Source organism: Poecile atricapillus, chromosome 2, assembly GCF_030490865.1.
Source record: "Poecile atricapillus isolate bPoeAtr1 chromosome 2, bPoeAtr1.hap1, whole genome shotgun sequence".
NCBI classification, from domain to species: Eukaryota; Metazoa; Chordata; class Aves; order Passeriformes; family Paridae; genus Poecile; species Poecile atricapillus.
Window position 1 is genome coordinate 38,087,914 of NC_081250.1, and position 144,179 is coordinate 38,232,092.

A 144,179-nucleotide genomic window follows, 5' to 3' on the forward strand; every position below is an offset into this window, starting at 1 on the left:
TCTGTCTTAAATGGATTATTCCAGGCCTGAAGAACCAGCACCTATTGTGGACTTGTTCCCCCCATCTTCTGTGCCTTGAGACCTGGTTTGTGGTCCTCTCTCATATTTCCCTGTTGATTCTTTGTTCCACCTACTTTCCCAGACTTCCCTGTACCTGATTATTATTTCCTGCTGCATGATTGCCCTGCTCCACTTCTTCTTCCCATGCACAGCAATAAGAAGGTTGTTTTGCCCACAAATATCTTAATCCCCACACCACCAACTCCTCTAACTTAGCAACTGGCATCCTAAGTATTGTGTGGTCTAGTGATTTAATCCACAGACCACTAATATGGTCTGGCAACGGCACTTTGGAACCTTTTGGTGTTGACAATTAACCACACTCATCAGCAATCTCAAAAAATATGGAAAACCTTCCTTTAACTCTCTTTAGCTGACTGATGCCCAAGGTGGAGGCTGCTGTTGGAACTGCACGCTTTCCCACAGCTCATCATTCCTCTGACAGTGCCAGCACATCACAGGGACTGACTTTACTCATAAAAAAATTATGTTCATCTATAAAGAGACAATACATAAGAGGAACAAGCATGTTTTCAGCTTCTTCATTTAAAAGCTTCCTGAAATGCAGAAAAATAACCAACCAGATACCCAAAACAAGACATAAAGGTCTTGTCTTTTATTCTTTATTATTTTCTTGGCACACACCAAGTCTTGTGTCCTGGGGTGACTTTACATCTTGTTAATAATACTTGGACTTCTAAAGGTTCCTTAGGTTGGTTCCTTTTCTATTCCATTTTTTTCTTTATTTCTTGTGTGGCATTGACGTTATACTTCTTCTTGATTTCAGAGAGCAGGGTATAAAACAAGATTTCCTATTGGAAATATCATTTTTATGTTGTTCTCTGGACACTACTAAACAGTTCACATAGACTTTAAAGGTCACTGATATTGCTCTTCTTATTTATTAGTGGTCCACCATGTCTAGTAAAAATGCAGGACAAAACCCAACAAAAAAAATGTATTTTGCAGACATAGTATTTTTCTATCACTTTATAGTTACAGTCACAGCTGTGCAACACACAACTTACTGAGCTGAAAGCTGGGATAGAAGTTTGTGATATTTATCATCATGTAACTGATAATTGTAATTGTAGTTTAATGGATATAGGAAAAATATTTTGAGTACCCACAGACTATGACAAGGAAAAAAAAAATGTTGTTAGAATTGTCATAAATTAAGCATTGGCTTTACAAGAAAAAAAGACTGCCATCTTATTTTTGGATATGATGTATCATCCTTAATTCAAGCCCTTTCATTGTGCATGTGTCTGGCAATTCAGTGGATGACACATCCCATTGAATCCTTTCTTCCTTACCTTTCTTTAATACCTCTCAGGACAAAATCTGCCTTAGCTGTTTGGAACATGCTGTAGTGCAGTCTGATGATTAAAGCATGACACAGCATGTTGCGGTCTCAGAAAGTCTGATGTAACAAGCCCCTCTCATCTGAGAGGTGTTGGGCTGCGCTACAGCGGACATTGTGTACAGAACCAATTAAAATACAGACAAGCTGACAGTGCTCATAAGTAAATCTGCTATGAAGGAAACAACCAATAATGGCTAGGAGCAGAGTGATATGATTTGACTCATCATTTATAAATGTCTTCATGTTTATCTCCTTCCCATTGCTTCTTTATATGGATCCTTTTAAACCAGATCTCACCGAAAGCTTATTTCTTCTTGTCAACTAAAAAGTAATTAACAATAAGCTATCTTTCTTCTTAGTACCAATCCAGTTTGTTCAGCTTCTCAAGAAAAATCAGAAGAAATGCAGCACTAGGAATGAGCTAATCAAAGTAGACACTGGAATAGAGAACAAGGACCAATAAATACAGGTTTAATGAGGAATATAATTATGGAAAATCTAGATCTATTCTACAGCAAATCAACACAGAGTACTAGCATATACATGGTAAAAATTAAAGAAAAGGAATATAATTAAAAGTAGGAGAATTTCAAGTAAATATTAGTAGCACTAAAAAGGGAAGGAATTAATGTTCTTACATGAGTTATTTGAAACAGGTTTATTTTTTTACAATTTTTTACCATTCAGGACAAATCTTTCTTCCTATTACATTCAAAGACTTCTAAACAAATTTGTCTCATCTTTTGCTATTTAAATTTACTTTATGCTGCTAATTAAAGTGATGGGGAGTGCTATCTGACAACCTACAGGCAAAAAGCACTGTATACACAGTAATTACAGCATCTGGTTACTTCAAAAAATATCAAGACAAAGCAAGCAATCTGTTTCCAAGATGTTAATTAGCCTCCACATAAGAAAAATGACTCATGATGGATTTAAAGGCATGCAATGTGTCAAAGAGGGGAATGGATAAACACATCATCCAGCTGTGGAAAATATGTAACTAACTCAGAACTCTTCACCCTTGTTTGAAGTAGAGCAATGCAGTAAGCTGCATCATGTGCATAAACTTAGGATCTCAAAATAGGTAGGAATGATGGTATTTAATTTTTTTAAAAACTAAAAGTTGTTAGGGGGGAAAAAAATACCACAAAACATATGAAGACCTCAGCTCCTGTGCTCAAAACATCTCATTGTATTAGTGCAGAAAAGTTACAGGTTTGACAACTGGATTCTTGTCTAATTCAGATATCACACTAAAGCTAAGGCTGATGTAGTATCTAAGGTCAGCACACAACAATTGAAGCCATTTTGTGAGAGCACAGGATCTAGAACACTGATGAGTACTCCAGTTAAACAATCTAAAAATGATAATGAAGGCTGATGTGATGGGATTGCCTCACACAAGTGTATTGTCTTGTGCAAGTCCCATCCCCTGAATAAACATGCTCAAGGAGACCTACAAATTGAGAATTTCAATCAACCAGTGTTACAGCAACAAAGAGATTGTAAAAAGCACACAGTGGTAGAATACAAGGATAAATATAAAAGCCATCAAGGAGATTTTTATCAGAAAAAAAAAATCTTATCTGAATTATCACATACTTCAGTACTCTTTCTTGTCATAAAAAGCTTTCAGACATTGGGCCATTTCTTGTGCAATGATCATTTCACTTTTCTGCCTAGACATGTCCTCAATGCTTTGCTTAGTCTGCCATGCACCATATTACTGCTTCGACTGCCTCCACATGAACTTCAGAATAAGTACCAGGAAGGTTTGATTATTCATTCAAACCTGTCCACTTGCATTAATGCTCCTGGTAATGACAAATTATATGAGGGATTCTTCAGCAGTACTTAGAGGATGTAAGAAGGGCACAATGAGCTTAATTCTTAACTGTTCTGTAATAATAAAACTGCACTAAATTCTGGTGGTGTTGCATAAAACTGTATCACTATGAATACCTGTAAAAGGAAGATTAATAATTAAACTTGCAGTTTTATGAATTCTAGGTGGGAGAAAGCCCTATGGTCTCTCTGAAGTCACTCACAAGCCTCTGTAGTCAGGCAGATTTTTGAAAAAAATTAGCTTAATTAGCTACTGGACCTCTTTTCCTAATTTCAAGGCCAAATAAATGCAATAAGTATTAAGAATCAGAACTTTCTCTTGGTTTTGGAATTTTTCTCTAAGGAGAAAGGAATTCCAAATAATAGACTATATTTTGGCAAAGTTATTGGGAAAAATATTTTGATTCAGCAGCCCTGAACCAAATAATTTATGAAAGATTTGTTGACAAAGATTAATTTTTTGTTTTAAATGTCTATTCAGAACTGTCTCTGCTTGGCAGTTGCTAGTCTTGGTGTTTTTCCAGCTGCCAAATTTCAGTAGAACTGAAACCTTTGGCTTAGTTTTAATTTATATTTAATAAATTACTTCAGTAGTAATCAAACTTGCACTGAACCTGGAAGAAGGCATCAGTTGCAAACAAAGAAAGAAGCCATTAAAAGCCATTTTTTTATTACATTCTTGGTCTACAAGGGAAGAAGTAGCGTTATGTTTAGGCATAAGGCATATTAGGCATAAGGCGTTCAAGGATGTTGCCCTACAATGGTATTTTTATTTGATCCATTCTGAATAATCATTTAATATACTGTTTGACTTAGTCCTCAGGGACACCTGAGACATAATCAAAAATCAGAGCATAAATCACTGACTTCCCCAAGGGTTCATTAAGCCCTCTCCCTGAAGCGCATGTCCCGACTTCTACGTAATACAGCTGCAGAAACCTGGGCACCCTCAACATAAGTGCTCATCCACCCCCATAGCTCAGAGAGTGTGTACACTGGAACAGAATCTGGAGTCTGTCTGGCAGTGCTGGTGCAGGGGATGGCCACAGCTCCATGATGGGCACACTCTTTGTTGTCCAGCAAAGAAAGGCTGAGTGTGTCTCCTGTGCGTCTCCACGAGAGATGTGGCATCTCATCCATCTGCTTGAAAGGTCAGACATCCCTACTATACTATATATCCCTACTATACTATATCCCTACTTGAATCCAGTATAGGATTCAAGGTAAAGTTTGCAGATGGAATCAAAGAGGGAAGACATTTCCTTCTACTTCCTTGTCTTTTACCAGCTAAATCATGATCCTTGCTGTCAGGATTTTGGAGGAATTAGTATCCTATCTACAGTAGATGCACGTTCATTAGAAGCAACACAGTTTAATCTAAGTTAAACCATTGAAATCAATGGAGTTAGGGCAGATTTAGACAACTCAGTTTGCAAACAGAATATAGTCCTTAACTTGCTTACTATACTATTTTTACACTGTGACCTATTTTGTAGTTATCTTTGGAGAGGAATGTTTAAGTAAAGAACATGGTAAAAAAATGTGTCTCATTTACATGCTTCACACACTATTTCATTTATTCAGCAGACATATAGGTGCATTTGTTTAATTTAATAACTATTTTAAAAATAGATAGAAAAACTTCATAAAAATGGTAAAATTAAAACAAAAAGTTTATTCAGTTATAGCTCAAGTTTTCAAAAGGCATTTAGAGATTCTGTTGTATTAAGGTTTAAGCTTGCTTTACCTACATGACTACAGTGTAATTTAATCCCTACTTACTATTTCATTTGCAAGGTGAAAGGCTTCAGATAACTTAGAATATACTAATATACTCAAGCAAGACATTTCAAAGAATAGCTCACATTTTTGTCAAAATGTGTTAAATAAACCATTTTAAAAAATAAAAAGCTGAATAAGAAAGAGCACCTGGAGAAAGATCTAGGTTTTTATACATAAATAAATGAAAAAGGATTTAAAATAATTGAAAAGAAACCACAATTATGATTTTTATATATATTTTTCAACATCCCCCCTCCCCCCTATTTATTTTAAGACTGTGAAGAAAGTGAAATAACATTAAATGCAAAAACATTTCAATATTCGACCTAATCTGCATAAGCAAGAGGTAGATCAAGTAGGATTTGGGTTTAGTTGCTCTGGAAATGCAGATTGCTTCACACTTTGTGATATGTCACAGGGGGAAAAAAAATAGCCTGCACTTTTCAATCCTATTTTAAACAGGATCTATGAATAATATCTGGACTCATCCATCCATGTCAGACCTAAGTCTTGTGATTTCTTCCAAAATAGCCCAGTCCACACCAGCACGGTCTCCAGGCCTGCATTTCACATAACTGCTGCTCTCCAGCTGTGATTGTCTCCACTGGAGTCCTCACACATGCCTGTCACAGCATTACCTCTCTGCAGCCAGTTCCGATCACTAGCAAAGGCAAATACAAATAAAGACATTTTGGGGGTTTCTGTCAACTTTTAGCCCATTTCTTCCTGCCCACAACCTGTGCTAATATCTGATTTTTGTCAGCAGCCCTTGGCGCCTCATGTGCACACCTCTGGCAGGCTCTTTACTGGGCCTGCCTGCCCAACTCTACTCCAGAAGAATGGCATTAACACATAAAAATCTTATTGATACTCATATGCTCATTTTGCACAACACTGCATTCATTTTCCTACCGAGATTAAAATATTTATCAGAATTTGTTAGAGCCAGCTGTATTTGACTGGGTTATGTTTAGAAGCAAGGAGATTGATCCAGATGTCTTTCTTCATAGTCCATCTGCTAGTTCTTCTAAAGGATTTTTAAATATATATGCTTTTCACATTTTAAAGAGTGTTTTGAGTTCATTCTTCCTTCACCCAAAATATATAATGGTCAAGCAATGTTTACAGTTTTCTTGCTGGATCTAAAAAGCATCTCACACTTCTTTGCTTTTTAAAATGCTCTGAATCTTTTATATAATTTTCACGAGTTTGTAGGAGAGCTCAATTTTTGAATCTTTTACACAGAAACATTAAAAGATCTTTTAATCTGCCTCCTTCCCTTCTCATACTGAACTCAAACTAAAAATTCCCTTTGTTCTTTGCTAAATGGCTTCTGCATTTCAATAAGGTAGGTACAATCAGAGTTTACATATTATTGGAAAACAGAACTAAAGTTTCAGTATCTAATTAGTTTTTTAAAAGTAGGAAAGAATACAGCCTGAAAAAATGTAAGGAAATAAGAAGCAATGCCTTCATTTCAATTCTAGAAGGGTTCCTTCACAAAATAAACAATGAAAAATGTATTTCTGTAAATGAAAAGCTAGGATCATCTTGATATTATGAATTAGCTTACTTAATGTTTATTCTGGACCTTGCTGAATATGCAAATGAAACTCAGAGTCAATGACTGTTCTTTCAGATTGCTCCCTAGTTGTTTTATGAAGGTGATGGCTGGAGAGAGGATTAATTTCATGGGGTTTTCTAACTCTCTAAACATGATCAGCTGAACAGATACAATCCACAATCCAAATGTATTTATCTACTTATAACTTTTTTCCTTCTGGTGATTATTGAGAAAGAATTGTGGAAAAAACACAGTCTTGGCTCTAAAAATATTTGTGCTGTGTGCCTAGGTGGGATCCTTTTTTCCTACATCTCTGGTGATGAAGAAAAATAGAAGAGCCTCAATTCAGACTGAGTATGATGCCTTTTGTAATGACTACTCTCTAATATTGTTTAATTGCCTGTGAAGATGCAAACAAACCTAAAATCCATAATAATTAGCTTAAGATAACTGGCTGAGGTTCAGGCAAATCATCCAATATCAGCATTTCTGGTTACTTTGCAGAGTGAAAAGGAGAAAAATAAGAGGGATAATCAGTGAATGCAGTAGAAGGGCGGGAAAAAAGGTTTATTTGCTAAGAATATGTGTTTCTAGCATTCCTTTTAGCTTTTCCTGTGTGTTGCAGACAGTAAACATATGGCCATATAAGCCATAGTCAACATCTATGCATTGAAATTCATATTTGCAGGCTAGCTACGAGCCAAAATTTGCAAGGAGAGAAAGAAACTACTGAGAAAGACACAAGAAAGCCATGCAGAAACAAATAACTCCCACGACTATCAGTTAAAAAGAGAAAATATCTGTAGCCTGCAAAATTTTCCTTTTTTTTTTTTTTTTTTTTAGCTCAATGAACCACTTACACTTTGGTCTGTGTTAAATGGAATTTTTCAAGTGATACCAGTACATTTAACATCACCAGTCGCTGTTACATTTCTAGACAACAAACTAGCTGAAATGGGAGCGTGCTACTATTTATCAATTCACCTGAACACACATTTCTCAAGGATTGAAATTGCTGCTGTTTTCACATTGCACCTAGAAATGAATACCAAACCAGTGAGTTTGCTGCATGAAAATAGGTCACCGTGGAAGCACAGGCTAGATAGAAACCAGCACACCACTTACATATATATGGGAGTATAACTGAGTCCATAATTAAAAACTTATCTCACACTAGGAAATAAAACAGAATAAAAAACCCCAAAGCAAAGCAACAACAAAAGCCCCATCAAACTTCAGATAAAGCCTGGACAGTATTGTCTCTATTTATGGCTAACAGGAAAAAGTTGGATATTTTTTATGCTTTTATAGCCTCTCCAACCAGCCTACAACAAATGAGTTTATGCATATCTAAATGAGATTAAGAATACCCTGAAACTTTTAGTTTATGCAGAAAAATCACAGAGTAAAAAAATACAGTACAGGACATAAAACAAATAACAAGTCTATTCATTCCTCTTTCATGTCACTGCTGTGGACAATAATATTACCTATATGGTGTTGCTGACTTTTCCACCACCATCTTCATTCCAGGCTTGAACATTTCAATGAACATTCTGCTTGGCTGCAAAGAAAACAAAACATTAAAAGAGTAATGTGAGCAGCAGGTCTTTTAAAGAACATTTCTGGAATTTGAGTGTATGCACAGGTGTTTATATCCTCACACTTTTTTTTTTATTTCAACATTTCTGTAAAGTTGCTGAAAATATTTTTTCCCTAAAATTTTGGTTTTGTAAATGCCAATATTAGAAAATATTTTTAACTATCTTATAACTCTGAAAAAAAAAAAAAAATCCATTAATGCCTGGCAGCCAGGTCTGAAAATTGCTGGAGGCTGGGATTATGATTCACTATTGAACCTCTCTCACATTTTTCTTCAATGAAGTCAGAGAAAAATTAATTTTATCTCAAGCTCTTTAAATTACTGTTACCAAGTATGTATACATACACAACAACATATTGTAATATTTTGGTTTAAATAAAACAATAGAAAAATTAGCCTTGGTCACATACGTATCTGCCTTCCTCACAAAGTTATATAGATTATTAGTTATATAGATGAAAGTATGATTGGAGAAACCACAACAATATCTTTTAAAGTAACAATATCCTTAACTGCTTTTAGAAATTTTAATTTATTTGGAAAGGCAGGGGAATAACCTTTACTATGTTTAGGTGAAGTATTGAACTTGTATTCCATTGTTTTAAATTGTTTTGCCTGTAAAATTAGCATCAATGTAGCTTCTACTGAGATTAATGGTAAAACACCCTGCATATAAGCAGGGCTGGATCTCACTCATCCCTTAAAATATCTACTATTTATATATCAATTTATATGTGGTTCTTCAAAAGAATAGAATTATACCCAGCAGTGAAGTGCTTCTCATTTTCCTCCCTACCTTTCAGAGACAAGAACGCACTGACTAAAAATCAGGGGGCTACACAAGAACCTTGCAAAGAGCTCTTAGCTCTGATCAGTTTTCTCTGAAAATAAACATTTCAAAATCTATGTATGAATCACACACAAAATTTCCATTTTTCTGACCATTCCGAATCACAATTCAATATGCATTGGCTGGGTTTCTGTCAACATAATTGGCTACAGCAGTCACATTTTCAGAAGGGCTTAACTTCAGCTTTGCCACCAAAACAAATAAGATTATCAGAACTAGCACTGCATACAAGATGCTGACTTCTTAGAGAAAACTGTGTGCAAGTGTCATGGTTGGAGCTGCTTAATGCTGGCCTCTTCTGAACATTTGACCTTCATCTAAGACCCAGAGTGGTGCCAAATCCTCTTTAGAAATCCCATCTCCCCTGACTGCCTTTTCTCCCCATAAAAATCCACTCTACTGCATCTGCAGGATTAGCGGAACAAAATAGGATACGGAAGGGATACCATATGTACTCCAACCATTTCACTTTTTAACAGTAATTTCTGCTGCTTACTACTTGATTTCACGGGAATATTTATTTTAATTATTAAAGAGTAGAAAAAACAGAAAAGACCTTCTGAACTAACATCTCTCCTCTTGTGAATTTCTCAAGATGGCTTAGTTTAAGGAAGGAGTTTCTAGACATCGATGTAAATTCACATTTTGATGGATTTTGTATTGATTGCCAATGTCAATGTTAAAGCATGTGTTATTTGGGCCTAAAGAAAGCATTTTCTAAAAATAGGCATCCATTTTCCTAGTGGGCTTGAATTCAGTGCTGACAGAGTATCCTGTTTAATTGCAATTTCTCTTGTCCTACTATATATATTTTTTTTTCTTACTTTTTATTATATCCTGTGACTTCTACAAGTATTCCATCTTCTGTCCCTTTTAAAACCATATAAACACAGTTATATTAATAAATATAGGACACATTTAGATGAAATTAATATTCCATGGAGAGATTTCATTTCTTACTGATTGTGATCAACATGAACACAAAACTAATGGGTTTGCTCACAGGAACAAAGGAAAACTGGAATTTCATAAGCATCCTCTGTGGCCTTTTAAGCAAGGGAGATCAGAGGATTTTCCAGAACCATGTTCCTTTTTCATTTATTACCGTATCCCAGTGCGAGAAAGAAGGTGGAAAAGAAAGTACACAGAAGTACACCCAGAATAAGTTTATATTTTAATGGCAGACTGTTCACAAATGCCAGAGAACAGCAGTGTATTAATTTAACATACCTATGGCCTTAGTGTGCCATCAGTATTCTCAGATGAGTTGGATGATGGGACTTCTGATGAAATTAAACTTCTGATGCATTAGTTTTGGTAAATACAGATGTGAATCAAACCTGGCTGTTGGGATGATCAACAGTTCTGTGACTTCAGTCATATCAAAATGACCACATTCTGTGTAAGGGAACTAAAGGCAAGAGGGCACACAAGATTGTCTGAGATCTCAAAGTCCTTCTGGAACATATGAAGCACAATATGGTTGCATACAAAATGTATACCAGAGAAGAAAGGGTAAGAAATAGGTAAAATCAACCAGAATATCTGGTTGCAAATCAGTGCACTAACTCTTCTGGGGAGTTTTCCCCCATAGGGAGTCTCTTTGTCTAAAGCTGATTATAACTTGAGATGGATGTATTGTACATCCAAATAATAGCAACATCATGTAAGAGGAAAACAATACAGCAGGGTAGAGACCTCGAATTTATTATTACCTTTGTTACTTTTGCTATGGTTGAACTTAACTAGATTCTATGCATTACAAATGTACAGCATGGTTTTCCAGACAGGATCCTGTAGAGACGTAAAACAAACTGGAGAACAAGAAGGGAAAGAAAATAAGGCAACTAAAGTGAATACACTGTCCAGAGAAAAGGTTTTCCTGAGCACACGAAGAATATAAAATAATTTCCTCTCTGACTAGATCACATTTATTTAAAAACACAACCTTAAAAAGCAGCATTTGAGACTTTGACCAGAATTTATCATGTACTTTGTGATGAGCAACAAGCAGATTTTTTAAGAATTTTAACACTGCTCTCTTTTCTTGATGTGTTTTGCTTTGATGTTTTACTTGTTTAGAAACATTTAAGCACAAATGAAAATTAAATTTAGTATTTGATTTTTTTTAAAGCAAAGCATTCTACTCAGTCTGAAATAAACCTACAATTCAGGCTTTGTTTAAATTTTGTGGAAAGGAAAATTAAAGATATATTTTCCTTTGGCTTTATCCCTTAACATCCTTGGTTTTGTATCTTGGGCAAATTCAAATTAAAAAGAAAAAAAAAAAAAAAGAGTTGCAATCATTTACAGAGCTCTACTCCTGCTGCAAATTCTTGGGCCGTTACTGGTCTGTCAGTGAGGCAATGCTGGTAAGAAAATTGCTCTTTCTCAAGTGCTCTTTTAAGAAATTATTTCTGAAATTTCATTTGTGCTCTTTTCTTTTTCAAGCATTACTTTAAAAGTTTTGCTACTGTTGCTTATGACAGCAGCATACAATAAGTGACAACAGCAGTGTAAAATCTACTACATGTCATGATTTATTACCTTATACCATAGGGGAGGAGACTGAGCTTCATATCTGACAGATAATAGTGACAAAACAGTCAAGCAGAAACAAGTTAAGTACAGAATACCTGCAAGTAACTTGCACTCTCTTCGAGATGAAATCATGCTGCTACTGAGATCAGGGATGCTTTTGCAGGCTTTGCCACCAAATGCAGCAGACTAGGTACCAATCTTTATCTCCTACAAGGAATTCCCCAGCTAAATATCCACAGTCAACCCTAACACAGAGATTAAGAGACTAATCATATCTTGTTTAGCCATATAAACCCCAGTTCAGCCCTTACAACTGTCCTAATTCTGTTATCAAAGGAGTAACTTAATATTGCTGACCCAGTTCAATAAGGTGGTAAGAGGTGATAAAAGGAAGTATTCATCACCATAAGGTTAACACACTTCCAGTGAAACAAAACTGACTCCTGTGATCAGTAGAAGGGACCTAGGCTAATCTTCCATTTCTGAATCACCTTTGGCAAAAAAGCAGCAGAGGCTCACCTCTCCCCATCCAAGCTTCCCATTTTCCCCAGCATTTACTGATGTAGTAAAGAGTATCTAGAAGATATCTGATCTGTGGATACCCCACAGCTCTGTGGGGAGAAAAAAAAAAGCCACTACAACTCTCCATATAGAAAAACTCTTTCAGTAGTTTAACAGTAAAATTATATATAAAATACCTTCAAACCTCTAGAAGTGTGCTGCAGAAGACAAAAATGCAAAATAGTCAAAATATATGGAGGCAAAGGTAAGAAAGAGAAAGGATACCTTCAGCCTATCCAAATATTCCTTTACCAGGGTGTTTATTAGATGGCTATTCTAGCTATTTTGTCAGACATTCTCACTCCTTTTCCCCACTCTTTTCTTTGTTGTGACTGTTCTTATTGTTTGAGAGTTTGAGTGTTTGAGAGAAGCCTTTCAAATGAAGAAGTCACATTTTCAATAATACATCAAACATAATCTGAGCACATTCAGAAATGATGGGGCCCATGGCAAATTACATGTTGCAAAGCCTCATCAGCTGAGGCGATTACTTCATTTCTTCAAGCCATTTTAAAAGAGCTAAGAAACTGATGCTATTTACATCATGTATATAAATAACATATATCTCATATTTATATAAAATGTGTGAGATTGGTGAACATTACTGCAAGTGTTCATTTGAATTTTAACTTGAATTCATACCACCAGTGATTGCACAATGGAGACAATGATTGTACCCAACCCCTTTTGAATTTTCTCTCTGCAGGATTTCAATGAGTCTCTGCTTTTTTTTGCATGAGCTTTCTCAGAGGCAAGGGCTTGTGATGACAAGTGCAGTCTTTACAGGGAACACTATTCCAAAAAATCATTTCAGGAGTGCTCCTAAAGATCAGCCATCTGAAGACAAACTCATTGTATTATGAAGAGGAGAAAGGGAGAAAAAAGAGAGGAAAGGGGAAAAAAGGGGGGAGAAAAGGGGAGGAAGGGGGGGGGGGAAGAGGAAAAAAGAGGGGAGAAAAGGGGGGAAAAGGGGGGGGGAAGGGAGGAAGATTAAGATTAGTTGGGACTGTCATGACTAAAAATCGCAATGACTGAAGGACATAATCATTATGATTTCCCAAAAGATTATTCTCACAAGCTGACAATGTCATGAGCATTTCAAAAATTACTAAATGAATCCATGAAATCTCACACTCACTTGATGTACAGAAGCATTCCGAGTCACATTAAACACTTTGGAGTCTGGACTTTGTGTCCCCAGAAATTTAAAATCCTGCTGATATTTTTAGTGTTGCAATTTACATTTAATCGGGGTTGACTTTTTCAGAGTTTGAGAGTGCTGCTAGTCTATGATGGACAACTAAATAAAAGGCAAATAAATCAGTATCTGAAAAAAACTGCCCTTAAAGAACTTTTCTGCAGGATAAAACCAACATGTCATAAAAATACAGCCAGGCACAGATATTTCTGATCCAGTAGCTGAACCCCAAGGCAACCTTTTAGCTAATATGCAAATGGCAGAAGCAGCTGTGTGGAGTGGCTTTTTACAGTTTGGATGCATAATATAACAACGAAAGTTTTATATTTTAACTCATCATTCCCTTACATAACACTAGCTGAAAGAGCAATGAATTTCTGGCACTGTACATCTGAAGACAAGGCTGCAATGTAGTATGACCCTGGAGCCAATAAGTATTTGGCCCTGGATTTTAAAGGAGGTATGTGTGGAGAACAGAAGAAAACAGGGAAAAAACCCATAACTACATTAACTTTGCATTCAAGCTATTCCCATAGTGCATGCAGAGAGGAGAAACTAACAAGACTGTAACACGCTCAGAGTCAGGCCAAAACAGTGGTAATTCCAAGGAAGGAAAGAGGTTCTGAGGGCTCTTTGCAAATGAAAATTGGCAACTGGCACTGAGCCACTTCTGCAGTGAGTCAGAGCCGAGGTCGCTACTACAGCCAGTGCTTTGCCACTCCTCAGTAATAAGATTTGTTTGGGGAATTTCAGCTCAATTTATTATACATAGATTAAATTTGATTTTCTACTGCATTGACAAATTATATACAGACAGGCTTATGAAAACCTCTGCTGTTAGCATATATCTGTTCATATTTCCCATACCTGCATTTGAAAAAGGATGAGAGCCATCAGAGTTGTTGGATTATTACTGATTGTTATTACACTTGTAAGATAACAGAAACCAATATCGCAAAAATATGTAAGTACTTGATATCCACTGCATTCAAAAAAATATCTAAACACTTAAACTACATACTCTATAAAACAACTCAGGAAAAAAAAACATATTGGGAGTTTACATGCAGGTCCTATAAAAAAAGTACAAATGCCTTCAATATCCCATCATTAGTCAATATGTGTTGAGCTAAAATGAAAGCAGTCAATAGGTTGCTCACTTAGCCTCTAACACACTATAAATAAATCTAAATAAACTAAATTAACTTAGTAGGCAGGGTAACACCAGGAGCAAAAGAGTGACTTTAATAAGTGGCATTTCACATGAAAGAAACACATCAGACAGATTCCCTACAAGACACTGAATCCACCTAAGAATGCTGACTGGAATATGTACAAAACTCTGTGTTAAACTTGTCAATATGCTTGCAGCTCTCCTCCTCCCCCCAGCCAAATATTCAGCATTATGAAACTTAAAAACCAAAATTACTCCATTTGCACAAGATTTCCTGTTAGAGTTTTGTCTGGTTTTGCAGTGTGATGGTGCTTCTTATTTGTGCTCACCTATATATTGGTTACCCTCAATAAATATTGAGCACACTGACTTAATTGAACTGACTTTGAAAGACTGAGATCAGAAAGACCTGTCAGGTCCTTACAACTCCATGAAACCGTGGAAATGCCCACTTGAGAAGGCAACTCCTCATAAATCCTCACATTAAAGGAAATCTTACATTTCCTTAGACAACAAAATCAAAGAGAAAAAACACAGAATCAAAAGGAAACAGATTTCATTCCTTTTTGCAGTTATGGAAACACTTAATTAATGCCTGTGGTATTTAACAAATTAAATATTTTAAAAATTATTACTTTTATTCATAAAATAAATAAATATTTAAAATTTAATAAAAGATGGTTACAGAGAGGTGTCATTTCCCAGGTCCACAGATACATTAAAGACACAGCCTCATCAGAGTCTCTTATAGGAATGTAGCTTGTGCTATCATGTGGCTCCATGTCACCCTAGTCAATCCTACTACTTCTCCAATCCTTTCCTTTAGCATCAGATGAACCAGTACTTCAGAGGGAGCAGGAAAGTTCATCCACCACAAAGCTCTAGCCTGGTTAAAATTCACTTTGTATCCTTTCAGCAATTCAAAATAATCCTACCAACCTAAAGAACACACAGTGGTTTTCTTGTCAGCCATCTCTACGTGAAAGGGCCTCCCTTATGCTCTTGAGACCCATGTGCTGATGCTCCTGCTAACTTCTCTATCTCTACTTCCCTCTGCTCCTCGGGGTCACAGAGCTGCAAAAACAGTGACATTTCAAAGGTGGGTGGATAGCCTGGACAAAATCTTAGGAAAGTCTCAAATGTAAAAATACTTTAAGAAACCAGAAATCTTCAGCAAAAGGGGAAAAAAGCAAATTTTGGAGTGCTTTCTGGAAGTAAAGCAGCGGCAAATTAGTTCTTTTCACACTTAATCTGTGGAAGGAAACAGAGACATAACCTCTAAGGAAATTACCAGGTTCTGTGTTTAAACTGAAATTAAATAAATACAATGAATGCATGAGCAGGGACTTGTTCATTTTTCTTTTTGTCCCTTTCTTTTTCAGTATAGGTTTCTGAAGCATCTCACCAGCATGGGACAGGAAAGTCCTCAAGAGTGAAATGAGAATATGTGTCACAATGTCACCTCAGGGAAAAAAGGTGACATTTTGTTGAAAAATCCAAGTGGTGTCTTTATGGATGACTGCTACCATGGAACAAGGCACAGAAATTATGGAATGGTGTTGTGCCAGAGAAAGACTGACAAAAAGTGTCTTTTGTTTGAGAGAAGAGATTTCTAAGCACACTTTCATGGCAGCTGAAATGGGGACACTAATATCCTTAACACAGAGAAAATTAAAAATGCAAGTTCTGAGTGTTTTTTCATCGAACATCAATATAGCTGAATATTTTCACTGTAGGTGAAGTCAAGGATGTCTGAAGAGGTTTAAAGGATGCACTTACACTACAAGAAAGCAAAAAGTCTTTACGTTCAAAGCTGACAGCTTAAAGGAGACTAGAATACAAGCATCTGGCTGCTTCTGTTTCCCCTTCAAGAGGCAGCAGTTCAATGATACTTGTTTCCTGCCTTGCTGTCCTCTTAATTTGACACCAAGATTGAAATGACAATCATATCTGGGAGATCTGAGGTAACATTCAGTGAAAGAACAAGTAGCAAAAGAAATACGAGAAACACAACATTAAATTGTTCTTTCGGTGTATTTATCTGTAAGATCTTTCTTCATGTCACATATGATTGCTTTAGGTATTGGTTTATAATCCTCTTTCCAATATTAGTAATTCTTGAAATACAAGCTTTGGTTTCAGTGAAATTCATGTTCCAAGGTAAAAACTGCTTTACTCCCAGGAGAGACACAAGTCTTCTATAATGACTACTCTTAAGGTATTTGCTTTTTACCATCACCTTGCTCTTTTCTTTCTGTTATTGGAAGAACTATAATGCTGCTCTGAAATAAAATTTTAAATATGCATTGAACAATTTTGAACAGCACCTGAAGTACAGGAACATAGACACACATTTTTATCTAGATTGATTAAAAAAAAAAAAAACACGTACATGAAAATTAAGACATTTGTGACTTATATTTACACAGAACAGTTTCATCATCACCTTTCAGTACCAAGAGGAGATTTTTGACATACATGGACTGCAAATAAAAAAGGGTAAAAAGTGCTAAAGTCCTACTAAAGACAGCCTCTTTTGAGCAGAACATACATGGTCAGCTAGAAAATTTCTATTTCTTTTGTTTCATTTAATAGTATCTGAATAAATATTTCCGCATGTAAATTTACCTCACCTGCAAAAAAACATTTACATTCCTTAATGAATGTGCACTTATGGGAAAACAACTCTTAAACATTTCCAGTCAAAGCACATTTGACCATCTAAAAATTAGATTTTTCTTCAACGAACCAGAAAGTCAAGTCAGGCTGAACATTTACATCTCCAATAACGTATTAATAACACCATCACTTAACTTATAAGATAGACTTTTATTAACACACCACTTTTTCTCCTTGGAAGACTACTTTGCTAGAGCTCTAAATCAAGCACTTGCTTTGTAGTGAGCATGCTCAGTTTCCCAGCACATACATTGTAGTTACATTTTAGATGTACAGAAGTCTTGATGGTGGGACATCTGAAAAAAAAAAAATGCTTTTTAAAGATACAGATAAAGATAAGATAGATAAAGGAGCTCAGGTGTCCTTATAAAGTATAGGCTCTATTCCCTTTAAAGTACAGGAAGCTCTTTTTGAATACTAAGCATTTACAGCAATACCATGCATTTTAAATATAATTTTTGATTAGATACCTTCCATAGTAAAGGCATTTTATAGACTACAAAGAACAAATATCATAAGAATATGGGAAGGCTATCTTGGGTGACAAAAGTGATTCACAGCCCAATTCCTATCATTCACATTAGGAGGCTCTAAAAACACATTTTCTTTCCTCAGCATTAAGAGCACACTGAATAGCTGTATCAAGAAGAATCAGCTCAACTGCCAGTGCAATTGCCACAGGGAATTGTCTCCATCGATGCAACACAACAGATTTGCCTGGGCATATCACACTAACTAGCTATTTCTCTACATTTAGCAGAAGAGACTGCCAAATTACTGTCTAATCCAGTGAAGATACAGATCTAGCAGTCTATTAGAGCCTTTGCTTTGACTTATAGTCTGATTTAAAGTGACAATTCAAATCTACACTTGTATAACCATAAAATAATGGGATATTAATAATACAGGTTGTGCATTTCATGTCAAGCTTAATTTTAAACTTATTATCAAGATGAAATGAAATATTTAAAAATTAAAGTGAAATAATAAATGAGGAGGCTGGAGAAAGGTAACTAAATCATACAAGTTTTATACTGTCCTTTTCCTGTGTACATTGTCAAACTTTGTTATGGGTAAATGCAGTATTAAAGAAGTAGTATCCAAACTATGACAGATCACTTGTACTTTTTTTACCCTGTATATTTAAAAGGCAGTGCAAGACACTGTGTCCTTCAAAGCCTCGAGATGCTGAAATGAAGGCAAGAATATTAAAGAGATTAGTCAAAAATAGAGATGACACAAATTCTAAGTGCTCCAAAGATCTACATTGGAATATGAAACTTTCATAAATATATTTAAGAAATAGAAGAAGGGCAAATGAATAAGCTTCCCAAAATCAATGAAGAGATAAAAACACGAGAGAGAATTTGGGGGCTGGAAGCCACATTGTGGTTGAGGCTATCCCTAGCAGCACACATGCAAGTATGAATGTAAGCAACTTGCAAACGCTGTTTAAATCCAACTGGAGCCAGTTTGTGGTATCCCTGTGGCAAGAACATCTGCATTTTGCATTTCTCCCAAGTCTATTTGGCAACAATGAATTTTTCCGGGGCCATCAATAGACAAACAGACCCAAATCTTTATTATTACACAGGCTAGACTGCCAGTGAAGAAGATTAGACCCAAGAGCATTTATGGGAAGAATCAAGGCAATCCCTTAGGATGGGATAAGATAGGACTGGTACTATCAGTAGTTCTCAGCCTTCCAGATTCTGCCCTGCTTGAGTCTGACATTGACCTATGTGACTTAAAGGAATAAATTCACCTTCTACAACATGTTAATAGGAAACTCTAGAAACTGATGAGACACTTCCTCTCCTGAGGGCAGTTCATTCTTTTTCCTCTGAAAAGTGTCCAGACAACTGCATCGTTCCTCCTCAATCCTGTTAGAAAGTGAAACTTAATGGGAAATTAAGTTTGAGAAGTGAGAATCTTCCAACTGCTAAGAAATACAAATCTTTGCTTAACAGCAGTCAGATTGTGAGTCTTGAACTGAGTCAGCTTTTAGACAGCACTAGTTCTGTTCCACATTATGTACCAAGCGGGGATACTTTTTTAATAAGAGAGCATACACTAATGATATCCATGATGACTAGCTATGATTTTTATTAAAGCAGAGTAAATGTTTAATACAAAATGAATCTTTAAAATCTATGCAAATGAGATTTCAAAACCCTTGTTGAACAAGGCAAGCTGTTTTTTTCATATTGCAGGCACACATTGCGACTACTGCAAATGTCAGAGTATGACAGATCTCCTTACAATGCCCAGATTTGAATACATAAAAACTTTCACCACTTTCACTGAATGAGAGCCAATTTAATAAATCATTGGAATTTACTCTCAGAAAGCTGTTTCAAACCTGTCCTGCATAAAGCATCCAGTCAAAGCTGTACAAATAAACTTGATGTCGTTGCAAATTTGCACTTAGTGAGTTTAACAAAATTTATTCAACAAAATTTATTCAATATATTACAAGCATTTCAATACCCTTAGGTATACCCTTTCAATAGCCTTTCCTAGGCCTGGATTTTCAATTCTCTAAACCAGCAAACTCTCAGGTCAAGGAGTTTTCATGACCCATTTTGCAACACTAAATTATTTGAAACCAAGTAGAGTTTGCAAGATATATGGTTATGATTAAAAGTGGCAGTTCCTACAAACTATGTGAAAAGCATATTGCACTTATAACCCTTTGTTATTTCATTCTTATACCTTTATAAAAATATTTTATTTTTTATTGAAAATTTATTACAGCTAGGTGCAACTGTCAGCTTAAGGTGAAATTTTAAAACAAGGGTGTAAATTTCAGTGCAAAAGGAGTCGGTTGAATATCCAGCGCTTTTGTTTAAAACTTAAATAATGCATCATAAAAGATTTTGAGTTTGCTGTTTTGTTTTTTTTTTTATTTTGTGTTTTTTTTAAACAGGGGTCTTTCTGGGGCTGTATATCACAGTTATTTGTTGCTATTTGTCTGTTGTTAGCCTATCAAGATTTTAACAACAGAATAAAATTGAAGGAAAGAAATAAAGAAAAAGATCAGTCTAAGCCTCCCCATAAGGTGAAGCTCCTACTCAACAGTAGTATAATAGCTAAGTAATAAATAGCCCCTATACAAAACCTCTGGATAGAAATTTGTCATTTACTTAAAGCCACTTAATTTCTCTCTATCAACCACTATACAGCAATATCCCTTTGCAAGTACCACCCTCTGTGAAGTAAGCTTTATGGAGGAGTTATCATATATCATACAAACAAGTCAAGCTCTAGAGACATACTCATGTAACTCAAAGTTAAGAAACAAATGAGAAACAGATGTGAGAATAGGATACAGATCTTCTGCTTCCTGTGCTTCGGTTTGTGATGCTCAGCAGAGGTGCATCCTCATCAGCTCATGCTGCCCCAGGGTTGCACACAGGAGTAGACTCTACCTAAAAGAAGAAATCTTAAAGTTTCCATTCAAACCACAACAAAACCCTTTCTAGCTGCAAGGAATTCTACAATGCCCTGCTGATTTTTGGTCTTTCATCAGACTTTCTGGAGTCAGGGTGGCCTGAAATGCCAAGTGCTCAAGGCAGAGGGAGGGATTTCTTGCTGCTTATTCAGATGGAGGTCTGAAGTATCATTGGATTTTAAGGAGTGTTTCCAAACCAAACTGGAATTTTTCCCAGGAACACTTTGCACTGTGCTCTCTGTGCCACCCTCACCTTCCCCACCCCCCAAACACCTGGAAACCATCCTTTACTTCTTCTCACACCCCACTTCTTTGACCTCGCTTTCTAATCAGCAGCACCTTCCTTCAACAGAGATTTTCCACTGTCTCCAAGGAACTGTGCTTCATTCCTAATTTCACCTCCAAATGTTCTTTTTTTCTGTCCTCGTGTTCAACTTGGATACTTTGTTTGCATCACTATTGGAAAAAAAAAAGTTCAGAACATTGCGAATATTTCTTTCATCTTCTACTTGGTCATTTTCATAGATGTACTCAATTTAAAGTTCAGGCACAGGAGATTCATAGCTGCCAATTGCCTTGAAGTTTTGCCAACAAGGCACCTTCAGGAGGACTCAGTCCTCAGAATTGCATCATTGAAGTTTATCTACACTGATATAGGTATATAGGTATGTTTTCCCCCAACAATACAAACATAATGACTGAACACTGAAATTGAGCAGTTTCCATGCCATTTCCCAGTCTGGTAGAGCCCATTCTTAGAGATACATGGTATAATAGGAACATGCATGTAATAGGAATATGCATTTTTAATGTCTACCACACCCTACAGAAGTACAATCTCAAAATCTTCTTGAAGACCTCTGTATACCACTCCACATGATCTACAGGACGACATTACCTCTCACTTCTGTTGAGGGACTGGCAGTGAAACTTCTTGTTCTGTCATCTCCTTCACAGCCACACAAAAGATAAAGACAATTCCCCTAATAAGCTACATGTTATTTTTGTTGAAACAACACTATGCAATAAAAAAATTGAAATCCAAACAGGCTAAAGCAAGGGAGAAGTCAAAAACCATTACATATGTTCTCTAGAGGGAGAGGCTTTGGCAATCTGTAGCTATGTAACATTTCTGGTTGCTCAGCAAAAGAAAAAAATATTATGTTTATTTTATTTTCAAACAGATTCCTTAAAAGCAGTTTTCTAATATCTTTTCTACTGAAAACTGAGACATTGTGGAGCCTCCCAAAGCTGTTGAAATTAAGGCATCATTAAAAGCAGAGAATTAAGAAACAAAATGGAAGTATTTTCTGCCAGACTTTCCTAAAGGTTTTATTACTTTTATAGTACTAAATTTTTGAAAAAAATATTTCTGTCAAAAGATGCTCAGCTATTTTACTTAAGAACACAGACCTACAAACAGCCTTCAGGAGGGAAGATACAACCCCAAAACCTTTCTTAAAACCAGGACAACATGGCTGCCCTTGCCACAACAAAGGTTAATGGTATCCCAGGCTGCATTAGGCAGCAGACTGAGGAAGGTGATCCTTCCCTTCTACTCAGCATTGGTGAGACAGCTGCAGTGCTGGGTGCTGTTGTGGATCCCCAATACAAGTGACACCTGCTGGAGAAAGCCCAAAGGGCTTGAACATTAGGAAGGGACTGAAACACCCCTACCATGAGGAAAGGCTGGGAAGCTATGATGGTCCAGCCTGGAGAAGGAAAAGTCAGGAGCATCTGATCAAAGCATATAAATATCTGCAGGGAAACTACAAAGACAACAGAGCCAGGCTCTTTTCACTGGTGCACAGTGATAGGACAAGAAGTGATGAACTCAAACCAAAACACAAAATTAAATCTCATGTCCCTTTGAACACTAGATAACCATTTTTCTCTGTAAGGGCGACCAGGCACTGGCATAGGTTACCCAAGGAATTCCATCTTCATAGGTATTAAGAGGCCATCCAGCTATGGCCTAGAATCAGTTCTAGGTGAACTTGATTGAGCAGGGAGACTGGGTAATGTGACCTTCAGAGGTCCCTTCCAACCTCAGCCATTATCTGAGTCTGCAATCATTATGTTTCTTTATCATAAATGGGAGTTAAACTCACAAGACCATTAAAAAATCTGTGGTTGGAAAGTCATCTTTAGATGTCCTTTTGAAGGGGGACTGTGGGACTGCACCAAATGAAGCTCAAAGCAAGTTCCTACAAGACAGCAAATCTCCAGAAGGAAAGCCCTCCCAAACTGGAGCACTGGAGTGAAAACATTGGTGGTGCCAAGTCTCTAAAATCCTAAATTTCATCCCTGTCCTCTCACAAATGTCTTATGGAAACTGGTTAAAGTAATTTCAAACCTCCAAGTTTCAACTACAACCTTACCTCCTAGGAGTTTTATGCAGAAAAATTCAAGCGAGATATTTAGACGTGGACATGGGGAGAAATAAATGCAAGGGTTTATAAGACCAAGAAGAAATAAAATGATCAAAGGAACTGCATTCATTCACTTGTTAGTACAAAATCCCAGATCAGGAAGCCTTTACAGATGCTGCCTGTCCTGCAAACTGATCCTCCACATGCAGCACTTTGATCTGACTGTACAAAGCTGAGCTTGTAACAGATGAACTCATGGAACAAACAGCACATTCAGCTCACAAGAGGCAACCTGCAAAACCTTGGCAGAAGGTTAGTGACTTAACCATACTGATGAAGCTCCACACAGCACAACTTCTTCCTGAGACTTATTCTGTCATGTTCCATGCAGAGGTGCACAAAGTAAGGACTGGATTGTGATGATTTATGGCAGAATGTGGATGACAGTGATGAAAGATTCAGTCTGGTAAATCTGAGCCAGTGGTCAGCATACCTCACAAGTCATACACTATGTATTCAAGAGATATGATTCTGCTATGGATTTCAGAGGAGCACCATAAAAGCTTGAATGCATACAAGCCTGTGTTTTAGCTTCCCAAACCTCATTTCCTGAAGCATACTGGTGAGAAACACAGCCATACAAATGCTTTAAGAATATAACTTTCATTTCAGTGCTGATGAACTTTTTGTTTTCTTGCTTATAATTTCTTGTTTTGCTACATAGAACTGGCTCCTTTCCTCAGGGTGGGGAACACTATGAGTGTCCAGGTGGATCCGTCACTATTACTCAATATCCTCTAAGATCAGCTGCCATGAGGGTCATAGGGAGGCCGTCTGGGTGCCACTTCAAAAAACTCCAACATTTAAGCACACATAAGATAGCTATTGGTCTGTCTCAGTGTCCATTTCTTGATCAACCACAGCAGCAGAGCTGGGAGACTCTTGAAATTGCCCTGTTACAACAATTGAATCATCTTTGATGCTATGAGGCTTTTATAATAAGTGCACATATATGGCTAGACAGCTAAAAATTCAGTTTTCTTTTGGGAAAAATCACTTTGCATCCCTGTAAGCAAGCCAACAGGTAGACAGGACAAACTTCAAGACTAAACCTTACAAAATATTTGAAGCTCTGGAAGGCTATGACAAGAAAACAGATAATCAGTCTGGGGAAAAGTGGCTAAGCTGGCATCAAAATGTGCCAGTCAAGCAGCAGGGAAGAACCCATCAGCCCAAACAAGTGGAAACCAATGAAAAACACTCTCTCTAATTGCTAAAAAAGATTGTACGCAAGGAAGGCAAAGGAAATCCTTTGGGAAGGCACTGCACCGGGCTTATTAAATACCAAAACAGATAATAAAGCAAATAAAACATAACAGAATGCTTAAGGAACTGATAAACTCTCTTAAGTGGAAAAGGTCTTAAATTAACCAAAACAAACCAGACTTCTGGTGGGAGAAGAACAGCTCATCCCTCTGTTACAAAAAGACAGAAAATGTAATTAGCAGCTGTGATGGTAAAATAAGAGAATAATATCACTGAAGCTCTAGGGAAGCCCAGTCTCTGAATTCTTCAGTCTGAAGAACAAAAAAAAAAAAAAAAAAAATCAAGAAAAAAAAATCATGAAAGAAAAAACTCCCAATATATTACTAAAAAAGTCATACAGCATAAGATGAAATCACTAACAGTAAGTTGCTGGAAGATACCGGAGGGCTGTAGCAAATGTTTCTGAAAAATGAAATCAAAGAAGGTTTTCTCAAAGTATGTCATTCAGAATGACCCAGAAAAATATCATGCAGTTAATACACTTTCTAATATAAATTCACTTGCTCTCTTTTATGACTGAGTTTGATATTCAGTGGACTGATCATTATCAGGATACCCAGGTCAGAGCCATGTGAGCTTCCCCAAAGCTCTACCCCAGCCACCAGCTTTCACAAACACCCAGGCCATCAAGCTCCAGTGCTAACAGTTACCCCTCTCACTGCTTTCTTTTTAAGACATGAATTTATTGAAACAATGAAAAAAAACCATGAAGTGTCAGATTACACTATTGTTGAAAAGAATCTTCCACTTGGACTCCAAGAGAAAATGAACAAGAGACCTGGTATAGCATGCCCAGACCAAGACAGCCTCCTCCCAGTCCCAAAATAATGAGTCAGTGAGGGATGCAAAAACTCTGAAAAGGGAAAAAAGATAACATTGCAGCTCTCTCTAATTTGTGGGTCTAGGCATCTTCTCAGCAGAAAAGGGTCATGTGTGTATAGTACCAACCTCACAGAGCTGTGATCTCTAGATGCAGTACAATATAGATAATATTAGACAATAAAAATACAGAAAGACAGAAGTAGTAAGCCACTTATGCATTAATCAGGTTGTAAATGCTGCCTAAATTCCACAAACCACTTCTGTCTCCCTCCTAATTGGAGATAGCTCACCAACAAAGAATAAAAAAACCCTGTCTGTGCCAGGATATTTTAAATGCTTCTTTCAGAGAAAAAAGTCTAATCCTTGGAGAAGTATGTGACAACTGAAAATGGAGCACAAAACTAAATAGAAGTATTTCAACCCTGTTAATATTGCCTTCATTTTGAGCACATCTCTATAGATAATTTTTAGTGGAAGTACTGTCATGCTGCAAAATCCATATTTACTTACCCAGGAGATGGTACATAGATATTAAGTTAGTTCTCTCTGCAGATGTTAAGATGACAAAACATGTCAAAGGACATAGACAAATACATGAAAGGGAGGGGAAACCTAGAGCACTGCCAAATCCCTCACTTAGGCATGGTTTTAGGCTGCCAAGACCGGAATTGAATACGGCACAGCTTAGTCATTCCCTAAAAAATACTCTCTTCAAAGTGCTTAATTCCACCAATTCCTAAACCAAGGTTTTCCTGAAAGGTCTAGTGAGGCCAGTAACCAAGAGCAGCAGACATTATCTTGGCAAGGAGTTATTTCTTCGCCTTAAGCCTTCTAAGAAAGAAGTTTTGTTTTGTAACAAGGAATATTCCCCAAGAACATGGAGTATAAGTCTAGTTCCTCTCTTAAAGACCATTCCTGCTGTGCCATTGAAATTGGTGGCAGCACAGTAACTGCCACTCCCTCAGCACCTGCTGCTTCTGCAAATGCATGCAAGATTTTGTGTTTTGGAGCTTTTTGAGAAAGTTGTGCAGGCTGAAGTCTCTACAGCACAAAAAAAATCCACAGAATACAATGCAGGAAGCTATTGAAAGAACAGAGGCATTTAGCACAGTACGTTGCAAGTGCCACACCTTTAACCTGTTTGAATTCTACAGCATAAACTTGAGTTAGGTTTTTGGTCTGCAGACTACCACCCATAAAGATCATAAAACTCCAGTCTACAAACCACTAGGAGGCATTTCTAGGGAATATCTGTTCTACAAAAGGTATTTCTTCAGCTACCTCAAAGCTGCTGATAGATCCCAGCAGGAGCAACACTAGAGCTTCATTAGGTCTCAATAACTGAAGGAAGCCAGACTGGGCCATTTCCCCTCTATTTTCTTTCTCTATTTGGTCCACACCAGATATTGAGACAACCAGACAATTTCATTCTTGCTCTGACTACAAGAAACAGCTACAAAATATATTCAACACAGCTCTTTCCATCTTCTGTATGCTAAGGCTTTCCCAGAAAGTCTTTCAGTGTCATACAGAGCAAGCTACCTAAAAACCCACACTCCTTGAGTGTCACACAAAACAGCACTGTTGGTGATCCTGGGTCCACAAAGCAAACAAAACACTCACATTTCAGCAGCCACCTAACTGCACAGTCCCAGAGAGATAAAAATATGCTTACACATTCAGAATCATGACTCTCCAGAGACCTGAATATTTATCTTCTGTGGTCCAAGCACTAGACATAAAGACACTTCTTCTCTGCTTTGGTCCCTGTAGGTTCTCATTGTTTGAGACAACTCACAGCATGCCCATTGCGTAAAGACCACCTGCAGTCCAGCACTAAGCACAGCAGTTCAGGAAACTTCCATTAAATTCATAATGACTTTAATACCCTCTTTTTACTAGCGTCTTTACCCAGCAACCAAAAGACCTAAATCAAAAGTTCTCTTTTCAGCCCAGCCCACAAAGCGCTTACTTTTGTTGGGGAGATAATTTCACCTCACTTTAAACATCTACCTAACCATTTCAGTTAATGGTGCTAAAAGGAACATCTAAAACAGGTCAGAAATTGTGAGATAAAAGTGGCTGTTCCATTCCTTGAGCATACAGGGGGGTCTAGACAACTAACTAACATTATGATCCCATAATATAAATAGGTTTTTATGTTTTAGAGCTCTGGCATGAGGGCCCCTCAGCATCATCGTGCACCTCTGGCTCCAGTTGTGACAGAATGTTTTAGACTTTCTACTGCATAATGTTTTCTACCAGATCAGATTTTTGCAGCACCTATGATTTTCTATGTGCTGCTGCTAGTCTGGCAAGGTCAGGCACCAGCCAATCATTTATTGGAGAGAGAATGCCAGCCTAAATTGGAGAGGGCATTGTGGATTCTGTTAATGCCCACCCCTAATTTTTCCCCTACTGCTATTGCAACCTGTTAAAGGTGAAGGAGGACACTACAGTACTACTAACTAACTTCTGCAGTCTTCAGATGAAATGCCTAATGTAAGTGCAGAACAGCAGTTCCATTATGGCTCTTTCAAGTATAAATGACAACCATTTCAGAAAGTTCCACATCTTTTTCTATATATTTTTATATCACTTTCTGCCCTCTTAGCATTTGCATCCAAGACCACTTTTCATGCTTGAATGATTGGGGGGGGGGGAGGTGTTTAGTTCTTGTGTGCTGTTCCTTAGCTGGTTTTTCTTGTAATTGTTTGGGAATTAGAGACAGGCTGAAACTTTGAGATTTCTGCTGAGTAAAAGGTAAATGCAACTTTGCTAACTGTTTTGGGGAGCAAGTTCAATAGAAAGCAGCAGGGTCAGCAACGGCCTTTCCATGAAGAGTGCTGAAAGAGTGCTGATTTCTCAAGGCAGAAAATTAAGCCTGACCAATATAAACAAAAATAGTCTTGTAAAATCATTTCACAAATTGATTTTTTAGATAATGTTGCCAAACTATCTGCTATTATCAATATCTTCCTGTGCATAAGAGCAGACCCTTCCATATTTGAGATTTTAAGTGCCCAAGAGACTCCAAGCCTAGATCATCTTTTTTCAAATAGGAATTTTAATTAGATTTATAAGCACTTTTACATTCCCAAGTGAAAGAAGCACTGTGTTTTAGCAAGGAATTAAGTCCTGGCATGCTAATTATAATGTGGGGGTTAGGTTGTCTGTGTCAGGTTGATTATTCCAGGCTACAGATTTTTACTATTTACACTGACCTCCTGATACACAACAGTTTTAGCACAGATAGGAGCTGTAATGCAATCCTGAGGCTGGCCCTAAGAAGCCATTCCCTGATAAAGAGATGTCTTTGAAATGAATGTTAAGTCTGATGCAGTAGAGATATCAAATTTCCAGTTCTAAATAACCTTGCTATGTTCTATTAATCAAAGAAAGTAACTCTACTTGGTTAAAACATAAGTGTAAGAAAATAAAAAAAGAAAAGAAAGACTAACATTCCAAATGGATCCTTAACCACACATAGTTTTTGCTTCTGGTTTGGTCTTTAAATTTGACTGATGCCAACAAGTGAGCTCTTGCCAAACCAACCAGCTCTTGCCACCAGTTGGGCACCATCTTCAAGGTGCAGTCCCACAGACAGAGTCTTCCAAAAGTATCTAAAAATATTTGAATGCCCAGGTTCCACAATATTCCACTTTTTATCTTCTTCCTGTGCAAAGACAAGACACAAAACAATCCCACAACAAGTTATTCTCAGGTGTAGATGGTACATCTGTCTAAAAATTTGATGGCAAGAGAAAGGAGAGATTAAGGATGCATTTTATCCTATATACAGCAACATGGAAATGAATAAAAAGTGCACCAACATTTCATTTTTAAATGAGTTCAAACCCACAGCCATCAGAGCTCATGATAAATAACTCTGCTAAAATAGAATTTTTTCGCTTTTCATTTATCCATGCTGTATCCAGCTGTAGTGTCCAATTAGTGGATATGAGGGGGAAAAAATTCTCAAAATTCTGAAAAGTACAGTATGTAAAACTTAGAAGAAAGTGGCCTTCTCAAAGAGGAATGCTTAACGGTTCCTAGTACATGAAATGTTATTTCAGCAAAGAAACATTCTGAGCCACACACCAGTGATACAAATTTACCAGTTAGGATATCTTCCAGAAGTGAAATCAGACAGGATATTGGTGTCCTGCAGACCCAGGAGGCTTCATTAAGTTAAAATTCATACTAAATTGTCCTAAGAGCAGGCATTAGGGTTGAAGACTTCAAGCTACTTCCATGCCCATACTATATATGCTTAACATAAAGGGATAAAACACCCAGTTCTTTCAGCTCTCGAGAGCTCATACTTCCTCCTGTGTTGCAAGGGGGTGGTACCCTCTGCCACAGATGTCAACAACACTTTCTCTAAGGTTTTTAGCTCTTCTCAGCACTATAAAACAAACTGAAACTGATTTAAAGACAACGGACACAGAACAGCTGTAACTTTTCAGCTCCAGGAACTTTCCTTTGAATGGCCTGCATTCTTCATTTTATGTGGATTCTCAAGTGACAAATCAAGGAGGAGGGAACGAGGCCAGGATAACAGAGTGAGAAAGCATATACCAAAAAGGACTTCCAGAAACAGCCTGTTGTTTATAAGTGGCCTCGGATACTGAAATTACTTACATATGAGTTTTCTGGAAAGCAACATCTTCTGGCAGAAACCACCTTCTCAGAGCAGGGGCTCCAGAAGCACAGCCCATGGGTCAGTTTGCAGACCACAAAGCATTGCCATGTAGTCCATGCTGGAACATTCTGACAGAGCTGCTTCTGATGGACACAGAGCTATAGCAACTGAGGAGTCTGTGCCCACTGTGCTAGTACCAATATTTACATCTAGGGACTCCAGAAGGTAATGCCTAAGGAAGAGTCATCCCACAAGACTCTGGACTGCGCCCCAGCCATACAACCAGGTCCTGTATACTCCCCCAGTTACACCTATTGCTTCACTTGGCAGGCAGAAGCTGTTGAATCAAGCTTTTCCAGGAGTATTCATGTCTTTTGGGAAAAAAACAGAGTTTCCGGCTCTGCAAGGGCAGAAAAATTTTCTTTCCTGACATGCAGACAGGAAAGTGGATTGAGGAATCTTACTTCTCCTCTAAACTAGCTTTTGTGATTTGCTCCTGACTGATGAAGTTCTAGGGGGTGATCATGTATCTTTTCTAGCAGAAAAGAACAGGGGGAGTTAGACTTAGCTATAAAGTACCGGCACACTGGCCTTGAAATGTCTTAACATTACCTCCTTGCTCTCTTTGTGCCAATGCTTGCTATCAACAAGTAACCAGACAGCCTTTCACTCACTAGTTTTCCCAAAATATTGTTAGAAGCCTTTTTTGGGATACCTTCCCTGCCCTTCTAGTACTGAATGTTTTAATGAGAAGCGTGATAAAAAATCATCCACAAGGAAGAATTGTGTTGACTCACAATGTGTTTCTGAGACATGACTGAGAAAATCAGAAAATTTTTCATCCTTAACAAGCAGTATATATTGTGCAAAAATAGCTTATCTCAAGTTTATCTGTCAAGCTGAACTTCATAGAATTGGCTCTTGAACAGAGATACATCAACTCTCACTGCACTTAATCAGTGCAAACTCTTCAAGCATCCCAGCATTGCTTAGTATTTTCCAATCCTCCTAAATGCCTGCATCATAAGCTCCCTAATTCATATCTGTTAATAACAATATAAATTATTCTTTCAGCTGCACATCATTGAAGTTATCTCAGGAGCAGAAACCTTTTGAACCTATGATGGAGTTCCTGGAGCCTGCCAGGGATAGCAGTTCAGGCTGATCACATGCAAAGCCTTACTGAGAGTGGTCCAAAACACACCTTGAAGTTAGATCACCCGTATTTTCTAGATTTTTATTGTGATATTACTTGAAATCATGAAGGAAAAAGAAACCTGGAATGCAATGTTTATGGCATTTTGCATCACAAATCTGATCACAAGTGAAGATAAGGTGAAGGCAACCTGTACATTTAATACAATCTAGTACCTGGCTACACAAGTAGGAGATAAAAGACAGTTACTTGTTAATATCATGGGATTTAATTAATTATCTTATTTAAAACAATAAGATATCTGGAAAACAATTCAGATTCTGGGCCACCAGAATTTCGTTAACATACTAAACAAAAGGGCAGGAGAATATAATTTTTATACTTATAGCTTTATAAATCCCACAAGACTTCCTGAACTCTGTCTCCTGCTTTGTTCCAACACATATTCCAATGTGTAACTGAGCACGCAGAGTCTGAACTCTCTGCTGTCATACTGTATTACCCTATTAGATTCATTCTGTATTAGATGTGACACCTTGTCTTTGCAAGTTAAAGATATCCCTACACAGTGCTCCTCATAATTACACTGGTGTTTGATATCACTACAGAAGAAAATGAAAGCTACATCCTGTAGAATTATTTGTGACATATTTCCTTAGTTATGCAGATATATACACTGCACAGAAAAACAATTTGTGTTGGTACGGCCTGGAAACAAATATTTTCTCAAGACTGAAGGACATGAATATGCTTATGAGACATCTATGGGCTGTCCAGCAACACAATATCTCTTAACAGAAGCGTCTTCTGCTGAGATGGACTCATACCAAGAAACAATTTAGAACATACATTTCTTTTACACGGTCAAATAAAAGCTAAACCAGAAATGCCATCATTTCCGTCCTATGTCATTTATAGTAATAAAGACATACAAAATGCAACTTGGCCACAGTTATTTGCTGCAGCTGAACACTACAGATAAGCTGTAATTTGTACAATAATTAATAACTATATGCTCTATCTTCTTGATAAAGAATTAAGTCCTTCTTTTTCTCTCAGAATTCTTTGTCTGTAGGGAAAACAAGCAAAACATTGGCAAAAATATTTTCTCTCTTATTCTTTCCTTATGTGGAAAATGAAATTAGGTAATAAAAATATAATTTCCTTGAAAAATAAAATGTCTACAAGTGAAAGGTAAGAAAGAAAAAAAATCATATCAAAAATATATTTGAGTTATATTTCAACTGCTTCTGAAATATGTTCTGAGCTTATATTAGTTTCCACTTTATTAGATTTGGACTGTATCTTATTTATCTACAACAGAACCCTCAAACATGAAAATAAGTGCTAAAATGCTGTATTGAATACAAAGTCATCACCATGCTGCTCTAATGCAACACAGTTGAAGTCAACATAATGCCTGCTAATGGTTGTAATAGGGCAAGGATTAAATAGAGAGACAAATATCAGTGCACAAGGCAGAATTGCCTGCCACAAGCCATCTCCTTAGAAAGAGCAAAGCTGTTTGTGAGCATCACCCTGCCCCGTGCAGGCAGGTGGCAGAGCATGGCCAAGGGCTGCAGAGATGCCTGTCTTGCAATGAGATCTTCTATTCTCTAAAATCAATAGCAATTCAGCTGCAAGAGTACAATCCAGTTATGTTCCATCATCTTCCCTTATTACCATCATTCTTGAGAGCACCTAAAGTTTTTCTCGGTCTTCTGTTTGATATCTGGCTAAAAAAATAAGAAAGAGAGCTACAGCAGACAGAAAAATTAGTCCCTCCAGCATTGCTCAGCCTCTGAAATAGGACACACACAAACCAACTTTATTTCTTGTCTTGTTGGAATCAAGATGAATAAGAAAGCCCTTTTAAATGAATGAGAGGAATACTTGGGGCATCTTTTCATATTCTGGAATGAATATGGGAGTTTTACATTGTTTCCCAGCAGCTGGTACATCATTTTCACATCATTTTTGAGTAGTTGCAACATAAATTGGAAGAGGTACCCCAAAACAGCAGCACCCATCTCTGCGTTGCAGACTATATTTAGCATTAAACACAAGATAAAAGAAAAGAGCACACTTTTCCCTCCGGGGATCTGAAGTGCAAAAGTAAAAAAAAAAAAAATGTACACAAAGGAAAAATTTGACTTTTCACTACCCTCTGGTCTTCCAATTGTACTGCTCTGCATTGTATGGGTAGTAGTATACAGCAATAAAGAAATTTGACTAACTGGAAGAAAAGAACATACAAAACAGAAACAAAATTATAAAAGCATCTACAGTATATTTTGTTAGTTTCATGAATTAAATTGCCTGAAGATCCAAAGGGTGAAACGACTGCTGTAAGTGAATTCAGAAGACCAAGAACATTTTGTAGGAAGGATGCTGAATGACAGCTGTGGTTTTGAGGTGTGGTTTCAAAAGTGGCTCAATACACAGACTAGAGATGTGATTTTGCCACACACTGTGATCCTGCCTGGTACCAGCCTAAAGCCATTATCAGCCACATGCTGGGCTGTGTGAGATATGTGAGATAAATTACTCATATCTACTCCATACACTAGAGACTAAGCAAGCCTAATAGAAACTCATGTGATAATGATTTTTATTTGGCAGCTAATTTGGATTTTATTTATTTAGCAAAAGTAAATTCTGCTTGAGCTGATGCCTGGAGCTGAATCTTCCACCACAGAATATGAGCAACTTTCTCAGTTTGCATAATGGCTATTCTCATGCGTTAGAAATATGAAAATATAACCCCATAAGACCAAAGTTTATATATGTATCCCCAGTGATTTGATTTTCCTGAGGAATTTACTGTTTATCCCTCTGGTTTTTGGTTTACCTCAGCCTTTTCAGAGCCCATTCCTCTCACATCTCCACCCTGTATGATAAGAACCAAGGAACTTCCTCACTGTTTGCATCCACTACTCTTCTCACTCTTTTCACGGGTTTCATTTCCTCTTCAGCCTTGTGTCTACCTGTGGTCACTCTCTCCTCAGATCTGCAGAAATTTGCCTTACAAATTTCAAAACTTTTAAATACAGCCACCAATAATTCTATGTTCTAAATAATAATTCAAAGTTCTGAACCCCAAACTTGGTTATGAGCCACAGTTTGAAATCCAGAGGCTTTGTTAAATAAGAGTAAAATGAAGTATGACAACTCAAGAAGAGTGAGAAGTCTATTTGCACCTTGGGCCATGTAACATCTCCCCTCTTTATCAAATTCTCACAGATTCACACTCAGACAAATTTGAAGGTCTTAATTTCATCAAAAAAACCCCAACATAACAAAAACTCCAAATCCATGAAAAAATCAGAAAAAAATCTCTTGTGTAATAAAACCCAAGAATGTTAATAGACTATGCTTATTTTTACATGCCTATTGATTTGAAATAATTAAACCTTAACACTTTATAGAATTTTTGCTATTTCTAATATATACATATTGATTGGAAACAAATATTCACAATGAAAAACATCATTACAAAATCTACAGCTTCTTCCCTAAGGAGAAGGCACATTTTCCATATACTTCTTGCACTCACAAAAAGCAAGCTTAGTATTTTCACAGTGCCCTGACTCATTGTATAACTAACTTAGTAATTAGTGTTTGACTGCAGATTTTTCTCTGGACTGAACTGTGTCACATCAATCAGGTTGACTTTTTCAGCCACAGAGAGCTAGTGATACTAACTGGTATTGCCAGCAGTTACGGGAGAAGAAATAGAATTGATCAAAGCCAAATCTGACAATTGTCACATTCTCACAATATCTGGTTGGTATTTATGTTTTCATACATTCTTAATTGCTAAAACAATTTCAGCAAATGGTTAGTAACATGAAACTGGCTTAAGCAGTAAAAGACTGACTTTCCTCTCTATGAAGTCAGATATGTCTTTTATGAAGTCTGGTCCATTGTGAAATCAATAACAAAATTCTCACTAACTTTGTGGCATTAAGATCCATTATTGTATACTTTGTCTATTCCTTAATTACCTGCAATTAAGTTCCACTGGAATTTCCCTCACACAAGTACGTTACTGTACTACTTTATTGACCATGTTCTCCAACTAATGTAAATAGACAAATACGTTTCAACTTGGAAATTTTAAAATCAGAGAGATACACAATTTTAAATGTTTCCAGCAAATACCTCAAAACCGAAGATTAATGTTTGCTTTGCTTGAAGCTCATTATCTTCTCTCCAGGGCACTTCCATTAGCAAAATCTGAGCACTTGAATATTCACATGATGAATGTGAAGGATCAGTGTACTGGAGCAGTGGAATTCTGCTGGCCAGCCCATGGAGAGATTACAGAGATATCCATCTAAAGCTGTGATGATTTGCTGCAGCAGCCAGTAATAGTCACACAAGATAGATGAAGAGATTATATCTGGTCTTTAGAATATGGGCAATGAAGATCTATAATGGAAGAGGCCTGCAAGAAAGTCTTTGTCACAGGCAAAACTCAGGAAAGAGAATTAGGTTAAAAAAACCCTCAAATAATGTGAAATACTAGAAAAAAATGAGAAATTCTGTTTTCACCGTGCATGTGCTCCTGCTCATCTAGCAGTGATTGTTTAATGGCTGGGAATAAGATCTAATTCAAACATCTCTGTGAAGCCAATGGACTGAAAGACAAGCCCACAGAATATGATTAATTGTAAGGCCAGGTGGGCAGAATCCAACACCCTGACCTGGCCACCACCCTGAGCTGTGGATCCAGGTCCAGCTGAGGCCCATGCCATGGCAATAAGGCAGGTCCAAGCTCAAGCCAAGCTGCCAGTGCACGGGTTGAGCTCTGCAAAAATGGAATCTCTGGGCAGGAAGGGCATCCCTGCAGCTGTGCTAGAGACCAGTTCTCCCCCGCTGTACACTAATACTGGAAGTGCCAGGTAAGGCTGGTCACTAAGGTTTATCAGTGCCCTCAGGGCCCCAGTTCAAAAACAGCCTTCCACAGACTTCAACAGACCTGAATTTTAGCCAGTAATCTGTTTCAACACATACATGATTATGGAGGTAAGGCATTTGTCTCTTACTGATTGCACCTTTAGGCAAATCTAGAGTCCCAGCATTAAAAATAATCTCAGCTTTTTGAAGTAGTCTAATACTTACCTGTTTTGCATGATCAAGGGTTTTGACAGAACTTCTCCACATTTCTCACTGGATGAGCATCCATAGCTATGCATTAAATCAACTTGACTCTTTTTCTATCTATTCCAAGTTTGAGGCAGTGTGGGGAAATTGGCTCAGACGTCTGTGAAGTCGTTCTATAATAATTAAACAGAACAAGACTTTATTGATCATATGACTTTTCTGAGCGATGAATCCCAATCGAATTACACATGAAAAAAATAATTGCAGTGCTCTCTTGTAGTTATAATTTTCTTTTTTTCTAAACTGACATAAATTTTCTGAATCTTTCAGTACAGACTGGAATTTGTTCTCAATTTTAAGCTCCAAAAACAAAGACTGAAGGATTTCATTTTTCCTTTTAGGTGAGGACACTAATTTTCCTAACCCAAAATACATCTGCATAAGTTTTCCAACATGTTTCATCTGACAACCAAAACATTACTGCATCCATTGTGGTCAGCCAAGTTCTGGTGTCATTTTCCCTTCCTTAAATTCCCAGAAAGTCCAGTAGGTTTTCATGTATAAGCACAGGAATTATTTGCATCAAGTGGCATATTCAAAACCAGTAAGACTGAATTTGAACAGTGACAAAATGTGAAATTTAGTTTCAGGCAAAGATACCTGTATTATTTTTATTATTTGCCTCCCATGAGTGTCAGCAATAGGTTATTTACTTACCAAACATAAAGGTCATGCCACCCTTGTATTTCAAGGAGAGATTCTCATTCAGTTAATTACATGGAGCTTAATTATCTAATCCATTCTTGTTCTGAATAATGTCCTCCATGAAGGTATGGTCCAAAACAACAGGCTTATTTGTTTTATTATTATAATCACTCCTAAGTCGATCAGGAAAAGAGTGTGAGTCTCAATATTTTTAAGACTAGGAACTTCAAATTAAATTATTTTAATCAGCATAAAGACAGCTGAAGAAACAGTTCTGTCAATTCTTTTAAAATATTCTGATCTAACCCAAGGTGTATTTTAATGTTTTTTGGTCAACCAAAACCTTGTTTAAATATGACAGTAATTAACTAAGACAATTCAGTGGAGAATAACTACTGAAGTTACTGGCACTTAAAGGAATTTCTGGGCTTTAGATTCAGTGAATTCCATGAATGAAATTTACCTAAAGAGAAGAGAAATTTCCACACAGTCTTTCATCTATAAAAGCTAATGAACCTTCAGAGACTGAAACAAAAGAGCTAGGGAAAAGGTTAACATGAAGGTACAATGGTGATCCAGGTCATAACTCAGATGCTCATCAGAGTCTAATCCTGACAGCATGACAACACTGAAGTACAATTTTCAGTGCTGTCTAAAGAAATATTAACAATATACAGAGTGACATAAAAACAAGGGTTGGTTTGTCAGCTATTCTTCTCAGCACTTGGACTGGGGAACAGTGGAAAGATAAGGACTGATAAAGCAAAGTGACTCCTGTAAACCACATTATAGTGAATCACAGCCTCAATAATAATTTCTCCTAATCCCTTAGAGTCTTCCTTTTGGATATAATTTCTTACAAACGTTTAGCCATTTTTTTTCTTGTCTTCTAAATAGTTTAGATATGTTGAGTAGAAGAGTCACAGGGAAAATGGACTCTTCCAGGCAGCGGTTCTCCTCAGACACCTGACACATCTACTTTGGGCTGCTCCTTTTCTATTCACAATCTGTGGAACAAAGACTAGAAGAAATTTCTCTAGTTCATTTAGAGGAACAAACACCTCAGGCTGAGCCCCAGTAAGTGTGTCAACCAAGCCACAGAAACCCAATCTCAAATATTTTCAGGTTTTCCTCAAGCATTGGAGCCCAGATCCAGAATGCCAGTATATCCGGCTAAGCAAGAATGCTGTAACTGCATAATTTGCAGCACAGCAAGAAGAGCAACAGGAGCTGAAAACTGCAGAGACAGTTTTTCTTGACAGCGAAAGGCTGAGCCAGGAGGACACAGACATCCCGGACTCAGTTCACAGTCTTGCTGCTGGCTTCCTGCCGGGGTGAGGCAAATCAGCAAAATGCTGTAGCCCAGTTCCCCACCTACACAACAGGGTCATTTCTTCCTTTCTCCCACCCACATTCTGTTTCCTTCAGTAACAGCTGATGGCTCAGCAGCAGCACTGCTCCTGCCACAAAACCCCTCTGCACCAGCCTCCCTGGAGGGGGACAAGGGACTTACACATGTGGATGGAGGGACCACCACCTGAAAACTCTGAGAAACAGTAAGTGAGGTTGCAATGAGGTAGCTCATGCAAAGTCTCCCAGGAACTGGCAAATTGAAGACAAAAGGCTGATGAATGTGCCCATCAACCAGTGATGGGATTGCTCTGACCCTGCCAAAAGAGGAAATGAGCTGCTGCACACAGAAAGGAACTACAGGTGTGACACATACCTCCTGATTACAGGTACCTCGAAGGAGTTTCCAAACACCTTGCCAGAAAACACAGTTGTGCCCAGGATGACCTTCCACTCTGAGTAAGTGTACTGCAGGGCTGGTCTCTCACTGCTGCTCCAGCTGTGTGCAGATGGGCGACCTGCACAAAAGAGTAGGTGAATTAATAGAGGAAATAGCTTTCTGCCATTAACATCTCAAGTATACTAATAAAAAAAAAAAAAAGAATTTAAAAGAGGTGTTTAACAAGTCTGATTGTGCTGTGTTATTACACCAGTCTTGATCCCTCTTGAGGGAAATTTACACTTCCTCAGGTGTATTAGAAGTATGTAACACAGTATCGTCACAACTTTTTCAAATGTCAAAGAAGCCAGTTTTACCTTGTAGTCACTCTATTTTTGTTATTAATATTATTCTCAGTAGCGAGAAAGGATTGTAGTTCAGAAAAAAGAAATAGTCTCAGCTTCAATTTACAATCTTGATTTATACTGAGTGTAATCTACTTCACTTGTACAAACAAGGGTTTGCTCTGAGCTTTTATACAAAGGCAGTGAAATACTATAAGCCAGTATCATGATGCAGACAAATAGGAGAACAGAACTAGGTTGAACAAGCATTTCCAGATTGATGAATTGTGCAATTTGCAACCTTATTTTTCCTTTAATAAAGGAGCTAGAGCCATTACAGTTACAATAAAGACATTCCTTCATTTCCTTAAGAAAAAAAAATCATATGGGGTATTCTTTGTAACAAGTATTAAATGATGTCGAAAGATTTGAGGGGGTTTAAATTTACTGCACTGATGCCAGGGATTGAAACCAATTAATGCTAAAATAAAAATCTAGTAAGGGAGAAGACATTCATTTTGATGAACCTGCCTTTATAATGCAGGTCTCTCAGACAGCAGCTTGTCCTTGGACTGTCTTGAGGCGTCCAGGCAAGATCAGCAAGGGAAGTGACAATAGCAAAAGGAGCACCAGGAGTTTTGGAGGTAGATCTGAAACCTTGTTCATCTACAGAATTACATGCTGGTCTATGCAATTCACATACCTGAAATCATAAAATAACAAAGATTCACATTTGACACTTTATGCTTTGGGTATGTTCACAAGCTAAAAGTACTTTTAAAATCAATAGTAACAATGTGCATTTGTTTGAGATAACAAAACCTTTTTCACTTTTGTAAGCCAGTAAGAAGCTGATGGTTTAGACAGGATTTCCTGAAGTAACTTAATGCCCAGAAGTACTTCCAAGGTTCTTGTAGTCCAGGAGAGAATTCTTCAATAAGTAAAAATTGCATACATCAAACAAAAAGTTGCAGCTTCAAAAAATAAGTTTGGTTCTGATGTACAATTCTAGATTTTCGGGGGGAATAATTCCTACTGCCCCCCCTACCTCCACCAACTAATGCCATTCACAAAGTACAGCAAGACAGTCAACTCTGAAACCTGATTTCAGTTTTCATTCTTTTGCTGATATTTTCATATTTAGGTCAAAGGATTATGCTAATGCAAAATCATGGCAGAGACATTAAATACAGGAAGGAATTTTAACAAGTAGCAACACACCTCCCCAGGTTCTCTGTATTACTACCACAATGAACAGCTAATATCTGTACTTAAAAATGCCTCCACTGTTACTTGTCTACAGAAGTAGGAGGAATTTCCTGGGTTTTTTTACACTCCCAACCATATATGCTATCAGGCTGCCTTCTCACACATAATGCTCATATGGGTTTGATTATAATTATAGATCATAATGTCCAATTTCAAAGTAACATTTTTCAGCAGTGGATTTCAAAGCATATCGGATAGCGAGCCAGCATTTTTATTCTCCTTTTGTATGTGGGAGAAGGGATTCAGAATAGAAAAGTGCCTTATATCAAAATTCTTCACCCACCAGCACAACACCCAAAATAGTACACAGTCCATAAAACAAAATTTTACTGTAACTGCTTAGCTGTTACCAACAATTGTTAAAAATCATAGAGGAAAAACTTTCATGTTGGAAAGAGTGAAATACTTGCTCTTTTCCGACAGCAAGAGAAGTATTCCTGTGTCTTTGCCCACCAAGTTGATATAAGACATTGACTAGCTAAGGGCAGCAGCATTTTTTAACCAGCAGACAGATTATCTGACAGGGGTCTCCATACTGCTCCCTCTAAAGGTAAATTGGAAGAGAAAATGGGAACTTTTAGCAGTACAGAGACAGATAAAGCCAGGAAAAAACAGGCAGATGAAGCAAAAGAGAAAACAGTATGATCAGCAACACCAAAGGGCAATATGAATCATAAGGCAACTAAGAAATCAATTCAGCTGTGAGACTGTCCAATGAGGCACATTTCCCTGACAAGTGGAGTCAAACAGAAGACCTGCGATTCCAGACTCTCCCCCAGGAACTTCTCTCAGCCCCAGGGCCAGCCACCCTCTGGTGGGGCTTGCCATTACCATGATTTGGTTGTTGTGTCTCTAACATGCAATAATACCAGAGCAGATCACTATAAAGCCTGATTAATCTACTATCTTTCATACAACTGCCTGGATTTTCAACACGTTCCCTTTTATATTTTTTCTTTTTTTGTGTAGAAGTACAGAAAGTGCCAATGATGAGACCACCAAGCATGTCTAGACTCAGGTAATGAGTCCAAAGAGACCATCCAGAAATTAGTTCCTGGCTGAATGAGCCAGAACCTCCAATTTAGGGGCAGCGAGAGTCACCCAGATCTGATCTACAACACCTGCAGATTATATAAAACCATGCACATCTGGCTTGAGGAAAATGAATGAAAAGCAAGGCTAGACTGAAAAAGAAAAAAAAAAAAAATCTCACATTACATGCCTGGGGGGAGAAACAGAGTGACTTATACAACTGGGAGTGGGTACCTCTTGCATACAGTACTAAGGCAGAGGGCAACTAGGAATGGTGTTTTTCTAAATGCTGTTGGCACAGCTCATCCTCCCAGAGCAGTAGCTAAAGGAGTAGTGGGCTGAACACACCAGCCCTGATTTGAAATTTGATTACATCAATGGAAGCACTGCATCTGGCATCAAGAGTTTTTGGATCACACCCAATATCAACAGCAGCTTTGAACTGGAACAAACTTTCATCATTACACAGATCTTCCTTGGGCTCCATCTTTTCCAGTTTTATTTAACACAGAATGACAGCCCCCTTTGCAAATTAAACAGCTGGGAAAAAAATTAGCCAGATCTACTCACAGTGTAGAAAATTAGGAACGTAAGTCAGATTTTTGCAGTATCAGTGAGAAAGCTCTGGAAGTTTTCAAATTAAATTAAAGTTAAAATAATTTAATTTAAAGTTGTTCCAGTTGATGCCACATAAACACAGCAACATTTCCCAAAGGCATAAACTAATTTAAGAGACCACAGAAGAGTCAGTTTATTAAAAAGATAGAAGGAAAGGATGGAGAACACAAGGCAAGTAAGAATGAAAGGAATATTTAGTTTCACAGAGGAGCTGCACACAAATTTAGCATGTTCACATGTATTTGGTGAAATACAAATATGTGAGGAATACCAACTATATTTTTTGTCTCCATTTTTTTTTTTCTAGATAGCATCCTTCAAAAGACCTTTCTAACATCTTAACTTCACCTATTAACAGAGTCTTTAAAACTCAGCACATCTTTAATTGAAACAAAGAAGCTGAACCCCTCTGGAAATCCCAAATCACACAGCATCACAAAAGGAACTGCGAGACAAACTTATGGGAGACATTTGACTTTGGTAACAGTCTGGAAGGGTTTCTCTTAGTCCCTCCTCCAAAAGTTTACTTCCAAACATATTCTCATACAGAGGTCGGTTCTCTGCATCTTAAGATAAGTAGATATAAAATATAAAATGTGGATTTTGTCATTGGCATTCCCTATAGCTTCATGTTTCTTGGCCAAAAGCAGAGTGAAAAAAAAGCAGACAGATATTCAGTAGTGAAGGTGAAGGAAGAATATGGTGCAAGGAAATGTTAGGGATGAGAAGTCTGGAAGGATAAAGCAAGGAATGACTGGGTGAGAAAACTATATCTGGAAAGAAAAATGTGATAATAGAGACCCAGTAAGGAAAGAAAATACCAAGAGAGAAGATGATAGTACATGAGAAAAATAGTACCTTATCCATTCAAAATTGTCATTACCTATACACAGAGCAGGACTGAATTAATGATTCACTATCAATGTTCATTCTATCACCGCCTAATTTTTTTTTTGGCAGGCGCTTAACTTTACATCTTCATGTCCTTTTAATGTTGTTTTTGCGTGCTTGTAACACCTTATCTGAGAGGCCAAGACTTACCCATCACAACTGCAGTTTTCAGATTTAAATGCTTCTGGAGCAACCAGAGCATAAAAGTGTGTCAAAACAATCCCCTTTCACGGCCAGCACAATTGGAGCTAAAAATGGTCTTCTTTGAAATCCTTTAAAAAAAACCTCACTTCTGAGAGTAGAGCAAGCATGAAGAATTGCACACCAAGAAGTTATTTGGGGGGATGTTATAAACCATATACAAAGACAAATTAGAATGAGAGAGACGTCCTGTCTGTGCTGTCTAAATTGTGTGGTACCCCCATAAGTACAAGGTGTTTGACAGTAATCCTCAGGGGATGAGGATTACTATGCCTCCAACAACATATTTCACTTACAAGGTTTAAAGAGAACTTTCACAATACAATCCATGGTTTGGAATTCTTAGGACTTAGGAATTGCACAGCATCCCTTCTTATGGTTGGCATCCAAACATGAGACATCTTACTTAGCATCAAAGACCTCTAGTACTTGGTATGGTTGGATGCATTCCTGGATGTATCTTTGCAGATGCCTTTGAAGGATGCTGTGGCTGAAAAACTACTGCAAATAATTTGGGTGCTAAACAACTTTAAGCATTGCCTCCAGTGAAAACATTTAAAACTTGCAAAAGATGCAAAGACCTTAAGTAGGCCATTTCATTATTTATTTACTACAAATAGGTTTGGCAGAGTAGGCATGAGTTTCCAAATTCATCTTATAAAAGAGTCTTATACTTTTTTGAGACATTTTCTTGGAATTACATGTGATCTATTTTGCTTGATTTTCAGCCTCCTGAACATATATTATTCATAACACTAGATCTTTGATGCTAAGTAAGATGCCTCATGTTTGGATGCCATCCATTAAAAAGGGATGTTGTATAATTCCCAAGAACTCCAAACCATGGATGCCAGACCCTAAATGACAGAGCAGATAACAAATGTTCAGAACAGGTGAGAGCACTGAGCAATGTGCAATGAGCAGTCTTGAGCCTCTGATAACCTTTGAGACCCTTTTTGAGAGCCCACTTTGATCAATGGCCATGAGTATTTACCTAGTTACAGCCATTAGGCAACACTGTAGACATTGCTCTAATAAAACTGGTGGAGCAAGAAAGGTAGCAGTTCACTAGTTCAGACTATAATAACCTAATATCTGTAGCCCTTCTTTTTTAATTACTCTAAATCCTTCCTTCATTTATGTTAATTTTCAATGAGTGCAATCCAGTGCTTTCATTGCCACAATCCTCATTCGTTATCCTGGGAGAAAGTCTAATTTTTTTAATTTAATTTTAAATATTTAGCCTTATTTACAGGTTTATTTGAATACAGGCCTTTTTGGTTTAGCCAATATAAGCTAAGTCACCCAGTGCCACCAAGAGTAGGCATTCAGTGGATAAACAGCATCTGTTACTTGTGTGAGGTGAAGGTTTTCTTTTGCAGCTTTTAATAAACTTCTGCATTGTAGGCATCTCAGACTACAGCTAGAGCTTTCTGCCACATCTGCTCTTCATGAGATACAAGACAAGAATCCACAATTAGAACTTTTTAAAGCGCTTTTATGTTGTGCTTTTAATTTCATTTCTGCAAGCTCGGATAATTTTAAAATTGTTGCATTTGAGCATTTCTTAAGTTTTGAGCAGCCAAAAGGGGAGATGCTAAATAAGCCCTTTTAATTTTCATGCTATTAAAAAGCAGCTAGTCAGGATTGGCTGGAGAAATTTACATTAAAAGAAGCATCTGCACCTTAATGAGGTATTCTCAATGTTGCCCTAGCATCACACCCAAATAGATGGAATTCTCTGGTTTTTTTATCACTTTCAGTCATCTCTAAATCCTACATTCTCTTGGGAAAGATTCATGGCTCGGTCTGATACATTGCTGCCTCTGCAAAATTGCAATTCAGCCAAACAGCAGCATCAGTAAATGTAATGTCCCATTCAATTCATTGTTCCAGATATGACTTCCAAAGCCTAGCAGGGCTCCTTATAAAACAATGATATTAAAAAAGCCATTTTTATCTTTCTCCATATATTTGTATTTACTAGGGAAAGGAAAATAACTATGAAAACCACTAGTCCCATTTTGAAGAGTAATAAATTAGATCCTAAAACACAGGAAATGAAAACACTGTGATCCTCCTAGTATCAATGACTCTGAGCACGGAATAATATTGGCTGCATATTTTAACAATCCAACCAATAATTAAGGCCACCACATACACAGGGTAGTGGAGGTAAGGCAGTCACACCAAAATGAAAACAGAGTGCCTTGTTTCTTCATTTCCTGGTCCTTCTTCTGTATATCTGTGGGTAAGCTTGAAGTTCCCTCGGTATGCATTTTAGTTTTAACATCTGTGCATGAACAGAGATGGATAAAGCATATAAATACATATATATCTGTATTTAATATTTTGTATATTTCTGAAGGAAAGCATATACTAATAATGCTGTTTCTTTCCCTGAAAGAGCTGTGAGTTCCAGGAGTCTGGTCATATCTCAAGGATGACATATTTCAGTCCCTTAGGTGACAAGAGGCAGAGATAGCCAGCTGGCTCATATGAAGTTGAATCTTCTGTGCCAGCTGGACAAGCAGTAGCATTGCTGTTAGCTTTGGAGGCTGCTGCCTGCCTACTAACTACAGGAAGACCAGAAGAGTTAAGAAGCAAAACCTACATGCAAACAATTTTCCATCCCATATGGAGTTGTCATTATCCCTCTGAGCGTAATTAGGTTTGCCAGATTTACAGTGCTGTAATGCAGCGATACCCTGAGTCAGACTGCTCAGCTGCTTGCCACTCACACAGCATTTCCAAGTCAGGCCTCGTTACCCTCCTGGCAGTGAGCAATGAGGAGAAGGCAGCACATTAGTGCTCCTGGTCCTAGAGGGAAGCTGAAAAACTCTTGAAAGAAGAAAGGAATAAGAGGCTCAATAGAAATGGAATATGGACCTGCTCCCAACCCTCCTGATTCCTAAACCCCAGATACCTGGTTAGTCTTTCAGCTCAGGTACAGCCAGTGTGTCTGCCACAAGATAAGGCTTTCTGCAAATAACCTTAAAAAACCCATTTTCACTGACTCTCAGTTGCTGAACTTGAAGGAACATACAGAATATATTTGATTTCTTTTATCTTTCACTGACTTACTATAATAATTACCACATTTTTGCAGCATTGCCAAATACACCTGAATATGTCACTTAGTTTGAAACCCCTGAGGCAGAGGCCATGGCTGAACTCAAATTGTAAGTTGTCAGGGAGTGTTAAATTGATTATGTGTATGTAAGTTTTATAGACAAAGGAACTAAAGGGCAGAATCTGACTCACACTTATCCTGCAGATCTGTGGCAGGAATGAGAACGGAGCACATATGCCTTGACCTCAATCTTTGGTGTAAGCCAAGTGCACTGTCTCTTGATTTAACCTGTAAATTTAGTGAAGAGACAGCTGTGAGACTTATGGTATATCCTGTTAACCAAGACCACGAACACACTGGATATTTGGAGCAGCTCTTTCCACAGTTACAGAGAAAGTATTATGCCCAAGGAAGAAGTCATCTTGTTCAAATGAAGTAATCTTAATTCTAAATCTTTGTTCCAGATGTAAACAGACAGCTCCAAAAAATCCCATCTGTACTATCTCCTATTACTCCAACTGAGCCCAAAAACACAAAGGTAAAAAAAAAAACAAACAAACAACCACATTGACTGAGGTAGATTTAAAATTATTTTATATCAAGCCAGCAATAATAGGGAACTACCCCACTCAGGGTTTCACCTGTACTTCTGATTCATGAAGATGGGACCACCTATCTAAATCTTACCAAGCTGCTTGGTGACATTGTTACCTTGGTACTGTTGTGAACATTAGAAATTATACTGATGACACAATAGGGCAACATCAAAAACATGGAGAACGTGAGATAAATTCAATATAATTGACAAAATAATTCACAAAATAAGCGTGGGCATTCCAGACTCTGCAGCCTACAGCTTGTGACAGCCAAGAACATGACCAAAGTGCACTGTCTCCTCCTGCCTATCCACTAGGGCTTGCTCTCCTTTCAGCTAGGAAAGGAAAGGCAACTTTAGGTCTCATCAAAGTCTTGGCACATAACAAAACTTTCTACCAAGGGATGTGGATCACAGAGTTAATCCCAGAGTTCAGTAGCCAGAAATGCCTGGTAACACGGATTTCAATGACCATGAACCATAAATATAGACATAAAGACAAGTGCAATGCTACGGCAGCACACATGGTAGAAGAAGTCAAAGGACCAATTATTACCTCTGTAAGACCTTATTTAGAATTAAGCTTACAAATTCCAGCTACATGCTTTATGATGCATTAGGACTACTAGAGGTCAGAGAAGGGCTAAAATGACCAGAGGAATGAATGTCATTTTACATAAAAAGCACAAAATCCAAAAGAAAGAGAGAAGTGCCAGCAGTTTGTAGATAGCTGTATATGAATTCTCTGGGTTGAGAACACTGGAGGGAGAAAACAGCTGTTGAATGCAGTACAGACTCAAGAGTCAATATATATATAACCAGACTATAAATATGCACAGAGTGGACTCTCCATAAGATAAATGCATATCCAGAATGTTCTGCCCGTGTATGTAAGAGGAGAAGATATCTGAACCAATTCTGGAGGAGCTGGTGCATTTATAAATAGGTTGATATGCCAACATGCTTAGCAAAGCAGCTTGGATTTGATGATCTACAAAATGCTTTTCACTTCTGTCATCACATCTTTTGCTAAGCAATTATTGTAGTAATTGAATTATGAGAGTTCATGTACCACTACAACAAAACCCATCATGGGCTGCTGCTGAACAAAGCAGATCATTTCGAAATGTGTATACTGTTTTGCTGGGGGGAAAGGGTTGCACTGTGTGTCCAAAAATCTTGATTTTTTTTTTTTTTTTAACTATACAGAGTTGACCCCTAGAAAATATTGGTTTTACTCAAACTTTACCAGGCTGATAAACTTTATCCCTTAGTCTCTAAGCCCCTTTAATACTGGTCCCATGAAAAGCTGGATGATACCAGAATCTATCATTTCACTCTTTGAGGCCATTTATAACATCAACCATCTGCCCTTAGAGTGGCATAACACAAGACATGAATGCAAATTGAAGGTGAGACATTTGTCACCACAGCAGAAACAATTTCATTGCAGATAACATGTGTGATATACAACCATTCCTCATATTTTAGTTTTCCTTGTTTGGCTTTATTTATGGGCCATAAAACTGTAATTCAGCAGTGAAGAATGAAACACTTTATTGAACTTCTATACAGTATTTACACTTCTTGCATCAGATGTCACTTTTTCATGGTAATGGGACATACTGGGAATCCCAGAGCAATGAAGATTTATGGACCTCTGGACTGCACTGGTAGAAATACAGAGCACCATGAGCAGACTCTCACAATGAGTCCAAACTAGTAAACATTCATGTTAATTAGAAATCTCTGGAGGATTTATGGGTAACAGCTTAAATTAATGGGAACTACATTCTCTGTTATCCATCACTCTTGTACAGACAGTAATAATCTAGGAAAATAAAAAATATATAATTTAATATAAAGGCAGTGTCTGACAAAGGAATTTCGCAATGCTGCAATCCTTTTAATTAACAGATTTTTACCAATAGCTAAGCCTGCCAGAATTCATTATCAAGTCAGTTTGTAACACTTTTTTTATGGCAATGATATTTCTAAGAGAAAGAGCAATTTCCACTTTAAATAAATAAATAAAAATAAAGGAAACCATAATGAGTCAGGGAATTGATAAGTAAGAAATTTGCTGCTTGCAGAACATTGTCAGTGGCTTGGGTCAAACTTAAGCCAGTTTCTTGTGGGAATTTGGGTATAACTTTACCCTCATGCATAGGCAGCTCCATTTAGGATAGCAAGGCCATTTGAGAAGTTAGACTAAGCTCAGTCCTGTATATCTAGGGGGACACAGCCTTAGCTACACCAGGAAAAAGACTGTAAAATCATGAGGGTCCAGAGAATTAAGTCCATCACCTGCACTGACCTTACTTCTGAGAGATGGAAGCAATGGCAATAAACAGTTGCCAAATCACCACAAAAACACAGATGACTGCTTACAACAGGCAGTTTTAGCCAATGCTAGGGGAAACCGCCAGGATTTAAAAATATATTTAGGAATAAGACTTTGGGAATAATCTTCCAAATTTTTCAGATTGACTGAATCATACCTAGATTCTCAAGAGAGTCACCAAGAAATTATTATGCTCTGCTTCAAAAATTGTGGGTACTTCTTTTTATCCCTCTGTTTTAGTACAAAAGGACAATCCTTGTGCAAAATTTAATGTCATGCCAATTCTGTGAGAGAACCTATTTGTCCAGATAAAAATTATAAGTTTTAGTTGTACTCTTTCATGAGTCACAGAACATAAGAACGTATCACATGGATCTATCTTCAAGTAACTACTTCTGTGCATATCGAACTGAAATTGCTATATGAGGAAAAATCCAAGCTGTTTGGATCTCCAAGCCAGGTGATACACAGCATCATTTTGCTGTATCTACCTACTATCAAAACAGAGTGAGAGGAGTGAATTTAAAAAAAAAAAAAAAAAAAAAAAAAATCAAGAGAAGTTAGCTCATTATCCTGTTAGCAACCTTTACCCCAGAATCAAGCTCCATGAGATTTGGACTCTTTCCAGGGCTGCAGATTAAGATAGGGAGCATATGTCAAGAGCAGCTGAAACAAACCCGAAGTGTGTTTTACCTAGAGCCATGTCAGTACAGCAGAAGTAGCAATAAACATTATTTGTCTGGCCCAGCTTGCCTTGCTTCTGTTGAAAGACTAATAATGATGGCAAAAGAAAAAAACTTCAGCGTTTATTAAAGCATGAATGCATTTGTTTCCTTTTACCATGAGAGCACTGTGAGAGACAAAATGCAAGCTTTGACATAATAGAGGCAAAATGAACAGCAACAGATCAATTTAGAGATCCAAATATTTCAAAGCTATATGGATCATGTATGGTAGCCCCATTGCCGACAAACTTCAATTGCCTGAGTCTTGCTCACTCAGTCTGTTCACAGAGAACTGAGCATTACTTAATTTGGTTTTCTAGATGAATTATATTCACATAAATAAACATCAAGAAATTGTGTCCAGATTACCAAAAAGTGCCTAGAAAAGTGAGACACAGCTGAACAAGTGTTAATGATTGTCTCTCAAGAAGAACTCTCAGATGGGATCATCATGGAATTTGGTTGTGCAACTCAGAAAATTACATAATTAAAAGGAAGCAAAATTATCAGTTAAACAGCAATTAAATATGGTTGTTGTGGTACTTCTAAAAAAACTCAACCAGCTTGTAAAAAATAACAGCTGCCTAATTTAGACCTTTTTTCCCAAGGAAACCTTTAGTCACAAATGGGACCTCCCACAAATTCAGTTCATATCCCCCAAGATATTTTAATTCTTCAAAATGAAACATGTTTTAGGGTGTATTTTAAGTAAATGAGCTTTTAGAGATAGGAAATGAAATCTCCCTAACATGTGGAACATGTTTTCACTTATTATAGAAAGACTAGTAAGTTTTAAATGGCAAATATCTGTGGTGTATCTGCATGGTACCTGGTGATACAACAGTCCTATGATATCAGATAAACAAAAGTGTATCTGAATTTATGGCAGAGACAGACATTCATTAATAAGCTTAGAACATTCCAATCAAGTTTGAACTACAATCTATAGGGCTATGTTTGAAGCAAATTTACTTTATACTGCTTTACCACTGCTAAAAAGTATAATCACTTTTGAATTTTCCCTTATAACAATATGTTAAAATTTTGACTCAGCTTCCTGTTGGAGTTTTATAATTTCAGTCAGGACAATGTGGTCATTGTTGTGCTGGGAAGGTATGAATTTTTTGTCAACCTTCACACCATGTTGTGGAATCTATTATTTCTGCACGTTCTCACCTGTCTGCTTGCTGCTTCCTTGCACAGGAAAACAGGATATTCATCTTCAGCTCATGAATAAGTAGTCTATTAGTGCTGAGACAGAATGATTTGTCAATATTGTTGTAGCAGTAACTTCTCAGAGCATCTTTAGAGTTCCTCTTGCAATGCTAAATAGGTATTCCTGAAATATCTTTCAGATTCATCACATTTAATAAGAATCAATAGCTTTTCAAATAAAGGCTTATTCCTTCTGCTGTTAAGCCTTTCAAGCTCTCCAAATTTAACTACCTCTTAAAGGGTTCTTTGAATTTGAATATGGCATCATAACTTAAGAATAGCCCTTAGAGAGGTACTCCTTCAAGTTTCTTACAGAAATTTATGAGGCTTTGCCAGATCAATTCAAAATATATGTTCAAATTACTTTCTATGCTAGTAACTAGTTGTGACATGATGTAACCCCACTGTATTGTACCTAACTCCTCTCACTGTTCATGTAAGGAGCAAAGAGAAGTATTATGTGACAGTTCCTATTAATATATCTCTGCAACACAAGTCCAATGCAGGAAATCCATCCTGATTAATCATTTTCTTCAATTCACTGCAGTCAAGGGAACATAAATATGTGCTTTAAGTGCTTTCCCAAATGGAGGTGGACTGTTAGCTAAAGCTTACCCACGACTTAAGTCATTGCCAAGCAAAGTTTATTATGGTTTAAGTATTTTGCCTTGACTGGACAGTGCTCAGTATGAAATAGTTAATAACGCTTGATAAATTACTTTGAAAATATGCAGTAATTTGCCTTATTACTCCCTTCTCTTGGTCAGTGGGTCAGCTTTCAGAGCATAAATAAAAAGTCTCTCCATCAACTGCAAAATTATAAAAGAAAAAAAAAGCAGCAAGGGTGGAAAAGCACTTCATAGCATCAGCAGTTCTTTTGGTACCCTGTTCTCTCAGGATCATCAGTCGTCCACTGCAATTAGGAGACAATTATGGGACAATCAGGAGTAAAGTGAGGACAGAGACTTGACAAAAAAGTTGGAGCATGCAAGTACAAAAATGTAACAATCAGCTATTACAGGCTTAAAACACAGGGCTTTGCCAGCAGCCAGACAAGGCTCTGAGACAAATTCCTATAGGGGCAAAGGACTATTAAAAAATGGCCTTAATTCTCACTCCAAATGCAAATCACTCCTTTTCTGTCTATCTTGCCTCCCATAAGCAGATAACATTCTTACCAAAAGAAAGCACTCCTACTAAGTCTCTAGTGTTTCAGGCAGGGAAGGGATGAGGCAGATACGACAGATGCTAGTCACCTCACGTACCGTAAACTTGCACGGTGCTCGTATACCTCACAATGAAAGCAGAATGAGAACCTACATAAAACAGAACGGCATACAAGAGCAGGGCACGAGGAGATTGACAAGGGTATCATTACTGGGAGAGCAGGATACAAAAAAAGCTACTGAAGACATGCTGCTGCAGCTGAATTATGTAGAGCTCTGAAAGGGAACAAGCTCGAATTTAACACACTGATTTATTCCCTGTTTCTGTTTCCTCACTTATGACGTAATCATTAATCAGCTACTTTTACAGTGAGAAAAAAAAGGGGTTTTGATTAAATTAATCATGAATCCAGTCCAGAAATAGGTCCCTGCAAGTATTCTTTTGAGCAAACACTTCACTCCCACAGCTTTTCAGAAAAAGCTCCATAGCAGATAAAATAAGTACAAACATGATCTAAGCAAAACTCTATTTAGCAATTGTCACAACACTAGTGAGTAGATTTCCTCATTATTCACTCATCTGTGCTGGTATCTTCCCAGTCAGGGCGCAGATTAGAACCCTGTGCTGCAAAGCAACAAAAGCAGGAGAAAGACAAAAATTTCTTGCTGGGCTTGAAACCTCTCTCCTCACCTTGGCGCTAGGTACGTCTGAAATTCAGGGCCAGAATTGTTTCTGGCAGCTCTCAAGCAGCAGAGAGGGAGATTGCAAGCCAAAGAATGGCTTTTTGAAACAAGAACAGAGCTCCTGCAAAAGCCATTTCCTTGCCTACAATCACTCTTTCATCTCGGGCCATCTGTCTGATGGAAGCTGCCTGACCTATCAATACTAAATAACATTACAAGGGCAGATCTGTTCAGTGAGACTTAACGGTTTCAGCTTGTCTCTAGATTAAAATCACTCTTCTGGAAGGACTGTGAACAAAACTAGGAACAGGAATCACGTGCCCAGAGAATACAAAAGTGTCACCCTTTGAGCTGAAATTGTAGCTCCTTAGTGCTAGAGGCTCTAACACTGGACTAACATTAATGCTCATTACACAAACTGCACGTTCAGATAAAACACCTGGTTTACAAACACAATGACAACACGTTATATGGGTTTAAAAGCAAGAACAAAGCCCACTGACTGAAAGATCTGAGGATTTGCCTAGAGGCTTGTGTATAACAGCCACTTTGAACAATTCTAAATTTAACCAATATGCCATAAAAATAAAATGCACAGCACTTCATACACTTGTCACTAGCACTAATTTAAACCACACTGTGGAATAAGCTATTTAAATAGGCTTGTTGACCTACTTTTTAATCCCAGCTTTTGGGGAAGGAAAGAAGTTAAGTAATAACTTAGAAGGTTGTTATTTCCTATAAATCATATTTTTGTATGACTCTTACCACACAGTATCTCATTTTATGAGGATTACTTTTTTCCACTGAATGCAGGTATAGATTAAGCTGCAGAAGGTTAGAAGACAGAAAACCATCTTCATTCATTATTGCCTTGAAGTGATCCTCATTTCTCTGGCATTTTGGAAATCTTTTTGCCTATAATCAGGGGGTTTTTCTGTCTTCTCATTCACTTCCATTTGAGTAGAAAGAGATCATCTTGAACAAGGAAAGGATCTTGCCACCATACAAAACGATTTACAAAGAGGGATAAAGGGACTTTGTTTGATTTAGTTAATTTTCCTAAAAATTCTTTCCTCAAGATCATTCAAAAAAATTATTCACTTCTCTTTAATGCTTCCCACAATAATGTATTTTTAGGTTCTCCACTGTTCTGCTATACCCTCTACATGTACTCTCAATTCCAAGACATTTTTTCTTAGGAGAGTAATTGTTATATATTTTCCAATAGCATCCAAGTTTTAGAGTAAATGAAAATAGGTCAGAAAAAGAAAAATCTACAGTACATTTCTTGCCAATGCCTTATATGTGGAAGCTGATGAACTAAGGTAGCAGAACAACTTATGGGTGAAAGCAAGCATTTGCATTTTTGCAGGTATGTGACTAGAAACTGGGCAAAAGTGGGTCTCTATGACGCAGCTTTTGTACTAGACAAGCAAAAGGTCCAAAATAAGAAAAAATACAACAGGTTTCTAATAAGGGAAAGCTGTGCATCTGACATGTCTCCCTGCCATCTGTAGGCAGCTTTCAGCAGGAAAGTGAACAATAAAGTCCCTTTTACAGTCCCCATCCACAAGCTGGATGCACATGAAAAAACATACAAAATCTATCATGCTTATAGCTTGGTTTGATGTACAAGAGACAAAAAACATACCTGAGAGCTAGGGGAAAAAAATGGCTTTGAACTACTTTTTCTGTTGGCTATGCCAAGCTGAACTTTGCCATGTCCTAGTTGACCACACTTCGGGATGTTCACCCACTGCTCTGTCTAGGTGACACAAATCACAAAAAAAAAAGACAGCTAAAGACCTACCAGGGAAGGATGCTCCTTTTACTTTGAGGGATAGGCAGAAAGGGAAGGAACATAAAAATAAGGGGGAAAATAGGTGAAAGCAATTTGAGCATTCTGGTGTCACGCACATCAAATGTAGCTGTTAACACCTGTACAGAAGAGGCCACTGGACCTGTGCACATTCACAGAAATTAAGATTTCATCTGAGTAATAAATAACACATTGTCAATCTAAATTTTTCTAGAAACCTATATTCAGTAAAGAAGGAACATGTCCTGCTTTCCCTGGGACATGTGTATTTCTTAGTGATGTGTGTGCTTGCAATTGACAGGAATAGAGAATTGTGAAGACAAGCCTATTTCGCTCAGCAGTACAAGGGTGGTACTTTTAGCTTTAATCACAGTGAAGTAGCAGTAAAGCAATCAAACAAAACAAGTGGTACAGGAATCATAGGTTTAAATCAATAAACATTAATAAGTCTAGGAAAATCACAACACAAAACAATTTATGTAGGAGCTGGCAAGGAAAGATGGAACGAGGGAAATCTATACCTTTTTTCTTTCGCATAGTCTCTAAATGCTGGAAAATAAAAAGTGCCAATAACTGCACAGCAGTAGACATGCTGTAGAAAACAAGGTATAAATAGGCCTGAAGAATGTAAACTATATTTATGCAAGCAAAAAAGTCAAAAAATCACCTCCTGAAAAGGTCACAGAAGAGATACAAATAAGAGACACAATTTGGTAACTGGAGAAAACTGTACAAATGCAGACTTTCAATCCCATTTAAAAGGAGGCAGATGGGAATATATAGACCATTAGGGAGTGTACAATCACAAATTTACAAACCAAACTCCCTCAATATTTAGTAGCAATTAAAGTATAATGAGATATTTGAAGAGAAGCCTACTGACAGCATCCTTGGTTTTCATGGTCTGCAAAACTTTAGCAAGTTGGAGACCCAGACACATCTCTTATTCTTAGGGTGGGGGAGAAAAAGAAGAAAAATTATTCTAAGTCAGATTCATTTCAGCTAACCATAGCCTTACATATCACCTTGCCAGGAGATTATTTTCTGAGTGTATGATGGGGTTGTGTTTGGATTTTTGCACACCTGTGATGCTGTAATCATAAACAAAAACCTGACAGGAAACACAAAACAAATATTTTACTCTGCATTGTAACAAATATACTGTGATTCAAGGTACATATTCAAAATTAAGGGGACAATTTAAATGGGTACAAACTGCATGCAAAAACTACTGAGATTACTTTCCAAGAACAAAGTAACAGCCAAAGCCTGGAAAAACCTGTAAGTACTCCTCAGAAGAACAATGGTACTGACGATAAAAAGGAATATTTAGAAAATAGGTTTTCTTATGTTTTAAGTTTATGAGTACCTAACATAAAGTATCTTTCAGAAGACTTTCAGATCATCAGCTTGCTTTAAAATACAGCACATCAACATTTTAGCCTCTGTCTCTATGTGTCAATAAACCAGAGCACTGACCATTTTCTTTGCAGCAGGCAGTATGTCTCACTTCATTGCAGAGCTCTGGAGAGCAGAGCAGATCCAGTGGCTCTTCTGGCTTTCTTTTAGCATAAGGTGTTTCCATGTGCCTCTGGCTACAGAGAAGAGAGCTTCTTCAATCAAACCAAACAGTACCAAGGACAGTGGGGAGAAACACAAAGGAGGAGTGGAAGATTTATGGTGCAGAGCGTGAGGCTGTGTCTCCTTCCTTCTCTGCTCCATGAATGCTGTCCATGCAGCTACAAGGCTACAGACCTACCCTTTCTTTCAACTCACTGATTAGGTGTGCTATCTCCACGGAACATTGCTGACACCAGGTCCAAAATGTGCAGAAGATTCATGTTTAGTGAGCAGAAGTTATAAACCTGAAGCTCAAGAGGCTCCTCAGGGCTTTTGAGCTCCTGCCAGATTTCTCCCTTTGGAGCCATCCTTCAGGGCATGAAATATGTGCTGCTCCCCTCAGCCAAGGCTTATGCAACATAAAGGCTTTCCTTTCTTCAAAATGCTTGTGTTTGTTTTAACACACCTCAGTCGGATGATTACCACATTTTTGCCAACTGAACTGCCCAGCACCACACACACTGGTGTGTATGTATGTAGCTTACATTTCTTTAAAATAATATGGGTTGGAATCATGAAGTTACCATTGGTATTCAAAGGTATTCCCAGGACAAATTATCTTCACACTTTTAATAGAAAGGTTTATAATCATAAATAGGTATCATTATACATCATATAAATTTTTAAAATACATATGCATGGTAGTTTTGATATTAATTTTTCACAGCATTCCTTTGTTAAGATTTTTCTAAAGTCTGAAGGCCACCCTCAAAGCTAGTAGAGGGTAGAAAGAAAGTTAGTATCTTTAAGGCCTTATTTTCTCACCCTAGCCAGGAAAAAATCTGAACCTGCAACTAGGAACACAGATTTGACACCTGGCATTTTCCAGATCAAAACCCTACAGCAACATAAAAACAACCCAGAAGGTATAAGGAAAGTGAAGGCAAAGGAAATCATACAGGTTGTGATTTCATCCAAGGGACTTTGTGAGACAAAGGGCCAGAGACCTGACTGGTATTTCTCTTGTCATGAAAGGGAGTTAATGTAGAGGACATCATTTTGTCTTTGAACTGTGTCAAGCAGTACAAGTTGTTTAAGTTTTCCTGCTAAAATTAAGTGGCATACAAGATGAAGGGGTAAGGTCAGGAGAGCTCATGTTTAGCCACATGGAAAATGCACCCAGAGACACCCAGGTCTGAGAACAGATTGTGACTGCTCCTCAAAGATGAAGAAAATCCAAGTGCAAAGCAAGCAGTGACTGACTTTGGGGTTTTCTGCAGGAGCTCACACAATTATCAAAGGGCAGATTTTAGATAGAACTATTAGCTAGTTCCCAAGTAAGCCAATAAAAATCATGGCATAACTTCACCATCTCCCCTTACTCTGGTGTTTTTCCCTCAGGCCAGAGTATACATGTCCCCTCCTAAAGCTGAGGAAACAGACAGCCAATTTATTTTTTCATGAAGGCAAAACGTTATGTGATAACTCTAACACATTTCACTGACACTGAGAGTACAGGTGCAAAGTAGGAAGACACACAGCACAGAGCACATTTAAACCTAATCTAACAAACATTTCCAAACAAGATTAAAATACTGTGCTGTTGCACCTCTAAACAGTAAGCCTTCCACGCAGTAAGGACTTGTAACACACTCGCCACACAACCCATACCCACCCACTTTGCACATTCCTATTGCTGTATGCTGCATTTCCTTTTGGCAACCATACCTAACCTACTTCCAAAAGAGAGCTAAGGCTGTATGCCTAGTCAAGAGCAGCACAGTGTTGACCAGAGAAGCCTATCACAAGAGGAAAAGATATAGTATATAATATGAAAACAGAGAGAAACAGTAAAGTGCAATTCTAGAGCAGCAGCTTTTAAGGTTGCGTACTTTTTTGATATATTTTACCTCTTGTGGATGAAATCAATGGGCCTGCACTGTTTTCCAAAATCTAAAGTAGACAAGTCCCTTTTTTTATGGCTTAAAAACATAATTTAGCCTTTGCTGAGCAGACTTATTTCTACACACAAAGGATGTCAGTCAATTACATCGAAACAATTTCATTCAGGTCACTAAACATCAGTAGGTAGCATGATTTAGTGCCAGCAGTGTATTATACAAAAGCACAGCAATTTTGAGGTTTGGAATTGAAATGGAAATTGCAACGTGGATGAATATTGATGGTAAGAACATACAGCAGCAGGGAGCATCCTGCACTTACCTCATGACCAGCCCATTCCTAACAAGGAATCCTTCTCCCACACCACAAAACAGCAGTATTTTCTTAATTCAAGTTAATTTCTAGCATTTGCATGCAAACTCCTATACAAATGCTCAAGTCACATATATTAAGAAAGTTTAAAACAAATTAGGTTATTACAAATCGGTTTCATAGTTCTAGATTCATAAAAGCTATTTTATTTTCTTACATAATTGAATGTTTTTGTTTACAATAAAAAGACATTTTTATTGTAAAGATATTTTACAATATCAGGTATTCCTGACTATGCTTTTTCTCTGAAAAAGAACTAGGATTGGTGATGACTTATGTTTATTAATCCAAAATTTCCAACTTCTTTGCTAACTTTGTGAAAGATATTGTGGTTTGGCCACTCTTCATAATGGCCAAACTTCTAATACATGTCAGAAAAAGGATTTTGACACTTTCTTACAAAAATTAACAAAGTACATTAGCTTCTAGTAACTAGAAGCAGTTTTAAGTATCCATTTTTTTTATGGGCATGTAGTGATAGGATATGGAGTGATGGCTTTAAAATGAGAGAAGGTTTGGATTAGATTCTAGGAAGAAATTCTTTATTGTGAGGCACTGGAACAGGTTGCCCAGAGAAGCTGTGGATGCCCCATCTCTGGAAGTGTCAAGGGCAGGTTGGATGGGAGTCTGAGCAGCCTGGTCTAGTGGAAGGAGTCGTAGGCCACAGCAAGGTGGTTGAAACCAGGTGATTTTTAAGATTCCTTCCAACTGAAACCACATTAATTACTTATTTAAAGAAAATTGACCTGAAGTCATGTCCTCTGTAATACACAGTATGTTTCTGTACATACTGTGGGGCTCCTACTACCAACTTTGAAAAATGAGTTCTCATTAAACAATAAACAAGCAAACAAAAACCAGCTGTCTCAGCCATCAATGCTTATCTAATTCAAAACTGCCATGGTCCATTGACCAGGAGGCAGCAGATAACTCTTCCACCTACTGCATTTCTCTGCTCAAAGCAACAGTTTATTCTTTACTATTAAAAAAAAAAATCATCTCAAAGAATGAGGGCTATTCCTTAGCTGTGATTATTACCTCTTGGCTCATATACTTCGACAACCAGAGATATTACACTATGAAATTCTTTTTCCACATGATGGATTTCATCAATTGCTCTCTAGCAGTATCTAAACTATCATGTTACACCAACCAAAGATCATCTTTACTCTGAAAGATTTGGAATTATGAAAAGATTTGGCATCATTTAAAAAGTTGTTAAATACAGTTCACTGCCTTCACACTGTTGCTTTTTTCCTCTGCACACTGATAACAGGAGCACATGTTCATATTCAAAGGCAAAATTTAAAGAACAAAACACCTTCCGATATTGTTCTAGCACGATTTCAAAGGAGAAAACAAATGGCCCACATCTTGGGGAATGTGAAGTGAAACCAAAAGGAACAACTGCAGCCTGCTCCCAAAAGCAGTGACTTCCCTAAGCTGAAACCTGCACAGATCCTTTATGTGTTAAATGGATAGGAATTAGAAAAATATTTCTTTCTGACTCCTTGTTAAGCTAAATCACACACTTTTCAAAATCTGTTCTTCATTAGGAATGGAAAACAAAGAAAATATGCTACAAAATCTAAAAAAAGTTGTTAGCTTATACTGCAAATACAGAAAAACACTTAGATGGATACACCTTTGTTTACTAACAAAAGTCTCTGATGGCAAATAGTTAATCAAGGTAGAGCCCACATATCAATCACTGCAGAGATTCAGGCAGCAGCATCCAAAACAACTGTCACAAATTGTGACGATGAATGCTCCAGTAGAGGCTTTCATCATCACCATCTTGAGCCTTGCACAGCTAAAACATATTTCACAAACTAGAATATATTTTACTGGTTTATAATATATAGCAAATCAAAGAGAATTATGTATTCTCTGACTGTAAGTAACCATGTGCTCCTTATACCTCTGAAATAGTATGCAGGATAACCTTAGAAAATCTGAAGGTATATATTCCAAGGGCCTGACTCTGCTCTTACTTCTTCCACAAAGTTTGGATTACACAATGTTACTGGCTTTGAGAATTAAGTACAGCAGGCAAAACCCATTTCTTAATTCAGTAACAACAGATTCACTCAAGTAAAAAAATAAAAATAACCAACCAAAGCACCACATTAATGTGGGCACTTAGCAACTGTTTAATATATACACAAAACTTACAAATCATAACACTTAAATAATGACTCATCAGTAGAGACAAACAAGCAAAAACAGTTCATATTTTAACCCTGCATAATGTAAGAGTTCAGTGATTTTTAAATTGTTTTTCTGCAACAACATTATTTCTGGGGTCAAATACAATAGCTTAAAAAACCTTTCAATCTGCATAGACATTTACCTACATTATTCATTTCTAAAACTGATTTTCAATTCAGTAACACGTCCACTTACTAGTAACATAGTTGATTATAAAACTGCATTCCTAAACATTCTCAAAACAAGCCACAGACTTTCACCCATGGTTTTATTAAAAGCAGGAAGTTTCATGGTATTATGATTCTGGAGCGTAGGAGATGACTACAGGAACATGCCTGACTAGCAGCACAGTGTTGATATTTCTACAGTCACACACTATTGAGAGCAGATTAGATATTAAATTTGATTTCTATTTGGTTGTGCTTTTTTTGTGTTTTGCTTTATAACCAAGAGAAATCTGAGTCTGCACCACACACTCAATCTCACAGCAAAACAGGAACTGGACAAGGAAAAGAAAGTGACTCCACATTCCAACCTCATCCTGCCAGAAAATAGGATGCTGCAAAGATCAATTATTTTCTTACCTAAGGGTTCTCTCCATCATGAGATCTGCCATAGGGTAAAGGAGAGAAACAGTCTTAGGAAACTGAAGAAACAAGGCCAAAAATTGTAGTCCAGTAACACACAATAGGTACTTGAAGATTTTCTCCCAACGGATCAATAAACAAGTTCTTAGTAATACACATCTTCCCCATAAGCTCTAAACAAAATTAAAATGTATCTACTTGCCTTCCCAGAGGACAAAGCTCCCTCTTATTTTGCCACTTAAACAATTTCTGCTGTGTTGGCTTGATTTTGCCCTTCTGTTTGGTATGGTGTTTCTGTTACTGTTTCAAGTAGATGTGCCTCTTCCAGAAGGGAAATTATCAGGGTAACAAGGCTGTCAGTGCCTCTCAGTATGCCAGGGGCACTTTACAGACTGACAAAGGAGCTAAGAAAAAGGAACAGAAATAATCAAGTCCTGACATGTCTGAGATACAACACATCGCATGTCAGATGCAAATGAAGACTGTACACTTGAATTAGCTTTTATTTTGTTGCAGGGGGAGAGATAGTAAAAATAAATAAATTTCTTTCTACAGGCACCCTGAGGCACTTGAACAAGCTGTTACCAACCATTCCTTTCTCTGCTTTCCCACCCCACAACCTGCTATATATTTCCTAATTTTAAGCATAGATTTAAAACTGATTTGTCATTTTAGCTACTCTATAGGATAGATTAGGATCCTTCATAAGACCCTTTCATTTGCTGAACAATCAAACAAAAAAAAAGGTTAATAGTTCAAGAATAGCTACAAGGAAAATGGATCAAAAGTCATTCCTGGTATAACCTCATTACTTCACAGACTCAGCTTTTACTGCCTGTTTTATACCTAGCACCTCTGAAGTAAACAAAGAATAAGGGCTTTCAGGAGATGTTATACATTATAATGAAATACATCCAAATAATTCCTTCTTCTAAGCACATTCCTCTGCCTCAACTTCATGATTTAAATAGGACACAGTAAAGAGTAACTAATATATACTACAAGAGTAGTAGCCTGGCTTGTATATATTACAAGAGTAGTAGTCTAGCTTGCTTCCTTTGAGCGTAGGTAACATTAGGTTAATTGGTTTTAATGCTGGGGTGAAATTTCTTTATTAACTTCTGTTCTTGTTTTTGGTGTTTTATCCCTGTGTTTACTGTAATGCAAGTTACTGAATTAAGAAAACTATTGAAAAAATCTGAAATAGCTCGATTTTCCTGTGTGGGAAGAGGAAGGTCAAAGACAGACCAAGTGATGCTGCAAACCTTCAGGGCAGCCAGGAAAAGAAGCTGCATTCCATTATGACAAAACAAAACAAAAGTAAAGGAAAAAAAACCAAAACAAAACAAATCCCAAACAACACTTTGGGCAAGCTGTGCAGCTCTGTGAAAGGATAAGAGATAGCTGGAGTCAGACTTTGCTTGCCAGCAGGCAAAGTTCAAGCGCTCACTAATGTAAGGTCACATTGAAATAGATTGCATTTGAGATGGAATCTTCAGTGATTTAGTTGAACTTTACGTTCCAGATGTCTTCATGTAAAGGTGCACTTCTGTAACACTTACAAGCTCTGACAGACATGTTTTATAACATAAAGGCCCTTACAGGAAAGGATTTAGCACAATGGAGATTTTTTTCCATATTTTCACGTTTGCCATAGAATTGCTCTTAGACATATTTATTCAATAAGCAGGCACACCTGTTACATTTAAATGCAAGAAAACTGGGTTTATTCCCAAGAACCCACTGTGCTGAGGAAAGGTTAGTTACAGAAATCAGTTTGACAAATACTGAACTTGTGAAGCCTGGTGTCCTTTGCATAACGCCCAGTATGATGTGTTTGATTCTCACAAGGTCCTACAGATGGGAAGAGCACTTTTGTGACATTTGGTCAGTCAATACATTTCAGAAGGGGAACGTGGGCAAGAAATGGTCAGATGGTGTTTCTTTACAAGGGTGTATCAAACGAAATTTCTCCCAAACATACTGTCTCCGAGAGACACAGGTTGTGGTTCCTGCCCTATTCTTACAAAACACCACTGTGTATTAACACTTATGAGGTTTTATTTTATAACAGCTGAGGCCTTTGGGTACCTGCACTTCAGCACCTCTCACTCAGGCAAAAATCTATTAACTTCAGCATGCAGCAACCTAGCATCTCTGTGCTAGTCCTTACAGGAGCAGTACTATCACACTCTCATTATGCAGGTAGTTTGATCAGGATATCATCACAGGGAGGATATAGACACAAACATAAATTATTTTCTCTTCCAGATAGAGAAGGTCAGGAGGTATTACAAATGTGAGATATAAAAATGAAGGATATGTACCCAAAACCCCTTTGTTGTAATTTTCATTACAGAACACATGAGGAATAATGAAAAGACAGCTATATTTCTTTGGTCTACTGACATAAACAGTAAAGAAGGATAGAAATTTTATAGAGCAGGGTAATTTGCATTAAACTATATTAATAGAAATAAATTAAAAGTAGGAAATTTTAGGTTAAATATTGTAAAACACTGACAGTTCATCAAATCCCTTTTACAGAGGAATTTTACCATTTGGGACATGTAAACTAGCACATAGAAGGCATCAAGAATTTTTGGAAACACAGGTATGAATTAGTTTATATAGTATTTTCAGAATCATCTCAATTTTTAGACCACATGAAAATGAATGCATGGCCCAGTTAGCTGTACCAATGTTTCTAATATTTGCCATTCATTTTGCAACCAGCTCAGTTTGGAAAGTTGAAGACCTCTGAATACAGACAACACTATTAATCATATATTGTACCATGAGATGGATATCCATCCCAGCTCTCCTTCACACGGGATGAGAAACCATTAAAGAGAACAAAGCAGAAAGGCACAGCCTGTCAAACTGCACTGTACTAGAAAGGATATCACACTACTGTTGCCGGCTTCTGTCTTTTCCAGCCTGTATGACAGATGAAAAATTTCATTTTTGTGACAAAAGTGGTAATGAGGATAGAAAATGGCACAACATGAATCCAGCTTTCTGACAGGGCTCATAATGAGGATCAGAATTGTGCAAAATTAATCTAATCCCATCACAGCATTAGAACTCAACTCACAGGGGACTTGCTTATAACTATAATTTCCTATTTGTTCTCTAGGAGCACAAAGCTTATGCGGAAAAAAAACGCAAGAGCAGAATTTTGGAACTAAAAAGAGCTGCATTATCATAAAATAATATGGAGACTCTTACGGAAGATCAACTTCAAGTCTCGGCATTGTAAACGCTGCTGATTGCACTCATAAGGGAACGCATACTAGCAGAAACATTTTTTCCATGTACACAAGTAACGAAACACAGTTGAAAGGTAGATTTCCTCTGATCTAGATGGACTGTAAACTAGCTTTACCATTTGAAGACAGATGTACTAGTATCTATTTAGTAACTTTGTCCCTGTTAGACAGCAATGCTGAGCAACCTTAAATAGCAACATACTATTTTTTAATTATAAATTTAATTATAATTTTAAAATTATGCAGAATTTTCAGTTTACTTTTGAGTATTTTGAAAACTGTTGAGTTTTGAAAACTGTTTTCAGAACGATCACCATCTTTTTTTTCCCTTCAATTAGCTGTTGTAAAAGAGATCTCAAAATATTAAGTACATAAGAACCAGTTCTCTAAACAATGAATAGTTTCTAGGAGATGAAGAATGTAGTTTCTAAACAGTGTATACAGAAAACACTGTAAACAAAAAAAAAAATGCAAAATTAGCTGGCAGACACATCAATAGGCCTAGAAATGTTCTTATTTTGGAGAATAGTCCCAGGTATCACTGGAGGAATTCCATCTCATATACATTCCCCAATATGGGAACCTTTTGCTTCAGATATGTAAAAAATATCTAGGATAAAATACTCTCCCCTCTTGTTACTTTCCCTCAGTCTCATTATTCAACTGATATTGCAAACACACATGGGATTACAAATTAATCCCTTCTGAGTTTAATAAAACAAAATAAAGGGCAGAAAACAAGGTTTACCTGGATCCTAGCGAGCTGCATCAGGCAGAGGTAGATATTAGTAAGTCTACACAACAAAACAGGTAGCAAGTTTGACTCCTGCAGTGAAAAGCAGCTTATTAGACTGGACTTAAAGTTGCACAGATTCACCCAGTTCCTCAGAAAGAGACCACACAGGGCTTGTCTGGAAGCATAAGTGGACTACTTCCACTTAGCACATTCTTCAGATGTGAGAAGAGCTGCAACTTCAATGGACCGCGAAATCCTAAGTGTAATTCTTGAAATATATAATTTTATGGACAATTTTTAAAATCTAAGTTCTGTAAGATGGGACTGAGAGGATATATGTTGGAACAAATCTAAACATTTGGAGGCATATATGTAAGAAAAGATCTTTCATGGCTAAGTTATGACTAGACCAAGCAGAACTCATTGTTTTATGACCAAGTACAATTCACATTTCTATATTTTACTTTTGCAAAAATTAGCATTATACAGATAAAATGTTGCTGAAGAAAGCATGTAACTTAATTCCAAGGATTTAGTTTAGGGGAGATATTATTAAGAAAACAAAATCATATCATATTATTTTAATGGTTTATTTTATGCCCTATTTTTAATGGGCATAAAATAAACCATTTTTTTAGGCCCTTATTTGCCTATTGTGACAATCACTGAAGTAAACATCATGTATATATTCAAAATCTAGTATGGCTTTCCTCCTGTAAGAGCACTATGTCCCTAGTGCAAGGTAATACTTTTTTCTTCAGACAATAACATTTCTCCAAATATAAAATACAAACGAAAAGCCCAAAATACCACACTTTTCATTATTTTTCTCTGTTTCAGAAGACACTATTTCTGTGACTCCTCCCTGAACCATAGTCACTCATACATTTTAAGGCTACAAGTTACCAGAAAAGTCAACTCACTGGCACAAAATATTTTTATGTACAAGAAGGATTCAAATGCTCTTAGAAATATAAACACTGATTTTAAAGCTGTGGTGGATATACCCTTGGAAGAGAGTAGGCTACACAAAGAGTGACAGCAAATGGCTTATTTACAACCCTACTGCAAGGGTAACAAAGCATTCTCTCGACTGTATTGTCAAAGTTTTGAGCACCTCATGAATTTTTGCAGCAGTAGAAGGTTCAAAAAACAGTAAGAGCAGCAGGCAAGGAAGGAAGAACTTAAGTAACAATGATATTATGTGTGTTAGTAATGCCTCTCTGAAGATCTAGAAGCCAGTTGCAGTCACATGGCTGGGAAGACACAGGTGCAGAGGAAATCTCATGAGAAACCACATGGAGAGGATGCCTGACCTACCATCCCATCACACCACTACTTCAACCAATGGAGAAACAAGCTGTACAGTACCCTTTACAACTGGTTTAAAGTTTTATTTGCCTCCTTACATATTGTGCCTGCACTTGTACTCTTACTTTCTAGGATACAGCAGTGGCAGGGAGGTAATTTGTTTAAAATCTTCCAATAAAAGAGTGATAAGCATAAGGAGTGTTAATTTTTTCCATATGAACTCATTGAACTGCAGGAAAAGTCTTTAGATAACTTTAATAAGTTTGTTGGGCTTGTTAGTCCTACAAAGGGACTGCAGGGAAAGCACTTCATATGGAAGTGGATGTGGAGCTATTAAAGTCTGGAAGAACCAACCTCCAAGAAAGAGTCTGTAACCAATAATAGTAATGGCCTTGGAGCAAGAGGCAAGCACTGAAAAGATAACCTGTATCACTCTTCAGTGCTTCCAGAGGTTTATAACAAGCACATGGCACATTACCAGTATAATAAAAGAAATCTTCAAATACCCTACCCTAAACATCCAGGTAAAATTTATTTTTTGTGATTTTTACCTTCCAAGATATTAAACAACTGATCACTGTGGCAAGATCTTATCCTCTTGGATTCCTACACCAGTTCAGTGGTATTTTTGCATGATCGAATATTACATGCTGAGAAAAGTAAAACTTGTATTTAAAAGATTAAGTGCTATAGTATAGAGACATACACAAAACTGGAGACCTCTATTTAGTGTTACTCAGAATATCCAGATTCTTTTATTATTATTTAGTTAGTTCAAGAGGAAAACACAACAGTTTGAGGCAAAGGGGGTTGTAGGTAACATCATATGTGTCATGCATGTCCTTAGGCTTGGCATTTCACTTTAGAGTGAATGGTGGAACACACACAGCTTCCTGACACAATCACATTTGTGACTGGGACATTTGCCAACCAAGCCAGGTGTTGAACGGTGCCCCAGCCCTAAATTCCAGGGGAAATTCCAGACTTCATACTGTACATTGTCTTCTAGGACCAGGAAATGTTTATAAGTACAAAAATATGCACATTGGTAAATATATAAACATCTTGTGCTGTCAAATAGGTTTGTATAAAGGCTCATCTGTGCATACATACACAAAGATAAAAATTCAGCTTCTAAAGCTGTAGGTATAAGACATCTGTTAATGAGAGTAATGTATCAATAAAAGCATAAATTCAAGCATCAAACAAACCATCACGGGTACCTCCACACACACTTTCCAATGTTGCTTAAGAATCCCTAAAAGCATTTGAGAAAGGCAAGTTGATGCAGAACTTCAAATACAATGGTTGGAGAAGGGCAAACAAGTCAAAGCATGTCTGAGGGTTATAGGGCTCATCCTAGGGGACCCACACAGGGCCCGCTGAAAATGTGCAGGGGGAAGGACAGTCCTGTGAGCCGGGCAGAGAGCCTCATCCTGTGGCTCTTGCCACAAAAATGACCCTGCAGTACAATCACAGCACACAAAGGGAAACGGGAACAAAAAAACGTAGTTTCAGAAGATGCGTGCATGGATGGGTCAAGGAAAATTGCAGAGGATTTTAAAATATAGCTGCACAGAGGCTTAGAAAGGTGAAGGGATGTGCTATAGATGTTTTCATACTATTTCTTAGACTGATGTCTTCTTTCACTGTTAAGTCAAAAGCAGTGTATAGCAATTTCTGACAATAATTGTGTACCTGGAACACCATAGCATAACATTCAATCAACTTATTTCTTCCAGCTTTCATGATGCACTATGCAATAAAATAGGAAAACTCAGGATCCAAGGGTAGCTTTATGCTGCTGGCATCCCCATTGTTTGTTTTTTTGGCCAGAAATGGGTCCTGTAGCTTTAAGCTAGGCCCAGAGAGACAGAGAGGAAGAAAGGTGGGGAAAAGCAGGGCTTTTAAGCTAGCTTGTAGTTCATTAGCTGAGATAAAGCTTTTTTCTCTAGACTGTAGCTTCTTCAGGGGAGCTGTTCAGAGTTGCAGAGGAACTGTTCAGCTCTGCTCAGGTCCAGAAGAGCAGCACCGGGAGCCCACACCAGCAAACTCCAGCGGGGAGAGGCACCCTTTGGACACTGCCCCTTCCAGCTCTTAGCTTGGATGGAGCCACACCTTCAGAATGGACTCTGGATCTCTGAACCTACCATCTCTTCAGAACAACGAGGAGCTCCATTGTTTAATATTATTCATGAACCAGTTGTTCAAGGGCCCACTGAAATCTGCCTTTTAGAGGAGACCCCTTCAGAGGTTTCCTCCCAAAATTTGCCCTGAGCCAGGACACTCAGTACTCAAGTACTTTTATTTTTGAGCAGTTTAGGTTATGTGCATATGGTCTAGTAATGGGAAATGGAATAATTCTTAGAATAAATTCCACTTTTTCCTAGAAGTGAATATCTAATACATATGAAAGCATCTGAAAGCTTCACTTTGCCTGTCTTTGAAGACAATGGGAACAACACCATGTAATGGACCAGCCCTACAAACCCAGAGGAACTCATCTGGCGTCAGTGCTTTTTACTGCAACTCTTCCCATGATCCTTGACTACAAATCCAGCCTAAAAGCACTCACTTTTAATTTTTTATTTTTCGTGGCAAAATAAAATGAGGCTTTGAACTGCACTAAAACCCAAATGGTGCTATATCCTTAAATACCTTAACCTTGGTCTCATATGTTGTTAGGCTAATTGAAAACAAATTTCTTCCCCTGCTTGTCATAAACCAAATTGCTCACCTCATTATCTTTACTTCTGCTACTTAGTATCATATTTGACTTCAAAAGAACCAGTGAGTCCATGGGCTGTTTCTGCCCATCTGCTACTATACTGCATTAAAAGCATATGCTCACCAGTTTTGGTCTCCTGCCCAAAATCGCTCTTAAAAATAAGAAAATAAAAAAAAAATCACAGACTACATCGAAGAACTTCATTTGATTATATTTTACAAACTTAATGTGAATGTGCATTTGTGTCCCTGAATGAACCCTTATACAAACAATTTATGCTTGCTGAATACAAAACTAATTTGGGGAGGAATAAGAAGGTTTAGGATTAGGGAGAGGAAGGAAGAGGAAAACTTGGGATAGGGACCATGAGAGAAAAACTACTGCCTGTACAGGAGCACCTTTCTTTTCCCTCCAGTTTCTGCTGCCCTTCTATGCTTTAAGGAGGATTGGGCTGCTAATTTGCTTCCATTTTCTCTTCAGGTTTATATCATTCCCTGTACTGAACCTCTTGGCATGGGACAATTTGACTGAAGTACTTTTGGAGACCTCCCCAGCCACAACACCAGTGCCTGCTCCATTAAGCAGTGGATGTCACACTCCCAAGAAAGCCTAACATTTTCATAGCAAGAATCAGAAGCAAATAAAGTCTTATTAAGCTTCTCCTCCCTCAAGGTTACTGTCTCAAGCTAATGACAATATACGAGACAAGTACTGTCAATCCCTGCAGGACACATTAAATTCCAGTTAAATACAGATTAGATGAGTACTGCAAAAATCATGGTTATAAAGGGTACATCCCTTTAACTATCTGGCATCCACTGCAAGGCCAGAGCAACAGCAGGTGCTTCAGTTAAAAGATGTACAGTACCAAGCAAGGTTTAGATGAAGGTCACATTTCTCACAGTACCCTTTTGGAGGGAAAAAAAATTCAGATAGGATAACTAAGAACAAAAACAAACAAACAAAAAACCAAAACAAACCCCATGAGATACAGACAACAGTTGAATAAGAATGCTTTATAGAGAGGGAAAAGAGAAATTATATGAAATATTCTTTATATTCAACTGCTATAATTTTCTGCAAGTACAACTAGGCATAACCCATAGTTGCCACAACTGTGAAGGATTCTTCAGAGAGTACTTCTGAGGGGGAGGATGGAGAGTCACTTACCCTGCAAAGGCAGCAAGAAAAATACTGATAAGATAAGTAAACCTGAACACAGGAGTGATGAAGTGTCTGCACTACCATCAGTCCGTTAAAGGAAAACATGCTCTTGGTCAGAAGTGGTGACTGAATTGCTCAGACTGGCAGCAGAGTCTTAGAGAAAAACATGCAACAAAAAAATTTATGCACTTACCTTAGTGAAGGTTCCCTTAAGTTCCAGGGCATAAATTGCCACTAGAGTCTCCAAACTCTATGGTGCACACACATTAGAAAAGCGTTCTGAAGAACATGAAGACAGTGTGCATAGAAAAATTTACAGGAAAGAAATATCAACACCAACACAAATACAATTAATTTCCTTCTGTAAGGCCACTGTCCATCTTCAGCACAGAAATTGAAATATGTCCATAAAATCCAAATATTTTCTATATAGCCATTTTAAGATAATTTTAGTTGATATCTGTATTTGGAGTTTTAGATGCACTCTGTTCTTTCATTTTTCTTTTTGGGAAAAGTGAGGAAGAAAGACATATTGGAGCACCAGTATTTTTTTTTTTCTCTCCTTTCCCCTCACTCCATACCCACTGTGCTCATCATTCAACAATACTCAAAAGCAGATGGTCCAGTTCTGTCAATTAATATATTACAACTCCATTCACCAACCACACGATGCTCAAGACAACAACTCTCTGTTATTAGCTAACTAGCTTCTGCCAAATGATTTCACTAGAATTGCTAAATTCACTCTGATTTTCTTCCATGTGAAAGGCTGCATCAGCAGCTAAGCAAGGAACATGACTGCTGGTGAAAGCGCTCTTGAGGAGAGAGGACCATCCACCTGTAGAGTGACAGTGCCACTCATGCACCACAAGGCAACAGCTCAGCTAAAATAATGCTCAGAAGAGATAAATCCTCACATGAAGGAATTAATCTGCAGCTGGTAAGATATTTAGAGCAGTAAAATCACTGACTTCCATCAAAAAACTCTGATCAGGGCACAAGAATCCCCCAAATAGTTCAAACATACTAGATCCTCCACCGCTGCTGAGGTTTTCCTAACAATTTCCTTCCTATCCCACCCATAATCCTATAAAGTCATAGAAAGGTTAGACTTGTAACATGAACAAGACTATAGATACAGTTTCTCTGCTGTAATTTATAACCCCACATAGAATTATATAAATTTATATAGAATTTGAAACCTGCCTGAGCTCTTCAGACACCTCAATTTGAAATGGAAAAAGATTGAAAGTAACTTCATTTGTGTGCCAGTTTGCACATATGCCATTTTATTTCAAATCACTGCATGGAGCTGCAGTAGAAGAGATGTGGAAGCCATAGAGACTGGTGCCAATCTGGTCTTTGGAGCACATCTGTACATTTAAGATGGAACAGAAAAAAGCCAAGAGAATGCAGCAAACCAGGAAATAAGCAGCAATAATTCATCACAAAATGGCATATCACATTCCTCTTCTCCCTACTAGTTCTCCCCAACTCTCCACCAATAATTACCTTCACAAAAAAAGGGGTTAACAGCTTTTCACACCATTAAACAAAGTATGATCCAGCTCATGAGCATCTACTTCTTCATACTGAGGATAAGAAAAACCAAATTCTTTTTCTAACTGAAAAAGTTCCAGGGACATTCATGGACCTGTAGGTAAAACCTAGCATCTTGAATTGCATCCAGAAAAGTCTCAGGCTCCACAGGTATCAAAGTAATTTTTCATCAACTTGAGGCTGATTTAAAAGGTTTAGTCCACTGCACAGCATGTGTATTACATTAATCAAATCTGGACACGAGAGGCTGGCATTTGAATTTAGTCTTGTGTGCAGAAGGAATTCTTTTCTCCTCCTTATTTCAGAGGAAGAAAGGCAAGTTGCAGTGGCCACTGGAGGGCCAACCAGGACCTTGGGACAGCTAGGTAGGACCATGCCTTCTCATACCATCCTTGCTAAAGTAAACCTGGGCAATAAATATGTCTCAACATGTTGAGAGGTGAATATAAAATACTTTCTTATTATTTTTGATTAACAAAGTGATACTTAACTGAAATCAGACTTTTGAGTGGAAACCTTAGGTATTTTGGAAAATTACTCAATTTATGTTCAAAAGAACCTAGCATAGCTTTATCTGAGGTAAATTCAGAACAAGAGACAATTGATTCCACCACTTGTACAAGTAGCATCAGTCTGAACATTTACACAGCCTGCTACAGCTCAGGACAATCCCCAAAAGCCATGGAGACAGTGAGCACTGTTAGTGGTACTTCTATTATGTCCCATCAGAGCTAGAGTGGAGAGAAAATCAAGAAAACTGGTACAGACCAGAGACTTGGCTGGTGCCAGGCTTTGATGATGAGACCGAGAATAAGGAAGCAAAGAGGAAGCAATGTCCTTAAGTATTAAAGCACAAGCTTATGCAACTGAAAAGTCAGTATCTCCTCTTATAGCTATTTTGGCTACAGATGTTACCAACCTCACTTCTGATTTTATTTTTTTTCTTTAAGACTGAAATAGTCTTTGCCTTAGTTACATGTCACATTAGCTAGTTTCACAGATTAAGAAGTTTCACATTCTACCAATAGGTCTTGGCAACTATACTAGATTGCACTGCTGCCAGCATGGATTGTGATAACAAATAATTCATTGTACTCCTTACAAAAATTTAGTTAGAAATAAGTGTTCAAATTTTTTTGGTGTAATAGAACTTTTCTTGAAAGTTTAAACTGCTTTTATCAACATCAGCTTATTAAATTTCTAGGTTTGCCCCCCAAAAGTAAGTTTTTCTCCCTCTGAAAGGATGCTATGGGAATTCTCACCTTCATCTGAGCTAGAACTGAACTAGATTCTAGAATTATGTGCTAAACCCAGGAGTTAGGCAAAGCCTGTCTTTCAAAGCCTACATTTTGCTGCCATCTCTCTTACGTGTACCGAACAGTACGTTCCATTACCCACTGTTGTTAATGTATTTCCCTACATTCTAAATATTCTTTTAGATTTGCATTCGCTCTCTTTTGTAAAGATCTATCAATAGCATATTTTTGTACTTGTTGCTCTTTTCCTCTCCTTTCCAGAACCGTATTTTCAAATTTATCAAACATATCCAACATAAACTACAGTAACATAAACATAAAACATAAAGCCATTAACAAGTCAGTCAAAGGAAAACACCGAAGTCAACAAAGATGGGGTATTAAAATATTTTGATTTTGTAAAAATAGATCTCGATGGATGGATGAATGTATGGCATAATAATTTTGCTTCCAAGATCTTTTTTACATGTTTACCTTATCTACATACAGTCTTAAAAATCTACTTTATATCCACTAATATACTAATTCATAGACATAAATACAACTTATCATTAGCAAAAATATCAGATTCCAGTCTTCTGTCATCTTTCTCTTCATATAAACTTTTTACAGTTTTTCTAAGTTTTTGTATAAGTCATTCATACACAGAAAATGAGCAGTAACACATAGAACAGCTCTTCCCTTGCCATTTTTCTAATTACACAGCAGGATTTCAGAAGCATTTTGTTACTCTTTCTGATCAGAGAAATAAAAATAATAATTTTTTTTGGATGGTTATTTCCTATAAGAGATAAAAACTGCAATGAAATAGAATCTGTGTGGTACAATCCTCTTTACTGACACAGAGTGCTGCTTTCTGAGATCAGAAAACATCTGAAACAACTGCCCTGCTTGCATTTTCAGACATCCTTTAGCCAAACCTAACTGAAAAGTCCTTTCCCTAATATTCCAATCCTCCAATACTGCTGTTGAGGGGTTTATTTCTCCCCTTTTAATGATCCAGCAACTTCCATCTGCATTTTGGAAATGGATATAATTTCAAACTTACTGTTTCCTCTAAAGAAGGACTCAACTTACCGCAAACAAAAAAAAAAATCCTCATATCTCTGACACAAATTCAATGGGATATAAAGATTTAAAATGCTAGAAGAAAATAAGTGCATCACAAATTTTGGATGGCATTGTGGGATACCATAAATCAGACTGAGTCTCATATCAGGTCACATTTCACTGGCTAGCAGTCTCATGCTCTCAACTTGGAAGTCCTAAGAGGCAGAGCACATGTCTAACTTTCCCCAATATGTCTGAGCTGTAGAGTGAAAAAGGCAAGCTTTCAGAAAGCCTTTCCACTTGTTTGAACACTAAGTGTTGCAGTGAGATAAGATACAACATAATATCAAACCAGGCCCAAGCATCTTTACAGAATAATTTTCAGAAAGCTTATTTAAGTAATAAGCCCACTTTTCTTGAGAAAATACTGTCTCCAAACAGTCTGGCACACTGCTGCTCATACTCATTACATAATTGCAGTGTGTGGCCACCTGGAGCAGAGTCATTTGCAGTAAGAGCTGATGCAGTGCGGCTCCAGGTAACAGGCAGAATTTGCAGTGGATCCTGCATAACTCTCCTGTAGCACAGGCTGTGTAAATTACTTGTTAAACTGGCTCTTCTCATATTTCTTGGACTAACTGGAGCACTTTGAAAAACAGTGGCCAGAAGAGGCAATCCCAGAATATGAAACCAGCCACCAGTCCTCCTAACACTTTTTTTGGTTTCTCATAAAAAATCAAGGGCTCAGGTACACAACCCATGTTTTGTACAGTTTTGTTCCCTGTTTTCTTACAGGGAAGAAGTAAACCCAGTGCTGCTCTAAACCACCTTTCATACTCCCCATAATGTTGCACAAAGCCTGGACCAACACTGCCAAAACTGTGTATTAAATGAACCTAATTACTGTTACAAGTTATGCAGCAGTTCTGGGTCCCTCACATTTCTGGGTCCCTAGAAATGTCCCTCACATGAGCACACATCCTACGTGTGATTGCACTGCTTCACAGCTTCCACAGCATTCATGCTGGAGGGCTTCTTCAGAAAAGAAAATTCTTAGGTACAAGACTATGGCTTCAAGGAGAAACCAAATATTCCCTTCTCCTTGGCACACACTGCAGTGCTAAAGTCAGCACAGTCAACTGATTAGATAGGTAAGTGGAAGTGAAACGTTTCCTTGAATTAAAATGTCATCCTTCCACACTTTTCAAACACTATTTTCCAAGGAATTATTCTAAAGGAAGACTGGCAGCTTTTCCTTATTGAGGTCCTTGAAGATAGCAGAAAGAGCAATATATTTTGTGGTCCATAGGGAGCTTAAACACCAATCTGCTTTCTGTATATACAGTCTCACAGATTGAAGTGCCAAACAGATGAAAGTAAATTTCTGATAAGGCCCCGTTCCTCAGTCCCTCTTGGACTTTCTGAATTGCCCAGCTGTGCACCTCACGGAAAGATGCAGAATACAGATTTGACTTTAAAGGCTGACTTTGCTGGAAGCCAAAGTCACAGATCTTCAGTCTTATGTTGTTTAATTTATTCTTAATATTCCTGAGTGGCCTCTGAAGAGTTATTTCAAAGACACATAATTTAAGCTTTCCCTTACTAAATAAATATGGAAGACTGAGTATAAAATGTCAGCTTTGTTGTTTTCAATTGCATGCACTGCAAATAAACATAAGACCAGAATGCAGCATCCATACAGTTCATTGTGAAAAGGGCATTTGATGCAGTTGACATCACTCAGCATCTGACAGCAGCAGACTTGTATCATGTGTGAACAGCCTTTAAGTGTTCAAAAGTGTAGTGCTTCCACTGGACAGCTATTGTTTAAGAGAGTTTAAAACAAAAACAAAAAGCTGTGGTGATATTTCATGTGCCATGCAGTTGGATTAATGCAGGGTACTCACTGTATTTGCCATTATGCATAACCCAACATACACTTCTTGGACCAAACTATTTCTGCTGGGCTCACTTCTGCTAAAATAATTTACAGCTACAGAAATAAAAGGTATAAATGTGGTTTTGACAAAGTAATACAACATTAAGCTTTCTGTGACAGGAACTGGAAATGTTGAATATGTCTCAATATACTGAAAGTGATTCTGATCACTGGATCTGTAATGTTGCTCACTTATTATTAAATGACAGTCATGAAATCCTTATTTCTCCTTGAGTTTTATTCATTATGAAGCATACCTTCATTTGGTTCAGGGTTTCTTGGGGAAGGGTTTTTACTTTATATGCTTACCTTGAACCAAAACAGGCATTAACTTCATTCATTTTCTGGAAGCAAAACCAGAACTCTTATTTGTCTGCACTTTTTTACCTACTTCATTTATGGAGAATGAAATATTTGCTTCTTCAGTCAAGAGACCAAAATATGTGTTTTTTACAATTTCAGATGTCTTGAGACACATTACCTCAGATATAAGGCCATCACACACACATTCCTCAGTCCACTCTGCTACTAGAAATCAGTAATTTATTAAATTTTATAGATTACAGCATTTTTTTTCAGCATAGTTGCAAAATATGAAGCACAAGGATTTCAAGTATATCAGAAGCACAAGTACTGTGGTACATGATGAACTTGTCCTAATGATCTGCACTGCTCTGTACCCACTATTCTGACTATCAGAGCTGCAGTTTTCTCTGTCTCATCAGCACAGATTACTGCTGCCAGGAACAAAAATAATTCTGGGAGGGAAGAGGATTAAAGTGGATAACCCTCGTGCCAGACAGCAGAACATGCATGAACAAATATACAGTGGCCATAGTCCTTAATTCCTAGGCTCAGTCCAGGAACATTCCTTTGCAATTCTTGGCAAAGGGCATCACAAAACTGACCTCTCCTCAGGCACTATGAAGAAGATTTGTAATAGACAAGTTCTATCCCATTCTCCTATTCTCTACCAAGTGATTTTTTCACACACTCAAAAATAGAATTTCCAAACCAAGTTCTTAAAATATTCCTTATTAATAATTAATAATAATTGTAGGAAAAAAAAAAAAAAAAAAAAAAAAGAAGTGGGCCTGCTTCTCTAATCACTTATGCATGTGAGCAGTCTTAAAAGTCCAAGAAAGAAGGAAGAGGTAGCAGTCAGGGGTTTTTGTTTCATACTTGCTTTACCAGCTGACTAACAGCATAGGGACAAATCTTGGCTGAGTGTTTGACCTCACAAATATTCTCTCTCCAATGCAATATTAAATCATATTCTCCCAACCAAAAAGGTTCATGGTTCAGTATGTCTTTCTAGGGTTTTTTGCTTCATTTTGTAGCTTTCTTTTTTTTAAATCAGGCTATATTACATATGCTTCTTTTCCTGTCTTAATTTGCAGTTAGAGATCCTTACTCTGAGTAGTAAAATTTTTCTGGAAACAAGATTCTTATTGAAATTTTTCCCTCCAGGCAGTAAAAGAATATTTTACAGCAAGCTAGTCAAGTCTGCAGCTGTACCAATTTTTTATAAAACTGTAAATTTTTTCCCCTTCCAAAGCAGAAATCCATTTTCAAAATTATGTGTAGTTCCATGTTTTGGTTCAGCTGTGATTCTGTCCACTAATCTGTGATCACGCCTGCACTCAAACACTGTGTATTTTGTATATTGCTGTAAAAAAAAACATGTTGTGTCAGACTACCAGGAATTCCATTTCATAGCTCATTTAGATGACGCTCTACTATGGATCTTATGGATCCCACTGCAATATACTGTCCAGACTATTTGTTCAAATGTAGAGCCTTCCCATCACTTGGTCCTAAAACACTTTTACTGCACTCTTACCCCTACTAACTCAATGACAGAATAAATGACATTTAAAATCTTATTTTTAAGTTAATCCTACTGTGCAAGCACTGCAACTCTTTGTTAAATGTATGCAGCTATAAACAGATGCCAGCAAAGCTTATATCCAGGTGAGGAACAGTCTCTACAAAAGATTGAACTGTATGGACAGCTGTCCAAGAGATTGATCATTTGGGTTTATTTTTTAAATAAGATGGCATTAGCAACAGAAAAAACATCCAATGCTGTTAAGATTAAATAGAAAAGCATATAAGCTCTTTCTAATGAACATGTTGAAGACTAATTCACTACATTTGCTACTAAAGCTGTTTACACACATGCTCTATGCAGACACTGTCTGGAAGATACATGTGCCTTGTTTACCATGGGCCACTTAACTTCACAACTAAATCTTAGAACAGGCTCCATAATAATGGACCAGGAGCAGGTCACATCATTTGGTCTCTGCTTTTTCACTTTGTAGATGTCCTAAAACATTAGAGGTGTTTGTGTAAGGCTGCTCTGCAAGGTTTGAGTGTAGAGAATTGATTACACATCTATACTGCTCCACAACAGAGGTTTGCTGGTAGCTGACAGCTTCTCCATCTGCTTTGCCTTCCCTGCTGACCTCTACCAGTGCTCCCCAAGTTATCACAGGGTATCCCCAAGATTCTCACCTTGTGTAAGCAAGGAATACAACCACTTACTTTCCCAACCCCTTGAAGCTTGGTTTTGAAGACAAAGTATTCCTACATGCTGCTGAATCCAAGTAGTGGACAACACCAAGAAAAACAGACTTTTCAAGTAATTCAGAATTCCAGTTTGAGACAGACTTCACAAGCACCATAGCTGATCCCCTCAAGACCTATCAGAAGAAAGTGGATTAGTCTTCCTCTACACAACACTTCATTTTCTATAGTTAGTCTACACAGGCAGAACAAATCTCAGCTTGAGGCACGCATCTTCCACATGAGCCTGCCATGCCCACGCTAATGCAAGAGACTTAGGCTACAGAATACAATTCCTTCTTTCACTTTCTAAAGGCCTACACCACCATCTTGCCCTTAATAAACAGTCCATTGCTCCTGCAACATAATTCCTTAGGAAAACAGGCACTTTTTCCTTCTTAGTGGCTAGTGTAACAGGTATATATTTCTGTCAGTCTTAATTATGTCTTAAAATCACATTCTCTTTATCTTGGTGGTTTATGCTTTACAAACTGCATTTCTGCAAATCAGAGTCCAATGCTTAAGAATGGTGCATGACCTCATGTCCCAGTGAGCACAGGAGCAAGTCCTTAATAGATCTAGGTATTTTGGAAAGAATCAAGAGAAAGACGAGAAATGAACTATGCCGCAGAGCTCTCAATTAGCCAGCTAAATTTGGGTGCTTCCACACAGAGCTATTTGTGACTAAGCTGAGTGGCTACGTTTGCTGCTCAGTGCTGTGAATTTCACACAGTCCCTTAAAAATTTTGTTTTCTAAAGAAAGAAAAGTGTACTGTAGAAAAAAAAAATCATCAGCCAAGAACATAGATTCAAGGGACTGTGTAATAAGCAATAACAAGGTTCTGTGTAAGTCATTCTGAGAGCATTTAAGGCAGCACAACATTTATAACTGTCAAGCTATTGAATAGAAACTTCACAGACTGTAGCAAAAAAGACTGGTTTCTCAATACTTTATGCTATGTTCCAAAATCTTTAACCCCCACCCTCCCTATCCTCCCTTCCCCATCTCTTTGGTAATCAGCTTCTAGCTCATTTTCCAGCCTGAAGTGCTATCATCACAAATGAAAAAGAAAAGGACATGTAGATGACTTACATTCCCAGTTTTACTTTTGGCTTTCTTGACCTTCTGGCAAGTTGCTTTACCATAAAATTTCATTAAAGTCTCTATTAAATTCAAAATGGAAGATGTCAAGGAGGATAGAATCTATTTTAAGGACATTAATAACTATAGAGAAGGCAATACATTAATGCAGTATCAAAACAGCAACAGCAATATTAGCTTTCTGCATTATGGAGCATCTTTTCTCCCTTACTTAATGGAGAGTGCTCTCTTAAATTATTAGTCCCTTCTTCATATGTAAAATTAATCTACAATGATTCCACTGAGCCAAGGAGGTACAATGCTATGGAAACAAGATCTTGACATAAAACCCTCAAAGCCATAGCACACAGAGAAATGGGTACTTATCACATGGTCAGATCAACTTTAAAAAGAAACCAGCTGAAATCTGCTTTTATTCCTGTTTCTACCTCTGCAGAGACTACTTCTCTTTTCAGAATTAATAATGGGAACATTTCTGACCCACCTGTCACAGTCATATATGTTTTTTCCATATGTCTTATCTCAAGACCTCCCACAGCCATGCAGCAATTTCCAACTGCCTTTCACATTAAACAGGTATGAAACTGCAAATTCTCTATGAAACTCCTTGAAGCCTTACTTTTCCTTTCCAAACCAAAACATTGTCTGAGATACTTTTCTATCGTCTGGGGAAGGTCTCTAGGGAGAAAGGCCAGATAGGAACAATAAATTCCAGGACCACAGCAGCAAGGCCAGTGTCCTGTACAGTGGCATATTATGTAGAAAAAAAACCACTTGCAGCACCATGTAGGGCACTATAAGCACTACTAAACTAAGGCTGCAAAAAAAGTGACCTGTGTGCCCCCATTCAGGGAGCAAACAGAAGCTATGCCTGCTCTAGTGAGCCAAATGGCACGCCTCCTGCTCTGAACGTGAGGAAAAGTCTCTCAGTGCAGCTTGCATCCACACAGTTAAACTGTGCTCCCTTTTCAGTAGGACAGCTCTGTCCACGGAGCGTAGTTTATTAATCCAGACATAGCCCTAAAGGCCAGAACGTCAGTAGAGCACATATTGTAATATACAGGGCATATGTCAGTAAAAGTGACATTTGCAAGGTCAGGGCTGCAGAATACAGGGACACTCCATTTCAAACAAAGTAGAATTTGTAAGTGGAGAACAATAATGAGAATGACATACAAAATAGCTCCCAATCTTTTAGCTGTTCTAATGGAACCTGGCAAAAAAGTGCTGAGATCAGATGCTCAATATTTTATTAAAAAGGTTGCACTTCAACATTTTAAACAGTAATACACGATTTTAAAGCATATTAAAAAATAAAAACAAACTAAGAAAACCTGAAGGCCAAAAAGAGCCAAACTGAATTCAGGGATTTTGGTTATTCAAAAGGGTTATTCTAGGTAGTTGGTAGAACTGGCACTCAGATAATGCAATAACGATCAAAGGTTACATAAATGGGACAATTTCAATGTGCATATGACAAAGATTTCATTTTGATCATGAGTTCATACATCAAGTGGCAAGTTTAAAAAGTCATGGTATACAGCACATGCACTGTTTATATAAAGTGACACTGTTATGGAAGCAGCAAAGCAGACAATGTTCCATTAATGGGCAGAGAAGGTTATCCATGCATTTGTACCCAAAAGCCAAGGTCACAAACTTTCCAGAAATACAAAGGATATCTGCTCGTTACAGGGGAGGATGGAGATGGGAAAGGATGTAAAATTGCCTCCCATGTAGGGTATTATTTTACATCTGTTATCAACAATGGAATACATAGTGCTGTTGTCACATGTGAAAGCTGCTGTTTATTACACTAGAACTGAAGCACATGTACTAAACCATGTCCCACCAACAGAACTTGATATCTGTAGACCCTGGCTTCAACACTACCACTTTGTACCTTGCATTACTGATCACAGACACAAGGCAGTCAGTAGACTGAGCACAACACACAGTATAGCAGGCCAATTGTCATGACTAGTACTACGAAGAAACAGTTACTGGATCAATGAATTTAAGTTTCCCACATTTTATTTTAAAATTTTGAAGGGAGGTCAATAATGAAGGCTTAATAAATTACTGCAGTCCAGAGAAAAACCTTATTATTTCAGAGACAAATACTTCACAAGAAAAAAGGGGGGGAGGGGGGAAGAAGCATTTCCCAAACTTTTGTGGGAATGAAAACAAAGGAAAGTTTAAATTACTAACAAAACTAGAGATAAAGGTTGATGAACAAATGAGTTGATGAAAAACAAATTAATCCTCCCAAGTAATAGCCTTCCAACTCAGAGTCAGAAGAACAAATAAGGAAAAAACTTAAGAGGCACTTTTACTGTAGAAGAGATTGTGTCTTTGGACCCGTCACTAACTAAAAATCAAGAACACCAAAATATTCTGAACATGTAAAATGGTTTCTGGGAAAAGAAAGCAAAATAAAGACATCCAAAATTTATCTAGCATGAGGTTTCCAAACAAAGAAGTCCTTGTGTGTGTGATATCTGCTTCTTCAGTTATCTGTCTACCCAGGAAAAAGCTGTTGACCATATAAAGGCAAATTCCTGAAAACCCAACTGCCTAGTTCTTCTGAAAACAAAAAACGCCAACACAGAAAACCAAACCACACACATCAGTAACAACAAAACCCCAGGTAATACTAATCGGAGGATTTAATTGAAAACACGTTAAAACTACCAAAAATATTTTTTAAATCAGTCCTCAAACTTCTGTGACAATAAAGCAATGCAGTGGTACTAAAATGTTCTCAGTTTTAAAAGCTCACACAACTCATGACAAACTCTTACTTCATCCTTTCTGTCTTTATCTGTGAGCTCAGCCAGACAGGCAAAGCAGAGTTAGAGTAGAACAATTTGTCTACCCCCGTTTTTAAGAGGTTTGTTTGGTTCTTTTCCCAGAAACCAAGTAATCACTCTAGGGAATCTCCACAGAGTAAAATTTCCCAAAATCATCTTTTGGCCAGCAGTCCCATAAATATGCAAGTAGAAATAAGCAATTTTGTCACAGAACATGTGACATAGTTACATGTGTTTGGACCATCAGGACCCAAATTATAAAAAATTACATTGAAACTGGATTTATCCACTGTGGAAAACATATACATGGCACACCCAGAAGCCAGACTGTTTTTTGCTTTAATACACATGTATGTGATATCCAGAGGCATTCAGAATTTGAGGCATAAATGTTTCAAAAATGGATACATTGCATGTTTGAGATGTGAAAGTATGAAACCAACAGTCTTTCCTGCCATTCTGTAGATAGCAAAGCACTTAGCCTAAAGGCAAAGGAATTATTTCGGAAGGTTTCCCTGAAAAGCTTGGAAAATCTTATGGCAACAAAGTCCTGTAGTGTGTCTAAAGAGCTAGAGCATTTTAAAATTGGTTAGAAAATACAAAAGCAGTTATTTTATGTGGATAATCTTTGTTGCATGGCCAGGGCTGTATCCAGGTTCAGAGTATTCCCATGGGCATGCTCTAACCCAGTACCTAATGACTCCAGAAGAGCCTCCAAGAATCCCATGGTATCATGGAGCAGTAGCAAAGCCAATAGAAATAAGCAAGCCATGGGTTGTTACACTAGTTAGGAAAAGACTGAGAGCAAAGAATTTTAAAGATATCTATTTCAATGACCAATATACAATGCTATACAGCATATATGACAATTGATGTTCTGGTATTTCAAAGGATCAAATTATACAACTATGCAGATGAAATGTCATATTCTGTGTCATGCAAGAATATCACCTATTAAGAGATAACTACTTCTCTTTAGGAATCTGTACTGAAGTAGCTAAATTATCCTCCTGAGACTGTTTGAAGACAACACAGTAAGATACAAACAAAATCCTTCTGCAGAGCAGAATGATTTAAAAAAAGATAAATTGCCTTTTATCAGACTTGCAAAAAAACTACGTTCCAGTGGCTAATAATATTCATTTGGGGTTTTATTTCTCCAGTTTGACCATACACTTCCTTTGCTATATATGGTCACAAGACTGACATACAGCTGCTGAATTTTTGTAGATGTGTGTAGCCATTCCTTCAGAACAGCACTTTTCATAAAAGAAAAGTTTTATCTTCTCTGTTAGATTCTCATTCTGCCATCAAGTTCACTCAGAAATTCTGTCCTTGGCATATTTTGTCTCTAATCAGAAATATTATTTCAGCAAACTATTAGGCTAATTTCCCTATGTATTAAGTTTTCAAAAACAATGTATTTCATTTAAAACTTCCTTCTTAAGTTAGGTCAGCCCATATATTGGTCAAAAGTTGAGAGCTTTTTTGGGAGTTAAAAAAATCCCAACTCTCCTAGAATAAGAACTTGATATTTTATAAGTCAAATATAAGTCAAAGCACTTAATTGTATTGTAAGTTTAATTATCTATAAGACTTATCACTATATAAATTTTTCCTAAATCTATTGGCATTTTTTCAACTCTGCCTCATGTTTAAGACTAAAACTCTCTGAAGCAGGTTTTTAATTAGAAAAATTAAAGAAAAGTGAGACTTTCTGTATAAGAACCTGAGAAATCCTATTCATTGTCTGTATTGAGACTCTGAAGGCAACACTGAGAGAAGATAAAGCTCTGCTTGATAAGGTTGCTGGTAGAATAGATCAGATAAATCACTTGACCTGAAATACTGCCCTGGACACTCTCTCCAGTGCAGAAAGCTAAGAAAATTACTCATGACTGAAGTGTTGATAGTTTAGTAGAAACTCAGAGGAGACCCTGCATTAAGAGTGCTACTGGATGGAAGCAAAAGGAGAAAACCACAACCAAGTTAAATCTCCCTTTTGGTATTGCTCAAACATATTTACACATATGGGGGTAGTGGAAATTTGCAGTAAAAGAAAGGGAAAATTTGCCTTTGGTGTCTAAATTTGTTTGCCTTATCTTGCAAGTAATAACACTATGTGACTCACTAATCTGATAAACTTAGAGAAAACATTATAAACTTACAAAAACATTGAGTCCACTGTAAAGTGTTTACAGAACAGAACAATGGTATGAAATTGTTCTGAAAAAAAAAATCAATTTAAAAAAATTTCCACTTAGAAGGGGAAGAAAATAGTGCACATTAGCACATTAAGCAGCACCAGATCTGCGCTTCTTGCTTATAGGTACTTTTTGCAATGGACATCAAATCCTCCTCACTCAAACCAGCAGTCCTTTCAAAACTAGTGGAATGAAAATGTTTCCCTACATCCAGCTTATGAGACATGATCCCTGATTGCAAGAGGGCAGGGGAAGAGCAGTGCCCATCACCAGATGCCACACTACCATGACAAAAAGTGGTGAATCCCAGCAGCACTCATGCACCTGCATTGGGCAGGGAGAGAACAGAGAGGAAAAGCAGAAGGTGATATGGAGTTGTGTCTCTGAGGTGATTTGGATGAAGCTGCTGAACAGCTACCAAGAGAGATTTTTGTTCCTAACTCATGACCTGGAGCATCTGGTCTTAAAGACTTCACAGACTGGAAATCAAGTAAATGGAGAAATGGCATTAGACAGGGTCGTAATGGCCAGGGTGGCCTTGAGGGAAAGAAACCAGAAGAGACTCCACTTACATTACTTCTAAGAACTTCCCACATACTCTGCAGCATGATACTCATAGTCAATGTTGCTTTCCCGAGGGGTTGGCTTCCTGATTTTTCTGATTAATCATCCCCTGGTTATAATCTAGGATAGTTACACAAACTTCGTTCATCTGGATTTTTTATTTTTTTTTCAACCCATGGCTTGTTTTGAAAAAGAGGCAGAAATGCAGTTTCAGGATTTCATAAACTAAATTTTCTCTCTCTTGTTTGTAAATTATTAAGAGAAATTCCATGTAAAAGGACCACTTCTGGGCAATCTTGCCCATTCTTGGATCAGTCTTAAGACTGATCTTAAGAAACAGGGCTAGGAATTCTCAACAAATTAAATACTATTAAGTTTTAGTTGGTCTAAATACCTAATTCCCCTTAGTCATCATTGACTTCATTTTCTTTTTAAAATTAAATATTTTTAGTGCATTTTAAGTTAGCAGCTGTTAATAAAAAGCACTTTGAATTGAACAGTAGGAATTTGAATATGCTTCCCGGAAAAACCTTTAACAGGGTCGTCATCCTACACTAGAGGATAAACGTGCAAGTACACACACTTGCCTTACAGTGTTTATAAGATTGATTGAGCGCTATTTTTGTCAAGAAAATTGGAAAGATTAAGCCTATTAAACAGACAGTATTTCCCTCAAGAAGCTCTAATTCAAAAAAATGTACATAACCAGAAATCTAGAGGGACAAAATTATAAACAGGATTAAGTAAAGCTTGCCATGAACTTGAGCTAGAGGCAGAGATGAAAAGTTCCTTAGAAAGGCAATAAGCGGCACTTTCACACCAATTCCCTCGTCTGAGAATACTCATTTCCTTGCACTGAGCAGCAAGAACTATTCTGCAAATAACAGTAGCCTGTCTGAACAAAAGCATCTCATCCCTCAATCTCACACTGGCCATTTTTCATGGTCTGGATGATGCAGTTTTACAACTCTTTGAAGGAAATGTCAAGCCTGCTTTTGCTGCAAAAATCATCCAGTAACAAAACGAAATACCATGCTTTTTAAAAAAGAAGAAAAAAAGAAGATTTAAGCCTGTTGCTATCTGCTGTTTGCCTTTGGGTAAGTTTTAGGGCAGCTTTTCTTTTAGGCAGCTTCAGGTTAGAAAGTCCTACAAGAACTATTAAGTGTGGAGAAATTGATACAACCTTTGACTTGGTGAGTCCCTAAGCCACAGATTGCTGAAAGCAATTGATGGAGTGAGAAAAGCGTCACTTTATGCCTGCCTACTCTCATATTCTTTCCCTAAACATCGAGAACTGGAAGCCCTCCAATCCACAAGAAGTTTGGCCTGCTAAAGTGAGATAGATACACCTTTGATGTCTTCTTCCACTCTCATATTTCTTAATTCAAGTATTTTATGCTATCAAGCATGTCAAGTCAGTAATCTCAGGGTAACGTATAGGGAAAGTTGGTGGTGAAGCTCTACACAAATGAACCATTTCTGCAGCACATTTTCAAAGTAAAACCTTTAAAATCTCAATGTTTCCTGTATTTTATCAACCATAAACTTAATACCTTTTTCCCTAAATATAATGAAGGGTTTCCATCATTGTATTTCGGTTGCTCAGGTGGAAAAAAAAATACATATGTAGATATTAGCTGTTACAATAGCTTTTTCTTTGTTTTTAGGAGTTAAACAAACAAAAAGAACACATTATACTTTCTCATCACTACAAAGTATTCATTGTCCTTGGGAGTACTGATCATTTACATGAAACCTGTCCACACCCTCAAGTAAGATAGGCAAGTCACTGCCTATCACTTTAGAAAAGTACTGTTTCAGAGATGCATTTTCAAATAAACAAGAAATTAAAGTCTTCAAAGAACAAAATACCTTTGGGGAAAAAAAAAAGAAATCCTCCCTTCCCCTCCCTAAGTATATGGCTACCTTTGGACTCCAAATATTCAGATTTTATTTTTTTCTTTTGTGCAAAAATTATAACTGGAAAACATTGAAGACTTCTCTTGGGGAGTTTAAGTTTCTGCATATTTCAACTGTTAGTCATATATTCCTATCAAAAGTATAGGAAGGGTAATCCCAGTTGTAGCCAAATATCCCATTGGGAAGGGAACTCATCAGTGAATTGGAAGAAGTGAAAAGAAGGAGCCCTTGTTTCAAGAGTCCGTTCAGCAGGCTTTGAGCTCCAGCACTTCTGCCCTGGCTCAGATAACTCTGGCTGTTAGGGGTTTTTTATGGGATGCCTTTCCAGGTGAAGCAAGTCAGACTCTCTCATGAACCTGTATCAAGGAGGAGCAGCCTAAGAGGCACCTTGCATCTCTGAGTTTCAGCTGAATTCCTTCTCCAGGGGAGGAGAAGCACCTGCCATCAGTCTGGCAGGAGCAGAGCATGCAGCCTTGCAGAAGGGCCATTAAGCTTGAGCAACTGTGTGCTACAAAACCCATTTTCTCCAAATATACAAAGTATGTATGGGAAAAGTCCTGTTATCCTTTAATGCCCTGCCTCTTACAATATAGTCACCAATCCCTTGAGTTTGTGCCTCAAATCTGTAGGAGTTCAGGATATTAAAGGATGAAACCATTTGGCAGATCGTCCCAGAAAGATCACTGGCAGTCTAGGAGGGACTCTCTCCTCTCCTCAGGGAGCAGAACAGAGCTATAGCTAAACTCAAGATACAAAGTATTCAGAAGAGCATCTTCTGGAAAAGCAAGGTACAAATTACATTACAGACAGCTTTGCTGCCTTTCTTTAATGAACAAGTCAATCTGTGTCAGTGAAACTCCTCATGACCTCAAATATTAGAAGATAGAGCAAAAAAATAAAAAAACTCAAAGTAATCTAAAAATCCTTTTTCAGTACATGCTATGATCTTGTCTATATCTGTTAATTTAGTTCATAAGCAAATGAATAAAAGCAAGAAAAGGAATTGTTAAACTTGTCTAAAGCAAGGCAACAAGCTTGTAGATATGTTTGATGCTGCTTCTGAAGAAGATTAATTCAGCTTTTCAATTATCTTTTATTCATTATACAAACCAATAACCAATAATGTCAAATTGGGTGAGCCACTCCTCTTTGCCACTCTCACTCCAGTAAATCCCCTCAATTTTAATTGAAATCTTTGTTTTAAACTGAGTATAGCAGGTACTAAATTCACAATTAATCCACTTATCCCTCTTCAACAAAAACATAACTAAAATATACATTTTTTTTTAATCAGAAGAATTACCAAAACATATTTTTAAAGTTTTAGTCAAGAAAGTATGCTAATTCTCATAGTTACTTTAACTGAAGATTATTACATAATAAAAAACAAAATCTTTTGTTCAACATATTATGAAAACACAATTTAAAAGAAAAGCTTCCTGTACTCTCCAAATGAAACAAGGAATGCAAATGTTACTGGATTTTCTCCTGAACATTTTTCAAGAATGCACTGCTTCTCCTAATGAAAAAAAACCCCAAGATTTCCCAGCAAAGAATTGATGATAGAAACTTTATTCGTCCCCATCTCCCCACAGTGATGTCTAGTGAGACACCTGTAGAAACAAACCTTTGCATAAGATTTATTCATGTTTGACACCTCTTTAGAATTCAACAGGTAGAAATATCATACTTTACATTAACCTATAGGCTTCAGACTAAATTAATAGAGTTGTGCACCAGACTGTAAACTTCATGTTTTGGCAGTTTCAGCAAACAGCAAGGATGTCAATCTCTGTGTAACATGATTCCTTAGAAAGTTTAAGTATTTCCAGTTCCAAGTAGATAATCTTAAACCTAGATTACTGGAAAATTACTGAAAAAAACCTCAAAATATGCCAAACTAAGCCCAAAGTCTTGCATCAGCATTCAGGACACGAAAAAGAAGCGATAAAAAAAATGCAAGTGCTACATTTATAGCTACATGTCACAAGTGCACTTCCTTTCCTTAGCTGTACTCATTCCAAAGTATGACTAATGGCACAGTGCACACTTGGTGAGACTGCTGGTGATACTAAACTGGGAGGTGCTGTTGAGTCCCTGGCAGAGGGATATAGAGAGATTTGGACAATCATTAACAGCATGAAATTTAGTAAGTGCAAACGCTGAACTCTGCACATGGGAGAGCAGCATGGGGCACAGGTATAAATTGTGAGATGGGTGGCTGGAGAGCAGCCCCGCAGGAAAGGGAGTCCTGGTCAGCAGTGAGCCCTGTCAGCCCAGCAGGCAAAGCCCATCCTGGGGTGCATCAGACACAACATCCCCAGCCAGTCAGAGGTGACCATCCCACTGCACTCAGCGTTGGTGTGGCCTCACCACAGACACTGCCTGCTGTCCTGGGCCCCACACTTTAAGTAGGATGTGGAGATCCTTGAATGTGTCCAGAGGAGGGCAACAAAGCTGGTGACAGGGCTGGAATGTCCTGTGAGGAGCAGCTAAGGACTTTGGAATTGTCTAGTTTGGAGAGTCAGAGGCTAAGAGGCAACCTCATTGCTCTGCAGCTTCCCAAGGAGGGGAAGTGGGGAGAGAGTGGCTGATAGGACACATGGGAACGGCTCAAATCTGCACCAGAAGAAGTTCAGACTGAACATGAGGAAGCAGGGTGGTCAAACACTGGACCAGGTTTTCTAGAGAGGTGGTTGATGTCCCATGCCTGTCAGTGTTTAACAGGCATTGGGAAATGATTTTAATACTGTGCTTTAACTTCTAGTCAGCCCTGAAATGGTCAGGCAGTTGGAGTAGGTGACCATTGTAAGTTAGTCCAACTGGATCTACTCTATGAGATCAATTAAAATATCATTTAATAATTAAAAAAAATTAAAATCATCCAGCAACTTAAACACCAGAAAACAACCAAGTTTTTCCCATGCAGACCTAACTTTGATCTCTAGGTCTGGGTACTATACAACACAATTAATTTACATGAACACATACTGTATAAGAAGAGAAGGGATCACAGTCCTATTGTAAAATGGAGGAAGTAAGGTGGAACAATTTTTTCTACAGCTGTGACATCTTCCTCATTCGGAATTAAATCATTCTGTCTAATCAGCGATTTAGAAAGGAATATGTAAGTAAAGGAGTGATCCTATATTTACAAGGCTCACTTAGCTACCCAGGAAGAGATTTTGTCTAATTATAGTCAGCCCTTTGACATATTCAGGATGAGAAAGGAGATCATGAAGCACAGTGAAATGTTAGTCATTCAAACACACATCTTTTTCTGAACTCATCTAATCATTCTTTCCCATTTTTCCTGCATGCATTGACCCTCCACACATTTACCAATTTTCCTTGCTGCCTTGCTGCTCTGATTTTTGCTATTTAAGTGTCTTTTTGTAAAAAAATCATGTTATGCAGTAAAATCTGACAGCAAAACAGCAGCCAAGAAAGTCTGAGGGACCAGTGCTGTAGTCAGTGGTGACAGAGGCAAAAGGAAACTGTTCCTTGCTGTTTCCAGCTACTGCAGAGATGCAACAGATGCACCTGAAGGCTTCACCAGAGTAACTGAAGAGGCAGAGAGAAGCTGTTGAGTAACTCTCAGAGCGAGAGGGTGTTCTACTGCCTGGCATTGGCACAAGACCAACAGACAGGAAGCTCAGCAGCGATGGTGGCTTGATGCAGAGAACATACAGCAGAGTTCAGCTAAAGGGTACTCACCATCACAAAGCTAAAGAGCTCTGAGAGAATGATCTCAAAAACAGCAAAGTCAGAGGTTTGCAAATAAGATTTTTGAGTGTCTTTCAGTTACTGAAATCAAAACTCTGAGATTAGATACCTTAGACAAAAAGCAATGCATGAAAATGAATGAGTTTTATATGGCCTGCTAGAACAAAATGCTCAACAAAAAAGATTACTATTTATGGTCTCTTTGTTCAAATTAGGGGTTTCTGGCCTTTCACTGACAGAACACTACAGTATTGAAAACTGAACCCTCTTTTACTGAGTGGAATAACATGGACTATTTTGGAAGAATTAAGATAACAAAAACTTCATATATACTCCAATGACACCATGCTAAAAATCAAGCATCTGCCAAATTGGCTAACTGACAATAGAGGCCAAGGTATTTCTCTTGAATAGAGTGCAGAAGGAAAGGGTTGGACAATATTAATCTAATTTTTTATTCACAGGCAGCTGGGGGCACTGAGCCAGATCCTCTGTCCACATAAGTTTCAGTAGTGTTATGGCCAACTATTGTTCTGTGCCATAAAAGTTTCAAGTCTCTGATGAATGGCAGTAAATTAATTATAAGCAGGTCACTATTTTTCATGACCTAATATCCATATTTGCAATAAAGCACAAAGTACTTAAACACTTATTCAAATGAACAGTCATGCAAAGGAGGACTCCTGAATGCCTCAGTGCCTCAAAGGTGGATCAAACAGAGATATATTACAGCACACATGGTCAAGGAAATAAATCCTTAGTTATGAACTCTTTTTCTGTTGATGTTTCCCATTCTGCTGTTTTGAAAGCAAGCAGGTCTCTCTAAGAGCACACCTCCAGCCTTTCACATTTTGCTCTCACACCCTGTACTGCACAGGGTTTGCTTGTTAAAGAGCCTACCCAACACCAAACAGAGACAACACTGGTTTGATTGCTAAAGCTGATTCAGTAGTCAAACCTCAAAGCTGACCAGCCTTTCAGATTTCCTCTCCTTATAACACTGTGTACTACTGGCATGGTCCAAACAATATGAGCATTCCCATTCCTTCTGATCTACACCAGCCTTCACATCAGCCTCTTCACACTGGCCTACCAGATCCAACAGGAGTATCACATCAAGAGCTATACCTGGATCTTGGGTAAGGCTCAGGCTGCCACCCTCATTCTAGCTTTGCAACAAATGTGTTTTCCTGGCTCAGTTGAAAGCAACACCCTTGCATTTCTAGGTTACAGAATTCACAGAACTAAGTCTCAGGTCTCAGACTAGACCAACTCCTAGATTCGTCCATGGCCACTTTAAATTTAGTTCTGTGAAAGAAGTCCATAAGCTTGCAAGGATCCCTGAAGCAATCATCAATATTATTTGCCTATCCAAAGTATATCTACCAGGAAGTATTTATAGGTTCAAAGGCTATTTTATTGACAAAGTTAACTTACCTTATGTCTTCACTAAGATTCCTGTGCAGAGAATTTAGACAATATTTAGCTGCAAAACTCCCTACTTGAAATATACAGTTCTATAACCTTCAGAAATCTATTAAAAATGTAAGACCCTGGAATTCACAAGTGTCAGGAAAACACTGCCAAACACCATTAAGCCAGTAAAGATTCTTCAGAGTTAAAAAACTTAGGCTAGATTTCTGGAAATGTTCCTGTTGATCTGATGAGACAGGACACCTTTTAGAGCCATAAAAAAAAATACATACTTTTTCTACCTGTTATGCAATGCCTTCCACAAGCACTTTCAAACAAGAGGAGTTCACTGCAGACTTTTAGCCCAAAGCTTGTGATAAACCTGTTTTGCATAAATCAAGATATTTGATGCCAATAAAACTAAGTGAATGCTTATGTTCTGTAAGGCGGGTAATCACAGTTACAGCACTGTTAAATACCAGTTGAGATAACGTCTGCTAAAAACAAATACAGGTTTCAAGGCAAAGTAAGAGATACATTTCAGCTGTAAGAGAATTACTTTTATTTTTTACCTTGCAATAGATGGAACACACTTGATTTTAAGATCTCATTTTTACACTTACAGCACAAAATCCTAGCCAAGCATTTCACATGGATGTGACAGAATTAGATCTTGAAATCACACCAGATACAGCTCTCCTTATTGGCATCGAGGAAAACACTTTTCCTCCCCACACCTTGGGATACAGATAGATACAGCTACTAGATACAGCTCTCTTTATTGGCATCAAGGAAAACACTTTTTATTCCCCAAACCTTGGGATCCCCATTTGCAAAACAGAATTATGACATTTGTCTCCTTTATAAATTACTGAGAGCTGTTGACAGAAAAATAATATGTAAAAATACAGCAACATTTTTAGGAAAAAATTTAAGTAGCTTCTTTTTAAAGTGTATGTACATCAGATTTGTTTTAAGTACTGATTTTAAAATAACTACCCTTCTTTTCTTGGATTCCAATCTTGTCAAACCACAGTAAAACGAGACTTGGTCACCACTCAGCAGTGATATTTCAGCATGTACAAGAAACAAAACCCAAAAGGAGATTTGGCTTTCTTTTTAAAAATCAGCTTGCCAAAGTTCTCCTGTAAAATTTAACACCACTCACATTAAAAGTTCATTTCCTCTTTTGCCTTCCAGACCCCAGCAGCTATGATGCCTCTAATATTAGATGATGAGGTTGGCTATCTCCAGAGACAGATTTATTTCCTACTGAACACATCATCATTTTCAAACATGAATGACTGTGGCTTGAACACAAAGCCATATAGGACCAAAGAAGGAGCTTATTTCTGAAACCCTGTGTTGAAGAAGGTCCCTTCACAGCAGTAAAGCTTACACTAGGTAATAACTATCTTCATAAGCAAATCTCTGAAGTAATGATCTCATACTGAAAGACTCTGCTTCTCATTACCAGGTCTGGGGTTCATCCATCCATATTCATGAATTGTACCAAAAAATGAAAAAGAAAATCCTGCAGAACACAGCTTTTAAAAGGCTGCTGTAGGTACCAGGTTTTTCTGACAATACTAACAGCATTTACATAGAGTCATGTGTTATGTTTCCCCTATCCATGGCATGAAACACCTGCAGACTCCAGCAGCACATCTCTCAGGCTCTCATAAGATCCTGTCTTCAGTACCAAAGTAGCAACACACCAGTTAGTCTTTCCACACACCCACGTGCACAAATGATCATTTAATAAATGCCGTGAACTAATAGACCTTAATAGAAACCCTTTCATTTACGCAGGAATATATCCAAAAGACATAGGACCACAGTGCTGCATCACTCCATCCTCCTTAGATCCTGAAGGAAAAGAGCCATTATCCTGACTCACCAAAATGGCATGACTCTTGAGAGGAGCAGAGGAGGGTACAGCTGAGAGTCACTGCTCTCAGAACCCTGACCTAGACATTGGAATATACAGTCCTTCTCTCCAAGGAAAATTACCATTTAAAACAAGCTGCCACAGAAAAATCAAAGCAAAAAAGTTTGAATCTGAAAAGTTTTCAAATAGTCTGTGAACAGGACTTATATAAGTTGCAGACAGCCAGTTCTGAGCTTCAGACATACACATGCAGTGTTTTGTATCGCTGCTCTGAAGTTAAGGCTGCTGAGCCAAAGTAAATGTCTCCAATGATAACACTGGAACTTTGTAGTTTAATCTCCAGGTCCTCACTCTCTAAGAGAATTCAAGCTGCACACTAACAAAATCATGTGCAAAATAGTTTAGAAATATCTTACTGTTTGATACATAATAAAGTCTACTACTAATGTGACCTCTAATAAATCAGGCTGCACACAAGTTCCAGCTGGCCCTCAGAGACAGTCGTATCTGGTTGCTACACTAGCACAAATCCAATGACTCCAGACACACTTAAAACAGAGTGCAGAATCTGTTCCAGAAAGCTTAGGAATCTGTATCAAGACTGTGACATTTCCAAGATTATTGTTTTCCAGTTACCACCAAGAGACTAGCAGTGAGCACTCAGAAGATAACAAACTGAGGGCTGTGGGTAAACTTACCCAGAAGCTGTTTCACAACACACGACTTGTTCTTAAAACATGAACCTTGTTAAGGAAATTAACATAAATAACCTCTGAAGTATTTTCCAGATGTTTGCATTAATAAACAGAAAATCCCTTATAGTCTATTAAGGGGAAAAAATGGTATGATTAAATAATTCCCTTTGTTAAAAATTAGAGGAGAAAACATCCAAGAATTGTTTAAGTTTAAAATGGGTACAAAGGCCAATTTTATCACTTTAAGGAGCCAGAGATTGATGATCCGTATGCACGTGAATTTACATACTAATAAATGCTCCCCAAAAAAGTAAATTCATGGGACAAAAAAATCCAAAGAACCAGCAGAATGTACAGATATAGTCACAAAATACCTTCAGCATTTTGATGTCTTTTCAGAGAAAAATGAAAGGGAGACCTATAAAAAACTGAGACTGGTATTAAGATTACCCACATAAAATTTCATCTTCACACTTTGAAGATTTTTCTCCCTAGTAGATCTGTTTATTGCCTCTTTTTATTTTTTAAGGTTAAAATGGCTGAATAATCTCAAAACAGAGGAAAATATTACATTGTCCTGATCAGAAACTTTCTTGAGATATAATATTTATAACTGACACTCACTGACATAGGGTGCTGCCTAGGGCCAGACAATATATGACAACTGCATGAACAACTGCAGCAGTGCCCAGAGGCTGCCAAATCCCGAAGCCCTGCGTGAGTTGTTTCACCTTTTCCTTCTCTCACAAGTGACCCTTTTGCAAAAATATGGAGAACATGAGTTAACCCTAGATTTCTCCATCCTGTGCCTGAGTGTTATGGATCTTACCAGAGGGCTGCCTCCTTTCTTCACCTAGCTAGCACTTTACTCTGCAAGGATTCCCATTAAAACCTCAGGAGGCTTTTCAGCAATTAACACAGTGGGAATGGTAGTAATCAGCCTGCAATAGGGTTGTGCAACAGCCTATTTGCCCACAGGAATACAATGCAATTGCAATCATTAGTAGAAAGCTTTGAGAAAGCTTGAAAGCTTTCCAAGTCACTCATAATGCTGTGATTGTGTGCAGCTCCTGGCTAGAAATCCCTACAAAGCTGCATAGCACCTGAGCTAGCCTGTTAAAGCATCAGGAGGAGCAAACATGAAACACATTAATCTCCAATGCACTAGCTGCAAACAATTACCAAGAGGCTCTCATTGCCTTTAAGAGACCTCATGCAAACCCAAGTTCCCCTATGTCTGTTTTCATCTATATCAGCATTAAAGAAGTTAGCCTCTGGCATGTATTTCATCCTCAGTCTTTGTTTGCAAACATCAGATTTTGAACAAGACCTCATCATGCGTTTGGATTCATTTTGCTTTTTTCCTTAGCACCTTCTTAAGCCCTGAGGAAATACTTGGAAATGGGGGGGGAGCAGGGGGTGGATTAGCACATGTACCTATACTGAAAATATATAGCTGAAAGGTTTCAGTAGGGGAATAACAAGAAAATAGTTGTCTTGTACCTACCAAATCAAAGTTTCAGAAAATAGGAAAGGTATTTTTCAACAGATTTGAGAGGGAATATAAATCATAATTGTTGCAAAGGGAGGAGAAAAAGATTGTATTTCCCAAAGTCAGGCTTATTGATTAGCCTTCTAAGTACATTATAGAGGTAAAAGCTGTATCCAACAGCTTCTACACATTTGCTGACTCTGCAGGTCATTTCAGACAGCGCTGCTCATATCTTTACCAGAGAAGGGCCCATTTTCAAGGTCACTGAAACTACTTTTGCTGAACTTTAATACTGCATCTGCACGTGCTAAATCCTGGATATTACACTATTGACTAAAAGAAAAATTACTTTTTCAGCTTGATTACATCACATTCACTGAAATTTATGTGCTCTGCTTTGGTGCCCTTATTGGAGCTACTCAGCAAGGTGAAAGTTCTGGATGAGTTTTGAAAGCACCTACTCGTACAATCAAGCACATCTTCCCTCGTGTATTCCAGCTGCTTTTCTGTGCCAGGTAAGGAATTATCAGAGCAAAGCTGTTTCACAAGGTCTCTCCCAAGTTTGACTCCCCACTGTCCCCAAGGACACATAGAGGGACAGGTTTTTGCCAGGCAGTGCTACACTTGAAACAGAAACAAGGCTGTTACTATTACCTGAGGAACTCAAGGGGCTGGCTCCACCACATTCCGCCTTTGAAGAGAACTGGAGCAAATCCACAGGGAACTATAGCTATTCTCTGCATTTCCCCATGTCTGCAACATTCACAGGAAAAAATGAACAGTCTAACCAGAATCTTTCCACAATACAAACCTCCCTGCCACTAAATACAATTTAAATCCAAGCACCTGAGGATGTCTCTAGGCTGTGATTGCCCTGAGCAGCCTCAGCTGGGGCCACCACCTGCACATGCCCTGCCCACTTCCCAGGGCTCCATTTAGACTCAAACACAGCAGCCAGGTCTGGCCTGGGTGATGTTATAGGTATGTCTGTCTCCTGCCTGGAACATAATCTCCCCATCCAGAGCTGTTGATGATGCCAGTCACAGCAACAAGTTCCACCTTGCATGAGTGTAGCCCCCTGACTAATCTAGAGGGGGGGTAAGAAAAAAAAAGGCTTGTTTTCTAACCATTAAAACTCAATCTCTTTAATCAGCTGAAGTGAAGTGTCATTATCAATGTCACTGCTTTATGTTACTGATTTATCAATGCTTGGAGGCTGATCAGATAATTTTTTTCTTTTTGGTAGCCACACAGAGTGACTTTTTGAGACCTTTTACTTTAATAATTCTACCTAGACCTTCATAACAGGGGCTATTATGGACTTCAGAAATAGCAACATATGTTGCTCCCTGGAGGAGGTGAGGAAAAATTAAAAAGCTTGCTATGAGGAGGACTTTCAGCAAAATTACTCACAGGCTTTTCCTCTATTCTCGTGAGCTGGTACAAGCTCCTGTGGGCAGGTACAGTCAGGATTTTTCTTCTCAGCTCCACAGTGTAAATGATGGGGCAGAAATGGGCTGTATGTTGACTTGGAAACACTAAGTTTGGTCCAGGCATGTGATCTGCACAACACCAAACAGCCCTCAACTCTTTCCCTGTTCCCTAGCTCAAGATTGCATTTGCACCTATCCTTTACAGTCATTTCCCAGGGCCTAAGATATTTTATATCACTGGCTGATACAGAATACACTGTAAAATGGCAGAAATTTGGCTATTTTGCCTGAAGTCAAGTTGGTTATGAAGATTGCTCTGCTTCAGAAAATTCTTGACACACCAATTTACTATCTCATTATGTTCCAACTCTTTAGAGATAACACAGTCACGTTAAATGCTCATTAACGTTGAGATTAAGAAAAAAAAAATTAACCCCTCATGTTACATTTTTCTCTGTTTCTTAAATAGCTCATGTCTTAAACTCTTTGATTTTTATCTCATGTACATGCCGACTAATCATCTCTGCTTGAGTAGTGAGTACTGAACAATGTATTTGATAAAGCTTATTAAACAGATGGACTTTCCCTTGGGAGATAATACACAGAAATACTTACTTTATAAAATGTACCTTTATTTAATAAGAAGAAAAGCATGGAAGTGGAGCAGGGGAAAAAAATAGCAGCATTAGGAAAAGAATTAGTGATCAGCCATGTGCCTAATTTTCCAACAGAACTGAGACTAATAGTGGCACAGGAGCCACAAACTTCATTTTGTTGTGGCTTTTGTGTGGAGACTGGTCACAGGTACATGTGCAATTTCTGTTACCAAGAGATGCACATAGCCCTGGGAAGAAACTACAGCAGGCTGATTTGAGTTTGGGAGGGAGATATATTTGAGAAAAACTCTACATACATATGCTTATATAGCTTCTCTTCTTCATGCCAAGTAACTTTGTCAACTACTTCACCTCATTTCCAATGTACCAATCAATCTTCCCTAGTAAATACTAAGCACTCTTTCAAAAGTTTATATACTGGTGGTGCTGATTCATGTAAATCAGGTTGTGAGCCTTAAAATCCTTAATTCAGCAGAGCACAAACACTCGTTTAACTTTATGTATGGGAAGTAATAATAAGCATTACCTTTAGGATATTTTGTAAACAGTGTGTGAGGGAGGTGTAGTAAAGAAAAGCCATTTGCACAGCTCCTAGTTGCTTCAAACTGCATTGGGTTAACAACTCAAAAAATTCTTATCTAGAGAAGCATAACCATAAGGTTTTAAATAGAACATCAGGAACTCTAGTATGAACTCTAATAGACTTGAAATAGTACATTGCCTTCCCAGAATTTATTTTTTGCCTACCAAATGATTTCCTACATAATGAATTACATACACAATGAGAAATAAAACAGTGTAAACATAACCATCTATCCAAAGAGCACTCAAACACATGAAAAACTTCAGTATGAAGTACTGAGCAGTTTAATTTTTCCAAAGTCTTCGTTTTGGAGGAAAAAAAATCCCCCATCACCTAATCAGACAGCAAGCTCACTGCTATGAAAGGATGAAGTCCTGGAGTTAAACTCTCAAAGTATTTGGTCATAAAAGCCTGGGGATGAGGAAGAGAGGAGAGGAAATGACAGGAAAAAGTCTCCTCTGGGCTACATAGCAGAAGCATCTGCCAAAATAACAGAAGTTTGTGTTTGGAACAACAATTCTGCCCAAGATTAGCAGAGAAGAGCAAGCAGTTAATCAAGCTGCCCTTACCAATTTGGTATTTCACAGCAGCAGAAGTTACAACCAGAGTAACAGGCACTAAAAGGCCAAATTCTTATGGAACCACATATCAGGGTCCTTCCAGAATAACTCAAGATGGTCTCCAGCCAGTGCAATGTAGTAGGAAGGGAAATGTGGCCCCTGTCACCAAGAACATACAGATACTTTTATCTGAGCTGCAGTCGGGCTCATGTTATGGAGGAAGGGTTCATGGACAGGTCTCAGAGCATCCACTCAGTCTTTTCAGGCATAGTATATTTTATAGTAGGCCACAAATACAAATAAGCCAAACAGGGAGATTAGAAAGCAAGTTATCTGTTTGGCACAGGTTTTCAGTGGTGTGAGACCCTGAGGACAAGCAAGGATTTGCCACAATAGGCTGCTGACAGCTTCTCTTCTGCAGTATATTGTCCTGGCTCAATAGCACAAGGTCAGACTGAATGACATTTTGCCGCCTTTCTGCTTCTCCTGGAGAGCAATTGCTTAGAAAAATATCCCTTTACTTGACAGGTTTGTAACACAAACAAAAAAATCCATCCTCGTTGTGGTTATTGAACTGACTTCTTAGGAATCAAACAGTGTAAGACTAATAGTGTCATAGAGCCACCAACCACACCAATGTAAACTTAAATGCACATGAGTGATAGCTGAGTGGGGATAGCCTGGTACAATAAACAAATGAAACTTACCTCTTTTTTATGCTTTCATCTTATATAGACACTTCAGTTTACAATTAGCAATTAATTCCTACTCCATGCAGAAAGTAAGCCAGGATAACTAACTGTGAGAATTCCATTCACACACCCCTGTATGCAAAACCTCAAGTCATTCTGCACAACAACATCTACAGCGAATGTGATGGAAAGGGAGGCAGTTGCTTAGAGATTTTAAAACTGTTGACAAATTACAGCTATCTTTGTACATTCTCAAGATGAGTACTTTAAGGTTGACACTTTTGTGTATACAATAAAAGGGGATAATGTGGGGGAGGTACTGACACACCAAGGCTGAGAAAACATCACTACTTTAAAATAGACCCTAGAGACATAGCAATCCCCTTTTAGGATACATCTGGAAACAAAAGAGATAGAGAAATTTCACAGAGGCCTTCCATAATGCTCTGATCTCTTGTGCTCAAGAGGAAGCAGCAACCCCAAGGCTGTCTGCTCCTTACAAGATGTCTTCTGAGCAAGCAGCCGTGCCCTCAGCATGGCTGTCAGTATATCTAGGCATCACAGCTTTACAAAATATCATAAATCAATTGTGTTCAAACACAGTGAATTTTCTGAGATCTCCAGAACAAACCCTGTGCTATAATCCTACAATATAATAATAATAATATATAAATTACCCTTTTAAATTATATGTACTTTACTTATACGCTGCCAAGCAAAACATCAATTTGGCCATTATTATAAGTATCCTATATATATTTAAGCATTATTATTAGCAGAATGACAGAGAAGGCTAGATAGTGTATCTAAAGCAGCAGCCCACTTTTCCTGAATGTCCAGCTCACCATGCACTGGCTTGCCTCCCCAGAAAAAGCCTTTACAGTACATAATGATTTATGTGGTGTTAGGGAGGAAGGCTGTTCTCACTGAAGCTGCAGAGCTTAAGCAGCACAGCTGATCTCCTGAAGGACACCTACCCAAGGCAACCTTGCAGGACACGCTGCCCCACCAGTGCTGACAGTCTCATGTGCAATCTGGGAAGGGTCAGCTCCATTGTCCTCCCAGCCTGCTCCTGAAACCACAGGGAGGTCTGAGAGGATATGGGACGCTTGCCCACATCTTAGCCTCAATTGGCCCTGGACCCTTTCAGGCTCAGCCTAGCAGATGGAGCAAAGCCTGCAGGGGAGGTGCAGGAGGAGGGGCTTGGGGCACACCACACTGCCATACCACACCCTGGGGCCTGCCCAAAAGCCAGCTGGGAACCCATGATGGTGGTCATCTGCATAATCTACAGTCCCAAAGGTGCTTTTCCTGAGGAGACTTGTCTTCGGTTTTAAATACCATTAGATTTCTAATAAAACAGATATTGTTAAAGGGACTTCTGCCGCATCATCTGTCTCCTTAGGCAGGGTCCACTTAGTCTACTATATCCTACTATATTTTCTAGGATAAAAAATGAAGTTAATTAAAGGAAGATGGATGTTAGCCTCTTTACACATGTTTAAAATTGTCTCTGTGACAGAGCTTCTGCTATTGATACCCAATGTCAATAACAGAATTAGGACAGGAATGTAAAAACATCATCTTTGTAAATACACGTGAGCTTTGCTTCTCTTCTTGTTTTCTTATATTAATGACAAACACGCTACAGATGCTGTTTCAGAGATAAACACGCAGACACTATTATTATTCCCCATGAAAGCAAGGGTACAGGCAATTTATGGCTATTCATGAATTTTTATTAGATAAAGAGGGCTGCCTATATGAAATTGGCTGTTCTACATTTTTGTTTTTAACGTCACCATAATGCTACTATTCCTAAATGTTTTACAAGCTGTTTACAGAAAGCAAAGTTCAAGCCCATAATATAATCTAGCACTTAGCTTGGTCAAATTTAGAGGAAACTAATCCATGCAATCTAGTTATAGTGAACTGAAAATAAAAACTGAGTGCAAAGCGGTCAGTATGAATCTACATGAAAGATTTTAATAGATGTACTCATATTTACTTGATTCAAATTATTCAACGAAGTATTATCAATTTACTTACATTAAATATATTTAGAGGTTTACACTGGGTGTATATTGATCTCTGGTCTTCACAAAAACCAGAAAATACAGGAAAATAAGGGCACTATGCTGTGAGAGTATATGGCTGTATTTAATCTCCTCCTGGTATGAGAAGAACAAAGGAATCTAGGAAGCTGACCAAAATACATGTCCATCACAAATACTCTGCTAACACGCTTTCAATTATGCATTCTCAAAGGGATCAGAAGGTCCTAATTACAAGAATGAAAAATAAACCTGAGCAAAACACCAATGAGGGTGGCAGCTCAGCTTCTGTCTCTGAGAGATGCTGACCCTCATGCTCAGGGGAACAGCAAATGCTCAGCACAGATCGCTGCTGAGCCTTCAGTGAACAGGATTTCTTTTCCTGGTATTTTCCTGGGCTCCAGAAAATTTAACAGGTTTTGGATTCATATTACTGGTTTACACAAGAATACCCACAGAAATTCCCTGTCTCAGACTCCCAGTAGTGCTGTATTTGGAAATAATGTGAGAGCATTGCCCATTCCATTTTTTGGTGGCATTATGGCCAAGCAAGGCTTCATGGAAAATCATTGCTTCTAATAATGGTCTTCAGAGGTCCCAGACAATAACAATAAGGAAATAACAACAAGGAAATAACAGTAAGGAAAAGGGGCCTTAAAATAAGGATACTTTTTTTGCACCACCTGGTCCAGACAAAGCACAGATAAGATGCCTCAAAGTGTGGCCCATTTTCTACAGCACCATCAATCCCAGGCTGCACTGGCACAGGCAGTGTGAACACCAGGTCAGATAACTCACCACTGAGATCACCCAGGGTGAGCTGGCAGCCTGTCTTAGAGCCAAGATATTCCTACAATACTCAGTCACAAAATTAATCTGTTTGAAACTTATTCCCCATCCCACCACAACCATCTCTGACTAAAAATATGGGCTTCTGCAGGGTCAGAAGGTCTGAAAGAAGTACGCACTGACATCTTGTATTTTTACTGCCAATTAAGAGTAGACATTGGCATCCCCAAATGAATCTATCCTAAGTCAATGATCATCATCTGCAGATATCCAGTTCCCAGTTCTGCTTTATACTTATTTGTAAGCAACCCATGTCCCTGTTAGAATTTCTAGTTCATTCCACTCTCTTCCCCCCTCCTCCCATTTTTTATTTTAGATCTGCAGATGTTTTCACAGACAGGGAAAATTTTATTCTATTCTTCCTCTAGATGACCTTCCACAATTCTAGCTTATCAGATGGTGAGCACACTTACATACCAAAAGAAAGCATGCAAATGTAGATCTTGTTTTAAATACTAACTAAATGCATTACAATAACTCTGTAAGTTTATCTTGCATAACTTCAAAGCAACTTTAAGCAGTACCTGACTACTTCCACAAAACTACCAGCATAATGCATTCAGGTTATCATCTTCACTTACTAACCACTGGCTCACACTTGGATTGCAAGTGGTAGGAAAGGACAATGGGAACATTAACTCCTCATTGCACAAAGCTTTCCATAAATCAAAATCTATTCTTGTTCATACAATAGAAACAAGTTTAATTAAAGGAAATAGAATGGAGGAAAGAGTCTGTAAGTTAATAAGAGGCTCAGCCTAATGAAGGAGAATTCAGCCTGAAAGGTTAAATTGAAATTTCTTCAGTCAAGATGGAAATCCACAAAGTTAGACTATGACTTTATAGTGTCATCTGATGTTGGTTATTGACAAATACAATAATAGCAAGAAACAGAGTATCAGAATAAAAACAAAAAATTAAGATAAAATTTACTATTACAATTTAAAACTTGTCATGTTTTTGATTAGAGCACTGATCTTTAGGTAGAGATGTTGAGCAACAAATCTCAGCAGGAAAAAATTCTGTCTCAGGATAATGGTGGTGGCAATGGAGTGGCATAGGGTGCAGTCCCTTGCAAGCATTGTTAGCTCTGAAGCAGGATTTTGTATTCCTATCCAAAGAAAGCCTTCCAGCATGCCTCAGCTAGGCCAAAAAAACTCTCTAGACACCAAGCTTTGATTTCAGTTACCTATGACAATCAGTATTTTGGATTTTGTCTGTCTGTCACAAAAGGGAAGCTTATTCTCACTCACTGTAGCAGCAGCAGGGCAGAAAATCACCAGTTTCCTCGTGCCCCTGGCTCCTGCAGAAAGAACAGAGGACCAGGAGGAAGGAAATAGGTCTCTAGCAGGAGAGCAAAAACCACTGCAGAAAACAGGGAAAATTATGAAATCCGGCTCTGAAATGCCCAAAGCACAGCTGGTAAGATTTTGTGGTAAGTAGTATGTAACAACAAATATATTTTCCTCACTGTCTTCTTGTATCAGAGTATGCTGTCTGGGGATAATAGCAATACCTCATGCTTATTTGCTCCCTTTCTGTCTCCACTTTTCCATTGTCCAGTTGTTTAAGACCAGAAATAGTAAAATTTCACAATCATTAAGCCAGTTTCATCCCTACTGCATGAAAAAAATAGGATTTGGTTCTAATTAATTAATTATTATAATAAATTATAAAATAGTTTGAATTATTGATTATCCAGATACAAATATTCCAGATGCAAAAAGTATCTGACAGCAGTGAAGGCTTTCTTACATGGAAAGAGGTTATAAGTGAATCCAGAATAATTACTTCCAGACCACAGACCTTCATTTTGGAATAAAACTGAGAAGCTCATGCCTGAAGTTACCTAAAAGTCCAGTCAGAACTCTGAACCCAATCAATCTCTTCCTCTGAATTAGATCTATATGAAGACAAGGTTGTATAGTTAAACTGTAACTCGAGGAAGGCAAGAAAATGTGGGAAAATTGCTCCTTAAGGAATTACCATGGACTTCTTTTTGGTTGTGTTTTTGTACTTAGGATAGCATTAATCTATCCATAATTCTCATAATAAGGATTTCATCAACCAATCCAATCATCCAACACTTTTCCTGTCCCCTTTCCAGAAGACTGGGTTCCTCTTTTATCTGACAAGCAGCTTTTTACACTCCACTAGATTTAGTATCAATGGAGCCTGGTTCAAATTCCACATGCTTGATTCGGTCGCCTTCCAACAGTTACATGATGGTTCATTGCACCTAAAAATCAGTACAAAGTCTGCAGCAGAAAATTTTCATGACTCTTCAGTTTACAGATATCCAGAAGTCCATCCCTCAGTAGTGCTGAGGACCATTTAATTTACTCCCCAGCAGAATGCTTCTTCTGAGAACCAGCACTACAAATCATAGCTCCAAAGGTGACAGCAGAGAGAAGGTCATTCCCTGACAGGAACCATGACTGGGATTTTGCTGTGTGCACTCTCTCCTCAGATGGGGCACACAGTCAGAAGTACAAGTTGCCATCTTTCTTTTTCTGAGACAATACCTGGCAAAAAAGACTGAGGAAGTGCATTGCTACCCCGAAGTACAGTGGTAGTGAAACCCCTAGGGGAGAAATTGTGTGTCCAAATTCCAGTTCAAAGCGGAGCAAGAACCAGAAGGGAGGAAACTAACTATAAATAAATTTGGGATGAAAGTTAGAAGGTGGGTCTTTAGCCAGTATAGTGTCTAGTCTCCTAGAGAGCGTAGGGAGCACGAAAGACTCAATCTCTTTCTGATTGTGTGGCAGAACTGCTAATGGAACAGGAATTTCTTTCAAGAATTCAAGCACATTTCTAATGTTCCACTGAGTTGAAGAAAATCAAGAAGTTTTTTATCCTCTGGACAATTCTAAGTCCCTCATCCTGGGCTATATGGTTGTACTTTGAAACAAGAGATTGTTATATAAAACACACTGCTCATTATTTTAGAGGTGGCAAGAGAACAGCAAGGAGAAAAGAGCACTAAACCTTTCCAAGGGACTTTGTAAGTTTTGGCCACTGTAATTTGTAAAAAGTTCCAGTGAAATCAACTTCCTGTCTTATGTAAGCAGGTTCTTGCCAGCTAATCCCCACAGTGCTCTCCTGGAGATGCATTCACTTTAGCTCTGGGTACCCATCTGATCTTTTGCAAATGACAGTCTGCTTCTTCATATTAATCTAATGACATTTGGTTTAAAAAAACTTCCATGTCAGGAGCCCCTGATGCATAAGCAAGAGAAATTTGGGTATGGTAGTTTAGAATGGACTCAAACCAATCACAACATTGACCACAAATGCAGAGAAATGTTCCTAACATTCATTAGAACCAAATGGACTTTAATTTTAACAAAAGTCCTTGGTCATATTGAATATTAATGTCCATGGCTAGAAGTGGCAAGCCAGAGACAGTCACCATTTTTCTTCAGGCTGCTTATATTGGATTCATTAGCAATTTATCATCAATGTAAAGACAAAATTCAATTCCATCTGTGAGCTTCAACGCACATAAGACTTGTACCTGATGAATTGCAGATAAGCAAGAACTGGAGCTGCTGTAATAGAGGTTAAAGGCCTCTAAAAGCTGCCACAATTTTATGACATTATGCAATTTGGATAATAATTATAGTCCCCAAAGGTAGAGCTTAAGTAACTCCTCAGAGAAAATAGTCACATAAACTTGGAACCATGCTAAATTTTTAAATCTCAAATATCATATTATTTTAGGGACTACTTACCACTTCAGACACGATTCATTTAGGATTTTTCGGGCTTCAATTTGATATTATCCAGTTCATATTTCCTCTTAAATGTGAACTGCTTAACTGGAAGCGTTGGGCCATGCTGATATACCTGAGCAATGTTAAACATTGCTTAGGGCAGGGAAACTAGCAAGGCAATCAGATCAGAAAGGCAACCCATGACGCAAGTGGCAGGGGAGCAGCCTGGCCTGTTACAGGCAGAACTGCAGGTTAAATCTTAGGGATTTCCCTGCTTGGCTTACACACAGAGGGATTTCAGTAGCACAAAGGCAATCCATTCACCCTCCTCCTTTGCACAATAAACACTGTGTGAAAGACTTGTGACAAATAGCTTTCCTAGCAGGCTGTCCCCGTAAGATTGCAGAAGATGGTGTGGCATCACACTGTCTAGAATAAGGTAGAGATACTCCCTCTTACTGAATAATAGCAGACTCTGACTTAATATCTGATCCCATTTATTATTACATGCTTTGATGCCTGGAGTAGGCATCTGGAAGTCATTTGAGGAGAGTAACAGTAGGGGATAGGAATAAATTAATCAGACATCACTGTGAAGCCATTTTCTTAGAAAATCCCCCCATAAGTACTTATTTTTCACCATTATATTACAATTTAAAACAACTAAACACAGTGGGCGGGCTTTGCACACAAACATAGAGACAACACTGCATGCAGTGTAGCAGGGAAAGGGAAACACAAAATATTAACTCAAGCTCATGAGCCACAGTTAAATTTGTGGGCAATAAAATGGAAATGTCATGTGTGATCATGGTTTATGTGTGTACATACACTGATTTCTGAACTTTGCAAAGCATTAGTTTGTCCTTTAAACTAAACTGAGAACTAAAGCTGGAGTTGTATAAAGGTCGCCAAAGTGTAAAGATACTTACCACTAGAGCTTGACCCTATGCAAAAATAAGGAGTGAAAAGCCAAATTCAACTGAATTATTTGCAAAAAGCATTTAATGTACTATTTTTCTCTTTGGAAATTACTATTGCATTATCAGCCACTGAATAAATACTTTATGCAGAGTTTTGTGAAACTACTGTAAAAGCAACTAAATTTACTTTACACATCCTGGAAACAGGAAACATAAAAATGTGACAGCCAAGGGACTGCAAAGTTACCAGAGTGGTAGAACCAGAAAGCAGGTGCTCTCCCCTCCAAAACTCCCGTCTCTCTTCCTCCCTCTTCCACTACCCCCACTGAACTTTTATTCCTACATTAGTCTTCCAAATATCCTCACATGGAAGTCAGATATTATGCAAGTTATAAATAAGGGGTTTGTGTTTAAACACCAATCCCAAAAGAAAATCTCAAGGTGATGCTTCACATCACAGTGTGTTTCAAGTGGAAAGGAAATATTGCTTTAAAAGGAGAAGATGAAAGTTGGGCATGGAAGTTGGGAAGAAATTTGAGTTCACTCTCACAGGTGTGAATACAACTTAGAGAAAAGTTCAAAGCTGTGAGAGACCTTAGAAGTAATGAGAGGGAAAAAAAAAAAGAAAGGAATGAAAACCTTAAATACAATGCAGTTATCTTCTAACCTCTGAATGACAGAGGACAAAAGTAATTTCAGCAGCTGCAATTTTGAATGCAATGGAAGTGAGCAGAAAGGAGTAGAATGCTGTCATTGAGAGGGTAAATGATTTTTCTTCCATTCCCAGAGAACCATGTTGAGTCAAAAGTGTTCTTCAGTCCAGCACTAAGTTTTCTGAATTATATCTCAGTTACATTACTAATGATAAGTCACTCATTAAACCTTTTCTGTGAGATGTAAGCAAAAAGATGTGAGGATAATAATAATTTCAAATATAAATGAGGTACAAAAGCTAATGTAAGACTTGCAAATGATTAAAAGCTGAAAAGGAAAAACTAAAAATCAAAATAATTAAAAAATAATGAACAGAAAAACTCAAGCCCATCTGGGAATTATTTAAAATTAGAACAAGTGATTATACAAGCATCCAGAGAGTGAGTACATGCCACCACTTTCAAAAACAAAAACAAAGCAGTAATGGAGCTATAGAAGGTGTGACAGTCAGATAAAAACTGTCAAGTAATAACGGATGTTCAGACTGTGTTATGTAAACAAAAATGTTCTACTTTAATTTTTCTTTTTAAAAGAGAAATGTGTCTTTTTTTCTTTTTTTCTTTTTTTTTTTTTTTAAGTAGAATCTCCATACTTTCTTGATTCATAGTGTTCTAGTGTCCTCCAATGGATACTTTTGAAAGTACTTGCTCTGCAAAAGTGTATTAGAATTACAGTTGTGCCTCACTTAATGGTTTTGGTATGGCATTTATTGCAAGATATAAGAAAAGACAATGCAAGATCTTACAGACTCCTCATCTTTCTTTCTATATTTAAAGAACATTGGCACTGCTGGATTATCTCATCTTCAAAAAAGGAAAGAAGGGTGATCTTCTGCCAAGTTTTAGCAATGCCACCTGACAAACTACTGAGTCCAGTACTGACCTTAGCCATTCATTTGTCTCATGAAGACAAAAAAGGATCAGGGCAGTGGAATAATGAAAGTGTAGGCAGCTCCCAGCAGCTATCTATAGAACAAAGATCCCAAAGCAAGATATAGCAATCTCTGGAGATGTATGGCACAGCTGACAGTGAATCTCTGGAGCCACAGTTTCTCCCTCCTCTTTCCAGCTGGTTTTGAATAAATTTTGAATAAAACATCACTGAAGAAACATTCAATACTTTTCATAGCTAAGTAAGGAAAAAAAATGGAGTCAGCACTCATTTAAATTGATTTAGTTGATGAGATACTGCTGTCATTTGGAGAAGTAGCAAAAATGAGGGTGATTTAATTTATTTTAGTTTTTCAAAAATCTAGATTATAAAACTAACTCTTCCAATTTATAATCTGGAAGAATGATGCTCTAAACAGTTCCTCTGGGTACATGGTTTTCCCTCAGTCATTTAAGGCTTCTTTAGATGGCAAAGTTAATGCATAGTAAGTTGGCATAGCAAATTTCTCTCCCTGGGTCAGCTGGCAGCCCCCACAAGTAAGTCATGGCTTTCTTCTGCTCCTGGTCACTGATCCTTATCATGGTCAGTGCCTTCTACCAGTGGTAGCTGTGTTAGCCCTACCTGCCCCATCCCCTAATCCAGTCCTTGCATCAGCCATCTTCTCCTTCTCCTTCTCACTTCATTCCAAATACTTTCAAGCATCATCTTTCCTAGGATAAGCTTAAAAGCCATGGATACAGGGAACGAAATGAGTGTGCACTAGTCGCTGCTTACATGGAAACAAAGGATTCTTTTGTGCAACATGGATTATCCTACTTCTAACGGAAAAAAAGATACTAGGCACACTTAATATGTACTAGGAATATAGAGTCACAGAACACTTTGGGTTGAAAGGGACCTTTAGAGATTGCCTTGTCCAAATCCCCTGCCATGGGCAGAGATACCTTCCACTAGACCACATTGCTCAAAGCCCCATCTAACCAAAGCACTTCCAGGCATTCACAGCTTCTCTGGGAAACACTTTTCAGTGTTTCTCTTCATCTCTCCTATAAATATTGAAAGGCCACAACAAAATCTCCCTGGAGCCTTCTCCTGTCCAGGCTGAAGAGCCGCAACTCTCTCAGTCTGCATAGAAGAGGTGCTCCAGCCCTTTGACCATATTTTGTGGCCCACAGTCCAAGAGGTCCACATCCTTTTTATGCTGGGGGCCCCAGAGCTGAGGCAGTGCTCCAGGTGGGGCCTCATGAGAGCAGAGCAGAGGGGGGGAATCACCTCACCTCCCTCAACCTGCTGATCACGCTGCTTTTGAGGCAGCCCATGGCACAACTGGCATCTGGGCTGCAAATGACATTCTGCCACCTCATATCCAATGTCTGTGGATCCATGAATATTCCCAAATCTTTCTCTTCACAGCTGCTCCCAGTCCATTCACCCCTCTCTACTGTACTGGTATTGGGAATTGCCCCAGCCCATGTGCAGGAGCCGGCTTTGTTGAACGTCATGCTGCTCTCATTGGCCCATTTCTCCAGCCCATCAAGGTCCCTCTAGAAGGCGTCACTTCCCCCAAAAATACCAAAATGTATAAAAAAGCAATTATCATGGAGTAGATAGTACACTATAAATTCACAACCCCGTCCATTTTGTGCCAGTCTACCTGCCAGACAGCTTTCAGAATCCAAATTCAGCCAAAGCAAGTCAAAAGTTCCCACCTGCTCCTGTCTCCAAGGATTTGTGGTCCTCCAAACTGAAGATAACCCTTAGTCCCCTTCAAGAAACATCATTTCATGTATCCTTATGCAGGCCCTAAACAGAGAAAAAAAAAAAAAAAAGAGAAAAGGCCAAAAAATGAGAAAAAAACCAAAAAATGGTTGCATGCTGCTGGCAGCAAGCATGTGACTGGCAATCTGTGCCAAACTTAGAGGAGTTAAGGGCTTTAAATTGTACCCTAAGGTCCTGTGGTCTTTTACACTTCTCAGCTTCCTCCTACAACACATAATCTCTTGGATTTTTCTCTCTCTCACCCTATCTTTCGAGAAATTTTCTTGAAATATAGCAAGAGTATCCTTAACACTAAAAACCTTAGTGTAGGCTGCAGCTCAGTAGTATGATCAGTGCCCAACAGTCTAGCAGACTTCTAATAGCTTAACATGAAAACACAGCTGTCATTGCAGTAAATCAAGACCCAACTAAATACACAAAAATTTTTAAGAGCAGAAACAAATTAATGTGTAAGACCACAGCAACAGGGTTAACTCAGCACCTTGAGTAGCCATGGCTGTTTCATCACCATTTGATGGATTTCAAACACTAAGTGATACAAAATTCCATATATCCCATTGACTAATCCATTCAGTCACCATCTTTTGTGCCTTCTCCATAAATATCATGTTGCTATTATACATGAAAAGGAAGACTTACTATGGTTCTTTACTGTAAATTTAGTAACTGCAGATCTTTCACTACTTCTTAGTGTGCTTTGAAGTTCTTTCACACAAAGCTATACAGCATCCTTTAATTCTTTCAAGTACAAAGCTTAGTAGTATACATCAAAGACCCCTTATACTCTGAGATGTCTGACACATTCTCAAATTCCTTGAAACAAAGATCTATACTCCTGTGTCTAGCTCCTTCAAATGAGAGTGTCCAACACTTTCACATTCCATTAAAAAATTGGGGAAGGGCTGTATGTTATAACATCTGCTACTCTGACAGAAAACTTTATAGTTTCAGGATTATTTAAACAAGTCTTCTTCGCAGTTTGAATTCCCTCCTATCCTTCACATATTTTTTTTTTTCCTATCAGTCTCTGAATTTGTGGGGTTTGGGTTTTTTGTTTGTTATAGGGTGGGGGTTTGGTTTGTTTGATGAGTTTTTTATTATCTTCTAGTAAACACAAAGATACAAACACAGTTACAAATTTAGATGGTGTCGGAGGTATTGCCTAAAGAACCTAACTCCCAAAACTGTTGAATTTTCAACATATCTGGTATTGGGATTTTCATAAGCTCACAGTCACATTAAAACTTTTACAGAAGAGAGCAAAACCCTGCTTCGTGGGCATAGAGTCCTATTAAAGTGAGATTAGTTTCCTCCTGGAAAAGTGTTTGCCCCAATTCACTTGCTTCTACAGGTCTCTTCTTAGGGGTAGCAATCAGCAGCCCCCCAAACATCCAACACTGTATCCTTGAAATCCTATTTTAAAAACCTTCCTTCACAAGGGATAGAAGGAAACCCCCACTACTTCCCTCAGTTCTATTTTCAGGTGGTGTAGAAGGGGGTAGTGCTCAGAGAATCTTCTCTCCTTTTCCCTTTCTGCAAAGCTGCAGGAACGTGAGGGTTGGTCAGCGCAGCCGAAACAAGAGCATCACTCAGGACTTGATGCTTCCCTTACTGCTCAACCTTGAAATCCCTAAAACCTCTGGGAAAGGGTCAAACCAGATCTTAGCTACTCATCCCATCCAAGTCAAACAACAGAGAACCATTCCAGTTCCATCAGTTTCTCATAGACCTTGCCAAATATCTTTAGGGACAGCCTTGGCAAGAAGCCCTGGGCCCTGTGCATTGTTAACAGAAGGCACCAGAAGTGGCTGTCAGACCCAGTGGAGGACAGAGTACCAGACCACAGGACTTCCAGACTGACAGAAATGTTAATCTAGACCCATTCCTGCTGAATGGCCTGTGGATCTCAATTAAGAGGCAGAAAGGAAGGAGAGAAATGGCAGCAGCTGAGAAAGAGACAACAAAAACCAATATACTGCGACCTGTGACAGCACACTAAGTAGTCCAGTGTCAAAAGACAACCTTCCCTCTAAATCATAAGTTGGGATGTAGAAAGCTTTACTAAAAAAATATTTTTAAAAGCCTAGTGACACTGTCTTTAAATGAATGGGTTTAATTTTTTATATTCAGAGGAAGCAACAGTTCTAGATCAATGGTCCCCAACCAGGACTAAATGTCTATGTACAGTTTCATCTGAGAAAAAACAATGAAACAATACTCCAAAATTTTCAACTCACCATAACCTCAGGTAAGTTCTACCTCTGTATATATTTATCTAAAGAGTACACACACATGCACACATACAAATTTTTTTTTTTTTTTGCTACAGCTGGAGAAGAGAAACGTATGTACAATCTTTGCTCCAAATTTTCTGAATTTTTCTCTGCCTGAATTAAACACCCAAGACTTACTCTGAAGGGTATGATTTCTATGTGCCAAGCAGGTAGAGTTCTTCGCAATGCCAGAAAATTGCCACCTTGAAAATATCTGTCAAAGATGTTCAGCACTATTCTAATCTTACTCCCACTCAGTGGCAAAATGGTGTCAGTGAAGTTGAAAAGAGCAAAATTAAGATAAATGCCACACTTTTTTGAATCAACTCTCTGATATAAAGCCTTGTCAGTGACAAGAAAGTTGTTCCTTTCAAGATTTAAAAAACCACAGCAAACCCCTAGAGACCTCTCCCGCTCACAGGATATTTTTCTGTATAGCTGCAGATTATTCGACATAATGGAATCATTCCCAGATGAGCTATCACTATCTTTTTCTTTCCTGTTGCTACTAGACCTGCAAGTACATTAAGAAAGACTTGGCATAAACTGATTATTTTAAAATTCATTCCATGACTCTGCACCAGCAATAGCTGATTGCTCCAGGCCTTGAAAGAATGCCAGATTTACAGGCTGTCTGTAGTACCTGCCTATTTTACCTACATCAGTTTAGACAGATATGTAGAATAAGTAGTTTAAATATGCCCAATGCAATAAATATGACTCATCTCTGTAGACGACTTAGTATCACAGAGCAGAGCTCTTTGTGCAGTTTAAAAGATTATGTATCAAAAGTCTGGGATGTACCAGGAGTGCATTAAGAGGACAAAAGAGATGTCCCTTGGGAAGCTTTGCAATTGACTGGTGTAGAGATACAAAATGCTTTGGAAGGAAAGTTATCTTTTCTTTCTGTTATCAGAAAGGATGCAAATCTGTACTTAAAGATTAGCACTTTGTACTAATGTAATGTAATGTGATGCAAACAAGGAGCTGCTTTATGCTTGGGTAGTGTGGAGAGAGACAGCCAAAGGACTCCACATCCACTGAACTAGCCATAAATGTTAGTTAACCTTCCTTTAATACATATTCAGCACCTTAGCTAACTAGCACTATGACAAGGTTTTAGACAAAAATAAGTATTTCTTATTCTTGATAAGCTGTGTAATGATAAGCTTGCTTTCTTCAGAAAGCATTTTTTCTTATATCAGCTCACAGTGTAGTTGTAAAATTAAAAATTAATTAAAAAACAAAAACCAAAGCAAAACATTTTATAAAAAGTACTTGGGCTTGCAGGGTAAATACATACAATTCTTGATAGGCAAACCTCAGTGTTTTAATCAAAATTAGTTATGTCAATAAGCAGAAACGTTGGTTAAGAATAAAATTGTTATCAGGAGCAAAATCATAAAAGCACAGCATAGTACTTCTCTATATATTTGTTCAGTGGACAAATTTTTCCTTGGTAAAGGTAAATACAAAAATTCCATTGCACAACTTACTCTAAAGCATACTCAGGAGGGGATTAGAAGTGCAGCAGTGAGCTGGATCAGAACAAACTGCTGAAGATTTCGAACAAGCATACAGTTTACAACCTGAGCCCCCATGTGACACAAGTTATAAAATTATCCCTGTGATAAACCACAAGTACTACAGAGCTACACAATATTAGAGAGGGGATTTATGGACCACTTGTTATAAAAGCTGTAGACACAGAAACACTAAAAATTATTTTCTATTGGAAATCCAAAGGAGCGGCATATAACAAAAGTATTCCATATATTAAAGAAGAGCATTACAGCCGTTTTGAGCCAGTGAGGCAAAGCTCACATGCAATCATCTGGTTCCCTGGAACAGCTCTGCCAAACAGTGAGCAATCAAACAGCACAACATATTGCTGCTCTGCAAAAGTCTGTTCATCTGCCATATTTACCAAGCATTGGGTTTGTCACACCTGTTTCTTCTGAAAAAAAATAGCTGCTTATACCATTAGCTCCTGTCCTAAGAAGAGTCAGGCTATCCCCAGAGCTATGCTTTTCAGTGTAGGGGGTAATTTGCTGAGGGCAGGAACTGGGAACTGCAGCACAGCTTACAGCCATAGGCCGCTCTGCAGTCCCTTAGCCCACAGTGAACTTGCTGGGCTTGCTCTCTGTTTTGTATAATCAGCATACAAAGTGTTTTCTGGGTAGGTACAGCAAACTTCAAACCACGTATATTCTCCAAGATTGTGATTCTGCAAAATGATGAGCATTTCAATCCCCGTGCTGTAATGTGTGTGATTTCAGGAATGAAAAGAGTACCACTGACTGTTAAATGTGTGGAGAGACACCTGGAATGGCATCTCTGTCTTACGTGAAGTGTTTGGCATATGATAAGTGGATGGTGTGAGCAATACAAAAATGTATTAGAATCATGTGTGAGAAATACAATCGATGCACATAAGAGTTTTTGAGGACTCTAATTATATATAGTACATTCAAAATCTTGCAGGACTAAACCCTCAGAGGCAGCAAGTGGAAAAGACAGGAGAGGGGGAGATTTTTTGACAGAGTATCTAGGGAATACAAAGCTGGATTTCTGGAAACTGGAATCACACAAAGACTAAACCTGACTGAACAAGGGCTGACGGGAAGTATTTGAAAAGCAGAGTCATAATAGCTATAGTACAGCATTGTTAATGCCTAATTTCAGCATGTCCCTCAGCCTACACAGTGTTTTTCTTGAAAACTCCTATTCCAAAAAAAGACACAAGAGACTAGGTTTTGAAAAAATTTAGCAGAAGAAAACTCACAAAGCCAGTTCTTGATAATGGCTGAATGAGATAGGGAGACTGAAAACTTTCCCATTTTGTGAGCTCCCGGCTGGATCTGTGGGGCTTTTCCCATTTCTCTGCTAGACTGAACCAAAGTGCTTCAGTGGCTTCCACCTTGCAAATCGTCCTGGTGCAGTTCCAGCTGAGCTTTGTGTCAGACCACTCAGAGGATTACGGCACTTCAAAGGGGCGGCTGGAACTCAACCACATGCTAGAAAAGTGCAAATACCTTCCCTCAGCTCAAAGAAAGGCTGTGTATTTGAAGTGGAAAAGTACAAGTTTAACGCAAAGCCACTTAGCAATTAGTAAAGCAAGTGAGTCTTATTAATGTTTAAAAATTCCTCTGCATTACTTTTCACAATGTCTTCTAAGTATGTATAAACACTAGAAGGAGACAGAGGACACTACCTTCAAAGGTAGCTTTCCTAAGGCATTTCATTAAAACAGGATTTGCTTCTGGGAGCAAAGCAAGATCTTGTTCCCAGACAAAGAGAAAAATTGCAGACTGAGAAGTTATTTTAAAACCTTTTCTCCCCACAATGATCCACATGTATTGTATTAGCACTCCACATACTACATCCACTTTAATACACATTTCAGCCTGCAGGGAAGCTGAATACTGCAGCTAGTGAATATTATCATTCCTACTTGTCACCACTGATCATAAATATTCTAATTATTCATTATCTCATCTAGCCTAGGAGATATTGGGGTAGCTCCTCAAATACATTTCTGGTGCTTTACAGATATGGAAGCTATATCTTTCTCATTCTTCTACTGTACACTTTATACAAGTCTGTTAGGGAATGTGCATTTAAAACACTTCTGAATTTCTGGATTTCCATCTCTGTCTACAGTCACATGACTTTGCGGATTAGGGCAGAAGGAAAAAAAAAAAGTGTATTTGAAAAGGTCTTAAATGTTCCTGCCCACAGGATCTAGAGACCACTGGTCACTTCTGAAGAGAGTCAGATAAGTTATTTAGAATCCATCAAATGTAGACATGGATTATAGGGAAAGAAGGAGAATTTAACTACTGAGACAAAATTTGGTTTTCACCAAAAGAGTCCATCAAGTTCACAGCCATTTCAGCTTTGCAACTGTTTCTACCCATAGCACTGCCATGCCATAAAAGCAGAAAGCACTGCCTTCAGTCTCCAGTCCCCAGTATTTTTTTCCCTTTGGGCATGGTGTGGGCATTTTGATCTTTACCTTTGAAATACCTGAAATAGCAACATTTTGCAAATGTTTTGCTTTGCTTGGGGATGTCCTAGACTGGGGATGAATAGCAGACACAAAGGTGTTGCTAGGTAAAATGAAAAAGGGGTCAAGCCCTAATGACACTTACTTATATTTCTTCAGTTTCTACAGCCAGCATTCTGAAGAATAACAGAAAAGCTGAGTAGGAAATTGAGGGGGTAAAACAATCTATTTTACTCTTGAAGAGTGGTTGTATAAATTTACAATCATTCAGGTTTTCAAGACTTCAAAGAAGGTAACACCTAATTTTTAGAATGTGAAGAGGGGTAAAACAGAAAATGAAGGGGGGAAAAAAAGCCAACTTCAAGAGAAAAAGACATATATGAGCCTCTTTTTTTCTGCTCTATTTCCAAGATCAAAACTAGAAAATAGTACCATGGACACACAGCACCAGCTGAAATTTTCACTGAAATTCTCTCAAAGTCACTGGAACCGCTGGAGTTCAAGATCAGTGCAGTGGCAGGTATGCCAGGCTCTCTGGCTAGAGAACAGTCCTTCTTCAGCACTACTTGACTCCCAGAGAATGGAGGCCTGAAGGAAAACTCCAGATTTGGCACAGTAAGAACTGAAAGCCTTGAATTCACAATCCCCTCTGAGGAGCACAAAAAGCCTTTATAAACATTACTTTAAAAAAAAAAAAAAAAAAAAAAAAAAAAGCCTTTGCAAATCCTTCTAGATGCAGAAGGATGATTTTTAACAGCCATGACTTCAGTGGCTGCTGCACACAGCTGCAGTTCTATCCAGCACTCAGAAAGGAGGCATAAGTTAAGTGAAAAGAAGTTATTGACCCTGTGGTTGGGATTTCAGTAGAGATTTAACATCTTGAGATGGATTGTGTCTGGCAACTGAAGTATTAACACCTTTATTCTTCCTAAAAATGCAATACCAGCTATACTGACCCCAAGAGACCAGTGCCTTTCTCTATAAACCCCCTCTGCAGGTCATTAGCACACTACTATTCATCACAAAGCTGTTTCATTAATGACTTGTTCAAGAGGGTCAGCAAAACTCTGCTCACTGAAAGATCCCTCAAGAATTATCACAGCTGAAGACTTTCAGCATGGAACTGAAGACCTTCTTTAACCTCAGCATCATTATGGGCTGCTTAAATGATGGAACTAAGGAGAGGAGGGGTTTATGAAGTTCCTATATTTTTATGGGAGACCTGTATTGGGAAAGCTTTCTTTCTTTTAATTAGATTAAACTTCCAAGAAAAAGAAGCAAAAGGCACTTTCCTAGCCAAAATCTCCTCTCTGCTATTCACCATGCAACTCCACCAATGCAAATTCCTACCAAATGAAGTGAAGCCCTTTATTTACTCAGCTGTGTACTTTGACCTCTTCCACTTTCTATAAGGGAAACCTCGAGCCTGAGATAAGCTTCCTAACACCCCAAAATCTATGGAATTAGGACTACCTTGCGTGTCTTGGATTATTTATATTTGTATTACTTAGTGTATTGCTGCACTTAATAGAAACAGCATGCATTTCAATTTAAATTCAATTGAATTGAAAAACATTTTCTACATTTTTTTTTTTATTATTATTATTTCACTGGAATCCAGCAACAAAGTTGCCATACCATTTGTTTTTAAAGTGTACTGCACTGTATAATTGCTGGTACTGCACACTCTTATGTTCTACCTTCATCAAATCAGAAACAGATTATTTATGACCCATAATTGCTAATTTAGAACCAATTCTGTGCTGTGTTACTGCATTTACTACCCCTTTAACCCAATTAACTTACTCAATGTATTTGCTAATATTGCAACAGGTGAGAAAAAAGAAGGCAAGAGTACAAATGTAGATTTTGCAGGATTCACATTCTAAAGCCTAGCTCCAATCTAAACACTTGAATCATATTTAATTGTTTACAAGTGAATTTTGCTTACTTACACACAAGGCCAGAAAGGTGTATTAGCTCACAAGAGAATCTTGGATTTCTAGAAGTGTTTCCTACTGCCAGCTCTTCCAACTGTACCTGCAGCAGCAGCAGCTACCCTTGCAGCCATCAAGTGTGTCACATCTCTGAATTGTTTCAGACAGTAATGTCATGAGCCCCTTTTTTCTGTGCCTTAAATCTCAGGAAATAAGGTGAGACATCCCTGTCAAACAAGTTGAGAAATTTAACATGCTTCAGAGGCAAATGTAAAAATGAAAATGTATAATTAAGGCTGGTTGCAACCAATGTCATTCATCTTAACCTTTCCAATAAAGGTTCACAATAACACAAAGTCTTTCAGGGCTATTTAAGAAGTAAAAACTTAGATATTTTTTCATTGATCTGACCTGAGCAGAAAATAAAGCCGTTACAGAATACACATTAATCACCAGCTTCGGGAGACTGACACTTGCTGTTTTAGCATATCATGCAGCAAAAAAACTGCACAGTAACTTAAAATAAATAGGGAAGCAGCAAAAATGGCTACTTTAAACTACCTCTTCTTCCTGCAAGACATACCAGGCTGCTGTTTCCCTCAGGAGATAGCTGCAGGAAGCAATAGCAGCCAGAGAACCCCAAAGCTCTTCAGGCTTCAGAAAATGAAGAAGTTCAGCAGCACCACAGAGTCTGAGGTGGTGGTTCCTCCTTTCCCCAGAAGCTTCTGTGTGCCTACAACACGGTAAAGGTGCTAGAGCTGTGCCAGTTTCACACCTAGCCCCATCAACAGCACAGGTACTACAGTAAGAAAAAATGATTATGCTTCCTGGGAAGGAAGAGAAGTCATAGCCTGACAATAATTCAGAAGAGAAGAGAAAGTCTAATAACAAAAGGAATTCATCTGAAAAAAGGCCATGAGTTGTGATTTTATTGCTGTGAAAGGAGTGAAATCCTGTTTTTTAACTGGAAATAATCAGCACAAAACTAGTTTTGGAAGATGAGGTCCTCGGACTGTTTTTCCATTCCCATCCCTGCCTGTCACTCAGCAGCTTGCTGTGGCCAGCTGTGTCCCCCACAAGCTGCCAGGTGAGCATCTCCCACAGGCGCTTCCTCACGCACCTCAGGCAGAGTCTCACAGATCACCTAAAACTGGTGCTTCAAGCTGGGGGTCAACATGTTTAATGAGCCAGCAGGCTGTGAAAACCTGACTTTAAGAAATGAGTGGCATGGGAGGCCTCTAGCCTCTCATCCACTCCCTCCTGCTGGTGCACATCTCATCTTCCTTATTCTTCTAGTTCATCAGAGCTGATGTTTTTACTTTACATGCACTATCCAGCCTACATAAAAGAGCATAACCATGGGGAGCAAAACCAGGGACACCCTGCCCAGCCAGGACATATCAAGATGGTCCAGCTGGTCAGACAGAACATGCACAGCCCACAGCCCCAGACCCAGGTCCATCCATTAAGACAAAAAATTGCCCTGATCTTCACTGCCAGTCCAGGGGCTCCACCTGCCATAGGACTGATGCTGGTTATACTACCTAGCACAGACAGATTTTCCTGAACCTATCTGGGGGATGTTCATATAAACTTGTCCACTGGCACTGTACTAGAGGGAAAAAAAAGTCTCTTTTGTAGGTCAGAAAGAAACTGAAAAATAGTTACAGGCCAATGGCCCTTTATGTTGGTACAGCCAGATTTTGGAGCTGAATCTACATTATTTAAATCTACAGTGCGGTGTGGCACAGTAAGGTAGGAAGGACTTTTACCTCATTTTTTTTTCTTCCCTCATAATTAGTCCTACATGTTGTAGCAGGAGAAGTAGTTGAGGAAACATATCTAGAAAACCACAGAAAAGCAATAGCCAGGGTTTGCACCAGTTTAAGTAGGTTTGAGATCTTTGTGAAACAGTGGGAAAGAGTATTAGGACTACTACAGAACAAATTATTCTCTTATGCATTGCTGCTGCAGGGTTGCAGCAACCTTATCCACACAGCCAGGGGCAGACATGGGGCCAGGGTAATCCCAGGAGTTGCTTTTCCAAACCAGTTTTGCTGGGGCTCCCCAGGCTCAGGGTAATTCCTAACATGATACTTGAGCTCCTCCATGTGGCTAGCAGTAGCATTAATCTTTCCCGTGTGTAACAAAGAACGTCTTTATTCTTCACAGCGTTTTCCCTCTCATTTTTCTTCTTACATAAAATTAAATCTACCAAAGATACAGTAATACACTACGGGACAAGAGGATAATGAAAGGAGAAGAAAGGCAGCATTACTCCGGTAATTTCTCTTAGTCACCAGCGGGTACTTTCATAATGCGATGTAGTTAATTTGCATGTTCACCAAAAAACCTGTTTGAAGTTCAAATATAGATCAGCTGTTTCAAACATTCAGCTTTGGAGTTATCCAAAATCATATATGAATGAAAATAGCCTCTTGATTAAAGTAGTGCCCGTCCTGTGGTGAAATATCTAGCAAAATGGATTTTATTATGTTGAAAATTTACAACTTCTGCTTTGTCAGGCTAGAAATAACAAGACATAGTGCAGATTTATTCCTTGAGAAATTTATAAAGAGGTTTTTATATTTAACTGCAGGCAAGAGAGAATATATCTGCTTTTTTAAAGGAGTATCTGGAAACTAGAGATGGTATTTGTTTAAAAGAAAAAGGTTTATGATTCCAAGTACATCAGTACAAGGAAGTTAAAAATCGTGTTTCTTTTTCCCAGCCATTTAACATTTCAAGTTGTTTTGCATGCTGCAGAATATTGTTCAGTCAGGTTTAATTCTGTGCTGAAAGCCAGTGTCCTCTCCTATTCCTGTGCTGACACAGCAATGCCATTTACTAACACATGACTTAATTAGCTCACACAATTTGTTTTCCATTGACACTCTAACAAGCACTGGTGAAACTGCTCACTTTTCAGTTCACTTGGGTTTTGTATGCATAGTCACTACTCATGTCATAAATTACTTAATGAATATTCTCAATAAATATTTTGGTTGATTATGGGAAGAGCTGAGACTTTGTTTTGAAAAAGTTTTTTTCTTAATGGAAAGCTTAGTTTCTGCATGGTTTTATTTGCTTGTTAGTGAATTGTTGGTGGTGTTTTCCCTGCATGATCATGAGAAAATCAGCAAGCAGAGGATGCACATCTGAGCTGTTTAAGCAGCAGCTAGGCCACACAAAAGGGAGGAGAGGTGGCAGAAAAAATGTGACCTTCCCTGAAATACCTGCATGGAAGCTAGAAGCAAAAGAACTATATTTCAGGGGGCAGGTATGAGTTATCTGTTTCCAGTCTCTTTCCCAGCGTTGCCTGGATAGCCCACTTCCAAAGTTCCTCACTTGGCCCATTGGTTCCTCATCTGGCACACAGACTTTTATAAAGTCTAGCACAGTGGGTAGCAGGCAGCAAGGAAGAGAACTAAACTTACCTACTCCCCCTAAAAAGCAGGAACTTAGAAAATCTTATCAAAAACAAAAACAAACAAAACAACTTTCATTCTTTGTTTATTCAAAAAGAATGAAATCTCCCCAAAAGCTTTTAGCTCATTGAACTTCATGCCTTTTTCAGACAATTGTCCAAATATCTACAAATTTTCCCAAGCCTGAAAGTGCACAAACTAGAAACAAGTTGATCAGTCAGTGCTTTGGCTCTCAGGAAGATGAAGAAAAGCTCACAGAGATTTCTGTTCTTAGTAACTTTAATCTTATTTGCAACTCAAGAGCAGTCACACATTCCTCTAAAACTACATCTAAGGATAAATAATGGTTTTAAATTGGCTCTTCTGCTGCCCTTGCTTTATCAGCTCTCACAGACAGAGGGAGCAAACTGCTAATCAGAAAGTATTCCTTCGGAGAAGAAAATGCTCTAAGAGGGATAGTCCGGGTGGGGAAAGGATGGCAGTCGACCTGCCCATATCATGACTGATCTGTACAGACTATTTTCTTTAGCCTAAGACCCACATGGAACTCCAGAGGCAGAGTGTGTTCATATATTCAAGCACCATCAGTGAATTCCTTTTGTTTGATGCATGGGAATGGTCTTGCTCCATTTTCGATAAAAATATGAGGCAGGAAATGGGAGAAGCAGGGAGAGTTAAAATAACAACAAAAACAAAACAGAAAAAGGAACATTCATATATAATTTAAGCATCATTTAAGCCAATTTCCACATACAGCCACGTGGCTAATCCATAAAAATTCTGTGGCATTTGATGTTTAAAAAGTATCCAACAACTAACTTTTCTTTTAAGTACATTTAACACAATTTTTGAGTACACTTATTTGTATTATGCATTAGAAATCCTATGTTTATGTTGCTGAAGTTCTCATTTTACCCAAAAGAAGAGCAATGAGAACTTCCACTTGCTATCCCATTCCCAAGTCATACTCTGGAGGGATTCTTAAGCTCACAAGTCCTTTTGCAGGAACGACGATGCCTGTGGTGGGCACCAGCTCACAAAGCATGAAGCTGAATCCTCAAGCCTATTCATAGAGACCACAAACCACCTAATAAAAAGTAAAAAGCATTTCTCCTCACTGCAAACCCCATCAGAATTTGAGCTGATGTTGTTTTGTTTTCAGTGTGGTCATGGCATATTTCCCATATGAATCATCCTGTGCAGCCTCCCCTCCTATCACGCACGCACAGAGGAGCACTCTGCATTCCTCACACTCTGGGCCAACCTTGTTCTACCAGAGCCCTCAGCATCTCCTCCTTTACGCTCCACGCTATTCTCTCTCATCCCCAGGCTCCCTTGTAAAGATCAATTTTTAAAAGTTAGCGTAGTCATAGCTTGTCAAACAACAGGCAGATCAAGAAGGCAGCTGGGACGAAGCTTTCTGAAGATAAGAGGGTGGGCTCACACAAGACCAAATTTGTAAAAGAATACAGGCAGGAGAAAAGGCTTCACTTTGGGGAAATCTGAAAACGATTCAATCAAGACACAGGAGCAAGACAAGAGGAAACACTGTTTCAGAAAGGGAAAGTTTAGGAGGCTAGAGAACAGTATTTACAATGATCATAGAGATCACAGACATTACATTCCACAGAATTCCCAAATTCTATCCATCATCTGCAAAGACTGCTCAATACACTATCCCTCCTCCGTAGCTATGACATCCCAGTTCAAGTCCCGTCCTCTCCATACTGCTTCCCAATGTTTTAGGTTCATTAACAGTACCGAGTAGCCATCTCCTTATTGTACTGAGTGTCAAGCATCCCCAACTGTAGGCTGACCACCCATCTCCAGGAGCAGTCAGCCCCAGCCTAACAGCTGACATCACCCTTTAAACAAGAATGTGGAAGTTCGAAGGTTTTATTTTTCCTGTTGGCAGAGGAGGGAGGAGGAGAGAAAGTAATTAAGTGCATGAATGCCTAAGAGATTATTTTTTTCCAATTTATCTGAAGAACACAGGAGGTTTTAATCTTGATTTGGGGAATTCAGATCCATCCATGCTTCCAGATTAGCCCAACTAAAACTATGTGTTTCTCACCACAGTCATATGATAGTACACCAATATTTGGGTACTCCAGCTCACCTTCCCCACAGCCTCAATTCTTTCATTTATTTAATCCTTCAACACCATTGCCTTTCCCCAGCTTCACCTATGAAAGTCAAGGGATTTACACCTCTTGAAATACAGCAATAGATCATGCACTGAATTTAGCTTGTAAAACTATTCACTGTAACAATAGAGTGGAAATTAATGGCCACATCCTCAGCTGCAACCATCAGCTTAGCTCCATTAAAATCCACCCTGCGGCCTGACCCCTGAGCACTGACCTAACTCTCTGCTGGCTGACACAGTTTCCATGGGCTTTGTAGAAAGCAGGAAATAGCTGGGGTGTGGGAAAGCCCCAGACATGCCTCCTCCTACCCGCTCCTGGCTCCTGCCCAGCCTTGCCAGGGTCAGCACGGCTGGCTGCCCACCCCGAGGCTCCTGGACCGCGCTGCTCCTCCCAGACAGGCATCACCGTGATGCAGGTGATATAAATAAAGAAATAAATTGATTATTATTTTTTTAAAAGTAAGTTTTCAACCAGACCTTAGGGTGAGGAGAGTAAGCATGAGGTAAGGCTCCCAGAAAAATCTACCACAATTAAAGGAAAAAGGAAAACCAATGTCTCAGCCCTGAAGCAGACAAATTGGAAGGATTCCCTCTTGAAGAAGTCAGTTCTTGCTGCCATGTGTGTTTTTGTGGAAATACCAAAGTCCAAGGACCTGCCTCTATACACTATATAATAGTGTAAAAATCTGTTTAAAGGTAAAAACTCTTTAAATCCAGTACTTTTTAATGTATTTTAAATGAGAAAATTATGCTAGTTAAAATGACAATGGGATGATTAGAGTATTACTGATGTCTTGGAATAAAACTCACTTGTTCTGTGTTCCCACTATACAAGCTTCGAATTTTACCTTTTCATCAGAAAGAATAGTACCCACTGTGCAATAATTCCCCTATATCTATTACTTTTCTTCATGTTCTACCTCTGGTTAAATTTGGACCTTAAGCCAAGATACTAAGAAGAAAAAAATATTGTGAGCACCCCAATCTTCCTAATAAAAAAAAGCACCAAAATCCTTGAATCAAAGTGTTACTTTATATGCCACCAATTTCCCAGTAGCCCTATTTCTCAATCAGAATTTGAATAATCTTTACAATTTGTATTCCCCAAAACTCAAATTTAATGAGTTAGTAGGTATAGAAAGAGAAATAACAGCTGCAGCTTATCCCGCTGTGCTATTCAGTAATGACAATGTTATACCACATTAGCAATTGTGACATTAATAAAAAGAAGCCCATAGGATTAGCCAGAGACAGCTGACTTTAGTCAAATGTAGGTCATGCTTTGTTTGCTCAGAGCTGGGTAATAAATTTCCAGGTAAGTGCTCTCATGTGTCATACATATATGCCAGGAGCATAATTTCGGCTATACTAAATGATCCACGTTCTTAAATTTCTGTAAGCTGTTCTTGAATTATTGTTAAGCATTTAATTCCACAGCAGCATCTTACAGGCTACTTAGAGTTATTAACTCATATGACATTATGGCATGTTTTCTTTCTAGTGGCAGTTAATAGCATCTTGATCTGGTTTCCCTTTCACCTTAAGGTAACTGCAACTCTGAATTCCCAGTATTTAACAAAAGATACTTAGCAAGGAATCAAACTGACTACATTCTGCAGCTCTAGCTAAAGGGGGAAAACAGTATTTGGAACCAATCCAAGCAGCAGCAAGATATCTTCCACCACAGAAGGGAGGCTTTAAAAAAAGATTTAAAAGAAATAAAAGCATAGCCTTCAATTAATAGTACAAAAGATCCTATCTCAATCTCTGCTACTTTGGCAAGCCCTCAAAATTTGGATTGAAAGCAGACTTTTAAACATATTCATATTTAATCTCAGCACATGATGTGCATATTGTACACCGAAACCTTAAAGGCCAAATCCTGTGTTCAGTAACACCCTGGCAGACTTCAGTGCAAAGGGGTGAGAGCACTACAGCAGAAGCTGACCTTGAGGTTGTAAACTCACTTCCACTTTTTTTTCATATATTATGGTAATAATGAGAGGCACCAAACAAGATCAGCAGCTTTTTGTACAAGGCATCATCCTGAGATGGAGAACAGAAAAGGGAACTCTAGTTAAGAGCTCAAATCATACCTTTTTACAGACTGATCCACAGGAAGGCTAAATGACAGATCCAGATTCCACCCAAGTCTCTTGTTTAGGAGCTGCTACGGCTTCAGTCAGCCACTTGTCCCTAATTTTAGGGGCACCAAGCTCTCTCCTCACAGCCTGGGTGTCATTGGAACTGGCTCAGTAGTGTCTCAGGTGTTCTGGTACAAGTTCCACGTAGGAGGGTCCATGGCTGTACCTTAGTTCACGTAGCGAGGAAGTGCCTTGTCACCTTATTTACAATTAATTAGTCCAATTGTTTCTGAGAAACAGTAGTTAATGCCTTGACTCTCTTCTATTTTTACACACGTCTTTGCTAAAAATGTATTTACACATCAGCCAGTCTTTGGGGGCTTCTGAAGCATGTCAAGGGGAAGAGCTGACATAGCTATAATAGCTATATAGTCTATTTTTGTTTGGTTGTTTGAATGGCATGGTTTGTTTGGTCTTGAATAGAAAATAAAGACCAGGTAAGTAGTTTCTTCTTTAGTAATTTAGAAATCCTGAAATTCAAAAGACTTTTTGTGCGTGCGTGTGTGTGTGAGGGTAGGGAACTAAAACGAGGAAGCTTTGCAGTCTTACAGTACAATCCATCAAGTACCAATTTCTTCAAAGCAATGATATTTTACCGATCTTTTTCTTGAAGGTTGCACTTGCATCTTTATTACCCTTCATTGTTACCAGTGAAGTAAAATGACATTTGTGAGAGGCAACAGGGAGGGAGGGAGGGAGGGAGGGAGGCAGGCAGGCAGGCAGGCAGGCGGGAGGGAGGGAAGGAGGGAGGGAAGGAGGGAGGGAAGGAGGGAGGGAAGGAGGGAGGGAAGGAGGGAGGGAAGGAGGGAAGGAGGGAAGGAGGGAAGGAGGGAAGGAGGGAAGGAGGGAAGGAGGGAAGGAGGGAAGGAGGGAAGGAAGGAAGGAAGGAAGGAAGGAAGGAAGGAAGGAAGGAAGGAAGGAAGGAAGGAAGGAAGGAAGGAAGGAAGGAAGGAAGGAAGGAAGGAAGGAAGGAAGGAAGGAAGGAAGGAAGGAAGGAAGGAAGGAAGGAAGGAAGGAAGGAAGGAAGGAAGGAAGGAAGGAAGGAAGGAAGGAAGGAAGGAAGGAAGGAAGGAAGGAAGGAAGGAAGGAAGGAAGGAAGGAAGGAAGGAAGGAAGGAAGGAAGGAAGGAAGGAAGGAAGGAAGGAAGGAAGGAAGGAAGGAAGGAAGGAAGGAAGGAAGGAAGGAAGGAAGGAAGGAAGGAAGGAAGGAAGGAAGGAAGGAAGGAAGGAAGGAAGGAAGGAAGGAAGGAAGGAAGGAAGGAAGGAAGGAAGGAAGGAAGGAAGGAAGGAAGGAAGGAAGGAAGGAAGGAAGGATCCACAGCACACCAAAACAAAAAACAAAAACCAACAAACAAAAATGAACCAAGAAGACAAATGACTCTGAAAAACTAATGATAGGAGCAAATTTATTTAAGGATCAGAACCATGCAACTCCAATAAGTATTGCATACATATGTCATCCCAGAGCAGCACTGGCCAGCCTACCTTTTATTGATGATTTCTACCTACTTTGCAGAAGGACAGAGAAGCCAGCTGAACAGCACTCAGCCCTTCATACTTATTAGGCAGATAAAGCTCCCTCACATCCATAAAAATGCACACACCTTGCACAGAAACATCCTCTCTTACAGAAAATGGTTTTAGCAAAAGGATAGCGTGTAAAGAAAATATTTTGTCTGAAACATCTATATTTTTCCTCAAAATACAAATGAAACATTTTCAGTGGGATAAGGAAAAAATAAACAGATCACGTTTAAATAAGTGGGGGGAGGTTGGGTTTTGTTTTTCTTTTCTCTTTTTTTTTTTTTTTTTTGCAAAGAGAAAAACAAAGAAGACCTTTTGGTGGGAAAAATCAATCCCTTCACTGATGGGCTGGCTGTCTCCCTGTCTGCACAGGCTGATGTTCCTTTGTTCCCAGCTCTGTTCCCCAGCCTTCCAGCTGAGCTGGTGCCTCAGAGGATGCCTCCTGGCTCCCTCCCACTGAGCATAGCCCAGAAAGGCAGCTCACTGCCCACCCTTCTCACCCCTGTTGTGACTAACATCTAAAACCCCTCTTCCCACGGATGCAAGGCTAGCAGAAGCACGACTTTCCAAAAACTCATATTCCCTTTTCTTCCTTTAAAATATCAGAGAGTATTTTGCTGCTAATTCAAGGCTTTATTTTCTCCATCTTAGAGCCAATCAACAACACAGCACAAGAGCATGGTCAGGGTGACAGGTGAGAAATGAGTCTTCCTCACCAAATGATTTGCAGTGGCAACCTTTGTTTTGAATAAAAGCTTGAGGCTTATAAGTGCAGGAAGGCCAAAGGAAGGAAGCTATTTCACACAAGCAGAGCATGTAGCTCATTAGAGCTGTGGGGTAATAGGGATGTTCAACAGAAGTGTTAGGAGGTTCAACAAGGAGGAAGCTGGATGTAGGGTCCTGTCCCTGCCACAGCCCACGGCAGCTCCAAGTTGACTTTCTCCCAGAACAACCTCAGTAGCACTGGACTCAACACAGTCTCCTCAGGGCTGTGCACTCATTTTTGTCCCTAATCTCTTATCCATCCTTCCAAGTCTGTCCCACACACACACTGGCATGGGAGGCTGTGGGGCTGGGGCACACTGCTGGGGCCACCCCACACAGCACCCAGCATTACCATCAGTCACAGGCACTCACCCCCTGCAAACCTCCTCCCATGTAATTACACCACTCCTTCTCAAGCCCAAAATTATGTTTGTGCTAGCACAGTCATATGGCTGAAAGCCCTCTCAGACACCTCGATGGAAACTATGGTCAGCAGAGCCAAATCCTCTGTAAGAACACCCAAAGCTACATTAAACAGCCTGGGAAAGGCACAGAGAAGCACTAAAAAATGTTTAAATAATCCAGCCTCCCTTTGCTGCTCTGTTGACAGGTACAAACAGGTTACAGACAGGAGGTGCAGTGCTGCAGCTTGTCCTCTGTAGCTGTGGACAGAGCATAACTCTTGCTTTGTGTCTCAAACCAAAAGCTGTCACAGAAGTTTGTGCAAATACCGTCAGGATTTTTCTAAGCCATGCACTCATCGCTGCACAGATGAACAGTAGGATTTTCCTTTTAAAAGAAAAGATGAAAGCAGGGAGGAATTCCTGCTAATGTTTCAACCTGGGCATTCAGGTGGTTTGGGAATCTCTCATGGATTTGTGAAACACACTTCATCATTTATGTTCAAAGTCCTACAAATACCAAGAATAAAAAGAGCAGAGAGAGGACAACATCAGGCAAAACCATTTCCAACCTCTAAACCAAACACCATCCATAAAACATCTTTCTATATGAGTGAGAGGAAATGAAACAAAACAATTTATTCAAAAGTTATGAGGATGAGATCTCTATCAACTACACATTTGATCAATTCCCATTAAAAAAGCCATAAACTCTCCTCTCCTTTCCTCAAAATAACGAGAAATGGCTGAAGATACTACAAGTAAATGATTTGCAATCATATTTCCAGATAATTAGATCACACTGTTACTTTTAAAACCGCTTCTGCATCACTGGAAGGACAGATATCTGAGGAGAACATGGAAAGCAGAGGAGAAAAAAAAAATTCCCAGGTAATTACAGGAAACTGTAATTTAGGCTTCATCACCAGGACTTACTCAAAAGCTGCAGGGCCATTCCTAAAAAAAATAATAATCTGTCACTGGAAACACAAGCATTGTTATGTGCAACATGCCAGATTCCCCTGACATCACATTTCAGTAATGTTGGTGCAATACCCTTAATTGTCAGTGAAATTACCCCTACATGAAAAAACATAAGGGTAAGGGAGACAAAGAACTTGTCAGGGACATTCAGGTGAGGTGGTCTAAGAGCTCTGACACCCAGACAGTCCTGGCTGAAAGCAGCTGAAAGCAGCTGAAAGCAGCTGATAAACTCTTCTGGCAAAGCTGGTAGTTAGTTACTCATGGTGTTGGCACATTAAATCTATCTATTGAAAAGTAAAATGATTAAGCAAAAAAAGGTAACATTAATCTCCAGTAATGACAGGTGATGTCACTTCACCAAAGAAATCACAAGATGTTATTCAAGCAACAAATTTAGAGATGAATCTTCTCAAAAGAGTTAAGAAAAAAAGCTAATAGGGACTGGTGACTGAATTTTCTACTCATCTCCAAATAAAAAAGTTTCAGTGGATTTTGAGAAAATACCAGAGAAACACCTGAGAATCAAATTCAGTCCTAAGAGCACAAGACTCAAAGAAAAGCCCACAAATTACATGTATTTTTTGAAACTACGAAATTAAAGGCTGCATTTAAACCAAAACTAAGGTTAATTGGAAATCAGATGTTGTACACATTACCATCAAGTGGTATCAAATATGACTAACATGCTTATGTTACCTGTGGTAGGCATTAGAAAAACTATGCAAAAAATGCACTAAGAAATTCTTGAACAAGAAATATGGAACCAGTATTGGGGTGAGCAAAGGTAACACTAAATTTCACCAAAAAAAGCAGCAAACAAATGCTCTCGGTCAGATACTCCCAAAAACTAGAGTCAGAAGAAAAAGTAACTATTATCTCTACTGTGTGTCCAAATCCTGCTTGTGAAATAACACTTATATTCACACCGACACACTCACGAATCTTGGGAGGTTGATGAAGGAAAGGAGAAACACAGCTACTATCCTGCAAAACAGAGAAAAGGAAGGATGTTCCAAGAATACTCAAACCCCTTTCTTATGAGGCAGAAGGTACGAGGAAAGAAAATATCCTTCTTCACCTTTACAAGACGCACCTTGACTGTTGCTCCCCTGAGTCTGCTACACCACACCTACAGGCACGCTCCCCATACTTGTGCTTTGTGGGATTCAGTTCTGGAAACAAGGGATGGAAAAAAACCTCTGCTTTGAAGAATGCATACCAGTGGCTTGCCAGTGACAGATGAGGCCCAGTACTGCATTTGATTGGCATCATTCCCAGTCACCAATATCTGAAGGTACTCAAATCAATTTGCACAGTGGAATCCTGCTGAGGAAAAGCAGAGTACCAAGGCTCAGCAGGACTGGTCTCAGGGATAAAGCCAGTAGGAATTTTTAAAGGATGGGAGAACTGACCTGTATAAACCAGGCAAATCTATGACACACTGATTTACAGGGATTTGTCAGCATGCTAAACAAAGACTGGTAATTTGTTGGCTGGTTGAAAAAGTGGAGTAGGAAGCTTTTAGCCATGTAAGCGTAAATGGTCACTGCAAACACACACACACACAAAAAGACAGTTCTTTGTCCCTAGTTTTGCAGTAATTTGTGTAACCTTTTTAAAATTCCTGGGGACCTAAATATAATTATATGCTTTGGGGATGAATTTGGACACCAGTTATCAGATAATATCTGGTATGGCTTTCAGTTTAGCACCGACCTTAAATGTCAGACGTAGGAGAGAAAAGTTGTATTTCTGGGAGTATTGCAGCAATAATTTACAATTTCCAACAAAAATGAAAAAGTATAATTCAGGGAGATTCCTCAATCATTAAAATCTTATATACAGTGATTGCAGTTGGTTAAGCTGGGCACAAAATCATTGGGAAACGAGAGGGAAGGAGAACTCATCCTGCTCATCTTAGGCACACACAGATATTTTTCATACCTTCAGTATAAACCAGCAGAACTGCTGCTCTAAGATGGCTCTAAATATGTGCTGCTGCACTGTTATCCTGCAATACCAGCTCCTCCAATGCCTGGAATTGTTTCTGCACAAAGTGTCACCACAGCTGCTGCTGTATATTTGGCTTGAAGTTCCACCTCTAGGGAAACCCATGCCAAACTATTTATAATAATGGGCTGCAATTTATGTGAAATGGCTTTGTACCCTTCCTACATGAGAAAGATTCAGCATACCAGTCTATTCATTAATGCCTCATTAGTTTAAAGGTTCCTTTATAAAGCAATAATACGGGTACTTTGCTTCTCTATGGTGTCGTTCTGCAAAGAATGTCAAAATGTTTTCCAAACGCAACCAAATATTTAACAGCCTCCAAAATCAGTGTGGAAGATGGGAAAAGATTATTATGTCTGTACCTACTATACTTTCATATTACTGATAAAAGGAGGCATTTAATAGTCAAAAGCCTCTGAGTTCCTACCAGGGCTCTCCATCCTGGCTTTCACCTTGCCTTACTCCTGGAAAGAATAGAGAGAAAGGGATGTCACAGGCAGAGCTGTACACAAATTCAAGAAGAAAAGCTCACCCGTCAGGGGAACCAAGCCCACAATGTAAAAACTGTGTGGAATTATCCACTTTGTGTGTGGGTTGTGAAGCCAGGGTTTCTTACTTGTGTACTTGATGGATGACTCGAAAAACAATACAAGAAAGTTAAAATGAAATCTCAAAAAAAAAAAAATACATAAATTCAAGTCTGCAAAGCACTTAAGCAAGAGATTAGCTTCCAGCATAGGAGTAATTGAAAACAATGCAAGGTAACCTGCTTTGCCAAGTCAGAGCATAAAGCAAGGATTTGCTCTCTTATTTAATGTCTGATGGAGGACAGTAAAGGCTGCCACACAGATACAAAATTCTTCCACAAAGTTCACTGCTTGCTGTATTATCTACCTGAAAGTGGCCAAATTTAGACTCTCTCTCTCTCTCTTTCTCTCAGCTATGAACTCTATCCTTAGAGGTCATCCCCAGCTCCACAGTTTTGAATGCTGATGCAGTTTGAGTGTTGCCAATTTTCCTGAAAGCTTAGAACAAATTGCTCTCTGTGCTGCCCATCTCTTTCAGTTTTTCCTCCAAGGAATACTGGAGGCTGGTAATAGGAACTTCTGGATGGAAACAAGCAGGGACTATAGCAAATCCCCATTCTTCTGCCCAAAGGTAGCCCCATTACTTACATTGCTTATTTTTATTCATGTTAAAATAAAATGGACCACTAAGTAACCTAGTTTCTGTGAGCCAGACAGCCCTGCTGAGCACATTCACAGCTATCTAATTCAAATCACATATTTTCTCAAAGCCTGCCAGTGACCTCCTACAGAAGCTAGAGAATATCTTGGTTCATCTTTGTCTCAAACTGACAATGATAACTCAAGTTGAGCAGATGGACATTTTTCCAGTCAGGAGATTTCCTATGACATTCCTAAAGCCACATATCTAAGATATTTTCTGCTCTTTCATTCATAATATCTTGATTTCTCTCTTTCTGAAGGTGATATTTACATCCTTAACGTCTTTGGCACCTCCTGGAATGAGATAAGCAATCTTCTGTGTTTATTTGCTGTAGTGTACCTAATTAGCTGGCAAACAAAACCCAAAGTAACCAAAACCAAAAAATCAACCCTACCTCTACCATAGCTGGCTCTTTCCAGTGCAATTTATCTCTGTCTAACACACACCCAAAAGTCACCCCACTTAGGGTGAATGATTGAAATGATTAATCCGGTGCTTAAGCTGAAGGTATGAGGAGACCTGGGCCATCTGTAAAGATCACCAGCAATCTGCTGCAAGCCTACATTTTGACAATGTGCATGTTCCTGACAGCTTAGATAATTGAATACTCTGCATACAGGCATCTTCCCTAGGGGGTGTGCTGAAGAAAGGAAAAATACAGCCCCAGACTGTAAACGCTGCCAAGTACAAAGCACTCCACTCATCCATTACTCCCCCTTGCCCAATTCTCTACCACCTCCTCACAGGCAGAGGAGATAGAAAAATCCTAGGAGGAATATTAAAATCCACAGCTTAACTCTGAATCATCATCCCAGGACCTCTTTCCCTAGACAGGTAGCTATGGATGGATTTTGTTAACTATCTTACTTCCAGCCAACAAATATGTGACACATTCCCTGTACCACGGGACACTCCATCACTCAGCAGCTTCATGAAGGCAATGAGAAATTTGATATTCTGTGTAATGAAGTCGCCAAATAATCTTAGGCCCCCAACAGCAGAACATAGTTGAAAGGACTGTGCTCACAATACAAAAATACTGTTATTTTTTCCACTTAGCAAACTGTACTGTAAGTAGTGTATCACATTTTTGCAAAACCATCCATAAGTCATTCTCAACTCCCAACTCACTAAAGTTTATAAAACACATGTAAAGTCCCATTTATTTTGCTGGAAGCAACCCCGTGTTTTCAGCTAGCGATATTGCCAAATGCAGGTATTCGGAAGTCTTGAGAAAAGCACTATGTTCCAAAGTAATAGGTCAGTATTTTCTTAAAGATATTATTTTTCCTTGGACTCATTTTCAAACTGTACTCCAGAACCACAAAGACTACAAAACTGGGTTTAAATTTAAAGCTGAAGATTTGAATCTTAGTTAACACAACTAAAGCCTTAAAATCAACACAAAACAGATGAGAGATGGCAATGCTGAGTTAGATAGGCACATGCTTAAATGATTTGTTTTGTTTCCTTCTAGAAGGGAAGGGCTTTGGAGGAGAGGAGGTCAGAACTTTAACCTCCAACCCTTTCACCTTTGAATCCTTACTCAAAAGCTTCCAAGAAGGAAAAAGGACTTTGCAGCATGTTTGGGCATTTAACAAATCCAGGCTCTGGTTAATCAAATAGAGAAGCCCTAGGGCTGTACTAATTCCTAGACCCAATGAGGCCCCTCAGAATAGAAGGAAACTGTGAGTATAATAGGTAGTAGAGCTGGTTGAGTTAATTTACATGACATATCCCTGGCTCCTAAGCTATTCTAATGCTTCTGGCTGAATACGCAAAAGGAGGTTTCCCCACCCAAAACACTGATCTGGTCCACTCAGGGCACAGCTGACTATGGTGACCCCGAGATTTGTTGCACAAGTGTTGCAAAGAACACTAAATATTATGGAGTGAGTGAAGCTTCAGGAAATTACATATAAATATGGATTGTATTTATTAAGTGTGCTGATAGATGTACCAGATCTGACACTGCCTGTACAAAATCAGAGATTCAGTACAACAACCTACAAAGAAGAAAAAAGTTAAACTGCTAATTATAGAAGAATAGACACTTCACAAATGTTTTCTTGCAGTCAGATTTTCTTCCTGCTCTCTCAATGGAACGATTTGCTATTATTTCATACCAAACTCAGTTGTAATTAGCTAGCCATGATGCTTTACATCAGGATCCCTTCGGTGGCTGGGTAGTTCCACGCAAGACATCCAGAATTTAGAAAGCAAATTAAGGATCAAATGATTCAGTGTAATGTTTCTTCAACCTGCAATTTAAAGGGCTAAAAGTCTTTCTGCAGCCATCAGTGCTTTCAGAGTAATGAGTTTATTTTTACTCGGTTATTTCACTTGGTAAGGGGACTGTAGATATTTAAGGGGATAGCTGATACTAAAACAGGAGCTCAGTCTTTAAAAACTATTCAGCATACATGGTATTCTGGTTTGCAGAATAAAAAATGAGGAGGGAAGATTTACTTGGTTTTGACTATTGACAATTTCACATATATAAAAAAGAAATTTCTCCAGTTACTGCTAGGCAGTCTGCACTGGAGAATGTAGCAATATTTAAAAAAAATTACACAACTAAGGTTTACAGGCTTTGCAAGAGAGATAAGTTTCAAGTCTGAAATTTTCTGTAATTTTATTTTTTTTAAAATAACCTTTCTGGCCTCATAACAAAGAAAAAAAATCACTAACTTATTTACTTCTCTTCAGAAATGCAAGCAGCCGGGAACTCAGAAAGTGCACTGAGAAAAATGGTGCACTGATTGGACTCATTCTTGTAGGATGGTTCAGTTAAATATTACACTATGTACATAGATTATCTTCTTATCTTTTAGAAAATAGTTTGCTTGTCAGTCTTGACTCTCACTAATCCCTCTCAATCTCAGATTTGCTGTGTATTTCCAGTTAACAATTTTCAGCCAATTGTTTATTGCCGATATCTAGGATTTAACAACCATTGTATATAAATACCTGGAAAAAGAACTGTAACACTACAATAATTAAAAGTACCTTGCAATTAATTTTTAGGCAGCATTTTGTCCACACTTGAAGTTTTTTTCATATTCTGCAATATAATGAACCCCTGAACAAAAGCGAACCAGAGCCATATTTTAGTTTGCTTAGAAGAAAATTAGATTTACTGGGGGAAAAGCCTCCGTGTAAAAACAGCTTAATCAGACATTCAGTTATTTAGCTAACAGAAGGAAAGGCTGAGTATTTGAGAGTTTGGTAACAATAAGTGATGACATCATTAAGTTGTTCAACTCCCACCTTACAGCTACTGAAATTTATTGCAGACTGTGGCTGTTTGATCGATACAAGTATGCAGAGCAGCCTTTGGGTTTTAAACCTGGTCCGAGGTGTTTGAAACTTGCATGAAAATCAATGTGATAGCTATGATTAATTGCTACCTTGAAACCCAGGCGAAGGAAATTACATTGTCTGCAAGGTGTCCCCTCTAAGTGAGAGACCCTAATCTGACCTGGTGTTCTATCATCACTTACTAAAAAAAAAAAAAAAACAGATAACAACAACAAAAAAACCTCTAAACTAAAATTACATAATATGGGGAAGGAAGAAAAAGTTTACAAAATCAAGTCTTTTTCATCTCAATCTCAGTTCTCTCAGATTTCAGACATTCAAAACCTCCCTGAGATCATATTTCCATGCTGACTTAGAAGATATGTAAGAGCTAAGGCACCCAAGTCATTAAATTTTCCATCATCATTTGATTATTTCTAATTTCCAGCCTCTAACCTGAAGCTTTCTGGATGTTCTAATTTTTAGAGCAAACGTTGCTTAACTAAATTTATTACAATAAACACAAATAAATAATCATTTAGATGACAGATTATTTTCAAAATGGACAAGGATGTAGCACACTGTGGGACACACAGCTGCACATGGAACTGCCATATTTATCCCTCTACTTGGACCCCTTCCAAAACCATTCATGAAGACCAAATAAATAAATAAAATCTAACAGAAAATCCCAAAAAAACCAAACAACTGAATTCTGGAAAGCGATCAAGATCCCTTAAGAATACTGTGATTGTACTGATCAACTGGAATATTTTCTAGTACGTTAAATATTGGGGGGCGGGTGGGGGTGGGTAATAGTTTCTAAATTGTCAACATAATAGACATACCTTGAGTTTAAAAAATGTGACAAGTGTTTGGGAACCCAAATAAGTGATAAAACACAGACTCCATGTAAAGGAGAAAATTAATGAAGCCTTATTGCTGGCTTTAGCTCCACACAGTAATTAAAGCAAGAAATATCAGAAATAAGAATCTAATTCCTTGAACAATTATCTGTTTTCCTTCTTTTGAAATTAATGAAAGAATGAACCAACTCAGAAAAGTATTTGTTTTTCCTAATCCCTATGTAAATAGCAATTGTTTTATTCTCCTTCTTTAGACAGCAACAGAGTATCCAATGCTCCCAGGGCTGAGATTTCCCTTCAGCTGGCAGCTGAACTGGTTCTGGGACAATTCCCAGCAGAGCAGGTCACTGTGTCACACATGTCAATTATCACATTTCCCAGCTTGGGCTGCCGAGCGTTTCAGTAATACCATGACAGCGCACCAAAGGCTTCTGTATGCAAATTGCAAACTTATACTTGCATCCTGAATGACTTATTTTGGAGAATGGGGGAAAAGATTATTGGGGGAAAAGTAAATCATTCTGGGTTGCTTTCATAACATGCAGCATCAAAGCTGCTTTCACAAAATGGCACCTACCCCTACAGACTCTAAGTACCCCGAAATTCAAAGATCTGATACGAAAACAAAATTCCAGCACTTAAACACTATATATCACACCTTTATTCTGTGATAAAAAACAATATTTGACAGGGTTGTTTCTTCTTTCAAATATGTCAAGACCCAAGATCCCTGTTGTGCTTCCACTTGGTGTTGTGTCAAACCATAGAAGGCTCCTGAGCCACTCTGGTATGAAGAGCTCTAAACACAGTTTGTGAGTGGCTACAGAACCTCACTGTGTGATGAGCGATGAAAACACAATCCTAGTGGCTAGTAACACACATCTGGAGCAAGGGATGGAGTGAGGTTGTACATAAATTAATAAAACTCACAAGTAGCTTGAGGTTTTTCCTTGGCTTAAACCACACATGTATACACACACATGAAGACTAACACTGTCTTGACCATGTCCCCTCACAATGCCTTGAGAACCTCAGCCCCTTGCTGGCATGGCAGCACCAAGCAGAAAAGGTCTTGGCTCTGTGTAAGTGCTGCTCGGCAATGTCAAAAACATCTCGGTATTTTCAACAACGTTTTCAGCACAAATCCAAGACATAGCCCCATACTCGCCACTGTGGTGAAAACTAAGTCTACACTGGCCACCTGATTTGCTTTTGCTCTCAGAGATTAGTTACTTTAATTTTATCCAGATCAGTTTGTGATACTGTCACTGCTAAGAGGTCCTGCTTTTGTGGCCCAGGGAAGAGACCAGCCTGCCAGCAGCCTTCATCCCATCTTCAATCAGAAAAAGGAAGGGTGAAACCAAACTCACCCACCAAAGGGGAACAAGAACTGGCTGTGACTGCCCTTGGGGGTTTTAGCTTTATTTTCCTTTTTCTTTCAAGGGAAAGCTGATACAGCTCTGCTTTTTTTTTATTTTTTTTTTCCCTTATAATTGAAGCTTGTGCAAAAAGAAGAGTTGTTTTAGAGTCAATTTTCTCACCTCAGGTGGGAAATGACAGGGGATGGGATGGGGGAAGGACTGAGCTGCTGTATTGAGTTTGCAGGGCAAAGTTTTGGTAGTGGGGCATTACTGGCTACCAGGGATGGCTTCTATGAGAAGCTGCTCACCACATTCAGCAGAGCCAATGCCACATGGCTCCAGGATGGACGTACTTCTGGCCAAGGCTAAGCCAATCAGAGATGACAATAGCACCTCTGTGACAACAGATTTAAGAGGAAAATAAAGTTATTTCACAAAGATAATTGTATCCAGAGAAGAGCAGAGTGAGAATATGAGTGGAAGAGCTACACAGACACCAAGGTCAGTGGAGAGAGAGGGCAGGAGGTGTTCCAGGCACTGGAGCTGAGATCACCCTGCAGCCCATGGAGGTCAGTGGGAGTGCAGAGATCCCCCTGTGGCCCATGGGGGAGACCCACAGGAAGATGCCTGAGAGGAGGCTGTGCCCCTGTGGGAAGCCTGTGCTGGAGCAGGCTCCTGGCAGGGACCTGCAGACCCACAGAGAGAGGAGCCCATGCTGGAGCAGATTTCCTGGTGGGACTTGTGACCCTGTTGGGAACCCACGCTGGAGCAGCCTGTCCTTGAAGGACTGCAGCTGGTGGAAGAGTGATTCATGTTTGCAGCCCTTTTTGTGGAGAAGTGCTGCCTGTGGGATGAACTCACACTGGAGAAGTTCATGGGGAACTGTCTCCTGTGAGATAGACTCCATGGTGCAGCAGGGGAAAGACTCCTCTCCCTGAGCAGTGTCAGGAATTATGTGTGATGAACAGACCATAACCCTCATTCCACATCTCCCTGAGTTGCTGAAGAAGTAGAGCATGGATAGATAGAGGGTGGGGGGGAAATTGTTTTGAAGGTTTCTTTTACTTCTCTCATTATCCTGCTCTGGTTTTGATGGTAATAAATTAAATTAATATCCCCAAATTCAGTCTGATTTGCCCATGATGGTAATCAGTGAATGATCTCTCCCTGTCCTTATCTCAGCTCATGAATCTTTCATTATATTTTCTCTACCGTGTCCACTTGAGAAGGGGAGTGATAGAGAAGCTTTGTGGGCATCTGGCATCCAGACAAGGTCAATCCACCAGAGCTGTGGTAGGTATTTGGAAGCCAAAGAGGTGTATATTTTTTTAAGAAGGAGAAGTTAGGGTCTCCTTCCTGTTTTCCACAGCTCACTGAGGGATAAAGGAAAAGGTAGAAGCCACACAAATTAAAATAATTTTGTGTATGTGTCTTTCCCAATGGAAAATAAGGGAAGTAAGCAAAACATGAGTAATAGAAGCCTGAGCTCTGATACTTTGGTAAAATCACTTCTGTTTTGGATGGGACTGTGTTTCCTAACTACACAGCTGTTGGCCTTTTCCATAGCTTTGCTGATTTTGTAACCTTCTACTGGAGGCTTCAGCCAGCTCTCTTGAGCAATATAATTTAAAAGAGACAATATCTATTCTCGTAAAACTTTACTAGAATGAAATTACACATTATCAAGCTCCTTTATCAGAAGACATATCTTAAAATAAAGTACAGCTTTTTTTTAGATTATTTTAGAAAAAATGAGTTATTTTTAATATGCTGATAAATTGGTATGGAGACTATGAGTGTCTTACGCTTCTGAGAAGGCCTCCCCTGGATACAGGAATGGGGTGTAAAAATGAGTGAATACATTATCTTTCAAATGCTATACCGAATAATAATCTAGAGAAACACGTATACCTTATAATTATGTGCTATTTAGAGACTAGGTAGAAAGACACAGTGAGGAAATATAGATAGGAATGTTATTTTCAGTGTAAGATCTTAATTTAATGTCATTCATCTTCTTACTGATATGATTTTGATCATCTCTCAGAATCCTGATTTGTTGGAGGTTTTTATATCATATATCCTTACCAAAGCTGTATTTTTTTTAAACTAAGATGATATTTACTATTCAAACAGTCTGTAAACTTCCCAGATCAAATTAATCAACTGAGAAGCTTCCAGAATTTTAAATATGGTCCCTATGGCAATAAATAGGTTTCACAGTTGATTTTGATTTACAAGAAATAAAACAGATACTCATTTCATTCTACAAATTGATCATGACAGCCAAACTCTACAACATGGCATTTTGATGCTGTCCTATGACTCTCTTGAATGAAAAACTTATCACATATGATATACCTTCTAAGATGGTAATGTCTTTGCTATATAATATTGCATTGAAATACAGTGTTGTGCAGACCAGGGCACAAAACAGCTTGGATTAAATGTCTGGGAAATTAAATCCCTTTGGATGACTGTCAGGACTAGTCTGTCTCCATTATCCCAAGACACAGGCTGGCACATTATCATTTTTATACATAGTTAAATACCCAGACTCTGATTTCATTAATCATTCAGTTAGGGCTGCAGATTTACCAGGGAGAGGGCATTCCCTGTCTTCACATGAAATGTTATTTCCCAAAATACTATAGATGTATTACATAATATAAATGTCTGACATTTTACCAAAAATAATAGCACTTGAATCAAAGGTGTTCTCCCCTCAGTTCCCCTTTAGCCTGCATACATTTTCATTTCTGCAACTCCTACTCCTCTAACAGAATTACAGAAGCTTTCTTAGACTAAAATAGACGGGGAAAAAAAAAAAAGCTACTTCACCCCGCTTCAACCACAGGTAGCTCCAGGAGAGCAGATCTTTATCCCCATCACATGCCAAAGAAAAAGTCGTATTTCTTATAAGACAAGGAGGAAATAAAAAACCACTATCTGCAGAATAATAAGCTGGAGCAGATTCCAGAAGATGATGCCAGAGGATTAGAAACTCCTGCCTTGCAAAATGGCATTTTCATAACACTGGAGACCCTGCCTGTCTGAAGCCAAGACCACGATCACAGCACAATCCCTCTGTAAAGTGACTAAGCACAAGCGGTCTACTCAGCAATACTCGCTCTTCCTTCAGCATAAAACTGAGCTCCGAAATTTTCCAGTTGAGTCATTTTCAGGCTCATATTTATAACACAAACTGTGATTCATTCCCAATTTGTCTCGTCTTGGGTTTCATGCCAGGACCAACTGGAAGAGATATGCCCTTCCACTCTTGCAAGACGTATTGCAAGGAGCTGGAAAGAATTTTGGTGTTCTCTGTAAGCACCAGCTAATACACAGTGTTGGTACTGTGCCCCTCTGGTGGCATTGTAATATTTTCCATTAGCAGCAGATGAAATAACTTGCATACTATTTCAGGCAAAATTTTAAAGCACAGGCTTATTTTCATTTGCATCCTTTATCAGAAAAAAAAAAAAAGTAGAAGCATGCTGTCTCTACAAAATTAGGTCATTGCAGGTATAGGTCCTTTATGAGTAGAATTAGATACTCAATGTTTAAATTTATAGGGAAAAATAGTTACAGATAACTGGTGTCATCTGTCAGGGTATTTTCTGATATCTCATTCCTTACAACCAAACTAACATCCAGACTTGGGAAGAAACAGTGAACTGTTAACTACATACCACTTTTGGTGTAAATTTATTATTTTAAAACCATTTCCTGTAAAGGAAAGTAGTAGAAAACCCAACTCTGTACTTTGACTAAGGTAATTTATTGTGATTTTCAAGAAACTAGATGCTGAAATTATGTAAAGATGACAATTTTAACAAAAATAATTTCCTTTTAAAGAGAGATTTAGATGATACACACTGTTATTCCAGTCTGTATCTGCCATTATTAAGCAGAACATGACACTTTTGTCCAAATTGTATGAAGAAACAGATGTCATTGATAATCCCTATATTCTGGCACGGAGATATTTAAGATCTTAAACTTAAGGTTTAAGATGGGTCTGGATACTGAGACATACCATATTATGTTCTAATTCCCACTGAGATTCTCCCACTCCTCTTTCTTTGGCATCTAGTCTTCTTGCTCAAGAGGAATTACTGATACATAAAATTAACTAACATATTGCAAATAAATTCTACTTAAACAATGTCACTATTTAGGAAAGCAAGGTAAACAGCACACAGTTCTAGATGTGAGTACAATATTGATCCTGGATTGTGCCTGACTTAACAGGGTAAGGCTTTTATATGCAGTCACTAAAAAGAGCTCAGAGCAGTGAGATATGAAAATGTGTCATTTTGCTATCACTGGATGTACACACTAATAGCATTCTCCCTTGACCCTCTCTTTTTCCAGTTTACTGGATGTCCTCTCCCACTAAGTATAGATTTTTCTTTAGCCA